Source organism: Panthera onca, chromosome B3 (assembly GCF_046562875.1).
Source record: "Panthera onca isolate mPanOnc1 chromosome B3, mPanOnc1 haplotype 2, whole genome shotgun sequence".
Lineage (NCBI taxonomy): Eukaryota > Metazoa > Chordata > Mammalia > Carnivora > Felidae > Panthera > Panthera onca.
The window spans coordinates 28260135-28404313 of NC_138344.1; the positions used below are offsets into that span (position 1 = coordinate 28260135).

Sequence of the window (144179 nt, forward strand, 5' to 3'; positions counted from 1 at the left end):
ATCCAAAGAAAATAAAAATGAAAGAAATAATAAAGATAAGGGCAGAGGTCAATGAACTAGAAGAGAGATGACCAAACAAAAAAGCTTACTTTTAAAAAACTTTTAGAGGGGCACCTGGCTGACTCAGCCAGTGGAATGTGCAAATCTTGATCTCAGGGGTGTGCATTCAAGTCCCACATTGGGCATAGAGCTTGCTTGAAAGAAAAAAAAAATTAATAGAATTGTTACACCCTAGCAAAATTGATTTTAGAAAAACATAAATTACCAACTTCAAAAATAAAAAGGGAAACACCAATAGTTTCTGATAAAAAAATAAAAAGGTATTAAAAAGAAGTATATGAAAAACTTCAAGGAAATAATTTAATAATACAGAAGAAACACAAATTTCTTGGAAACATGGTTTTCCAAAACTGACACAGACAAAAAAATAGAAAATATAAATGGTTCCATATTGGTAGAAGAAACATAATTGAATCGGTAATTTAAAACCTTCCCTCAGAGAAAATCTCCAAGTCTATATAGCTTCAGCAGTGAATTCTATAAAACATGCAAGGAAGAAAAAATACCAATTGTATAAAATCCCAGTATTTAAGAGTATGGTCTTGGCTCAACAATAGCCAAAGTATGAATGGAAAGAGCCCAAATGTCCATTGACAGATGAATGAATAAAGAATACACACACACACATACACACATATACACACAATGGAGTATTACTTGAAAATCAAAAAGAATGAAAACCTGCCATTTACAACTATGTGGGTGGAACTAGAGGGTATTACGCTAAGCGAAATTAGAGAAAGACAAATATCATATGACTTCACTCATATGAGGACTTTAAGATATAAAACAGAGGAACATATGGGAAATGAAGCAAAAATAATATAGAAACAAGGAGAGGGAAAAGTATAAGAGACTTAAATACAGAGATCGAACTGAAGGTTGCTGGAAGGGTTGTGGATGGGGAGATGGGCTAAATGAGTAAGAGGCATTAAGGAAGACACTTGTTGAGATGATCACTGGGTGTTATACACAGGGGATATATCACCGAAATCTACTCCTGAAATCATAATTGCACTATATGCTAACTAACTTGGATGTAAATTAAAAAATTATTAATTAATTAAAGAAAGAAAGAAAGATAAAGAAAAACCCAGCGGGAAATCTGGGCGAGGAAATCATTGGGAAAAAACAAAAGCAAACTATAAGTGCCCAGTTTATATAATTTTGAATTGTAATCCATTATATACTGTATATATAGTATGTATATAATTAACACGGCCATAGTAAAGATGATCAGAAATTGATTACTAGAAAAAAATACAAAGATTTGAAATGTCATTCAAATGATAGTTTCCATTATATTGGTAATACACAGTATAACTCACATAGTCAAATAGCTGGGTCATCCTAATTATAAAATAATGTCTCATGGTGAGAAATTTATTTCTTACCTATATTTCTAATTTTACAATGAATCATTTGTGATATTTGGTATATAGTCATAAATGCCAAGACTGCAACAAAACAAAGCAAAACAAAAAACAAGTAAAAAAACAAACAAAACCTACAAGAAATCAAGAAATTAATCAAGAAAAAAAATAGGCCAAGAGAAATAAATCTCAACATGACTGATATACTGGAGTTAGTAGGGAAGGACTTTAATACAACTACTGTAACATATTTATGCTATTCTTTGTCAAAAAAAAAAAAAAGAAAAAGTATGGTCTTGGCATGAGGATATACAAATAGATCAATGAAACAGAATAGTGAGAAATAAGTCCTGCTGTAGACTGAATATTTGTGTCCCTCCAAAATTCATATGTTGAAACCAAATCCCCAATGTGTTGGGATTTAGAAGTGTGGCTTTTGGAAGGTGATTAGGCCATCAGGGTAGAGCTCTCATGAATAGGATCTGTGTCCTTAGAAAAAAGACTCCAGAGAGTTCATCCCTTCCACTATGTGAGGTTACAGGTCTATGAGCCAGGAAGTAGGCTCTTACCAGACACTGAGTCTGTCAGCACCTTGATCTTGAGCTTCCCAGCCTCCAGAACTTTGAGAAATAAAATCCTGTTGTTTATAAGCCACCCAGTTTATGGTATTCTGTTATAGCAGTCCAAGTGGACTAAGACAAGCCCACAACGGTATGGTCAGTTGATATTCAGTAAAGGTGCCAAAGTAATTCAATGAGATAAGAAATAGACAGGATTTTTTTAAGGTGCTAAATAACTGCATAACCATGTGGGGAGAAAACTGAACCTTCCCCTTGCACACACCATATGCAAAAATTAACTCAATATGCATCATAGATCTAAATGTGAAATCTAAAAGATAGATACAATGCTTCTAGATGAAAACATAAAAGAATAATTTCAAAATCTTACGGTAGACATAGGCAAAAACTTCTTAGAACAGATAAGGTTCTTTCATCAATATCTTTAGGGAAAAAATGATAAATTGATTGGATCAAAATTGTATAACTTCCCATCAAAAGGCAATGTTAAGAGAATGAAATGCCAAGGCACAGACTAGAAGACAATATTGCTATACATGTAATTGACAAAGGAGTTATATCCAGAGTATACAAAGAACTCCTACAAATCAACAGTAAAATGACAACCCAATAAAAACAGGACACTTCAAAAAAGAAATCATATTGGATATCTCTTATAAAAACATACATGTACACCATGGTACAATAATTCTACTTCTATGTATTTACCCAAGAGAAATGAAAATGTATCTCTACACAAAAACTTGTACGTGAAAATTCTTTGTTTTTAAAGTTTATTTATTTATTTTTGAGATGAGGGAGGGAGGGGCAGAGAGAGAGAAAGAGAGAGAATCCTGAGCAGGTTTCACATCAGCGCAGAGCCCAATGTGGGGCTTGAACCCATGAAACATGAGATCACTATCTGAGTCAAAACCGAGAGTTGGATGCTTAACTGACTAACCCACCCAGGTGCCCCTGTACATGAACATTCTTATGAGTTTTATTCATAATAGCAAAAACTAGAAACAACTCAAAGTGCATAACTAGGAAAAATGGATAAATCGTGCTATATTCATACAATGGAATAACACTTAATAAAAAGGAAAGAATGATGGAAGCATTATCACAAAATGGATGAATCTCAAGATTATTACATAATTTTACCACATAGAAAAGATAATGTGTTGGTTGGTGTGAGCAAGATGACAGAGTAGGAAACCCTAAACCCTTGTTCTCCCACAAAAACATCAAGTTATTTATAAGCCACCCAGTAGCTTACCAAAGTAGCTTTATGAGTACTCTAGAAACCAGTTAGTAATCTGCAGCAACCAAACAAATGCACACAAAAAAAGTTATACTGAAAATATTCCAAACAAAAATTTCATGGCATTTTTGATCACCCTTGCCTAGTACCCTTCCTCCCCATCACCACCCGGTCTGATTTAGGAGGAAGCCACTCAATTTCTGGTCCCTCCCTTAGGATGAAAGGAAAAAAGTGGGAGTTGTCTGCAATGTTCTGACTTGTCTGGGGGTTTTTAGAGAGATTGTTTTTTGTCTTTCTTGGCTCACAGTGATGACAGGAATGGTGGATTAATATGAATATCAGGTTGGTGGCTGATGAAAGCAGTGGTGGATGTCAGAGCATGGTGGAGAGCTGTAGGGAATTTCAGACCTAGAGATTAATTATGCATAGAGGAATACAATAGAACATCTAAAGCCCTGAGGTTGAGACTCTTAGGGAAACAAGACATTTTAAAAGCAGCTGTGTATATAGGGTATGGGGGGGGGGGGAACATTCACACACCCCAAGAATGAAAAATGATGCATGCCTTAAGTCTTCACTTGCAATGGTTAGTGAATGTCTTCCACTGCATGGAGTCAGTCTGCAAAGACTGAGAGGTACCTTTTTTTTCAATGCTTAATTTTCAACAGAATATCACAAGGCATACAAAGAAGCAGGGAAACATGACCCATCCAAAGGAACAAAATTAATCTCCAGAAACTGACTCTAAAGAAACACAGGTTTCAGACTTACTTGACAAAGACTTTGAAACAACTACCTCAAATATGCTTGATGAGCTAAATTAGAACACATACAGAGAACTAAAGAAAATCAAGAAAACACAATATAAGCATACATTGATATATTGTTATATGAACAAAATGAGAATATTGACAAAGAGAAATTCTGGAGATCCAGTTTCTGGTCTAGCATATCTGGAGCTTGAAAGTTGTCACTCTGTCCTAACAAGTAAAAAGCTACAAGAACTGAAAATCAACAGTTCTTAGATCCATTAAAGAAGTGAGGTCACAGGACAAATTGCTAACTCATAAATCAGAGAGATAAGACAGGTGGATACAAAGAATCAGAACTTACCAAAAGAGAAAGCCATGAACAGAAACTTTTAGGGACCTAGTACTAGGGTAGGGAAACCTAAGCTGAAACTAATGAACTGCCAGAGCCTCAGTGTAGATAAGCTTAAGACTTAAAAATTCCAGGAGGGAACCTGTCTTATATCCACAATTTTGCAATTTTTATCTCCAGGAGTCTTACTATGTTCTCACAGTGAAGACCGGAGAAAAATCACCTTGTGCTTCCAGCAAGAGGAAGAAAAAAGGAACTGTTTTGAAATATTCCAGAGTAGTATGTTCTTAACAAAGTCTGTCCTCAAGAGGACCATTTCAACAAACCCTAACTCATGGCGGGGGGTGGGGGGGTTGCGGGGTATCAAAGCATAACCAACCTGAGTGAAGGGAAATACTCAATGCAGCCCCTTCTAGCCATCCTGTCCCACCTAAAGGGGAGAAAACTGAGAAACACTTGTGAAGTTCACAGCCCGGGGGCATAGGCTCACTAGAAAATGGAGAACTAATTGATATAGTTTGAAGCGGGGTTTAGGAGGATTGGTCAAAAAAAAATTCTTGAGACATTTTTAGTGCAAAAAAGATTATAGCACAGGGACAGGTCCTGCGGGCAGAAAGAGTTGGACGGGGTTATGAAGACTGACTATGTCAGATTTTCTATGCTATGGACAGGAGGGTGATGTTAGGGGTCCAGGAAATTGAGTCTATAGGTTTCTGGAGCTTGCTTTTTCTTGTAAATCATTAAGACAGTTGCAAACTGATGAAGACCCACATCCTATCAGTTGACCATTTGTTTTTCCTTTTTCCTTTATTCTTGGGCAGCCAGGAGTGCCTAACAAATGTCACATACATCTTACCTGGGTGGGAGGGTAGTTGCAGGGTGTTAGCTTGTGCTTTGCTCTCAGCTTACCTTTTGCTTCTTCATCATAATCATAATTTCATGAACTATGGAATTCTTCCCACCCCACTACATTTAATGTCGTATCAATAAAAGTCTATTTACCACAGATCCTTTTACCCAGTAAGATAGAGAAACTGAAAGACTCCAGAAAAATCTGCTTCTCCTTTTCCTGCTTCTATTCTTGCTAAGACTTGTACCTCCACCCCACATGACACATGCCTTGTAATGCAAATAGCATTGTAAGGGACAAGGAGTTCATGATTTCTCTAGAACTGATAACATCTAAGGAAGGACCAGATAAGAATAATCAGATGAAGTTATCATATATGTATTCCAGACCACCAGAGCTAGACATCTCAATGCCAAGACCCCTGACTCCAAGGAATAACATCTGTGATCTCATCTTTGTTCTAGCCAGTGCCTGGATGCCTAAGAGGACACAGACACCAGCCCACTGTCCGCAGTAAAAATCCCCAGACCCAAATAAAGACAAGACCCCCTCCTTTCCTTTCTGAGTCTCCCAGACATCCCTTCTGTATCTGCACTCCCTCTATACCTTCAATAAACTCTGCTTTTACTGCCTGCTGACTTGAGTTTGATTTCCATCCTATACACAGCCAATGACCCTCTTGGCTGGTCCTGCAGGACTCTCTCTGGATCTCTGGAGCCAGCCTGCCAGCATCACCAGTACATAATATATGTGTTTCAACAAAAATTTTAAGTACAATAACAGGCAAAAAAACAGTTTAAAGAGACAGAGCAAGCATCAGAACCATACTCAGATATGGGAGGGATGTTGGAATTATCAGAATAAGACTTTTCAAAACTATTATTAATAAGTTAAGGACATATTGTTCAAGTATTCTATTTCCTTATTTGGTCAAAAATAATTTGACCATATATGTGAGGGTTTCTTTATGGCTTTCTATTCTATTTCATTGGTCTGTACGTCTGTCTTTATGCCAGTACTACATTGTTATGATTACTATAGCTTTATAGTAAGTTTTTTAAATCTATTTCACCTAAAAGACATATACGGAACACTCCAATCAACATCAGAATAAACATTTTTCTAAGGTGCATAAGGAACATTCTCTAGAATAGACCATATGTTAGGCAACAAAACAAGTCTTCAGGAATTTAAAGAGATTTAAATCATACAAAACATCTTTTTTGATTGCAGTGGAATAAAACTAGAAATAACTAGCAGAAGGAGCTCTTTGCTCCTCCTTGTTCAACAGATGTGGCATCTTCTGGTGCAGTTTTGCCATGTCTTACATCCCAAGACATGGTGGTGAAGGTTGGAGCAAGCAGGTTTGGCTGTATTGGGCACCTAGTCACCAAGGCTGATTTTCACTCTGGCAAAATAGATATTGTCACCATCAATAACCCCTTCATTGACCTAAACATGGTCTACATGTTCCAGTATGATTCTGCCCAATGCAAATTCAATGGCACAGTCAAGGCTGAGAATGGTGTCCGTTTCGGTGACCACCGCTGCACCCACACACCTGTGTCCGTCTCGCACAAAGCTGCTGCCATCAGTGAACCAAGTAGCCTCGGCATCGGGGAGGGGCTGGTCGGTCAGGTCCGTCCGGAATCCATGTACTTGTTCCAGGATTCCCGCACATTCATGTAGTGGAGCACCTAGGTCAGGGTCGGGCAGCAGGGTTGCAGGATTGAGGGCTGCACTGGGGTGGAACCGCACTCGTGGAGGGTTGAGTAGGAGGCTCTGGTAATGAGTCATAGGTGTATTGCTCATCCATCTATCCGGAGGCTGTTTCAGGACCCCTTCAATGGCGTGTGGGGTCGTGATCCAGATCTCCTGTCTTAGGGTCAGTTTGTCTGCATCCTTGCCTAGGAGTGCTGTCGCTGCAATAATTCTTAGGCATGGAGGCCAGCCGGCAGCCACTGGGTCTAGTTTCTTAGATAAGCCACTGGGCGGTTCCAGGGGCCTAAGGCTTGAGTTAGAACCCCTTTTGCTATTCCCTTATGTTCGTCTACAAAGAGGTGGAAGGGCTTCGTAATGTCTGGTAGGCCCAGGGCTGGGGCACTTAGGAGGGCCTTTTTTAACTGATTAAAGGCAGTTTCTTCTTTTTCAGCCCATTTAAATGTTTTCCCCTCTTTGGTAGCTTCATATAGGGGCCTGGCGATCTCAGCAAAACCTGGAACCCAGAGGCGGCAGTAGCCGGCTGATTCTAGGAATTCCCTCATTTCTCTCCGGGAAGTGGGAGTAGGGATCTTTAGGACAGTTTCTTTTCTGGCATCTGATTAACCACCGCTGTCCGCCCTCCAGGATATATCCCAGGTAACTTACCCTCTCCCTGCATATCTGAGCCTTCTTCAAGGATGCCCGGTACCCTAAGGCCCCCAGGGTAGCCAGCAGGTCCTGGGTCCCTCGCTCACAGTCTTTGGCCATGTCGGCAGCAATCAGGATGTCATCTACGTACTGTAGAAGGGTGAGGCCAGGGTGCTCCCTTCTGTACTCCCCAGGTCCTCGTGTAGTGCCTCGTCAAAGATGGTGGTGAATTTTTGAATCCCTGAAGTAGCCGTGTCCAGGTGAGTTGCCCACTGTAGCCCTCCTCTGGATCATGCCACTCAAAGGCGAACAAGGGTTGGCTCTGGGGTGCCAGCGGCAGACTGAAGCATGCATCCTTTAAATCTAGTACAGTATACCAGACCCTGGAGGGCGCCAAGGAGCTCAAGAGAGTATATGGGTTGGGAACAGTTGGGTGTATGTCCGCGACCCTCTTATTTACTTCCCGGAGGTCTTGTACCGGTCGGTAGTCATTTGTGTGAGGCTTTTTGACCGGCAGTAAGGGGGTGTTCCAGGCAGGCTGGCAAGGAACTAGTACCCCTAGGCTTTGTAGTCTCCGGATGTGTGGCTGGATCCCCTTCCGGGCCTCCTGAGACATGGGGTATTGTTTGATCCTTACCGGACTCTCTCCTGGCTTGAGCTCTACCAGGACTGGGGTCCTATGAGCGGCTAGTCCCATCCCCCCCATCTCTGCCCAAACCGAGGGGAATTCTTGTAGCCATCTGTCTATATTATCCTCTCTCGGGAGCGCCTCCTGGTGGAGGAGGTATTCATCTTCCAGTTTCATGGTCAGGACCTGGATGGGGTGGCCCTTGCCATCGGTGACCTGAGGCCCCCCTTGCCTGAAAGTTATCTGAGCTCCCATCTTGGTCAGTAAGTCCTGTCCTAACAGCGGGTAGGGGCATTCTGGTATTACCATAAAGGAGTGGGATACCTGGCCCTTTCCCAAATCTACTGTTCTTCGGGTAGTCCATGAATACTGGCTCATACCAGTTGCCCCTTGTACCCAGGACTTCTTGCTGGCTAGTTTTCCTTGTGGGGTGCAGAGGACCGAATGTTGTGCTCCAGTGTCGACAAGGAAGTCAATAGGGGTCCCCTCCACTTTAAGAGTTACCCTGGGTTCGGGGAGAGGGTCCGAACCCCGACTCCCCTAATCACTTAGTTCATCTAGCTCTAGGACTTTTACTTGATCAGTCTTGCTTCCCTTCCCACCGGCCCTTTTTGGACAATCTCGGGCCCAATGCCCTATCTCCTTGCAGTATGCGCACTGATCCTTCTGCAGCCTCTGCTTACCCCCCCTTGGTGGTTCTTTTACCTTTTCTTGCGTCGTCTGCCAGCTGCCGGAGACGGCAGTCTCATTCCTCGGGGAAGTCAGCAGTGGTAGCTAGTAGTATTCTGGCCAGGTCTCGAGTCTGCTTACTGCTGGCAGCCGCCATGGCGCAAGCCTGCTTGTCCTCAGGAGGCTCCCGGTTATTATATACCTTTTCAGCTACCACCAATAAGTCCTGCAGACTTTTTTCTCCTAGTCTATTTTCTGTAATTTTCTCCTAATGTCTATGGCTGATTGGTTTACAAAGGCCATGATAACAGCTGCCTTGCTTTCCGGAGCCTCTGGATCCATGGGGGTATAGGTACGGAATGCCACCATGATCCGTTCTAAAAAGGCAGCCGGAGATTCATCTTTTCCCTGTTGCACATTTCCTACCTTGGCCAAATTGGTTGGCTTTCTAGCAGCCATTCGGAGACCCCCCATTAGAGTCTGGCAGTAGACCCGGAGCCTCTCCTTACCTTCTGCCGTGTTGAAATCCCACTGGGGCAGAGTTAAGGGGAAGGAGGCATCTATCTGAGCCTGGTTGGTGGTGGGATTCCCGTCTGCGCCCGGAACTAGTTTTCGGGCCTCATTGAGGATTCTTTCTCTTTCTTCAGTCGTGAACTGGACCTGCAAAAGCTGCTGGCAATCGTCCCACGTGGGCTGATGGGTAAAAAGAACAGAGTCTAATAAATCAATAAGCCCTGCCGGTTTCTCGGAAAACTTAGGATTCTGAGCTTTCCAATTGTAGAGGTCACTAGTGGCGAAAGGCCAATAGTGATGGGGTTGATTCCCCTCCGCGTCTGGGGGTCCGGTGGCTCGCAGGGGCAGAATAGTGGAGTCGGCGGCGGAGGTGGATTGCTCCCTCTGAGCGCTTTGTCTGGTAAAGGGCGGGCTTCCCACTGGAGCGTTTCTGCCTCCCGCTCTCGGAACAGCATCTGCCTCCCCCGGAGGGGGAGGATGGTGTTCTTCCGGCATCCTAGAGGGGTTATACGGGGGAGGAAAAATTAATTCTTCTTCAGTACCCCCCTGTAGGACAGGGTAGAGGGGTGCTGAAGGCTGGGTAAGACTTTTCTTCTTCTTTGTCCCCTGCAAAGCAAGAATGGGTTTTGGCTCCGGAGGGAGCGGGGCTAGGAAGGGCTTAAGCCAAGAGGGTGGGTAGAGGGGTAGTCTGAGTCTGTCCCATAACGTCCGTCCAGTAAGTCCACAGAACAAAACAGAGAAACACAAAAACCGACAAACAGAGGGCCCCTAAAAAGTCTTCCAACTCAGGGGCGCCTGGGTGGCGCAGTCGGTTAAGCGTCCGACTTCAGCCAGGTCACGATCTCGCGGTTCGTGAGTTCGAGCCCCGCGTCGGGCTCTGGGCTGATGGCTCGGAGCCTGGAGCCTGTTTCCGATTCTGTGTCTCCCTCTCTCTCTGCCCCTCCCCCGTTCATGCTCTGTCTCTCTCTGTCCCAAAAATAAAATAAAATAAAAAAAAAATAAAAAAAAAAAAGTCTTCCAACTCCATGGAAGCAAAACTGAAAGCTAGCTTAGACCTTTGAGGGGATTCCATGTCCCTCCAAAACCAATGAGGGGATTCCATGTCCCTCCAAAGACGACCAGCGGGAGTGACCCGCCTCGTCTCAGACCTTTGAGGGGATTCCACGTCCCTCCAGAAGGGAGGATCGGAACGTCTTCCGAAACTCCCGGCTATGGTCCTCCAGTGCGTCCACTTAGACCGCGTTGGGCACTACCAGAAGTCCAGAAATGAGCTCACACAGAAAAGACAGAACAAACAGACAGACACTAACCATGGCCAGTCAGGCTCTCCGGGTCGGGGGTCCCTCAGGGGTCTTGGGGATCCCGGGCCGAGCCCCCAAATGTTATGCCCAGAATTCGTGATCCCCAAAGACCGCCAGGGAGCCGAGTCCGATGCAAAAGCAAAAAAAGTCTTTATTCGAGCTAGCTCGAGCTCAATCCCTTACCTGCACTGACGCAGCGGTGAGATACCAGGGAGAGAGAGCGAGTTTCAAAAGGACAAAGGTTTTATTGGGGCTTAGGGGCAGTTGGTGAGGTAATGGCTATGGCCTCAGCCGATTGGTTGGGGAAGGGTCCGAGTCCTGTTAGGCAGGTGAGGGGGGGGTTACTCAAGGGGAGGAGGTGTGGTCAAGGTGAAGGACACAGAACAAGATGGAGTCGGCCGGTGTAGGCCCGCCCTTTCGGGGGGGGCGGGGGCAGAGAAGGAGAGATGAAACAGGGTGCTGTCGAAAAAAACCATCAGACACCAAATAGAAGGGAGGAAAGATTTTATTCATGGCTGGGCCAAACCTGATCTCCTGATCTTAAGGAGAAAAGTGCAGAGAATGGCCCCAAACAAAGGTAGCAGTGAGCTTATATTGATTTTAGCAAGTCAGATAATGTCATTATTTAGTTAACCAATTACAATTTACAGCATTTCATGGTAGCCAATTATATTGTGACACACAGACGTTAGTTTTGGCGGGAACCTATCAATTTAAAGGTCTTTGTCCTAAGAGGGTTTAAAATGACCATAGTTAGAAACCTAAGATACCATGGGGCAGTGAGTTTGTGACTTTTTACGTGTTGGTCTTGCCTAGGCCAGATCTTGGTAGAAAGGGTGGGGGAGCGTTTTGCAACCTACGTTATCTATTTAGCAAGCAGGCGAAGTCACAGAAGCAAGATAGGGTGGTTAGTAATTTCCAATAACCCTAATAGGGAGCTACATAAGCTTTTATCTCAATTATTCATTAAAGGTGAGTTTAAGCCGAATTTATATACAATAAGTTTTGTGATATTTTATAAGTTGACCTTTTACAAGAGAGAGAGAGAATCTTAAATCTTAATCTTATGACCCTGAGATCATGACCTGAGCTGAAATCAAGAGTTGGAGGCTTAACTGACTAAGGAGCTGGTACCCCAACACTGAACTTCTTCAATGTGTAGATTCATTTCTTTCATCAAACTTTGGAAGTTTTTGACCATTATTTTTTCCAAAATTATTTTTGCTCCCTTTTCTCCTTCCCTTCTAGGATTCTCATTATCTGTATGTTGGTACACTTGTTCGCTGTACATTAGGCTCTTGAACTTTTTTTCATTCTTGTCACACCTGTCAATTTCAACCCACCTATCTTCAAGCTTACTGATTCTTTCTTCTGGCTACTCAAATCTCTATTGAAATTCTCTAGGGAAATTTTCACTTCAGTTATTGTGTTTTTCAGCTCCAGAATTTTTTGGTTCCTTGTTATAATGTTATCACTTTATAGATATTCTTTGGTTTTTTTTTTTAATTTTTTTAATGTTTATTTCTGAGACAGAGAGAGACAGAGCATGAGTAGGGGAGGGGCAGAAAGAGAGGGAGACACAGAATCAGAAGCAAGCTCCAGGCTCCGAGCTGTCACCACAGAGCCCGACACGGGGTTCGAACTCACAGACTGCGAGATCATGACCCGGGCTGAGGTCGGACGTTCAACCGACTGAGCCACCCAGGCGTCCCAAGATATTCTTTATTTGTTGAGACATTCTTTTCCTGCTTTGCTTTATCTCTTTATCCATGATTTCCTTTAACTACTTGAGCATATTTAACACAGCTGACTTAAAACCTTTGTCTAGTAAGTCTGATGTCTATGTTTCCTCAGGGGGAGTTGCTTTTAATTTTACCTGGGAATGGACCATACTCCTTCCTTCTTTGCATGCTTCATAATTTTTTTATTGAAACCTGGACATTTTGTTTATTATAATGTGGTAACTCTAGAAATCAGATTTTCCCCCTTTATCAGGGTTTATTTCTTGCTTGTGTTATGTCCAGAATTCGTGATCCCCAAAGACCACCAGAGAGCCGAGTCCAATGCAAAAGCAAAGAGCCTTTATTCGAGCTAGCTCGAGCTCAATCCCCTACCTGCACCGACGCAGCGGTGAGATGCTGGGGAGAGAGAGTTTTAAAAGCACAAAGGTTTTATTGGGGTCTAGGGGCAGTTGGTGAGGTAATGGCTGTGGCCTCAGCCGATTGGCTGGGGAAGGGTCGGAGTCCTGTTATGCAGGTCGTGTTTTGATCGGGAAGTTTGAACGGGTGAGCAGGAGGTTACTCAAGGGGAGGAGGCCCGGTCTGAGGTTTCTGCGATTTTCCCAGAAAGGGGGCATGTCGGTGACATACTCACTCAAGGTGGAGGACACAGAACAAGATGGAGTCAGCCGGCGTAGGTCCTCCCTTTCATTTGCTATGATTTGTAGGTGTTCATGTGCTTACTGTCTTTTCTAAAGTGTAAGGTCTGTATTCTTTGTCACACCCACGTGTGACTCTGAAGTCTATATTCTCTTAGCTTGTGTTTAGCTAGTGTTTTGACAAAGATTTCCTTAATGACAGGAGAAAGAGAGAGAAAGGGAGGGAGGGTAGGAGGGAGAGAAGAGAAGAAAACTCTCTTCCCATCTTTTCAGATTGGTTCTGTGCTGGGGTGCTCCTTCAATGCTTAGCCAGGCCTTAATCTACACTTCCTGCTTGCACTGAGCCTGTAGATCAGTTAGAGGTAAAAGCTTAAGATACTCTCATATCTTTTCTGAGCCTGCATCCTGCCCTCAGCATGTGTGTGTTTTTCAAAATCCCCAGTACATATAGGACTTTTGAATGCCCTCATTTCCTCAAACTCTCTACCCCTGGTTTTCCTCTCAGAATTTAGGTGCTCTACTGTATTCCTCAACAATCTTTTGCCTGAGGCATCTGTAGGTTGCTTTTTAACTTAGTGTTTTTGTAGAATACCTACTTCCTTTCTTCCCTAAATGAGCTCTGAATTTGGCAAAACAAAGGCAAACACCATGTATCAGTCTTGCCAGTAGCCCCAGATAAACAGATAAACATAATCTTTGCAAATAAGATGTGTCCTGTTTCCTCTGGGACCAAATGTCCTGCACTGAGAAAATAGGCTCCTGTCCTCAAGGCCACAAGCAAGATGAGGAGGGGATGGGAGAAGGGCAAATAAAAACATACAAATCTTTCATATTGTTTTTAAGTTGCTCGATTTTATTGGTGTTCTCATTGCTGTTAACCTTTGACTGTTCCAGAGTTCTGGCAAAGTTGATTCTAACAGTTTCTGTTTGGTTTTTGCATGTTTTTGTTGAGGTCAGACACTTTGAGCTGTCTACTTGGTATTTGTACCAGAAAAAGTTTTTAAAAATATTAAAAACCCAAACTAAACCAAAGCAAGAAGTACAGTGCTGATCATTTCTCTCTTATTCTTACTGTGTTAGAAACTGCTAGTGACCCATAAGTAAGTAGCTGCTTCCCCTGTTTCTTTGTTAGTGGATGGATCACATCCATGACCACCTTTACCATTTTAGCTGGGTGCACATTTCCCTGCCTTGCTTACAATTAGGTGTAGTTATGATGAGGGAGCATAAGGCAAGCTGACAGGCCGCCATCCCCCCCCCCCACCCCCCCATCCCCAGGTGGGGCATGTGTGATATTCCTCAGGCACCGCTGGCTGCCCAAGAACAAAGGAAGGGGAAAAACAAATGGCTAACTGATAGAGATTATTGTCCTGCAGGACCTGAGTCTCCATCTATTTACAAATATCTTAGTAAATTACAAGAAAAAGGCAATCTTATCAACAGTCTAATCTCTAGAAACCTATAGACTCCATTTCCTGGAGCCCCAACATCACCCCTCCATAGTGATGTGTGGAACAAAGGCAGAAGGAAACGTCAGATAGAACTAAATTTCCTTATAACCTGCAGCCCATTGGTAAATACTTGAAGCAGGCAGAGTAAAAGTTTCTCCAGGAAACTCCCTACTGTCTTAATACTAATGCTTTGTTAGAGGGAAAAACTTCAGCTTGACAATAACTAGGACTTCAGTTTCCTGTGAGTCTCTTTAGCACATGAAAATCTCTTTGGAAACTTCCCCTGGACTTTACCTCTCCCAACTCCATAGTGTATAACCAGTCTCTCCTCATGGTCTGGGGGCAGCTCTTCCTGCCCATGGGTACTGTCCCCATGTTTTAATAAAATCACCTTTTTGCACCAAAGACATCTTCAAGAATTCTTTCTTGGAGCCTGTCAACCCCACTATCACCCCAGAAAAACCTCATCAGTTAGATACAAAGTTCTGGCCATTGTGACCCAAGTAGGCGTAGGTGTGAAGCTTCTGAAAGGTGTCTTTAAAGGGAAGATATGTCAGTCTCTAGTACTTCCTTTTTTCTGCTGGCTGATAACCCTCATGAAATATGAAATGAAAGCTTTGTGCTGAGTGGAGGACCAAAAGATAGAAGCCTAGGACCTTGTCACCAAGAACTGCCATACCTGAGCTGCTCTAACTCCACAGAGTTTTTTAGTTTTACATGAGAGAGAACCCTATTCTCTTTATATTCATGGTATTTTAGGGTTTGTATCATTTTTGCTGAATCTAATCTTGGTATGTTCTTTATTCTACACAGTCCAGACAACTTAGCTTAAATGTAGCAAAAATCTTTTGGGTTATTGATTATTTTATTCCAGTATATTTTCTAACCTATTATTGGTATATAGGAAAGCATTATTACTAATTTAGTGAATTGTCCTCTGATTTTGAGCGGAGGGGGTTATAGGAAGACAATTATATTATCTTCAAATGATGATAATTTTGTCTCATTTCCAATATTAATATTTTTTCCAATTGTATTAACAAAAACCTAAATTTCTTCTTAGCTAATCTCACCATTCCAAAGTGGCAGGATCTCACTAGCCATATGTGTACAATAAAATCTCTTTTTTTACCCCCACACTGTATGAAACCTTGGGTGGACAGTTAACCTAAGTTTACTCAATGTACCACACTTACTTGGAAATTTAGAGTTTGAACTGTACCACTCACATCTCATTCTGTCTTTGGGATCCTTGTTTCATCTGTGATAGGTCTGTGTGGTCTTCAACCAAAAACCAAGAGAACTTTCCTCAGGTGTCCACATGGACCTCTCACTTCCTGCCCTGGGGCTTCCTTGTCAACAATGAGGCATGAGGGTCTGTGAAACTGGCAGATGGACTTCATAGATGGGCAGAGGGCACATCTTTCTTTTTTGGGCAAAGCTTTGAGTTACAAGAGGGGAGCCAAAAGATCAATTCTCTCTTCTTCCTGACACAAGAGATTATGTGGTCTCTTGGGGACATATCTTGAGAGATGGAATGGGCATACTTTCTTTACTCAACAATGCACTCCCATACCAATAGCTCTCCTCCTTCCTTGACTCACTCCTCTCCTTTCTGACTCCTGCTACAGGGATTGTACTTCATCAGAAAGTTGAAGCACATGCATCTTAACCCTAGGCTGAATTTTCTGGGGGAACTCAAGCTAAGACAGGAATCAAGAAATGGTCTTATGCACTTGGGAGCTGTGAAAGTCTGTCTTCCAACCACCATAGCCACAGTGATGCAAAGAGAGGTGTTCTCCCAAGAAATGAAATAAAGCTTATAGGTTTAGAGAAATAGAAACTAGAAATGGAGAGAGAGGAGAGTTCCTTGAGTGTAGAACAAGTTTCTATTTCTGGGTTCAAATCCCTACGTTCCTGCCCTCCAGTTATGTGGAGATTTCCCTTTACAATAAATTACCTTTTCTTAATGGTACATAGAATTGATGGGATGGTTTTGTGATATCTCAAGTTGGCTATGCTGACCTACATTTACCAGAATTATTTCCTTATTTTTAAGATTTTATTTTTAAGTAATCTCCCCACCTAACATGGAGTTTGAACTCATGACCCCAAGATCAAGATCCACAAGCTCCACCAACTAAGCCAGCCAGATGTCCCCAGAGTTGTCTTTCCTGTATGGTGCCTAAGTATCACAAGAAAGGTGTTTTTTTTTTTTTTTTAATGTTTTATTTATTTTTGAGAGAGAGAATATGAGCAGGGGAGGAGCAAAGAGAGAGGAGGACAGAGGATCAGTAGACAGCTCCATGCTGACAGCAGTGAGCCTAATGCAGGTCTCAGACTCACAAACTGTGAGATCATGACCTGACCCAAAGTTGGATGTTCAGCTGACTGAGCCACCAAGGCACCCACAAGAGAAATTTTTAAAAGAGACTTGGGAGGGAAATGAGGCAGCAGCAACTTTGTAGCTCATACATGTGTTGCATTTCTGACAGTCCACGTCATTAACACAAGGCCTGCCACTGCCTCCTTCTCTGGATCCTCTGACTCCTGAACCAGGTTCTGTGCTTATTAGTGTCATGATGAAAGGCCCCAGTTTTGCAGGTCACCTAGCCTACTATGGTCAGAAGCAACAGGAGTTGACATGGGTTTCAGTCTCACTGAATGGGGTTCTAGCATAAGCTTCTGGACTCCAGCTTGTTTTTGTTCTGTCTCATTTCACATCCATCTTCTCCTCCTAACATTCTGCCCTGTGGACAACATCCTCCAGGATCAGATGCAGACCCACAGCCTTGTGGAGACTGATAGACTGGCTTTCACAATTTTGTAAGATCAAATCTTTGTAGCAGAAGTCCTGTGACAAGTCTATATATGAATATCCACATATACATGGGTTATATATATATTAATGTTTCCTTCTTCTTGGACCAAACCTTGACTGACACAGAATTTGGTACCAAGGCAGGAATGCTGCTGTAACAAAACCCTAAAATGTGGGTGTGGCTTTGAAACCATGGTTTGAGTTTAGTGTTGATGATACCTTGAAATGCCTGCAACAGTGCTCATAGAGTTTTGAACTTTGAGGAAAATACTGGAAAAGGCCTAAAAAATGAGAAAAATATTGTTGGAAACTGTAGAAAGAAGATCCTTGTTATGTCCGAGCAGAATGTTTACCAATGCTGTTGCCTGCAGCTATGCTGAAAGAATAAAATATCCCTAATGAATTGAGTGACCTAGCTAATGAATTTTCCAAGTGAAATATTAAAGATACTGCCTGGTTTCTTCTTGCTGGTTATAGTAAACACGAGAGAGGAGTGATAATTTGAGAAGACTCTTAAATAAAAAGGAACTTGAATTAATGGTTTTGAATATGTTCAGCTTATCCATGTGGCAAATGAGGCTAAAATTAAAAAATGGCTGTTGAGCAAAGAGGAAATATGTAGCATTGTCAAGAAAATGTGGTCTAGGGGCGCCTGGGTGGCTCAGTCGGTTAAGCGGCCGACTTTGGCTCAGGTCATGATCTCACGGTCCATGAGTTCGAGCCCCGCGTCGGACTCTGTGCTGACAGCTCAGAGCCTGGAGCCTGTTTCAGATTCTGTGTCTCCCTCTCTCTGACCCTCCCCCGTTCATGCTCTGTCTCTCTCTGTCTCAAAAATAAATAAACGTTAAAAAAAATAAAAAAAAAATTAAAAGAAAATGTGGTCTAAAGATACTGAGACTATAACTATAAAATCTTTTCAAAATATTTTATTGATTCTCCAGAAAGAGCAAAAGTTGTGCTTCAGAGTATACTTCAGTCACATAAAAGGCCCTGTCAATGGATTAAGGGTGTTTCAAATATTAGGGTCCTTAGTAAGCTGGAGGAAGAGAAATATAAGGAAGGGGTTTATTTCAAAGACATTTATTTGTGGGTGTATCTAATTGAGTGAACCTGAAAAGATTTAAAGGACACCCACAAAAACTTTAGTAGCATTATGTCACCAGAAGAACCACCAGTTTGGACTAGAAGGAACAGAGATTGTGGGAATGAGGAAAGTACTTTGGACCCTCAGAATTCTACTGCCAGGAGGCAGTCTAGGAACAGGAAAAAGTGTGACTGAGTGCAGAACCAAGAGACCAGAGGGTAGAGCCAAGAACTCTGAAAAGTATTCCCAGGTCTTCAGATCTAGTCAAGAAACTTCCATGTTTGGTCAGCTGGGTAACAAAATCATTGTGAATCTGCTTCCTATCTCTCCACCCCCCCACCCACCCCTTTTGAACAGGAATGACCCTGACAATTATCCCACACTTGTCCCACCACTATATAGTGACTATGTATGGGGTAGATCACTTGTCACTTTAGTTTCATCTATGTTCAGGTGAAGAAACCAGAGTGAGCCACTGTACTTAAGGAACTGTCTCAAGATACCCTATTGGCATGTGAATTTGATTTAGAAGGTGAGTCTAAATCACCTTCTAAATCACTATAATGCTACAGTGGGATGAAACTTTTGAGAGCCTTGCAAGAGCAGTGCATGCATTTTGATGCTTTTAATGACACAAATGATTGGGAGGCCAGAGGGTAGATTGTGGTAGATAGCTTTGAAGTTGGTACCCCAAATCCCCAACACCTGATGTCTATTCCCTTATGTAAACCCTTCCCCTGGACAGTGTGCTGCATTTGGTATTCAGTTCTGTTGAAGAGAATATAGGAGAGGTGGTTAGATGTTATTTCAATAATAGTTTATAAGAAGACTATGGCTTGCATTTTGGGTCTTTCTCACTCTCATCCCTTGCTCTGAGGAAAGCCAGCTGCCATTATGTGAGCAGCCCAGTGGAAAGGCCACATGACAAGGAATCATGATCTCTGGCCAGCAGCCAGTGAGGACCTGAAGCTTGTCAAGGCTCATGTGAATGAGCATGGGGCACATTTTCTCTTTGATGCCATGAGATCATTGCAGCCTATCGATATTTTTTTTGACATAATTATTTAATGACACAGGAAAATAGCATGTTATGAAACAAAGTGGTTATAAATCAGAAGTAGAGGATGATGTCACTTTTGATATTGATACCAGAAATTTAGAAGTATGCATACAAAACACTGGACAGTCATGTACTAAAATATCGACAGTATTTTTTAAAAAAAATTTAAATGTTTATTTTCGAGAGAGAGAGAGAATGAGCAGGGGAGGGGGCAGAAAGAGAAGGAGATACAGAATCTGAGACAGGTTCAAGACTCTGAGTTGTCAGAGCAGACAGGGGGTTCAAATCCATGAACTGCCAGATCATGACCTGAGCTGAAGTGGGATGCTTAACCAACTGGGCCACCCAGGAGCCGCAAAATATCGGCAGTGTTTATTTCTGCTCTGTGATTAGATATTCTTCCTTTTGTTTTGTGTATTTTTTGAGACATTATTATTTTTAAAACAAAAAAGAAAAAGCAAGTTACCACATGTCTTTGAGAAACAGTTATTAAATGCCAGGAGTCCAGCAGATAGGACCTGAACCCCAGGACACATGCAGCCAGGGGATTGGCCAACATTTTTATTAAGCCAGGAGCACCCAGTTTGGCCATACCCAAATCCCTGACTCACAGAAGCTATGAAATAGTGTTAAGACACCAAGTTCAGGATAATTTTTTGTGCAGCAATAGATAAAACAGTTTGTTTCTATTACTTGCAACCTAGAGGATAGTAAATGATACATTAGATGATACCCAAATCCCCCCACAATTTAATGCAATTGAACTTTCCAACTTTCTTTCCCACTAAACTTCATGAACAACACCCAACCTGCATTTTTGATGTTTTACTTTTATTATATATCTACATTATAGATATATAATATATAGATATTCCCAAAGCAATTGAGTCTTTTCTTCTGAGCCTAGCTCTGTCCTCACTTGATGCTCCAAGCTTTTTTGATCAGCTCATCTGACGTGATCTCTCCTCTGACACAAACCTTTGACATTTTACTCATTAGGACAGCAAGATGGGATCCCTTGGGAACAGCAGATTCTTGGGTTCCACTCCAGACCTATTGGATTAGAAATTCTGGGGTGGAGTCCAGGAACTTATGTTTTAACATGCCTACTAGGTGAGTCTGATGCACACTCAAGCTGGATAAGCACTGCATGTGGATATTATAGGGAAGATGTTTTTTCATAAACTTCAGGTTTCCTTACCTAAATTATAAGCTCTTCAAAGGCAGAAACCAGAATGTTTCTTTGTATGTCACAGCCACTGAGTACTTCACATGTTAAAAGTATTAACATATTTATTACTCTTTCTACTAGGATATACTCCAGAGGGGTCACCCTCCTGTGAGCCTTAAAGTGGAGTTTTTAGGCCTTCAGAATGCAATCTTTTTTTTTTAAATCTTTTACATCTTTTACTATAATGATGACAAATATTAGCCACAAAATATTTTGTAGCATACAAAGGGGTTTTTAAATTGACTTTTATTTTAAATTGACATCAGGCTAAAATAAACAAAGGAAATAAAGAATAAGGGCTTCAGATCATCAAATTGCTATTCAGGATGTGTTATAACGAACACGAACATTCCTGTCTGTTGGTGAAAATGACAAGGTGTGATTAATTTTTTTTTCATTTCATTTCATTTTATTTTTATTTAATTAATTTTTAAAATTTACATCCAAGCTAGTTAGTATATAGTGTAACAATGATTTCAGGAGTAGACTCCTTAGTGCCCCTTACCCATTTAGACCATCCTCCCTCCCACAATCCCTCCAGTAACCCTCTGTTTGTTCTCCATATTTAAGAGTCTCTTATGTTTTATCCCCCTCCCTGTTTTTATATTATTTTTACTTCCCTTCCATTATGTTCATCTGTTTTGTATCTTAAAGTCCTCATATGAGTGAAATCATGTATATTTGTCTTTCTCTGACTGGCTAATTTCACTTAGCATAATACCCTCTAGTTCCATCCATGTAGTTGCAAATGGCAAGATTTCATTCTTTTTGATTGCTGAGTAATACTCCATTGTATTTATATACCACATATTTATCCATTCATCCATCATTGGACATTTGGGCTCTTTCCATACTTTGGCTATTGTTGATAGTGCTGCTATAAACATGGGGGTGCATGTGTCCCTTTGAAACAGCACACCTGTATCCCGTGGATAAATACCTAGTAGTGCAATTACTGGGTCATAGGGTAGTTCTATTTTTGTTGTTTTTTTTTTTTTGAGGAACCTCCATACTGTTTTCCAGAGTGGCTGTACCAGCTGGCATTTCCATATACCACATCTTCTTTATCCATTCATCTCTCAATGGACATTTGGGCTCTTTCCATACCTTGGCTATTGTCGATAGTACTGCTATAAACATTGGGGTGCATGTGCCCCTTTGAAACAGCATACCTGCCTGCCTTGGATAAATACCTCGTAGTGCAATTGCTGGGTCACAGGGTAGTTCTATTTTTAACTTTTTGAGGAACCTCCATACTGTTTTCCAGAGAGGCTGCACCAGTTTGCATTCCCACCAGCAGTGCAAAAGAGATCCTCTTTTTCTGCATCCTTGCCAACATCTGTTGTTGCCTGAGTTGTTAATGTTATCCATTCTGACAGGTGTGACGTGGTATCTCATCGTAGTTTTGATTTGTATTTGTATTTCACCTGATGATGAGCGATGTTGAGCATTTTTTCATGTGTCAGTTGGCCATCTGGATATCTTCTTTGGAGAAGTGTCTATTCGTGTCTTTTGCTCATTTCTTCACTGGATTGTTTTTTGGGTGTTGAGTTTGGTAAGTTCCTTTATAGATTTTGGATACTAACCCTTTATCTGATATGTCATTTGCAATATATTCTCCCATTCCATCGGTTGCCTTTTAGTTTTGCTGATTGTTTCCTTTGCTGTGCAGAAGGTTTTTCTTTTGATGATGTCCCAATAGTTCATTTTTGCTTTTGTTTCCCTTGCCTCTGGAGACGTGTTGAGTAAAACGTTGCTGCGGTCAAGATCAAAGAGGTTTTTGCCTGCTTTCTCCTTGAGGATTTTGATGGCTTCCTGTCTTACATTTAGGCCTTTCATCCATTTTGAGTTTATTTTTGTGTATGGTGTAAGAAAGTGGTCCAGGTTCATTTTTCTGCATGTTGCTGTCCAGTTTTCCCAGCACCAGTTGCTGAAGAGACTGTCTTTATTCCATTGGATATTCTTTCCTGCTTTGTCAAAGATTAGTTGGCCATACATTTGTGGGCCCATTTATGGGTTCTTTATTTTGTTCCATTGATCTGAGTGTCTGTATTTTGCCAGTGCCATGCTGTCTTGATGATTACAGTTTTGTAATTCAGCTTGAAGTCCAGGACTGTGATGCTTCCTGCTTTGGTTTTCTTTTTCAAGATTGCTCTGGCTATTCAGGGTCTTTTCTTGTTCCCTACAAATTTTAGAATTGTTTTTTGTAGCTCTGTGAAGAATGCTGGTGTTATTTTGATAGGGATTGCATTGAATATATAGATTGTTTTGGGTAGTATTGAAATTTTAACAATATTTGTTCTTCCTATCCAGGAGCATGGAATCTTTTTCCTTTTTTGTGTGTGTCTTCTTCAGTTTCTTTCATAATGGTATGATTAATTTTTTGAAGATAAATATGTCCTTTTTATGATATATTTTCTTCACTGCACGATGAGATTCTTGGGAACAGGCCTATATCTGACCATGTTATGGTCAGCATCTCTCATGGGGCAAAGTACACAGTAGATGCTCAATATTTGTTGAGTGAATAGCTAGCACAATGAAACACGGGGATTATATGTGTCATGAACCTATATGTCTTCATATAAACCCAAATCAGAGCTACATATTGCATTGCAGAATATGAGACTATGTGCGATTACGCTGTTGTTTTGTTGGTTTGCTTTTACCAATCAGGTCATATTCTTTGCATTGAATTAGGACACTATATTGAACTTTAGTTGGAATTAAATTTTCCACCTACTCATTTATAAAATGACTTTCTTTTTTTAATTTTTTAAGATTTTATTTTTAAGTAATCTCTTTACCCAACGCGGTGCTTGAATTTACAACTCTGAGATCAAGATTTGCATGCTTTACCAACTGAGCCAGACAGGCGTCCCTACTTTCTATTTTTTTAAAAGTTTACTTAGAGAAAGAGAAGGAGAGTGAGAGTGAGAGAGAGAGAGAGAGAGCATGAACCAGGGTAGGGGCAAAGAGAGGGAAAGAGAGAATCCCATTTAGGCTCCATGTTCAGCACAGGGCTCAATCTCACAACCACAAGATCATCACCTGAGCTGACACCAAGAGTCAGACACTTAAATGACTGAGCCACCCAGACACCCCTCTCTATTTTTAAAGTCAAGTTTATTGAAGTATAACTTATGGTAAAAGTTATCCTTTTTAGATATGCAGTTTCATGAATCCTGATGAACTCACTACTCCAGTCAAAATAGAGAATAGTTTTATCATCTCCAGAAATTCCCACATGGCCCTTTGTGTTAATCTCCTTCCCTGAGCCCCAGCCCCTGGCAACCAATTATCTATTCTCTGTCTTATGGTGTTGTCTTTTCCAGAACATCATCTAAAAGGAATCATACATTATGTAGCCATTCGAGGATGGATTAACTTAGTGTTGTTTTTGAGATTCATCCAGGTTGTTGAAAGTTTATGTCTTCCCATTGCTGAACAGTATTTCATTGTATGAAATGGCACCATTTGTTCATTGACCAGGTGATGGACATGTGGATGGTCTCGTTTTTGGTCCTTATGAATAGAGCTGCTGTAAACATTTGTGTACAGGTTTTTGTGTGAACACACATTTCATTTCTTTTGGGTAAATCCCTAGGGCTGGGATTGCTAGGTCATAAGTATATGTTTAATATTATAAAAAAAAACAACCAGAAAAACTTTTTTCCAAAGTCGCTAAACCATTCTGTATTCCCACTAGCAATGTATAAAAGTTCCAGTTGTGGAGTGCCTGGGTGGCTCAGTCGGTTGAGCATCTGACTTCGGCTCAGGTCATGATCTCACAGTTTGTGAGTTCGAGCTCTGCGTCGGGCTCTGTGCTGTCACCTCAGAGCCTGGAGCCTGCTTCAGATTCTGTGTCTTCTTCTCTCTCTGCCCCTCCCCTGCTTGTGCTCTGTCTCCCTCTGTATCTCAAAATAAATAAATAAATGTAAAAAAAATTTTTTTTTAAAAGTTCCAGTTGCTCCACATCCATGTCAAAACGTGATATTATCAGTTTGTTGTTTTACTTTTGCCATTTTAATAGGTGTGTAAATGGCATATAATTGTGCTGAATTTTTTGAAGTTTATCTATTTTTTTTAGTAATTTCTACACCCAATGTGAGGCTCAAACTGATGACTTTGAGATCGAGAGTCGCATGATCTTCTGACTGAGCAAGGCAGATGCCCCTAATTGTGTTGAATTTTTTTAAATATTTACTTTTTAGAATTGAGGTATAATTTATATACAGTAAGATGCCCAGATCTTAAACCTATAGTTCAGTAAATTTTGACAAAGGTATGTATGTGTATAACCAATAGCACTATAGAACATTTTCATTACCCTAGAAAACTCTCCCTTGACCTTTTTCGGGCACCATGACCTGCCCGAGGGAACCACTACAATTTCTATCAATATATATTAGTGCTGTTTGTTGTTAGATTAATATAAATGGAGTCATAAACCACAAATCCTTTAAATCTGGCTTCTTTTTTATCAGCATAAATTTCTTGAAAAATCATCTATGTTGTTATGTGTGTCATAAATGTATTACTGTTTAAAAAATGGACTTTACTTTTAGGGCAGTTTTGGGTTCTCAGCAAAGTTCACTGAAGAAGGTACAGAGATTTCCCATATACCCTCTGCCCCCACACACATACACATCTTCCCCTACCATCAACATCTTGTACCAGATTGGTATGTACATTTGTTGTAATAGGTCAACTTATAAGATATCAGAAAGCTCATTGTATATAAGTTTGGCTTAAACTTACCTTTCATGAATAGTTGAGATAAAAGTCTTACATAGTTCCCTATTAGGGTTATCGGAAATTACTAACCACCCTATCTCACTTCTGTGACCTTGCCTGCTTGCTAAATAGATAACTTATGATGCAAAACGTTCCCCCACCCCCTCTACCAAGATCTGACCTAGGCAAGACCAACATGTAAAAGATCACCTACTGGCTGCCCTACGGCATCTCCGGTGTCTAACTATGATTGGTCATTTTAAACCCTCTTAGGACAAAGACCTTTAAATTGATAGGTTCCCGCCAAAACTAAGGTCTGTGTGTCACAATATAATTGGCTACCATGAAATGTTGTAAATTGTAATTGGTTAACCAAATAATGACGTATTCTGACTTGCTAAAATCCATACAAGCTCACTGCTGCCTTTGTTCGGAGCCATTCTCTGCACTTTCCTCCTTAAGATCAGGAGATCAGGTTTGGCCCAGCCATGAATAAAATCTTGCCTCACTTCTATTCAGCGTCTCGTGGTTTTTTTTCTCGAGAGCACTCTGTTTCATTTGTTACAGTTGATGTACCTACATTGACATAATATCACCCAAAGCCCATTATTTACATTAGGATTTACTTCTGGTGTTGTACATTCCATGGTTTTTGACAAATGTATAATGACTTTTATCCACCATTGTAGTGTCCTACAGAATAGTTTCACTGCCTTGAAAGTCCTGTGTTCCACTCTTCATCCTTCTCTCCTTCCAACCCCTGATCTTTTTACTCTCTCAATAGTTTTGTCTTTTACAGAATGCCATATAGTTAGAATCATCCAGTTGTTCTAGCACCATTTGTTTAAAAACTTTCCTTTCTCCATTAAATTTTTTGACATCTTAGTAAAACAAAACAAAACACCAATAGGTGGTATAGTTATAAATCTATTTCTGGACTATATTCTATTCCATTAATCCATTTGTCTATCCTTCTGCCAGTACCACACTAACCTTGATTATTGTGGCTTTATAGAAAGTCTTGAAATCAGGTAATGAAAGTCCTCTGATATTGTCTTTTCAAGATTGCTTTGGTTATTCCAGGTCGTTGGCATATTCATGTAAATTTCAGAATCAGTCTGTCATCTACAAAATACCTACTAGAATTAATTTGGGTTGATTTTATAGGACCTGATTTTATAGGTCATTTGGGAAGAACTGACATTCACATAGAATCTCTAATTCCTAATTATGGTATATCTTCTCATTTTGGTCTTTAATCTCTGAGCAATGCTTTATAGTTTTCAATACAGAGGACTTGTATATCTTGTGTTAAATGTATTCCTATTAGTTAATATTTCCAATGTTATATTTTACAATTTTGCCTTCCAATATCTTATTATAAAAATTTCAAACATACAGGAAAGTTGAAAGAATTCTACACTGAACCTATACCCTAGTTCCTATTAATAGCATGTTACTATATTTGCTTATATATTCAATTTTTTTCAGTTTGTTACTCTTATTTAGAAATATATTTAAAAAATTTTTAATGTGTATTTATTTTGAGAGAGAGAGAGAGCCAGCAAAGGAGGGGCAGAGAGAGAGGGAGACACAGAATCCACAGCAGGCTCCAGGCTTGGAGCTGTCAGACTAGAGCCCAACGCAGGGCTTGAACTCACAAACCACGAGATCATGACCTGAGAGGAAGTCAGACATTTAAATGACTGAGCCACCCAGGCGCCTGGAAATATTTTTTATATTGACCTTGAATCTTGTGAACTTATTAGATTCACTTGTTAGTTCTAGTAGTTTGAAATTCCTTTGCATTTTCTACATATACAATTGCCACTTACGAGTAAAGAGTTTTACTTCTTATTTTCTAATCTTTGTGCTTTTTATTTATTTTTCCTATTTATTGCACTGGCTAGAACCTCCAGTATAATATTGCATAGAAGTGTTGGTGATGAGGGAGCATTAGGCAGGCTGAGGGCAAAGTAGAAGGTAGCACACCCTCCCTCCCCCACCCCTAGGTGGGATATGTGTGCTATTCCTTGGACATTCCTGGCTACCCAAAAACAGGAAAGGAAAAACAAAAAGTTTTTGTTAAATCTCAACTTAACTTACCAAAAAGTTTTGATAAGTCTCCACCAGTTTATAAGATAAAGGCAATACCATCAATGGCCTAAAGTCCAGGCACTCCCTACTGACTGTCTTAATGCTTTGCTAGGGGAAAAACAACCTTAGCTTGACAGCTAGGCCTTCAGTAATCTGAGTCTTTAGCATGCGAAAGTCTGTTGGAAACTCCCTCTTGACTTTATCTCCCCCTACTAATAGTGCAGCTCTTTCTGCCCACGGGTCCTGTCCCTGTGCTTTAATAAAATCACCTTTTTGCACCAAAGACATCTTCAAGAATTCTTTCTTGGCCGTCAGCTCCAACCCCCACAAACCCCACCATCACCCCAAAACTTCATCAGTAAGGTGGTATCTCTGTGGGTAAGGATCATCTGTCCTTGAGAAGTCATTGTAGTGATGGAGTGTCAGCACCAAGCAGAGAGACAGGGGAGAAAACTGCAAAACATATTCAGTACAACACTAAAGAGAAGCCCAAATAAAAGTTCTTTGGTAGTTAATAAAAATCCTCCAATGAAAATCCTCCAGTCCAATCACTAAAGGAAAGAGAGGGATTGTTTAAAGCATCAGTTTGAATATTCATGTCAGTTAGAAATCCAGAAATATTTTTGTAGTAATCTGGGATGCACACACAGCATTTTCTATGAGAGCACACGTTCCACCGTGTGCAGTAGCTAAAACATTTAATGACATTTTATTTTATAGAACTGTTTTATGCATTTGAGTTATTTTATATGATGTTATTTTGAGAGCCACTTAAGGCCTTAACTGTGTAACAGATGGAGTTTAGCCATCGTATAGACTCTGTTTTGTTTAGTAAGCAATCAGGTAATTAATAAAAGGAATTTTTATAGAAACAAGAAAAATATAGGTTAATGGTTAGGGCAAATTACAAACCAAGTGTCTGCCAGTGATAAGTTTTTTAGATGTCAGGATTGAAGCCTCCTCAGATGGAGTGGGAACTGGCAGCAGGAATCAGATGGGTTTTTCTGCTTTGTAATTCAAATGTCTGTGGTGATCCTTTTGAACGGCCCTTTGTAAGAAGGAATTGTTAATATAGATTGGGGAAAGGAGAATACAAAAGAAATGTACTATCATTATAAGAGAAGTTTGTGGTCTTCCACAGGTTTACAAGAATAAGAAGGTGCTTTAGTTTGCTCATTGGTTTCCTGTGAAGGAGGAAGGTTTTGTTCTAGATTATATGAGCCCATTGAGAAGAAAACTGGTAAACACAAATAAAAAGGGTGAGACAGGTGTCTGAGGCTGGATACCTCCCCTGCATGCTTTTGGCTTCTGCAGTCTTGCTTCCCTCTTGCACCAGCCAGCAGGCAGGAACCAGAAGTTTGAGTATACTAGTCCTGTCCAACCCAGAAGCACATATGTGTAGAAGATCAGTAAAATCTGAGCCAGATGCTCAGCCTTAGGAGGTGACTCCGCTGGGCTGGCACTGGTGTGAAATAAACAGTCTTTTCTGATTCCCCAGTGCTTGTCGCTGGTCTCTTCCTGGGTGCTGACTATTTGCTGTAACACCATGAAGAGTGCCTCTCTAACTTTACTGCAGTGACACTATATAATATGACCCAGTAGGGGCCCTTCCATTTTGGAATTAAATGCCCTGCTGTATTAGACTTTCAATCCTTTAAATAAAACCAGATCTCCTAGGTTTATAGAGGGTGGGTTTCTAGTAACTGTCATATCAGGCATAGGGAGGGTAAGGTTTGTATATTCAATCAGAGATGTATGAATTAACCTGGCCTTAAGGAAACAATTTAATAAAGCACTACAGTCTTTATCTACTGATAGGTCAATACTGAGAAAAGTCTTTTAAATACAATTGTGGGGGAAATCTATCCCATTTTCTAGTTGTTTAAATAATATACCAGTGGGGTCCTGTTACTATCTCCACAGAATAACAAGCAAGAAGATTGTCCATATCTGTGCTGTTGTGACAATTTTTCTGAGGTTTACCTCAAGTTGGCAAACAACAAACATTTAAAAACAATCAGAACTAGAATTTAACACCCATAAAGGTGCATTATTGAAAGAGTTTTTCTAAAAACCCTCATTTCCAGAGACAGCCAAATCAAGACTAATTCATTTATAAAACAAGTCCAGTTTTAACAAACTTGGTCTGATTACTTACATAAGGTTGGCAAGAATGGCAATTGATCATAAGGATCTTTTAAAGTTTGCTTTGCTGGAATCTTTTATAAGGAATCTCCAGATTGAACTTTTAGTAGCCTCTCCAGGCCAGAAGCCAAAAGTCAAGTACTTGCTGTCAGACATGCTTGCAATACCTGTAGAATTGGGCAAATTCCTCTTCAGGAGGTCCCCAAGATATCTTGAGCTTCCTGCACCTGCCAGGAAGTAACATTCTTCACTTACCTGGTAAGACAGCTGGGAATTCTGTAAGTAAGGTATCAGGCCAACATTTCCAAGGGTCTTTATGGATCCATGTTTCATAAAGTCAACCTTGGTTCCTTAGAGCTGGGTGGTCATATCTGAGTCTATGCATGTCACTCTCAAATATGACATTCTGCTGTAGAGATCCCTCCCTAAGGAATGTGGTGAGTAAAGGCCTCAAGATAAGGGAAGGCAACCTGGCTATGTGCTTATGTGACATCCCTCATGACCCTGTAACATGAGACCACCCAATCAGACTATATGTCTATACGTTACCCATATATGGGAGACAAAGTGGAAAATACATAAAAGGGTACCCTATGTGGTGTTCAGGGCTCAGTTTTTTGGGTATAAACCCTCTGAGCCCATGTTAGTATGAAAAAAGTTGTTTCCTGGAAAGAAAAGCCTTGGAGTCACGACTCTCTGTGAGAGAATCCTGCTACATTTCTTGGGGGCTCGCATCTGGGATTGAGGGATGGTGCATTTCTACCTCCTTTGCTGCCAGGATATGGACCTTGGAATGCCAGGGGAAGTGACCTTACCTGGTGCCAGTGGACCCACTTAATCCATAGAAAACTTGCCCTCTGGGCATGCCAGGGTGAGGACCCTCTGTATGCCCCAGAACCAGCTCAGGGAATGCCACCAAAATCTGATAAGAACCCGGGCTCATTTGGTAGACCTGCCCCTAAGAGGCAGAAGGGGAGCCTGATTGTTACAGAAACTGGTCTGGATCACCCGGCAGAAGAACCAAGTGGCACTTGGAGATCTTGGAAAGCAGGAAGTTTATTTTACATCAGTGGGCTCAGAAGAGATCATTCTCCAGAGGTCTGAGTCCAGAGCATCAACAAAGGGGACAATTTATAGTCTGTTACTTCCGCATTCCTCGTTAGTAGTAATTTGGCACCGGAGGCAAGAGGCAAGCAGGGTGGGAACAAGAGAAGTCTTCAGGCAGGGACAGAAATTCCCTTATCAGTCCTGTTGGCCATCATATAACAGATTTTTCCCTAACATGATCACCTCCCAGAGTTGCCTGAGTAGTTCCATAAGGAATAAGGAATGGAAATATGACTCTAACCAGAGTGTTCGAGTTGCAGTGTAACTACGTGTGGGGTCACCAGACTCTAACATGCTGGTTAGAGTTGCTATGTGACTGTGTGTGGGGACTTTTCTCTCATTTATTTCCTGGGTCCATGACTATGATCATTAGAGTCAACTGTCTCTGGTTAGTCTGCCTCAGAATGAGGACTTTAAGGAATATTCCCAAGTAGCTGCGGAAACTCCCTTTGTTTTGGGGAAATTCCCTGTCTTCTCTGGACTGACATGGATTGCCTAATTTCACTAGTGGAAAACAAAACAAAATAAAAAAACCCTAGAGTGTGCTCCTCTGTCTGAGGTGACAAGATTTAAAACTTGGAATTCTCTTTCTTTGCCTTCTGCTAGCACCTCACCTCTTCTCCCTTCCCTTCCCCCTCCTCTTGTTTCTGCACCACCTGGGGTGCAGCCTGCATAACTGGCTCCTCAATGCCTCCTGCACCATCAGCTCCTCCTCCCACTCTAAATGTCAAGGAGCAAAGACCACCCACTTCAGATTTCTCCATCAGTGTTCCAGGTAAAAATTAACCACGAGGAACAAATTGTCTTAAGTGAACCCAAGTAAAACGTATTCAATGTTTAAATTAATTTAAATTTGTTGGTTTGAGATAGACCTGTTTATCAACATTAAATAAAAAAAATAAAAAAAACCACTTATTCCACCTAGGTTTGCTGAAGGTTAAATAAGCTCATGTTATCTCTGTTCCAATTTGTTAGCAAAAGAATGACTTAAAGTAATGGTTAACTTTGTCTGTATCATAGTTTTCATGGGTAATTGTTAAGGTAGCTTTCAAAGTCTTTGATAACGTTAACAGTTTTTGCTTGCATGACAAATTGGGGTTGAATTCATTGGATATATCATAAGATAAGAGGCTAAAGCACTAATTACTAGATGTGGGTATGTGCTTTTGACTTGTTGCAGAGAAACTAGGGATATTTGGATCTGTTGGAAAACATGTTTTGTGCGTAATTGGTTCATAAGTTTGCCATCTAAGGAATTCTGATGTAACAGACAGTACGCAATTGGTTACTACTTAATTTTCCCCGGAGACTAAGGTTTCTAAGTGTAAAATTCTGCTAAATGTAGTTAAGACTAATGGAAATAAGGAAAGCAACTCTGTATATAGAAAAGTAGATGTGTATGGAAGATATCAGGAATGGAAATACATCTTTTGCTGAAGGTAAAAGAAAGTAATTTTGTCCTAAATGAGGCTGGTTGTTTGGAGAAAAAGGGCTTAAGTCAAAATCTGAAAGCAAATGAAAGTTGTAGAAGGTTGTGAAGGGAAATCTTTAGAAAAATTTTATATGTGGTCAGGACCGACTAAGGTTAAAATGAATGGATTTTAAAAGTACACTGGTTTAAGATTAAAATTCCTTCTCCTTTGATTCAAAGGCTGGGAAAATGGTGGTAATACCCTTGGTGCCAGCCTCCAAAACTTCCACAAATGTGTTGTTCCTGTTTAGCAGAGGAATGGATGCCTGTGACATATAAGGGATGGATGATATATGAAGAGCTTTTACTGGGATACATGGGAATGATTTTACTCAGCCTAGCCCATTGTATGCCAAAAATGGATATCCACATGGCTGGAATATATTTATGTGGGCATTGCTGAAAAAGGCACGGGAGTAGATCTTGACTTTGGCTCTTTAACCACCCCGTCAATGGCCTATGATCACTATATAAATTACTATTGGGCCAAAATAAAATTAGTGCATCCTACCACAACCAGGGAAGTCTTGATTGGTCACAGTCCATACCTGCAATGTCCTGCGGGCAGGAAATGGAGGGGTAGGAAAAACTGGGGAAGACCAGGTCAGCTCTTGGAAGTAGGGTCAAGTCTGGGTAAGAGCAACTACTCCCAGCACCTCATGAGACTGACAGGACTTTTGGCTGCCAGTCGCATAGTCAGCCAAAACAGGGGGCCAGGAGTTGAGGTTTCTCCTGGCCAGCTATAGGAAATTGAGATAAGGGACACCTTTCTTCCTTTTTTTCTATAGATGGGCTATTCCCAAACCAAGGCCAATACTCCTTTGGAATGCATTATGACTCTTTCTTTTACACAAAGTCTTGGCCCCAATGCAAATTGGAGGAGGAAACCTGCCCACCAGAGGGAAATATCAATGATAATACTATCCTACAATTGAACTTGGTTTGCAAATGTGAAGGGAAATGGGGAGAAGTCCCCTATGTTCAGTGTTTTTGGGCTGCAAGAAAAAATGGACATATATGTATGCAATGTAAGGTCGATTCTGATTTTTAATGGCAACCCTTTCTAAAGTCCAGCAATTAGAAGGGGAGACAATTAAAGGCCACTTACCTGTATCCAAAGCAAACCTAGAGAAGGAGGAAGGGAAGTCTTCTACCTCAACCTCTTCCTCCTTGGGTCCTCAATGTATATAAAAAGTACAATTCTGCTCTCTGTTGCCCACCTTATCCAGGCCCTCCACACAACGTAACAGGCATATTTCCCTTATGAGAATCTAGAATGCCAGAAGGAGAAAACTTTTATATTACAAGATCTAAAACAGATAAATGGAGATCTAGGTAAATTTTCTGATTAGATAAGTTTATAGAGGCTTTTCAGAATATTACATATGTTTTTGAGTTGACCTGGAAAGATATAATGCTTTTGTTGAATCAGACTCTTAATGAATCAGAGAAATGTGGGGTTCTGGCAGCAGCTGAGAGATATGGGGATGAGCAACTCATTAATTACCATGGGACTGCATGGAATGCAGGTCCTATAGGGAACTTCCAGTTCCCTACTGGAGCTCAGGCAGTTCTACCCTAAGATCCTAATTGAGACTATGACCATCCCCTTGGGGAATGGTGTCGCTGCCACCTCCAAGCTTGTGTTTTGGAAAAATTAAGGAAATCTAAGATTAAGCCCTTAAATTATGCTAAATTAGCCAATATTTTACAAACACAGAATAAAAGCCCAATGGCCTTCCTGGAGAGGTTGAGGGAGGCTCTCATTAAATATATGGCTATCTCCCCTGATACTGCTAAGGCTGAAATGATTTTAAAGGACAAATTTGTCACTCAATCAGCCCTAGATATTCAGAGGAAATACAAAAATTGGCTATTGGACCAGAAGGGACCTGACCCTGGAGGAGCTCTTACAAGCTGCCAATGGGGTATATTACAACCAAGATCAAGAAAACAAAACAGGAAGGAGGCTTAAAAACAAAAACAAAAACTGAGGCCTTAGTTGCAGTCTTATGTACTATGTCAGACTAGATTTCCCAAGGTCCTGGCCCCAAATGCCACTGTGTGGCCAGTCAGGGCACTGGAAATGAGACTGTCCTCAAGAGGGACAACAGAAGTCAAAGCTCTGCAAGTCATGCCCCTTATGTGGAGACCATCACTGGAAGTCTGAATGTCCTCAGGGACCTCCATCTATGAGGGCTCAGATAAACAGTATCTCTGAAAGGGACTGATGGGGCCTGGGATTCTTTGGAGTGGCTACCCAGATCCAACTGTCTATTGGAAGCCCAGAGCCTTGGGTAACTCTGGAAAATTCAGGTAACTAAAAGCTGGTTCATTTCTTTCTTGATACTGAAGCCACCTTTTCTGTTCTTTCCACTCCAGGCCAACTATCCAAACACCAGTATGATGATTAGAGGCATCTCTAGAAAACTTATAACTAAATTTTTCTCTCAGCCCCTGGGATGCATATGGGGAAAACTAATTTTTTTCTCATCCTTTCTTGATAATACCGGAGAACTTACTCCCTTGCTAGAAAGGGACATGAAAATAGCTCACCTGCTATATCGGTTATTAAAGAAGACTCAATCCCACCTACTCTCCCAAGGAAATAAACTGGGGTCTGACTCATGGATACTGACTCCAACCCTCAGGATGCTTACAAACAGAGCAGGGGCAATTATTATTACCCAGCTCACAGAGCTAAAAGATCATTAAAGCACTACATCAGGCCTTTCATTTAGGGAGGGGTAAAACTTACCAAGTGGCCCAAAGTATGTTAACTGAGAAAAATTTGTCAAGGACAGTTCAGCAAGTAGTATCAGCCTGTTAAGTGTGTCTTAGAAACAATCCTCTCAACCACAAACTTGCTCTCCCAGGCAATCAAGGAACTGGAGGCTATCCAGAGAAAACTGGCAATTAGATTTCACTCATATGCCAAGGTCAAAAGGGTTTCAACATTTGTTGGTATGGGTTGATACTTTTACTAATTCGGTAGAGGCCTTCACCTGCAAGACAGAAAAGGCACAAGAAATAATAAAAGTTCTGCTTTATAAAATAATACCCAGGTTTGGCTTCCCTAAAAATTTCCAAATTAATAATGGTAAATGGCTGCCTTGACTCTAGCAGGACTCCCGGCTCTTGGAAAAGTTTTACACCTTGAAATAAAGCAAAGTGTCTGCTTATACTCAGCAAAAACTATAAATAACATCTCACACACATTAGATGCTTAAAAATTTTTAAATTGAGTTAGGGCCAAACTCTTGGACATTAGAGCCACCATTGATTACTTACTGCTCCTCCATCACCTGGGTTATGAGAGATTCCCTGACATATGTTGTTTCAATATAACCAATAATTCTCACAGTCTTAGAACTGATATAGATGACTTCTGGGCATAACTGAACAAAGTCAGGGTCTCTCCTGGATTGTGTGACTAGTTTGGGAACTGGAGACATTATCTTAAGATGGCATCTTTTTGGTCAGTATAATCTTTACTTTGTGTTTTTCTCTTTGTGTCTGCTAATGTTTATGCTGCCTCATGCCTACCAGCCTTCTTGTAGAACCATATCATGGGTCACTCAACCAAACCTTGGGTAGACTCTAACTGCTGTACCCCCACACTGTCCCTTATCAACTTGAAGAAGCCAGAATGGTCATCATCCCTGTTCCCTAACAACAGTTAGGGGTCCTACTACAGGGGAGGAATGAATAGGGAAAGGGTTAACATTAGGCAGGGAGAGATAAGGGACCTTCAGGGAGGCAGACTGCAGCTATAAATGGGAGACTAAAGAAGCAGATGGAATTCTCCCCTTATATAATTCTTTATGGGTGCCCTCCCCCCATTATCAAGGGCATAAGGGGGGGGTTCTAAATAAGACAGGCAATCTAACCGTAAGACAACAAATGACGGTCCTTGGCTCTACCTTAACCATCTTACACCACTAGGTTAGGGAGCTGTGAGTCTGACCACAGACGCTCACCTCTTTAAATCAGGAGATGCTGTATGGGTGAAGGAGTGGAATGTCCAACCCCTAGAGCCCCTCTGGAGGGGCCCGTTCAGTGTTATTTTGTCTACCTCTACTGCAGTAAGGGTAGCCAACCTGGGACCCTGGATTCACCACAGCAGAGTGAAACTGATATCTCAAAATTGAGAATGCATTCCTGATCCATCAACAACGTGCAAGCTGACCATATGGAAGAAGCAATCTGCAACTCCAGAGGCTCTGGGAGACTGCAGCCCTGCTTTAGTCACTCTGGAAGCTGACTAATCTATGCACAGCAGAAGCGTGAGGAATCACGGTCCAGTGGAACAAAATACTGTTCTTATTTTCCATATCTGTTTCCTTACTGTGATGTACTGTTACCCCTTGTTTCTCACTGTTATTGTGATTCTTGGTCTATTTTTCACCATAGAAATGGCTGAAACCACTTTGGCTGGCTGGGAATATGGTGAGAGGTTTCTGTTAGCACTCTCCTTCCTTTTGTGGATAGGATGCTTTGTTGGTACCAACATGGGGGATCAATGGTCATGGGATTCTACAGAAATAGATCCACATGAATCTTATAGTGGAACAGAATACCCCGTCCTACTACTGGGGTTCCGCAAAACCTCAATTATTGGAAAAAAAAAAAAAACAAAACAAACAAAAACAAAAACTACCTTGGGGAAAGGGAACTTGCCTTGGGGAAAAAATATTCCTGCCTTGGGGAAGGAAGTTCACCATCTCTGTTGGAAGCTTGACATGTCTGGGCCAAAGATTTTATAACTCAACTGCCTGGGAAACCCAATAGTGGGGGACCCCAGATCACCTTGAGCCAGATCCCCACTGTGGAAGATAAGTTTAAGAATTCTTTGAGTTTGCAACAATGGATTAACAAGGGTTAGGGTGGAAAGTCGCCACACAGTGAAAGGGCTGAGGGCTAATTAGTGACCAAAATACCTTGTTAACCCTGAGGTAGCATTCTCTATCTGTCTTAGCCTGTAGAAGAGTTAAGATAAACAGATAAGGTGCCTGGTTCCTGCAATAAATGGCCATCTGCATGGCTATTTTGATTTGTCTTGATCCTAACCCCTAACACCGCGTATCTTTGAAAATCTCTTTTCTCTCACACACATGAATTAATGATTACTGTTTTATTGCTTCTTTCTGCACCATGTATGTAAGTTTTACTTCTGCATCACATATGTAAGCCTTCTGATCCTAATAAATATGGAGAAAGGACCCTTATGCAGGGCTCTTGTCTCCTCTCAGACATTAGCCTCTCTCGTATTCATTTCTGCATCTGCTTTTGGTGGACAAGAGAGAACTCCAGACTCAAAGTCTGTGACACCCCACCCTTGTCTAACTTCTCTCATCTCCAAGAGGCCTGGGATAATGTCAATGCAGCCATCGAATGGTGGGCACCAGGTGGAATATACTGGATATGTGGAAGGACAGCCTATACAGTACTTCCTTCAGGTTGGTCTGGGTTATGTGTGCTGGGAACTATCCGTCAATATTTCTTACTGCTCCCACTTGCCAGAGGGGAACATTTGGGAGTCCAAGTGTATGGGGACAGGGAGACTCAAAGGAAATGATGTGCCTTACAAATTGGCAATTGGAAAGATGATGAATGACTTCCTGAGCATATAATCTAATATTATGGCCCTGCCACCTAGGCAGAGGATGGGTCCTGGGGCTACTGTAATCCCATTTATATGCTAAACAACATAATTATGCTGCAAGAAGTTGTAGACATTATAACCAATAGAACTGCCAGGGCTTTTAATTTACTAGCTGAGCAGCAGACCAAAATGTGCAATGCTATCTATCAAAATCGCTTGGCCTTAGATTACTTGCTTGCTTCAGAGGCAGGAGTTTAAGTTTAACTTTAGTTTAACTAACTAGTTAGTTTAACTAGTTAGTTTAACTAACTAGTTAGTTTAACTAGTTAGTTTAACTAACTAGTTAGTTTAACTAGTTAGTTTAACTAACTGTTGCCTACAGATAGATGATAGATGACGAAGGAAAAGTTATAGAAAAGATCACAGATCAAATGAGAAAGTTGCTCATGTCCCAGTCTAGACCTGGAAAGGTTGGGACCCCAGGGAGTTTTATTCAGAGGATGTTTTTTTTTTTTTTTTTAACTCTTAGGGGATTCAAAACCCTCATGGGAATTATCCTCTTGATTTTGGAAGCTTGCTTAATCCTACCTTGCTTAGCTCCCCTGGTTATACAGTCTGTCTACAGCCTCATTGAGGCAATGGTCGAAAGAAAAATAGCTATAGCCACGCATGTGATAATGTTATGAAAATATAGACCTCTAAACCAAGGTGATGTTCTTTGACCCAAAATAGGGGGGTCTGAGAATCAAATGGGGGAATGTAGTAGAATCCCCTCCCTAAGGAATGTGGTGAGAAAAGACCTTAAGATAAGGGAAGGCCACTTGGCTATGTGCATATGTGCATCAGTCACTACCCTGTAACATGAGACCAATCAATGAGACTGTATGTCTATATGTTACCCATATATGGGATACAAAGTAGAAAATGCATAAAAGGCTATACCATGTGGTGTTCAGGACTCAGCTTGGGGGTAAAAATCCTCTAAGCCCATGTCAGTACAAATAAAGTTCCTTTCTGGAAAGAAAAGCCTCAGTGTCATGACTCTCTGTGCGAGAAACCTGCTACAATTCCAGCCAAAGCCTTGGTAAAATGACCAGTATTTCCAATGGTGTCTTGTTACAAGAACAGATTCTTTTTTTTTTTTTTAATTTTTTTTTTCAACGTTTTTTATTTATTTTTGGGACAGAGAGAGACAGAGCATGAACGGGGGAGGGGCAGAGAGAGAGGGAGACACAGAATCGGAAACAGGCTCCAGGCTCCCAGCCATCAGCCCAGAGCCTGACGCGGGGCTCGAACTCACGGACCGCGAGATCGTGACCTGGCTGAAGTCGGACGCTTAACCGGTTGACTGCGCCACCCAGGCGCCCCAAGAACAGATTCTTATTGAACTAATGCAAATAACTGTAATTGTCATGAAAGAATACTCACTGATAATCTTTGAATTTTAGAGGGTTTAAGTAGAGAGAAAAATTAAATACTTCAGTTTGTACTCTATTATCCTATCTATTGTACTCAGTATCCTACTACTGTATATTATGGATATCTTAAGAGAAAGTTTCCTTAATCTAGAAGAGCAAACATTAGAGAACCAGAAATACTTTAAAACAAGAGTCACAAAACTATAACCATTTCCCTCAGTTCATTTAGTTCTATGTTTCTAATTCTTGTTCAGTTTGAATGCAGCTTTTTAGTTCTGGAAGTTCTTACCCATTTTAGTATTAATCTTAAAGATTTCAAAAACCTGTATCTGTCTTAAAGATCCTTTTTATAAGTCTCCTTGAAGATGAAACACGTTTTGTAGGAACATCAGAACAATTAACTATAAATGACAGAAGTAAAAAATGGACATGGTTAAAAATATGATGTGAGAGTTCATGATGATGCAATTGACAAGGAAATTTGGTTATTACTGTGACACATAACACTTTGATGGTCAGAATATCAAGTGATGGCCTTATTACCAAAACATTAAAACTTTAGGAATTGCATATATATTTGAGCAGTTCTAGCTTTTACCCAAGAAATACAACCTAAGTTTTACCATTATTTGACAGGGCTTTCCACTTAACATACCAAATAAAAAGGCCTAACTGGTCAAAAAGACTTCATTTACAATTTAGGTTTATAAAAACCTTAGAAAGTTATAAAGCATATCCTAAATAGGATTACAGATCTTTACAAATCTTATTTAACCAAGTTAGGCAATACGAGATTAAAAAAAAAAAAAAAAAAAAAAAAAAGAAAGAAACAGGAGATTCCAAAGGCAGATATGTAGGGTTATATAGTTGTTAGCAAAATTTAGCTCATTTAACATTGAGAAGTTTTCACTTTAAGTAATCAAAGACCTGATAAAGACATAAACATAAATATTTAAAACAAGCTTTGGTTTTCCAGGAGACAAGAGAAAAAAACTTTGTTTACATTTTCTTATCAAGAACAGACCAACTGGGGCGCCTGGGTGGCTCAGCGGTTAAGCGTCCGACTTCAGCTCAGGTCATGATCTCGCGGTCCGTGAGCCTGAGCCCTGCGTCGGGCTCTGTGCTGACAGCTCAGAGCCTGGAGCCTGTTTCAGATTCTGTGTCTCCCTCTATCTGACCCTCCCCCGTTCATGCTCTGTCTCTTTCTGTCTCAAAAATAAATAAACGTTAAAAAAAAAAAAAAAGTTTTTTAAAAAGAACAGACCAACAATCCAAGAAAACCTTTTTTTTTTTTAAACATAGAGAAAAGCAGAATTTTAACCTTATACCAGTGTGCTTTTTAAAATCATTCATTGCAAGCACCAATAACCTTCCAGTCACCTGGAGTTACAAATGACTCCTTTCATTCCTTAGACCTGTTCATCCAATCAGTTGCTGAATCCTAGAGGTCTCACTTCTGTGATAGGCTTTGCTTAATCCCTTCCCTTGTATTTTTTTTAATGGTAACTTAATCTCTACCTCATTTATTCTCACACACTCTATTTAAGTAGCCATACAATTGTTTTTCCCATTTCTAATGCCTTTCCCCACTTCCATCAGATTCCTCATTTTACAACACAGTTCTGTCCATGTCGCTATTTTATTTTTTGGGGGAATAAACCTTTATGCTCACATTCCAGAGTGTCCACTCTTTCATCCCATCCTGTCTTCCCAACACTATTTGCTTTGCTCTCAGACCCTCAGCCATTCCCCACCATAGGTGATCTTTGCTCTTTCTCATGAACTCCTCCATAGTTGTGTGTTAGGAGTGGATGATAGTCTACAGTAAGATGATTATTTATAAGATTTTGTTCACCTTTGGATCCTCTGCAGTGCTTAATGTAGAATCTTACACTTAGTCACTAAATAGAAAGGTGTTGAATAAATCAATGATAATTCTTTAATAAATATACTGCATACATTAAAAAAAAAATCCCTTCATTGCAACCTCAGTCCATCCTAACCACACATAAAATTCCTTTCCAAATATTTCCCTTCACGAACCTTCTACAACTTTCTTTTGCTTTTGGATTTTGCCCCAAGCCATTTCTCTCCAAACAACCAGTCTCATTTAGGACAAAATTACTTTCTTTTACCTTCAACAAAAGTGTATTTCCATTCCTTATGTCTTTCATACACATCTACTTTTCTATATACAGAGTTGCTTTCCTTATTTCCATCAGTCTTAACTACATTTAGCAGAATTTTAACACTTAGAAACCTTAGTCTCCGGGGAAAATTAAGTAGTAACCAATTGCGTACTGTCTGTTACATCAGAATTCCTTAGATGGCAAACTTATGAACCAATTACGCACAAAACATGTTTTCCAACAGATCCAAATATCCTTAGTTTCTCTGCAACAAGTCAAAAGCACATACCCACATCTAGTAATTAGTGCTTTAGCCTCTTATCTCATTATATATCCAATGAATTCAACCCCAATTTGTCATGCAAGCAAAAACTGTTAACGTTTTAGGTTATCAAAGACTTTGAAAGCTATCTTAACAATTATCCATGGAATTTTGACATAGAATCATTTTAAGTTGTCTTTTTACTAACAAATTGCAACGGATAACATGAGCTTATTTGACCTTCAGGAAACCTAGATAGAATAAAAGTTTCATATTTAATATTTATAACTCTAAAGACATGTTTATCTTAAACCACAAACTTAGTTTAAATACCAAATACGTTCCACCTATGTGTCCACTTAGGACAATTTGTTCCCCATTGTCAATTTTTACCTGGAACGCTGGTGGGGAAATCTGAAGTGGGAGGTCTGAGGGGGTGCTCCTCGCTTGACCTTGAGACTGGGAAGAGGAGCCAATGGTGGCTGAGGCACTGTGGATGGTATAGAAACTTGTTATGCAGGCTGCACTCAAGGTGGTGCAGAAACAGGAGGAGGTGGAGAGGAAGGCAGAAGAGGTGAGATGCCAGCAGAAGGCAGACAAAAAGAATTCTGGTCCTAAACCTTGTCAGCTAGGACAGAGGAGCAGATGCCATGTCTGTCTGTCTGTCTGTCTGTCTCTCTCTCTCTCTCTCTCTTTCCACCAACTAGTGGAATTAGGCAATCTATGTCAGGCCGGAGAAGAAAGAATTTCCCCAAAACAAATGGAGTTTCAGCAGCTGCTTGGAAATATACCTTAAAGTCCCCATCCCAAGGTAGACTAACCCCAGTTGGCTCCAATTATAGCTGTTAACCTGGGAAATGAATGAGGGAGAGGTCCCACATCAATTAGGAGGAACAGAGAAAGAGTCAGTGTCCCCTTTGTGAGAGATAGCTTGTGTTTCCTCCAGCAACTGAGTTTTATCAGGAGAAGGCCTATTTACACATCCAATTTGTCAGGAGGGAGTTTACTAGCCAAACACATTCTGCAAGAGGCCTTGTCGTTTGGGTCCTGATTTAGAGCTGCGAAGGCCTGGACCTAGCGTACCTCCATCCATTTTCCCTGTTTCCTGCAAAAGAGATCTAACTGCTAGATCCTACTAAGGCCATGCAGTATTACAGGAGATCAGTCATTTCCTAAATTTTGCAATCCGAATCGTTTCCAGTGGGTTAAAAATGCATCCCAAGGGAGAGTCCTTGGGGACTGAAGAGAAGCTCCCATGCTCCTAGAGATAGAGAGAAGTAGAGAAGGCCCATTACCATGTAGATCTCCTCCTCCCCCCCAGCTCCTGGGTTGTGTCCCACACGCAGAATATGTCAGAGGTTCTGGGTGTCAAAGTGACCCGAGGTGTCCCTGCAATGAAATCACTATGATCACTGACCAGCCGACTAAGGGCTACTGAAAGAGGGATGCTAGCATCCCCCTGGCTTCCCCATTGCATCCTAGGCTGCAAATGGGTTCTGGCATATGGGCCTGAGCTTACCTTGCTGAGAAGGCCAAGAAATCATTGTTTTTAACTCATGGAAAATACTGGAAAAGCTTTACAAGGGGAAATTACCCAATTTTGTAGTTTAAGTAGTAGTTAGTAGGAGATATTGATGGAAAACAGTAAAGCTAGAAATCCATCATGATCTAAGAGACAGTTAGTCTCTACAGCCAAATTCCCTAGGAAATGGTCCCCAGTTGGATTTTAATTCAATTGGGTACTGGTTTTGGCCAGCTCCCAATGGAGGTCTTGGGTCCAGAAGTAGTTAGACCAGAGATGTGGAAGGGATCACATTTGACCAATGAGGAGGAAACCTCACAGGCAGTGTTAAGATTGGCAGCCATCCTGGTGACCTAGGTGGCTGTCCCATGCCCAAGACAATTTTGTAAAAGGACAGGAATAAAGAGAAGGCATCAAATTTCTGGGTCTTATTATCATTCTGGCCAGGGTATTAACTTCCAGCCTTTCTCCTCCCATAGAGTAGCAGGTTAGAGGATTGCAGCCTAAGCAATTAACATGAAAGTGTTCCAATAAGACCATACTTCTTGAAAAGCCCCTGAAATAAATGTAAAGGAACAAAGAGAAAGTACTCACCAAGTTTACACTGAAGCTCAGAATCCAGATGAAAAGACTCATAGCCTCACACATTGGGTGCCATATGACCAGGTTTGGGGATGATGGTGGGGTTTGTGGGGTTCAGAGTCAATGGCCAGGAAAGAATTCTTGAAAAAGTCTTTGCTGCAAAAAGGTGATTTTATTGAAGTATGGGGATAGGATCCATGGGCAGGAAGAGCTGCACTGGGGTTGTGTAGAATGATTGGTTATTACCCATCTGGGGGCTGGGTAATGCTAGCTTGTGCTTGGCCCTCAGCTTGCCTTATGGTCCCTCATCATAACCAAATGGGCCTTGAACATAATACTTTCTCCTCAGGGAGTATCTTTCGAAATCCTTGTTCAGTTGTTTTGGCTACCACCTATTGTTTTACACGTTGGGTTTTTAGGTCTTACTGATGAGAGAGCATGGGGCTAGCTGAGGGCAAAGTATAGGCTAACAGCACCTCCCCCCCCCCCCCACAAGGTGGGATATATGTGACATTCCTCAGACACTCCTGACTGCCCAAGGACAAAGGAAAGGAGAGAAAACAAATGGTTAAACAGATTGTCTCCATCAATTCACAAATATCTTAGTAAATTACAAGAAAAAGGCAATTCCATCAATAGCATAAAGTCCAGGAACTCTCTACTGTCTCAATGTTAATGTTTGCTAGAGGGAAAAATAACCTTAGCTTGACAATAGCTAGGCCTCCACTAAGTCTTTAGCGTGTGAAAGTCTCTTTGGAAACTCCCTCTTGACTTTATATCCACCGACTCCATAAAAGTCACCCCCAACACTTACAGTTCAGCTCTTTCTGCCCATGGGTCCTGTCCCTGTGCTTTAATAAAACCACCTTTTGCACCAAAGACGTCTTCAAAAATTCCTTCTTGGCCATGGCTCCAGACCCCATGAATCCCATCATCACCCCAAAACCTCATCATTACTATACACATGCATAGTTTAGGAATCAAAGATCTGAGAAGAGTTAATACAGTTTCTAGGACTCCTGTTCATAGCTCATACCTTCATGGCAGTCCTGGAGTTTAAGGTCAATGAGACTTGAGCTTTTTGGTTGAGATTGGTCTGCTCTGTACTGTGCGTTCTGGAAGTGTTCTTAGAGAAAGCCATATAGGTGTGGGTCTCACCCAGTATGGTTCCCCTTTCAAGGTAAGTACCCTTAATTTCTGCCTGCTTTTGTTCATTCTCTAGCACCATTTTAAAAATTTTGTCCAATTTATCATTGTTGGCAAAATTTTAGTCCAATATTCACTACTCAGCCATCACTAGAATCTGCAACCTTTCTCAATATTTTAAAGATGTTAGTTTCCTCTTGGTTATTTTGCTTCTGATATGTCAATATCATTTTTTTTTAAAATCACTGTTATCCTGTATGTAATGTATCTCTTTTCCTCTGATTTTTACGATTTTCCTTACTTTTGTTTTCAACAGTTTAACCATGATGAACATAGGTATGATTTTCTTTCTCTTTATCCAACTGGATATTCATTGAGGTTTGTGAAGCTGTGGGTTCAGGTTTTTCATCAAATTTGGAAAAGTTTGAGCCACTATTTTTTAATTGCACATCACTCCTTTATTATACTGATCTGGGAAAAAGATTTAGTACAGTTACACTCAAAATGAATACTTGGGCACAAGTGGCAGGGCCAAAAACATGATCAGAAACAGATATGATGAAAGACAAACTTGGACAGGATCAAGAGGCATTTCACTGCTATAAAACATTAAAACTGGGGAGAGATTCTAAAACACACAGGAGGATGAACTCCTAGGCCTCAGAAGTGAAGGAGTTTATCACATATTATGAAGAATGGCTTATATTTGGATAATCACATGTGGCAATAGTTCCCCAGATGGGGACCCCAGAAGGGTTTTTGTTTTGTATTATTTTTACATGTATATTTGTAAAAGTAAATGCAACAATAAGCATTCAGTTAGATCCCAATCTTCTGGAGCCAGTGGGGAAATGGTTGTTTTAATCACCATGCAGGCTACATTAATCTTCCACTGGAGTGACTAGTGCCCCCAGACAGTAACCTGACTACAGAATAGTACAGGGCTGGCTCCTGGGAACACATACATACAGGCTCTCTTGCATCTCATTGGTCATGCCTTAGCGAGTTTCCTCTCTATTCCCTACTCAAGCAGATCCTTAGTAATAAACAAAGTAGTAGGAAAAACCCTGGAGTTACTACCTTTCTTGGATAAGAGGGTTAAGAGTCTTTCTTCAGCTTGGATTTAGGATCTATGCCCCAAAAGTGAGGCCATTATTTCTTAAGAAAAAAAAAAATTAAGTGTATTTATTTTGAGAGAGAGAGGGGATAGGGGAAGGGCAGAGAAAGAGGGAGAGAGAGAATCCCAAGCAGGCTCCATGCTACCTCCATGTGAGCCCGATATGGGGCTTGATCTCATGAATCATGAGATTATGACCTGAGCCAAAATCAAAAGTTGGACGCTGAGCCAATTGAGCCAACCAGGCAACCTGGTAATATGTATTTGGTCTTTGTCCCATTCCTGGCACAGAGCTTCTAAAACCCTTGGGATTTCCTGTGTGGAGAGCAATAAATGTGCCTTTGTTGTGTTAATGAAGCAACTTTGGGAAAGTTTCTAGGTAGCCTAAGTATGAAGGTTGGCCCCAGAGGAACCAATTATGTGATTAGAGGGTTGGAACTTTCAGTCTCTCCTCCCACCTTTGGGGAGGGGAGAGGGGCTGAAAATTGCGTTCAGTCATCGATGGCCAATGATTTAATCAATCATGCTTATGTAAGAAAGCCTTCTTAAATACCTAAAACCAACAGGTTTCAGAGAGATTTTGGGTTGGTGAATGCATGGAAGTTCTAGGAGTGTGGAGTGCTCAGAAAGCATGGAAGCTCTGTGCCCCTTCTCACATACCTTGTGCCCTATGCATCTCCTCCATCTGGCTGTTGCAGAATTACATCCTTCCATAATAAGTTGGTAATCTACTAAGAAAAATGTTTCTCTGAGATCTTTGAGCTGCTCTAGCAAACAAATGAAACCCAAGGAGGGGGTTGTTGGAACCTATGATCTACACCTGGTCAGTGAGAAGTGCCAATCTAGACTTGCAATTGGTGTCTGAAATGGGAGTGGGGAGGCATTCTTGTGGGACTGAGCCCTTAACCTCTCGGAAGCTATTTGCAAGTGTCAATTTGCAAGCTATCCTAACACTGTCAGAATTCAGCAAAATTGTAGGACAGCCAGCTGGTGTTGGGGAACTACTTGGTGTCTGGAAAAACCACATACACATTGGAATTTGATAGGGAAGGAGTCCTCAGATTTCTTCTAGAGTTGAGCTGAATTGCTGCTGGACCTCAGCTTTAATTATATTTTCACATGTGATTTCCAATCTCTAAACTCCACTATCACTATTTTTTTTTTTTTTTTTTAAATCTTGTGAGTATTTGAATTAGGAGAGGTTGAGCTGTACTTTCAGGTATTTTTGGTTCACCTTTGGATTTAGTTTTGTTAGGGCTCCAGAATCTAATCACTCTGAGAATGCACAGGACTACACTCCCAGTTTTCTACCTGCTGCCACCTTAGCAAAATTTGGGCAGGATTCAGGGAGAAAATTGTTGGAACAAGTGACTGAGCTTGTATTTACAATTTTTGCATTCCATTCCATCCTAGCAGATGTCAAAGGGTCAACTGATTTCTTCTCATTCCTGTATATTCTTTCCATCGATGACAGGCTAGGTCCAACTGCCAACCTACACCATTCATCCCTCCCAGGTATGGAAGTTGCACAGCTCTTTGCTCTCTTATAAAGGGCTTATTTCTCTCTGGAATTCAGTTCAAGTTTTCTGTATAGACAGTCTGCATTAATCCCACAGAAAAGTATACATTTATTTTGCCTTTTCTTGTTAACCACAGGAGTAGAAGTCTTTAGTGTCCTTTATTTCCTAACCCAAAGCAGATGTAGAACATTTTCTAAGAATTTGAATCAAGTGTCTGACAAATCTGTGACAAGAGGAATTGTAGATAAATTAGATCTCAGTATTTCCAAATGGCTGGAACTCTAAATACCTAAACTAAATTCTCAGCCTCTTTACAACTAGGTGTGACCATGTAAGAAAGTTGCTTGCCCTCTGTCTTCTCTTCCTCCCTCCTGTGGACTGGGAGGTAGACAGTTCTGCAAGCCAGCTTTGACCATACAAACAAGGGAAGCACCAAAGGCAATCGCAGAATAAGCACAAGGAACGTGCACTGTGAACAACCTCATGGTGTGGAGACACTCATCCACCCTGAACCACCCTCTGCACTATTAGAATGAACTACTTTCTTCATGGAAATGAGCTTAAGTCTATTACAGAAGTTGAGCCTATGTTCTAAATCAGTGGTTTCCAACATTTTGTCTCCTAAATAAAAAAAATTAGAAATCTGGACTCTGACTTTACACTGTAACCTGTATTTGACTTGTGATTTTAAGAGTTTCCAAGGACATTTACCAAGTTTAAATTGGAGGAAGAATAGACTATAACTGTCATTAGTTGGTTTTTTTGGGAAGCAGCCTCCAAGATGGATTTAGACATGCAGATTGCCCAGTGGAAAGAAGGGAAAAGTAGAACAGCCAGAGAGAAAAGTGAGCCTGCAGTATAGGTCAGTGGAATTAGCCCATCAGTTTATCTTATTTGAAGAAATTGGCACAGTTCCCCACACCTTCAGCAACCAACACCCTGATCAGTCAGTGGCCATCAACATCAAGGCAAGACCCTCCACCAGCAAAAGATTATGACTCACTGGAAGCTTAGATGATGGGTCAGCATTTTTTAGCAATAAAGTATTTTAAAATTAACATAGATTTAAAAAAAAATATTTTTTTAAACGTTTATTTATTTTTGAGACAGAGAGAGACAGAGCATGAATGGGGGAGGGTCAGAGAGAGGGAGACACAGAATCCGAAACAGGCTCCAGGCTCTGAGTTGTCAGCAGAGCCCGACACGGGGCTCGAACTCACGGACCGCGAGATCATGACCTGAGCCAAAGTCGGCCACTCAACCGACTGAGCCACCCAGGCACCCCAAAAATTAACATAGATTTTTAAAGACCTAATGCTATTACACACTTAACAGATACAGAATAGTGTAAAAAACATAACTTTTATACAAATTGGGAAATGAAAAAATTAATTTGACTTGCTTTATTGTGAAATTTGCTTCATTGCTGTAGACTGGAACTGAGCCCATGATTATCTCTGAGGTATGCCTGTATAAAAACTTTACCAAAAGAGTCAGCCCATCATTGTTTAAAACTCAAGTTCATCATGACTGCTTTAATGGAAGAATGTTTTCACTTAATGGGACCAGATCACAAAAACCTTCACATATCTTACAACTGTTAGGTTATACTGGAGTATTTTCTTGAGACATGGAAGCAGCTGTTCATCTTCTGTCTGAAGGCATCCTCACCAAGACTTCAGAGTAAAGCTCCAGACCTTGGCTATCACCCAGGAGGCATTATTACCAGACTTTGCCATCTGCATGCAGGAAATGCTGATGCTGCAAGATGACTGAGATTGTATCTAAAGGCAGAGGGTCCCTGATGCTCAGCTCTGAGGATACTTGGGGTTCAGGATGCTTTTAAAAATAACTGATTATATATAACTTTCTTACACCATACACAAAAACAAACTCAAAATGGATAAAAGACCTAAATGGGAGACAGAAAACCATCAAAATCCTAGAGGAGAAAACAGGCAACAACTTCTTTGACCTCAGCCATAGCAACTTACTTGACACGTTCCTGAAGGCAAGGAAAATAAAAGCAAAAATGAACTATTGGGATCTCATTAAGAAAAAAAGCTTCTGCATAGCAAAGGAAACAACCAACAAAAGTAAAAGGCAATCAGCAGAATGGGAGAAGATATTTGCAAATGACAGATCAGATAAAGGGTTAGTATCCAAAATCTATAAAGAACTTACCAAACTCAACACCTGAAAAACAAATAACCCAGTGGAGACATGGGCAGAAGACATGAATAGACACTTTTCCAAAGAAGACATTCACATGGCCAACAGACCCATGAAAAGATGCTCAACATTGCTCATCATCAGCAAAATACAAATCAAAACCACATTGATACTACCTCACACCTGTTGGAATGGCTAAAATTAACAGCTCAGGAAACAGATATTGGTGAGGATATGGAGAAAGGGGAACCCTTTTGCACTCTTGGTGGGAACACAAACTGGTGCAGCCACTCTGGAAAACAGTGTGGAGCCTCTTCAAAAAATGGAATTATTGTATGATCCAGTAATAGCACTACTAGAAATTTATCCAAAGGAAATAGGAGTGCTGATTCACAGGGGCATGTGTACCCCAATGTTTATAGCAGTGGTATCAACAATAGCCAAATTATGGGAAGAACCCAGATGTCCATCAACTGATGAATGGATAAAGATGTGGTATATATAAACAATGGAATACTACTTGGTAACAAAAAAGAATGAAATCTTGCCATTTGCAACAATGTGGATGGAACTGAAGGATATTATGCTAAGTGAAATAAGTCGGTCAGGAAAAGACAGATATCATATATTTTCACTCATATGTGGAATTTGAGAAATTTAACAGATGCCTATGGGGGAAGGGAAAGGAAAAAAAAGGTTACAGAGGGAGGCAAACCATAAAAGGTTCTTGAATACACGAAACAAACTGAGGGTTAATGGGGGGGGGGGTAGGCAAGAGGGAGGGGAAAATGGGTGATGGGCATTGAGAAGGGCACTTTTTGGGATGAACACTGGGTGTTGTATGTAAGTGATGAATCATGGGAATCTACTCCCGAAGCCAAGAGCACACTGTATACACTGTATGTTAGCTAACCTGACAATAAATTATATTAAAAAAAAAAAAAAGTGGTATATATACCACTTATATATATAGTGTTAAGTCGTAAGTACTAGAGACATGCCAAGAAATCTACAAGGAAAATGTGAAACATTTAAATAGGAAGCATAATTTTATTTAAGATATAACTGGCCAGTTCACACGAATTGCTCAGAATTGTCAATGTATGTGTCAACAGTTGGCCCTAAGTGAAGTTGGCTTTTACATTTATTGATATTGATTAAAGCTATTTTCCATTTTGAAACTTCCCAGGCAAATAAAAATACATTTTTCTGACAGCCAAATACAGGACAAACTTGGAAGACAGCATGTAAAACTCTATATAAGACACTTCCAGGGGCGCCTGGGTGGCTCAGTCAGTTAAGCATCCGACTTGGGCTCAGGTCATGATCTCTCCGCCTGTGAGTTCGAGCACCACGTTGGGCTCTGTGCTGACATCTCAGAGCCTGGAGCCTGCTTCAGATTCTGTGTCTCCCTCTCTCTGTCCCTCCCCTGTTCATGCTTTGTCTCTCTCTCTCAAAATAATAAACATTAAAAAAATTAAAAACAGAAACAAAAAAAACTTCTGGGGGCACCTGGGTGGCTCAGTCTGTTGAGCTTGTTGATTTTGGCCCAGGTCATGATCCTAGGGTTGTGAGATCGAGTCCCACACCAGGCTCTGTTCTCTGCCTTTCCCCTGGCTTGCACTCTCTCAAAATGAGTAAATAAACTTTAAAAGATTCTCTCTCCCTTTCCCTTTGCCTCTCCCCCATATACACACATTTTCTTACTTTCAAATCAAAACAAAAAAATACTTCTGTGACTGAGTAAAAGAATAGAAGAATTTAAAATGCTTTTTTTTAATAGCAATAATTGCATTTCAAAATGACATAATTCACATAATTCACCATAAATCTATAGCTTATGGTAGGAAATATAAGTGTAAACAGCCTATATATACTTTATTGATACAATTTTATACACATAAATTTATATACTATCCAATAATCTCCAAAGAAAATACCTACAAATGTACTTGTTTAGACAGTAGACAACAGTTTTCAAAATAAATCAAAATAGAGATTTCCACTCCTCAGCTGCATATAGTGGAATTATATGTATGAAGATCAAATCTGAGGTATATAATACAATAAAGATATTTAACTTTGTTCCATGCCAGCCATGAGTGACAGTGCTAGAGATTCCACTGTGGAAAGAATAAAAATAAGGTTAAAAAAATAGGTTTAAATATTTGAAAATGTCTGAATAAGGCCTCAATGATTTCAGAATTGAAAGTATTTAGACTTTTCTACTTTTAATTAATATATTGATTATTTTAAATGTACAATAAAATGATAATTATTAAATACAAATTGAAAGAGTATGATTTATTTCTATTTCAGATCATTTTAATTTTGAAGACAAAAAGTCTGGGCATTTCACTGAACAAATCACTCTTGTCCGCTATGTCACAGAATTTGGAGTCAGTTCATAACAAACTTGCATAACAATCACCCAATGCAAAAATGGACAAATGCATCAATGTTTCCTCTAACACATTTCTAACAGTATTTTTTAAAATGTTCAGCTACTCTTAATTAGTACATTATAATTGGAATACGTAGAAAAAAGGAAGAGATTAACCTGTGTACTTTTCAAAAAAAAAATAAAAAGGCTGTGTAAAGATGGGAATGCAAACTGGTGCAGCCACTCTGGAAAACGGTATGGAGGTTCCTCAAAACATTAAAAACGGAACTACCCTACAACCCAGCAATTGCACTACTAGGTTTTATCCAAGGGATACAGGTATGCTGTTTCAAAGGGGCACATGCACCCCCATGTTTATAGCAGCACTATCAACAATAGCCAAAGTATGGAAAGAGCCCAAATGTCCACAGACAGATGAATGGATAAAGAAGATGTGGTGTATATATACAATGGAGTATTACCCGACAATCAAAAAGAATGAAATCTTGCCATATGCAACTATGTGGATGGAACTAGAGGTCATTATACTAAGCGAAATTAGAGAAAGACAAATATCATATGACTTCACTCATATGAGGACTTTAAAATACAAAACAGAGGACTATAAGGGAAGCAAAAATAATATAAAAACAGGGAGGGGAACAAAACAAAAGAGACTCATAAATATGGAGAACAATCAGAGAGTCGCTGGAGGGGTTTTAGGAGGGGGAATGGGCTAAAAGGGCAAGAGCCATTAAGGAATCTGCTCCTGAAATCACTGTTGCACTATATGCTAACTAACTTGGATGTAAATTAAAAACCAGACAGATAAGCTATATTGAAGCACTAGGAAAATACTGTTTGATATGTGACAGATTTTGAACATGTTAAAAACTACAACAAAGTTTCACAGAAAACTAAGCAATTGAGTAAAGGCAATTCTGGGGGGGGGAAATGTATTAGAAAGAAAACAAAGTACGTTATTTGGTTTATCTAGTCCACAGAACAATTTTTCATGGTCAAGATAAATTCTGGCTTCATTTAACTCAAAAATTTTTTATATAACTACATTTAAAAAATATTTTTATTAAAATAAAATGCACTGTTTTATCCACTTGAAAAAAAAGACTGTGCAAAGAGCTTTTAGTTTAGATATTTGTTCTACAAATACAAATATCTAGTTCGCCTTTGTTCTACAGATGAAACAGCTCTCTTCTCCCTGTGACACAATCTCTGTGCTTCACACTGCATTCTGAACTGTCATGCTTGCACTTTCCTGTGTAAGAGGCAGCCATGGGAATTTTTCAAATTGCTAAAAAAATGCCTATCTTTTGAAAGGAATAGTTACAAAGGCTACATATAATTGTAAAGTATGACTGAGATCTATTTTGCCTTCTGCTTTACCTAATAGTGGTTCTAGAAATCCACTGGTATAACAAATCACATAGTAAAAAGCAGTATCTTTAGTCTCAGTGTTTTACATCTCATATTCACTCACCAACTGTAATTCTGAAAAAACAAGTCAAAGCATGGCACAACTGCTGAGGGACTTTCCAGGTTTGAAATGGTGAAAAGTTGTAATTTTTCATGAGATTAGTACCAAAGCAAGAACATGCAGACTTAGCTACAAGAAAATATAAAAGCAGTAAAAATTATTTTAACATGGTATACTCACGATGGGGAAAGGATCCTCTACAGACAGCTTTGTTTAAAATGGTTACAATAAACATATGGCAGTTTTTAAAATCAGACTCCATTTTCTCTATAGATTCCATCCTAGGAAAGAAAGTAAATTTTAATTTAAGTAAGTGCATAAAGTGTTAATACATAGGCTACAAAATATCTTTGGGATAATTTCAAATGTACTTTCGCTAAATTTCCTAAGTCTAAAGATTATAAAATAGAAAATTTCCTGCCCCACTTCAAAATAAAAGCTTTCCAAATGTTTGAAGGAAAGAGTTATTAACACATAAAACTGTGCTGCTGTGGGGTCGCATTGAATTCTGGAGTTGGGATGACTGGGGGTGTTCCCTTTTCCATTACACATTTCTGTATTTTCACTTTTCACAAGCATATCTTCTTTTTGAAACAAAGAATACATTAAAGATACAAAACCCTGTATTAGAACATACATTAGGAGAGAACGCAGAGGACACTCACATGACCACATCCAGCTTTAGCACAGCCCAGCCCAGCCCAGCCCTGCCATACTGTGAAGCACATTTGAAACATCACAGCCCTTCAGTCATAAATATTTCAGTGTGTATATAGTAAAGATAAAACAGCCTTTTAAAACAGCCACAATACCATTTTCTTGAAAATACTTAATGATTTTTTAATATCATCAAATAACCAGTCAGCTTTTGACTTTCACATCGCTTTTGCAATTTTTCACTCTTCTGCTTCAAGTCTGAATCAGAATCAATTAATTTCCATAAACTGTAATGGCTGATATGCTTAAGTCCTCCTCACTCCCTGTTTTTGTCTTCATAATTTACTTATTGAAGAAACGGAAACAGTTCAATTTTAGCCAAGCATATGCAGGAGTGTTATTATTTTCTCCTCCATCTCACAGTGATATGGAAAGAAAAATGTTCTTTACACACTTTGAGACACCCATAATAAAACAAATAAGACTTTTATTTTCATCCTTTTTCATAATATTTCAATTATGAATTTTACCTACACTCTTAGTTTCTTCATACAGCCAAAGACTGTAGACACAGCCATAGACTGATACAGCCATAGACTAAGATTTTAAATTAGATCATAAACTCTCCCCTTTTTACTTTTACAAGCTATTATTTCAACAGCCCAGTCAACCAGACTTGTATTTTTATTTCTGAGAAGTAACAGAGGCATCATCATTACATTAATTTTATGAACAAGACAAGGACAAGCTACTGAACTGTACATTCAGGTTAACAGTAGAGGATGGCACTCTACATAGGAAGAGCAAGCTCTGAGCTCCGCAACTGTACTCTGACTTCAGAGCATCTGTCTTTCTATATGACTCTGGACTATAATCTACCGTAACATCCAGAATTTGCTTTAAAATGATTCAGCAAAGGGGCGCCTGGGTGGCGCAGTCGGTTAAGCGTCCGACTTCAGCCAGGTCACGATCTCACGGTCCATGAGTTCGAGCCCCACGTCAGGCTCTGGGCTGATGGCTCGGAGCCTGGAGCCTGTTTCTGATTCTGTGTCTCCCTCTCTCTCTGCCCCTCCCCCGTTCATGCTATGTCTCTCTCTGTCCCAAAAATAAATAAAAAACGTTGAAAAAAAAAAAAATGAAAAAAAGAAAAAAAAAAATAATAAAATAAAATGATTCAGCAAGTATGAACAGGGGTGTGTGGTAAATGCAAAACAGAACTGGTCATTGCTGGTAACTGCTGAAATGGGGTGATGGGCAACCAGGGTTTGTTAAGCAGTTCTCTCTACTTCTGTATATGTTTGAAATTCATAATTAATAAAACCTATACAAGAATACATGAATGCAACCTAAGAATATTTATTTGTTCTAATTTAAATTTTCATATTTTTCTGGTTTTACCGTTCTTAAAAAACTGCACTTTCTTGATGCTGCCTAGTTAAGGTGAACACATTCAATTCTTCCCTTAAATATAAGTGACATATGATATATTGCCAAGATTGAGAAAAAAGGCTCCCAGAATGTATTTTTTAAAAAAAGGCATTTCTTCTTCCTCTCATTAGTGGGGTAGCTCACTGGCTCAGTTGGTAGAGCATGTGACTCTTGATCTCAGGGTCATGAGTTCAAGCCCCATGTTGGGCATAGAGCTTACTTTAAAAAAAAAAAAAAGGCTTCCAGAAAGAAGCCAATTAAAAGGGAAGCTGAAATGGTCACAAGCTACATACTTACTGCCATGCCCCTAGGCCTGCTTGCCAACCATCCGCAAACATGAGAGCCAAATTCAGTACCTTCATGATGGCTTCTTTCACAAAACTGACCTGGAGATCAAAGCCACAGAGAGAACACAGGCTCTGTAACTATGTTTGGATACTGACACCAACACTTTAAAAGACTGCCTTGAATCAAATAAAGAAGGGTACTAGGCTCTGAATAAGTGCACTTGGAATCAGATATGGAATCAGGTCACACATCTAATGCACCTATGATACCGGGAGTATTACCAGCAGAATCTGACTAACAAAGCAAGTGACCATTTAAGTTCACCAACGAAAGGGAGTAAGTAATTCCAATGGCTATAAATTGACTTAATCCCATATATTCTCACTAAGCTGGATGTACTTCCTGACTAAAACACTATTATTCCACAACTGCAGACACAATTTTCCAATTGAATCCAAGCACAGAGCAGGGTGCAGATGATCACAATACAGTTCTCATTTGTTTCTCTCAGGTATAATTTCTAGTAGTATAGTACACATACTTCACTTGACCTGGTCATTTCTTAACGAATATCCTTAAAATTCCAAAATACAGAGACAATCTCCCTTGACCAGCTTCCTTCCTGCCTCAACTGGCCAAATCTGCAGGTGACATCTCATGTACCTTTTCTCTCAGCAAGCATCGATCATGGATGGTGGACAAATATCTATAGTGAATTTTAATCAACTGATCTAAATCCTTGGCTTCCTCGACTTGATGTTGAAACTCTAGTCCTGTACTGTGAAGAATCTTGGAAGAGAAAGATGAAAAGTTTAATCAGCAGACTTCTTTGAGGACTTGTATGCCAGACACAAAACTTATTACCAAACTCTTCTACTCCTCTCAAATTCTTTCTTCAATAATTACAACTGTAAAACTCACAAAGTGCCTTCTTTTTTTTTTTTTTTTTTTTTTTTTAATTTTTTTTTTTTTTTTTAAACATTTATTTATTTTTGAGACAGAGAGAGACAGAGCATGAACGGGGGAGGGGCAGAGAGAGAAGGAGACACAGAATCGGAAGCAGGCTCCAGGCTCTGAGCCATCAGCCCAGAGCCTGATGCGGGGCTCAAACTCACGGACCGCGAGATCGTGACCTGAGCTGAAGTCGGACGCTCAACCGACTGAGCCACCCAGGCGCCCCAAAGTGCCTTCTTTAAAGGTTGAAATTCTTATCCTAGAATAATGGTAGATGCCAGTCCTTTAGGAAATCCATTTGCATGGTAAATGAATGCCTTACTTTGGACTAGCAGACTGTTTCTGGTGGGGAGGGACAAATGCACTGATTAAAAAAAAAAAACAACAATAACAACAACAATTATCAGGTAAATTGAATTTATATGTTTCTTTCTTTTTTTTTTTAAAGTCCCAATGTTTATATACTGGTCTTTCTTTAAAAGGAGCACAGATGTTCTTCAACTAGAAAACAAGAAACAAATTAAGCAAAAAATTAAACTACCAATTACTCTCAATAATTAAGGGCTTAAGGCTGGCCCTCTGAAGGCCACTAATGCATGGTAAACAGAGAGTACCTCTGCCATATGCATCATGTCTAAAACACAGGCTTCAAAGTTTCATTTCTTTCAAATAAAATGAGTCTCAGAGCTTCTATACCAGAATGACTACAAATTAATTTTTTAAAGCAACCATTTAAAATCCCAAATGAGGGGGCGCCTGGGTGGCTCAGTCGGTTAAGCGGCCGACTTCGGCTCAGGTCATGATCTCGCGGTCTGTGAGTTTGAGCCCTGCGTCGGGCTCTGTGCTGACAGCTCAGAGCCTGGAGCCTGTTTCAGATTCTGTGTCTCCCTCTATCTGACCCTCCCCCGTTCATGCTCTGTCTCTCTCTGTCGCAAAAATAAATAAACGTTAAAAAAAAAAATTAAAAAAAAAAAATCCCAAATGAGTACTGTCTTCCAACAATACTGCCACTATTCAAATAACTGAACACTTCTTCCAGACTTCCTCTAGATCTGGTTTTAAGATGTGTATGAGAGTAGTTTCACTTACTTTGTAATGAGTTGCCTCTTGTTTTTGAGAAAAAAAATAATCTGGCTGCATCTATCTCCTTATATACCACACTAGCCTGACAGATTTTTTGGCTGTTATTAAAATTTGAAGCCATTTTCCAGGGGCAGATCTGTTAACCACTAATAAAGTTTAGAGGGCTATACTACAAGTTCTAAAGGCAATTCCAAAAGAGGAGCTCTGGGTATGCCTCTCCCAAGAGGCTGCTGGACAGGAGGGACAGGAGTCTCAAGATACACATTCTGTGGAATGTTTAAAAAAATATTTCCGCCACTGCCATGTTATTTTATGATCAAATATTTCATATGCGCTATTTTCACACTTACAGTCTACAAGTATTTTGTGGGCTTTTTACCTATAAATATATCACAAGTAATCCAGACACAAACCCTGGTCATGATGTAGTTGTGTAAGCTGTTCACAAAGTGCATGAGCTTCACTCTCAAGAGGAACATACGATGAATCTGTTGTCTTACTGTTTCCTTCTGTGGTCCAAATTGAACAGTTGTGTCTTCTTCACATAAAAGTCCTTCTCTGAACTGTGGTTTTCCAGCAGTACTAGTTAGCTCTGTATAAGATGCAAAATCAGAGTAGGTGGGAAGAACATCTACTCAGGCCCCACCCATACCACTGCACAGGGGTGGGACTTCTGGTGTCATCATCAACCCGCAAAGGGCACTGTACAGGAGTCACATCAGGGACCATGCCTTCAGTGTCTCTGGAAGGTAAAGCAGTGAAAAGTTCCCCCTTATCACCTTGATTATCACGGTCATTTAAATTTAAATGCGGGGCGCCTGGGTGGCTTGTCGGTTAAGCGTCCGACTTCAGCTCAGGTCATGATCTCACGGTCCGTGATTTCGAGCCCCGCGTCGGGCTCTGTGCTGACAGCTCAGAGCCTGGAGCCTGTTTCAGATTCTGTGTCTCCCTCTCTCTCTGACCCTCCCCTGTTCATGCTCTGTCTCTGTCTCAAAAATAAATAAACGTTAAAAAAAATATTAAAAAAATAAATAAATTTAAATGCAAAGTCCCAGTAACTTGTCATTAAAAATTTTTGCATAATTTAAGAATATTTATTCTGGCTAAATTCCTAATCAAGTTGCTATATTTCAGGTTGACTGCAGTACTAATTCCCTGGTATTTCTTTTTTTTTTTTTTTTTTTTTTTTTTAATTTTTTTTTCAACGTTTTTTATTTATTTTTGGGACAGAGAGAGACAGAGCATGAACGGGGGAGGGGCAGAGAGAGAGGGAGACACAGAATCGGAAACAGGCTCCAGGCTCCGAGCCATCAGCCCAGAGCCTGACGCGGGGCTCGAACTCACGGACCGCGAGATCGTGACCTGGCTGAAGTCGGACGCTTAACCGACTGCGCCACCCAGGCGCCCCATAATTCCCTGGTATTTCATTCAGGGAAGTTAATTCTGACATCTGTAAAACTGTTACTATAAATACTTGTCATCTGGGCACTTGTATATACATAAAAAATGACCAAAGATCACCTACTTCTTTTTTTCAGGGCTAAAATTAAATTATAATTTATCTGTTGCAAACAAATCTTACCACCAAATAGTAAAACATCCAGACTATATTTTGCCCATTTTATCTGCAATAAGAGAAGGAACACCTGATTATAAATTTTCTGACATTCCAAACTTATAACAATATCCACAGGCCATGGGATCTATGAAAACAAAAACAGAAAATTAGAGTAGAAAGTAACCTATTACTTGTACCTTATAATTTTAATAGAAAACAATGTTCTTACTAAATGTATTAGCACATACCTTGTAGCTCAAGGTTAGACCATCTAAGATATGAACAGGGAGTTTCTTCTTAGTTGTGTCAACATTTTCATAAGATATAGACAGACTAGATAAAGAAATTTCAGTTTTAGTTTGTGAAAATTCTATGCTCACATTAAAAAAAAACTCTAAAAAACCACTAGCATTTTACTATTTATTTTATTTACGTATTTCAAAGAAGACATATTTCATAAAAGGAATGCAAATATTTAAATAAAGTCCTGTTTTCTAGCCTATATTCCAGAATAAGAATTTGGTTTTAGAAGAGGGGCAAAGTTTTTAAACAATGGGTTTTGCTATGAAAGAGAAGAGACTCTTAAGTGTAGTAAGTTAATTAGGAAAAAAGATGAAGTTGGGGAAGAAAATATAATGGTAATAGGTTGGGTGCTTAATTGTGGTAAAATTCAGGCTAAAATTCAGGCTCAGAAGATGGACCCTCTGCTGAAGATAGTGGGGGGGAGGTTGCTCTCCTTGCCTTGAAGAGTGTGTATGCAAGTGTGTCAACAAGAATGGGTCTGCTTCCAAAGCAAAGGTGTTGCACACTGCTTCATCCATTCTTTCCTAATGATGCTTTGAAAGTAACCCTCAACAGAAATAATCAACAAATATGCAAGGAAATGTCCTTGCACCAGGCACTACATGGGCACTTAAGTGCCCTTACTCATTTAATCCTCAGAGTAGTCCTGTCAGAAGACTAGGAAATGATGTAACTCTCCCACAATTATAGGGGCATCAAGTGATGAAACTGGGATGCAGACCATGGAAGGTTTAAGTGTACCATGGAGGTGGGGAGGCAGCCTTACAACTAGAGATGGAAAACGTAGCATGTGACTTATAAATTAACCAATTCATTCCATGTCACAGGCACTAGTCAGAATTTTTTTAGCCCATAAATTTGTTACATGTGTATCCACTAAGTACTCAGAAGGCACTAACTGAATACGTTATTTGTCATCACCATGCCAAGCAGGTGAAAGAAAGTCAATCCCTCTCCTCAGAGCCCAGAGCAAATCACAAAGCAGACATAGGGTGCTACACCAATCCAGGCCAGGCAGGACTTTGTAGGAAAGCAGACCATTGCCAGGCCATGCAAATGGAAGTGCACATAACTAGAGGAAGCTATGAAGCAGGGAAAGTATAGCTCTTGGGCAAACCAGAAATATTCTGAATCCCTGAAATGTAAAGTGTGGTAGGAGAGAGAACATGATGTGTCTATATGTGTACACATACTAGAAATGAGGCTGAGAAATGAACCAGACAGTAAAAGCTTGCCCTCTTAAGAGAAGCAGCTCCCTAGACAGATCTCCTTTTGTACCAATGACTTTAACTTAAGAAACAGAAATAGAAATTCCTAAAAGTAGAAAGTAAACTAAAACAAATGAACTTGACCCTACATTAAGTTGGTAGCATAATCACATGGAGAATTATTCCAAGTGACCTTGAAATACAGTATTCTGATGGCTTGATAGTAGAGGAAGAGAAAATAATCACAAGCATTAATTTAAACTCTCAGTGGGCTTGTTGCTATTATTGTCACTTTGGAACTGTTACTTAGAGAATAAAACCATTGATTATATCAATGTATTAGTAAGCACTCAAGGGAAGAAATACAAAGGAAAATCAAAGAAGTGAAAAATGAATCTTTAATATAAATTGGAAATATCAATATGAGCTTATGATTTTTTCTTCCTACATATTTTCCAGGTCTGTCAACTAAGCCCAGAAGTACTGACAATCCAATACTGATGAACACTCTGGCACCAGATCAAGGGCTTTTTAAGCCATCAATTAAATGGGACTACTGCTCCTAGCAGGAGGTGCACAAGACAAGCCTGGACATCTAGTCCTGAAAGTAAGAATGCTCTCTGAGATTACTAGGGCTGAATGAAGGGTCTCCCTCTGGGTGAAAATGAGACAGTCTGAGCAACAAAAATAAGTGTAATAGACTGCAACATATTAAATACAACAAGTTCATGAGTTTCTGCTGGTAGTGAAAAACAACTTTCTCTAGCTCCCTCTGGGGATTGCTGGGTACCAATTACTTCTTATGGAAAGAATCCAGCTGTTACACCCTGCTTTTACTAACCACATAACTGATGAAAATTCTGCTTTTATAGAAGAATTAAAGGTAATAAGAGTGACAAAAATAAAAGAAATTAAAAATAAAAATAATCTACTAAGTAGTAGGTTGGGAACTTGGGTGTGGTTGTGAGAGAAAGAATGCTTTGTCTGGCATGTAATGTTAATTATTATGACTATTACTTTTGAAGGACCATTGAGGGAGCTGAGAAAGAGAGCTGAACAGGGACATGGAACAGGAAAAAGGATTGCCAAGCAGCGTACAAGATGAGTCTTTGCTTCACAAAGATTTGATGGCACCAACCCACAGACCTGGGTGAGTTGTTCAGCAGGCATACTGACAGGGAGAAAGGGTTGATTAGCTCCACAGTTGGGGATAAGCTCACCTAACAGTTTGAAAACATGCAACTCTGCCCATTAAGTGGTGGAATCTATTTCCCACCACTGAACCTAGCTGGCCTAGGACATGGTTTGACCAACAGCATGTGGTAGAAGTGAAGGTCTATGAGGCCCGGAGCTCAGGCCTCAGCAGGCCCTGAGAATTTTGCTCTTGTTTCAAAACACGGCCTAAGACTCCTATGTAAGAAGGCCAGTGCATTTGGCTGGAGGGTGAGGCCAGTGGGCAGAGAAATTCCACACCCAGTGGCTAACACTGTCCTATGAGGGAGGACATCAGACCCTGACAGTCTACATGGCACCAGCTCATCATCACTTCTTGCTTAGTAGGTTAAGTCATGTAGCTACCTTTGGCCTCAGTTTTCTAATATGAAAAATAATGTTAAAATTCATAGGGTTAGTGTGAGGAATAAATGATGTATGTAAGAATTCACAAAGGAGTTATTACACATGGATTGTTTTATATTATTTAAAATAAAAAGGTGATATATTTTACCGTGAACTATCTTCAGGATAACGTTGTCCTACTGCTTCCTGAAGCTGAACATTAAGAAAAGACACATTCTGCCAGGTTTCCTTTTCTCTTATTTTATCAAAAATTGATGTGTAGAAGTCATACATGGTATCTCCACCTTCCATTAAGAAAAAATTTCTCATGGCCTGCAAGTACTCAACCAATCTAAATGGAGAGAAAATAAGCTACAGAAAGATCTTACACTCATGAGACAGAATTTTAGATCAGTAGCAGATTTTGTATACTACTAATTTTGAAAGAGTTTTACATTCTACATTTACTAAAAACAGAAATACAACAAACAAAAAAAAAAATCCCAAAATACTAACACCTCTTAGAGACTTTTAAAATAATAAAAATAGTATATGTTTGCCTTTAATAGAAAGAAATGTTACTTTTCTATAACACTGTAGAAAGATGGCCAAAGTAAAAAAAGTGTAACCATCTAGGGGCTCCTGTGTGGCTCAGTCAGTTAAGTGTCCAACACTTGGTTTCAGCTCAGGTCATGATCTCATGGTTCATGGGTTCGAGTTCCACATCAGGCTCTGTGCTGACCGTGCAGAGCCCGCTTGGGATTTTCTCTCCCTCTCTCTCTCTGCCCCTCCCCTGCTTACTTGCGCACACGCGCACTCTCTCTCAAAATAAATAAATAAAATAAACTAAAAAAAAAAAAGTGTAACAGTCAGTCCAAATCCTGCTATTCATAGTGAATTTCTACTGTTAATATTTGGGATATTTCTTTCTAGTCTTTTTTTTCTATGCATTTGAAAAAATATAGTTCCCACCATATTATATATCCTTTTTAAGATTTAAGAACATTTTACATTATTTAAAACTCTGGAGAAACATAAACTTTATAAACTTCATACATGACAGATTTGCCATAGCTTATATGGATATGCCATTTTTATGGATATGCCATAATTTAAAGAACTGGTCATCTATTACTAAGTAATTTCATGCTCTTCCCTCTGACAGCAAACTTTCAGATGGGCATTTTTGTGCAACAAGCTTTTTCTGTATTTCTTTTGGGGTAGAGTCTCAGAAATAAAGGATTAAATTTCACAACATAATGGTGTGAAACACAGATGGCTAGTTGATTCTCTCAAAATTATTTATTGCATACTCATTTCCTACTTTATTAAAAATTAACTTGAAACATAGGTTTTAAAATAATTTCAATTGTTCTTAAAGTGCAATAAACTACTGACTACTTCCAAAATTAAACTACTCCTTTATACCTGTAGTCTTTTTTCAGAGTTTGCATGAGGTTTCCACAGCACTCGAGATACTGCTTATCAATATGAGGATACAGGCAAGATCTCAGTGTTAACTCAAAAGTCTGGCATGTCACAGATTCTGATGATCTATCCACACATATATCTTCACCAGCAAACTTCTCATGAAAGTCACTCTGTTCCAAATACAACCTTTAGGATAAAAACGTGAGTCTTTTTTTTTTTTTTTTTATGAGCTGCTATCAACAGAATTCCCTTAAAAGCAAAACTCCAGAGTCCCATTTTTACCTTTAGTCTTAAAATTACCAACTATTACAGAAAGAAACTCCCCCCGCCCACCCCAAATATCCTTTAAGTGAAAGAGTTTTTCAACCACTTCTGCCTTAAGGGTCAAATACTGAGTAGGTCTTTTTAGCCACTGCGTCTCAGGCAGTATATGAGGTGAATAAGGGCCATTAGACAGTAAGGCATGGTGCGCCTAAAACCACCTAAGGGCCAAGATACATTTTAAGTAGAGAGTTTGTGTGTGTGTGTGTGTGTGTGTGTGTGTGTATGTGTGACATGCTTGCACAAGACCTAGACTTTCAGAAGTATCTTCTGTATGAGTAACAGCAACTCCCCATGGATGTAGGACACAAGGTAGTCTATGGACTTTCACAAACAAGGAGGCCAAATTGAACACAGTGCCCTCTTGCATTCCATTCATTAGAAAGGATAAGCTACAAAGGTTTTTATTTTTAAGGCTGGAAAGCCCTAACTAGCAGAAATTAACAGTTACTAAATACTGCACAGATTCTGCCATTTCAATTATCTAAAATCTTGCAGGTATATATCACCTTGCAAAGTTAATTGCCAGCAGGGGATCGTGAACATCATCCAGTTCAAGATGCCTTTCAGCAATGGACTGCATCTTAATTAGGTTCTCTTTGGTAGCCTGCTGCTCAGTGAGGACCTGTGCAGTGGAATCTTCTCCATGTCGAAGACGCGACTGTACAGATTCCAGAAACAGGGTATACAAGCTTTTTCTCTCTGCATCTGAAACAAAGAAATATGTTTGGTGAACTATATTCCTGTAAATAATATTAAGTAGCATTAGGTAGTTTTATCCTAATATAGTCTGGTATTTTTCCTTTGGCCTATGAGAGTTTATCCCTGTTTCTTTACTTCCACAGTACAGTACAACTAAATACTTTTATACCCTGTTAGATAATTGCAAAGTTCATAAACAAAGTATGAGCTAATTTTTTCTGAACAGAGTAACACCCTAAGTAGGGTGCTTAAAAGTTAAGTTACCACCATACTGGACAGCACTATAATACTTATAAGAGTCATAATTTCATCGGGGAAAACACTTTTGACAGTGGTCCTGAAAGCTCATTACATTTTATTATTCAGTCAAAAAGGAAATATTCCACAAAATGAAAATATTATTTAAAGTAAATACAACAATTCAAAGTAATGTAACATTAAGGTGATTTAAAAACAATTAAGGCTATATACACCTTTCAAATCTTTTTAGTCAGTTGTTAAAAGTTGAAGTATTTGCTTAAATTGTATCAAAAAAGGCCATAAATTATATCAAGATTTTCTTGAAATCTATGATCAAGTCTAAACTGCTAACCAACAAATTCATATCTGCCAGGGTTTACATTTATGTCCTCAACAGCTAAATGCTGCACTGCATTAAGAAATGCTAGAGATTTATTTTTTAAATGACCAGTTCTAAGGAATCCAGACTAAGGAAAAAGCATGTGGAACTTATCATCACTGCAATCACTGCCTTTGAAACAGTGCTAAAAGTTTTCACCGAGGATAATCTTTTCAATTAGGAGCAGTAACAAGGTGATAATTTCCATGAAAGTAAAAGGCTTTGATAATTTTCAAACTACAAAATAATTACATATTTCAGGATGACAAAAATGAAGACAGAGTAATTGCCCGAATGCTGAGGGATACATGGAAAAGGAACCTGCTACCTCTGGCTGTGTCCTGGCACGTGGTGCTCTTTGCACATTGCAGGTTCTTCAGCAGCTGCATTGACTTGCCAGCCATAATTATCTGCTTAAGGACAGGTTTGAGGAAGGACACCATGGTATGCTGCCTGCTGGAGGGCCCCTGGTCACTGCCAGAACTTGCACTAGCATTATCACTCATTTTTTCTTCATTTTCTGTCTTTTCCGATACGCTGTATAGTGTGTAAGTTGCATACCAAAAGTCTCTGTGATTTACTGGAACATTTTTGTTTCTATAGAGATTCAAAAGAATTTTAAACTTCAACTTTACTTCCTTAAAAACAACAGTGTATCTGTTTTAGCTTAGGCATGTTGTCCAGACATTCCAAAACACAATAATATCAGTTATTAGTAATATGAAGCAATCTTCAGGCAAAATGGGGCAGAGGTTTTATCTGACTTCAGTTTAACAGAAAAGTGGATAAATACTCTGAATGACACAGGTAAAATTTAAGTAAAAAGTTGTGGGGAATAAGCTTAGAAATTTCCTGGGTTTATACCAATGGGTTAACAAGGCATAAAGAATTACAAAGCTATAGGATGCTCACACCTTGGTTTGGGTAAACAAGATTAGGTAAATACGTATAGAGAAGGTGGGGCAGAAGCCCCAATATAGAACATATGAAATAAACAAGATTAGATATTCAGGGTGGAAGCACCCCCCCCCCCCCCCCCCCCAGTTTAGTACTATAGCAGAAAGCTGCTTTCACAGGAGGAAAGGAACAAGTTAGGTAAACAGATAAATTGGGCTACAGACTGTTGGGCTGCAGCTGAAGCAGCCCGGAGGGGAGATGATTAACAAAAGAAAGGTGCCTTGTTAACTCTGAGGTTATTTCCCCTACCAGTCTCAACCCCTAGGCTAGCTAAGATAAACAAAGGTGGTGCTTCAAGTCTGCTGTAAACAACCTCCTGCCTGACTGCCCCGGTGTCAGGATTTTGCTTTGTATTAACCCACACCCCTAACCCCAAATATCTTCAAGACTCCCTTTCCCTCACGTCTACAAGTTAATGTTCACAGATTCAGTCTCTCTTTGTGCATGTCCATCGCCATGTTTGTAAGCCTTCTGATCTTAATAAAAACGGGGCAAGGACCCTTATTTGGGGCTCCTGTCTTCCAGGATATTAGCCATCTCTTGCTTTTCATCCTGTGTCCTGCTCTTTTGCTGGCCAAAAGAGAACTTCAGATTTAGAGTCTATGACAAAAAGTTTCTTGAATTAGAATTAAACAAAATATGATTACTTTGATTCTCTTTAGAAGTAGAATAAAAGTTTACCGATTTTGCCGTTTCCTATAAAAGTAATCTCCACACTTCTACATTTTTTTCGACCCGTACAGATTCTTAACTGAAATGCTTTTAACAATCAAATGATGGTCACTCACCACCCTCTAATAACAGCCAGAATCCCATTTTCACAAAAATTATCATGTAAGATCGATGAAAAACGATATAATAACAGACATGAGATTCAGTTAAAGGAGGCTAGCTAATTTACATCTGCAGTGTATAAGCAGGGTTACCTTTTCAGAGTTGTAAGGACTTAACAGTCTCCTTTCTGATGAGTTAAATGGATAGCTATCCATAAAAACCACACATCTAAACAGAGTGCATAACTTAAAAGTGAGTTAAGAGAGTTCTACATTTGCAGTTTGTATGATTCTGCTCAGAAAAATCAATTAACTGAAGGGGAAATCATAAGTGAATTATGATTTTCCTTAATTGTTTTCTTAAATATTTTATTAAGAAGGTTAAAAAAGCCAGCTAATTTGGAAAAATAAATGTACTCGAGGCATATTCTGTAATATTTTCAAATCTTTTATCCTACTGATTAATTTATAACAGCAATTAGTTGAAGCCACTTATTATCACCTAAATTCCCTCTTTAGGAAGCAATATGCCTTTTACTATACCAGCCAACCATAAACACACTATCATTTAAAAAGCAGAATTTGCTAAGGAAAGCTGTGAACTGACATAAAACTTGGGAGACATATTTTTGGCTGATTCCTGACATCTTCTATAAAAATTCAATACAACTTGTTTATGGTAAAAACATAGTCTGTCACTGCACTGGTCTCCCTCAGTATCACCTGAACTACAAAAGTGCATTATTTTCCTGTGAGAGAAAAAAGGTATGAGCAGCACCCCAGGTCTCCCGAGCTGTGCATAGGACCCAACCTCTGGATGATGAACTCCCTAGCGCAGTCACATAGGTGCCCATGCACGATCCACTCGTCCACAATCTGCAGGTAGGGTCTTACTGTTTCCACCCAGAGAGAGAACAGCAGGGAGACCTGAGGACAGAGTGTGCACAATCAACTCTCAGAACCCCCTTGTCTCTGGATAAAATGAAGTTTAAACATTTCTGAAACACCTTTTCAAAAGTAATTGTTTTTTGACAAAAAGAAATTAAAAATCCAAAACATACTCTATAAAATCCTTATGAAAACTCACCTAAATATGAGATGACCATATTGTCTGTAGTCCATACCAGGACTCTCTTGAGAGTGAAAATTAAAGAGGAACAACAGTTCTAAATAGGATAGTCCAAACTGAGGCACGCTTATCCTATCTAAAGCACACTATTAGCAAAATGTCCATTTGGAATGAGGAAATGATTTCATTCTACTATAGTTCCAAATAGTAAAAAAAAACTGCATAGCTGAAAGAAATCAACCTGTTTTATACTGAACTGAAGTATCAAAATGGTGAGAAAAGTTACATCACCAAACTAGGAAATATACCTAGTGCATGTGTATCCAAACATCCAAACAAAATGTGTATCTGACCAAACAAACCTGCAGTACAAACCTGTGTACAATTCAGTAGTGTTAAGTATATTCATATTGTTGTGAAAACAGATCTCTGGCATGCTGCAAAATTGGAACTCTGTACCTATTAAATATCTTCTCTTTTCTCCTCTACCCAGTCCCTGGCAGCCACCATTCTACTTTCTGTTTCTATGAATTTGACTACTCTAGATACCTCATATAATAGATTTGTATTTCTATTCAAGGAAGAGTTGCTTGCAAATATCTATAATAAGTCAGCTAGGCATTTTTCACATCTTGCTTTTATGCTTTGCTTTGTTCTTGCTTCATCCTTCTGGTGACCTTGGCGATTAAAGGTAAGAAGCCAGTTTCCTGTAGCCTTGAATTTAGAAGCCAATTTTAAAACTCTGAAAAAACCAAAACCAAAACCAAAACCAAAACAAAAGGATGCCTGGGTGGCTCAGTCAGTTGAGTATCCAACTCTTGATTTCAGCTCCAGTCATGATCTCAGGGTCATGGGATTGAGGCCAGTGTCAGGCTTGTGCTGAGCAAGGAGCCTGCTTAAGATTGATTCTCTCTCCCTCCCTCTGCCACTCTCCCCCACTCACACACTCTCTCTTTAAAAACAAAAACACCCTCTGAACAGCTGTCTGACACAAGATTTAAGTACTATTTTTACAAAGAACTATATGACAGTCTATCCACCACTCCTTTGGCTGAACAGAATGGAGTCATACAACTTAGAAAGGACAAAAGTCTTACATACAGTTTGCTCAGAGGCTTCTCCAACAATGTCATATTCAAGAATGGCCTTGTACAGTGTGTTGAGCAGATGAGATGCCCGAACAACATTTCGAGTGTCAGGTGGAACTTCTGCTACTCCAGTACTAAATACTTTGTGGAGAACTTTGAGCTGAGCCAGTCGAGGTGACAACTTGTCCACCACTATTGCAAGAGTTATTGTAGTGTCTGCAAAATTATCAAGGAATCAAACTCACTAGCAAGGAAGAATATCTGCATTCAGAATGTGATATAAAAGCTAAGTCATAGAAAGATATGGCGAACTGGAGGGTGGTGGGTTTTAATCTCATTTCGTAAGGAGCTAATTTCCCTAAAGAAAAAACAACTCTGAAGAAAAATAATGTATAAAGTAACTGAATTTCAGGGAAAAGGAAATAAAAGTGATTCTTAAACTCGACTTCAATTCTTACACTGGGCAAATAAACAGATAACAGTTGACTACTGTTTTAGTGAGGGGATGGTTATTACAAAGGGGAGCAAGAGCCAGTTTTTTCATGGGATTGGCAGAGCTCCGTATCCTGAAGATGGAAGTGGATATACAAATATATACATGTGACAAAGTGTCACAAAACTATACACAAAGATATTACTCCTCTCCCCACAAAATATCAAGTACCTGCAAAACTGGTAAAACTCATGTCAGGTCTGCAGAGCAATTACATGTATTGTGCCAATGTCAATTTCCTAGTTTTGATAACATACTATATGCAAGGGTGGAAGTTATAGGGGAAGTTGGATGATGAGAATACAGGTCTTCTGGGTACTATTTTTTGTAGTAGTTGAAAATAAAAGTGGTGGAGGGGAGCTGACACTGGTTACCATTTTGTAGCTGTCATACTGGTGATCAAAAGGTTTGACAGCACACTGTTGGTAAGAGTGTAAGGAAACAGGTATTCATATACATTGCTGGCAACTGTTCTCTGTGGAAAACCATGTGGTGATGTGTATCAAAATCACACATGCTATCACATACTCTTTAACTTTAGCAATTCCATGAACAATTTATGCTATAACTTGCAGCTCGTGTGTACAATTACATGTTAGTGGTTATCACCACAGCAATGTTGGCAATAGCAAAAGATCAGAAATAGCCTAAATGTTCATCAAAAGGGGATTGGTTGGGTGGTTGGGGGTGCCTGGGTAGCTCAGTCAATTGAGCATCCAACTCTTGATTTTGGCTGAGGTCATGATTCCAGGGTCATATGATTGAGCCCTGCATCAGGCTCTACACCAAGCATGGAGCCTGCTTGGGATTCTCTCTCTCCCTCTCTGCCCCTCTCCCCACTGCTTGCGTTCTCTCTCTCTAAAATAAAATAAAAAAGTCCACAACAAACAAAAGGCGATAAGCCTATGATACATTCATACATCTTTGTAAAAAAGAATTTGTAGAAAAGAATGAGGAGGCTCTTTACATTTTTGTATAATATAATCCTCAAAATTTAAATTAGAAAATAATTTGAAGAGAGTAGTTAACAGACTACAAGGTATGTATATATGAATATGCATTGCTTGCATATGTTTAAATTATTTCTGGAAGGATGCACAAGAAACTTATGACTTGGTTGCCTCTGGGAAGGGAACTGAGTACTTGACTGGAGAAATAGCACAGAAAGAATAATTTCACTGTAAACTTTCTATAGTATTTGGATTTTTAGGGAATGGAATGGCTTAAAATACAAATTTAAAATGATTTAAAAATTATCATGATTATTACTTACTTGCAATAGAATTTTCAAACCTTTTATCAGTTAATAACCTAGATGGCATTCAAAATATGACTTATGTCTTATGAGTAGAAGGGAAGGACATTTAAATACCATTATTGATGATGTACTTCTCAATGTCTGTAAGTTCCTTTTTGAAACTAATAAAGTATTTGTACAGGGCCCACATGAAAGCCTGGTATGTCCTAAAGGGAGCTTCAGTCAACTTCTTGGGAAGAGAACCATTTCCAGGTAACATGCTTTCGGAGCTGTGCCCCATGACTTCATCGATGAATTCCTGGAGTCGAAACACAACTTGGCCATATGCTGCTATTTGTTCTAGCACTGATCGTAAACAGCTCTACAATAGAAGCAAACCGCAAACATGTGGAGTCTTCTATAAACATTCAAATTCATATTCTTTCACTAAAATATTTATTTTGTGACTGTTTTAAACACTATGCTTAGTAGAGAACAAAATGAATATTTAGTTTTATACTCAAAGGAATACAAGCATTAATTTCTACAGAATATAGAATTGTGGCTTATACTTTTTAAAAACACCTATCAGGTAAATAAATATGCTACAAGCAAAAAATTTATAGTATACAGCTTTCCAATATAGAACTGACAAAAAGCAGAACACGTAAATTGAAACTAAATGTGAATATAACACACACTATTAAAGAATTCTCTAGCATTGTAAAGATGCATAACTTAATTTGGTCTTTGGGACGTTAAGTAGATTTGATAACTAATTTTAATATTGCAAAATGTTCTAAAGTTATATAACCAAGGTTTACATAAATCCTTTTATTTAATTTTAATTAGAAAAATTACAAATAACTTACATGTGTCAAATGAGTTACTATAATACTGTTTCTCACAGTTACCTTCCCATCTATCAACTGATATATAAAGAGCTTTTTTACCCCTGAAAGTAACCTGAAATGAAATAAAAAAGATGAATGTACTTTAAATCTATAAAAATGTTCATTACAGTAATGCCTAAGAAGTTTTAACAAAAGATTCAAAATTGGGTGTTGGGGGCAAACAGGTCAGATAATTAGAAAATAAGAGACATCAATCTTTTTATCTGATTAACTTAAGACTCAAGGTATTTCAATATTATCTTACAGAGAAGTTGAAATAGTGTTGTTAAAGCATTTCCTCCTCTTTGTGATGGCCCAAACAGATTTCCCATTTTTAAGAAAGTCAATATACTTTTTGGTAGAGAGGACCATAACCTAGAAATCTCAGTAATACCAGCACTACATGTTGCATTTCTCATTTTCATTTTTGTGTGAACACAATCTAAATTCTTAGATTTCTGGTTTCCAGGTATAGGACACAGGCTCTCATTGATAAACTCTTGCCTATTAAGAGCAGTTAGCAAACCAGGAAACTTTCTTTGAACTCAGATATTAAAAAAGTAATGGTTTAATATAATTAAATCATATACTAAATTATTTAAAATGGGAAAGAAGCAAACATACCAAATTCTCATAATCTCCACAATCAATTCTGAAATATGGGTTTACTGAGGACCCCAGGCTACCTGTAGGGGAGCACTAGAAACAGTTTTAGGTTAAACCCAAGGGCCTATTTTTAGAAAGCATGTAAAGAAACTGTGAATACTTTTCCTTATAAACTAAAATTCTGGCTTCTCACTAATAAAATCTTCTACATGAATACTTAGGTTAATAGATCTTACCATAAGGTTTCCCGAATAACCTGTGTCTCAGTAACAAAAACTCTGTCATCAGGAACATATAATGGGTCACTGCTATACAAGTGTTGGTCCCTATTAGACAGTAAACAACAAATGTCAATGAAAAGGTTTCTCATGAAGTAAAATTACATGCTTTAAGGAATATATGCATTTAGGGGAGACTGAGTGGCTCAGCTGGTTGTCTGACTCTTGACATCTGTGCTGACAGTGTGGAGCCTGCTTGGGATTCTCTCTCCCTCTTTCTGACACTCCCCCCACCCCCCCTTGTGTGCTCTCTTTTTCTCCCTCAAAATAAATAAACATTAAAAAAATATATATGCCTTTAGTGGTAATTTAACAAGTAATTAATAAGGCAAATAAACATAATATGCTTTAAATGCCCTCCCATACTCATTTCTACATGTCAACTGTAATACTCTAACAGAAGTACTTTGAGAATAATTCCAATTATTATATTATATATATATAATATATATAATATATATATTATATTACATCTGACTGAGTCAAATGCTTAAAACTGTGTATTGTTTGGGCAAATAGTAATTGTGATTTTGTAATAAGTGCATTAAAACAGAAATCAAATAAATGGCCTAATTTAAACCAATCCACTCACTTCAAAAATAAGTCAAAAGACAGATTATAATTAAATAATTAATCTCATTTTAAAAATAATTAAATAATTTAAAACTATGTTCAATTAGAATTGTTTAAAAAAAACAAGTTTAAATTTTAGGGAAGTACTTGATTTAAACCACAAATTTAAAGCAAATATTAAAATATCAAAGTTTATTCTATTAACACATTAAATGAAAAACTTAGCTTCTTACCAGACAGAGGCTAAATTGGAATGCAAATGTAAACTATGAGGAAACCTTGAGGATCTGGCTGTCCAGTACTGATGAACAACATGCTGCTCCAGCCAGCTTCGGCCATTTGGCTCATCTACTGGAAGGATATTTAGTAGGTTTAAGTTATGAGCATTAACAAAGAAACACCTGATCAACTATTTCACAATTTTGGACTTATGGCCTTGTTCAAACATTCAACTGAAAAAGGCTCTTTAGAATATACATACAGGAACATATATACAAAATTTAATTAAGTATCACTGGCTATAAAATAAAAACGTACTCAATTTTAAATAACCCCATGAATAATAGTTCAATAGTCACGAAAGAAATTGAAATGGTAACCAAAGATGCTCTCAAGAACCTTCAAACCCTGAGGGCTGGTGCTAAGCTTTAAAGAATTAGATATCTGGGGCACCTGGGTGGCTCAGTCGGTTAAGCATCCAACTCTTGGTTTCGGCTCAGGTCATGATCTCTCATGGTTCATGAGTTCGAACCCCTGCTCAGTGCTGCCATGGTGGAGCCTGCTTGGGACTGTCTTTCTCCCTGTCTATCCGCCCCTCCACTCGTTCTCTCTCTCTCAGAATAAATAAATAAAACTTAAAAAAAAAGAATTAGATATGTTATTTGGGTTATAAGCTAATATAACCTTGCTTCTAAAACCAGATAAAGACAAAAAAAGTTCATCAAAGAATAAAAATGAAAAATTCTGAATTAGAAAATAGCTAACCCAGGGGTTGGCTCAGTTGGTGGGGCATGCAACTCTTCATCTCAGGGTCTTTAGTTTGAGCACCATGTTGGGTGTAGAGCTTATTTAAAAAAAAAAAATAGTAGTAAAAAATAACAGAACCATCATGGGAGTTCAGGAATTCAAGGATGATTCACTAACACAAAATCACACTTAATGAAGGAATTTCAGGTGCATCCCTCTTAGACTGAGACCCACTCCAGGAAACCTGCTCTCACTGCTGATGCTTCCTCTGCAGACTAGAGGCCTGGCCAAAACAGACACCATTAATGTGTCACAAAGAAAATACAAGATATAAGAATGGACAGGAGACAAAATTGTCAATACTTGCAGATGATAATGGTCATCTACGTAAAAACCCAAATGGGAGGGGGGCCTAGATGGCTCAGTGGAGCATGCGACTCTTGATCTTGAAGTCAAGAGTTCAAGCCCCATGTTTGGTGTAGAGCTTACGTTAAAAAAAGAAAAAACCTAATGGGGAGGGAGGTCCAAGATGGTGGTGTAGGAAGACTCTGAATTCCCCTCCACCCATCAACATACCAAATCTATACCTACATATGGAGCAATTTTGCCCAAAGAACTGAGGGCTGACTGAACAGTTTCTGTATAAAAGACAGAGGTACCACATAGAGAGGGGTAGGAGAGACAGAAACATGGTAATGACAGGAACATGACCCCCAATGCTGTGAAATGCAGTGGTGAGGGACAGTACTGAGGGACCAGAAGATTTGCCCACCCTAGGACACAGGAAAAAGCTGCGGATTAAAGGGAAACTAGACTAGAATTGAAGGAAACCCATTTACCACCCTAGAGTGTCCACCAAACAGTGAAGGAATAGCTAGAACTCTCTGAGTTGCCAGAGGTGCTGGTGAACACCACTGTTTATGTTTCTCCTCAACCTTGATAGTATAGAGGGAAGCAGGGTCTGGGCACTCTAGGTGGCCTGCTACCTTGGTGAGCCCTGGGTCCCTAGCCAACACCAGTTGCAGTTATATACCTAAGATGGCACCACTGCCTCCAAACATCCCAGCTCTAGCCCTCCCAACAAAGCTACCCCAGTGTAGCAGGTAATGGGACACCCCTAGCCTGCAATGACTATAGCTTCAGCCCTCTTGCCAAAATAGCCCTGGTGTGGAGTACCCTGGGGACACCCTGGCCTGTGCTTGTTCCAGAGCCAGCTGTTATGACAGGGCCCCCTGCATGGAGCAGCCAGATGTGTGGCTGTTCAACTGGTCCATCAGGGTACCCCTGACACAGACTGCCCCCAGATCTTCAGCCCGCACCTGCTATATCTCCAGCCAGCCAGCCTACGTTTCCAGACATATAGTCTATGCAGGGGATGTTCCTATACATGGCCATACCTTCAAGACTGGAAGACGTAGGTGTTCCACCTAATTCATAGAAACAAACACAGAAAGTGAAACAAAATGAGAAGGCCAGGGAATATACTCCAAATGAAATAATAAGACAAAACAATTTTTGAACTAAGTGAAACAGAGAAATGTAATCTAGCTGATAAAGAGTTGAAAGTAATAATCATAGAGATCCTCACTGACTTGAGAAAAGAGTGGATGAACTTAGAACTTCAACAAAGGGATGGAAAATATAAAAAGAACCAATCAGAGCTTAAGAATACAATGACTGAGGGGCGCCTGGGTGGCGCAGTCGGTTAAGCGTCCGACTTCAGCCAGGTCACGATCTCACGGTCCGTGAGTTCGAGCCCCGCATCAGGCTCTGGGCTGATGGCTCAGAGCCTGGAGCCTGTTTCAGATTCTGTGTCTCCCTCTCTCTCTGCCCCTCCCCCGTTCATGCTCTGTCTCTCTCTGTCCCAAAAATAAATAAACGTTGAAAAAAAAAAAAAAAAAAAAAAGAATACAATGACTGAAATAAAATAAACACTAGAAGGAATTAACAGCAGATTAGAGGATGTCTAGAAGCTATCTAGAAGCAGCTAGATAGCAGTAGCTATCTAGAAGATAGAATAACGGAAAGCAAAATAATGGAACAGCAGAAAGAAAAAAAGAATTAAAAGCAACAACAACAAGGTTAGGTTATACCTCTGAGACAGCAATAAGCATACTAACATTTACATTATAGTGATCCAAGAAGGAAAAGAGAGAGCGAAAGGGGCAAAAAAATTATCTGAAAATACGATAGCTGAAAACTTCTTTAACCTGGGGAAGGAAATGGACATCCAAGTTCAAGGATGTTGGATATCCAGGTCCAAGTACAGAAAGCCTGAAAAAAGATGAACCAAGGAGGTTCACATCAAGACACATAACACATAGAATGTCAAAAATTAAAGAGAGAGACTTAAAAGAAGAAAGAGAAAAAGCAACTAGTTTTGTACAAGAGAACCTCCATAAGGCTATCAGCTAACTTTTCAGCAGAAACTTTGTAGGTAAGAAGGGAGTGGCAATGATATATACATAGTGCTGAAAGAAAAAAACCTACAACCAAGAATACTCTACCCAGCAAGACTGTTATTCAGAATTTATGGAGAGATATTAAAAAAAAAAAAAAAAAAAGGCTAAAGGAGTTCATCATCACTAAACTGGCCTATAAGAAATGTTAAAGGGATTTCTTTTTTTTTTTAAATTTTATTTTTTTAATTGGGATTTCTTTAAGCAGAAAAGAAAAGGCTATGAGTAGAAGAAAATTATGAAAGGGAAAAATTTTACTGGTAAACACATAATGAAGTTGGTAGATCAATCACTTATAAACCTAGTATGAAAGTTTAATGTGGGGAGGTAGAGTGAAAATGTGCCTTTCAAATGTGTTATATATCTGGGATGTTATATATGAACCTCATAGCAACCAAAAACCAAAAAAATATAGAAGATACACAAAAAATAGAAAAGAATACAAGCAGAGCACTAAAAAAAGTCATCAATCATTATGGAAGAGAGCAAGAGAAGAACAGGAAAGAACCACAAAAACAGAAAACAATTACCAAAAGACAATACTTACATACCTATCAATAATTACTTCAAATGTAAATGAACTCAATGCTCCAATGAAAAGACATAGAATGACTGAATGGACAAAAAAGGTAAGTCCATCTACATGCTGCCTACAAGAGATTCACTTCAGACTCAAGACACATACAGCCTACTGAAAAGTGAGAGAATGTAAAAAGATATTCCATGCAAATATCAGTTCCCCACTCCCCCATACCCCCCAAAACCTGGTGCAGCAATACTTACATCAGAAAAAACAGACTTCAGTGGCTTTGAACCACACAACAGATCAGATGAATTTAATAGATGCAGAATATTTCTTCCCAAATCAGCAGAATATATGTACTTTTTGAGGGCACATGGAACACTCTCCAGGACAGATCACATGTTAGGCCATAAAACAAGTCTCAATAGATTTAAGATGGAAATCACACCAAGTATCTTTTCTGAGCACAATGGTATGAAATTAGAAATTAATTAAGAAAACTGGGAAAAAAACCCAAAACACGTGCAAACTAAACAAAATGATATTAAACAACCAATGGGTCAATGAAGAAAACAAGGAGAAAATTAAAAAATATATGCAGACAAAGGAAAACGGTAACATAAAGTTGAAAATCTTTGGGAGTCATAAAAGCAGTTCTATGAGGGAAGTTTATAGTGATACAGGCTTTTCTTAAGAATCAAGAAAATTGGGGCGCCTGGGTGGCTCAGTCGGTTAAGCGGCCGACTTCGGCTCAGGTCACGATCTCGCGGTCCGTGAGTTCGAGCCCCGCGTCGGGCTCTGTGCTGACAGCTCGGAGCCTGGAGCCTGTTTCAGATTCTGTGTCTCCCTCTCTCTGTGACCCTCCCCCGTTCATGCTCTCTCTCTGTCTCAAAAATAAAAATAAACGTTAAAAAAAAATTTTTTTTTTAAAAGAATCAAGAAAATTCTCAAATAAGCCATCCTATCTTATACCTAAAGGAACTAGAAAAACAAGAACAAACAAAACCCAAAGTTAGTAGAAGAAAGTAACTCAGACAAAACAGAACAGAAATAAATAAAATAGAGATAGAAAAGTAGAAAAGATCAATGAAATTAAGAGCTGGTTTTTGAAAAGATAAAAAAGAATTGATAAACCTTTAGACAGACTCATCAAAAGGATTCAAATAACAAAATCAGAAATGAAAGAGAAGTTACAACCAATAGCATAGAAACAAAAAGAATTTTGTAAGAGACTACTATGAAAAATTATATGCCACCAATTGGACAACCTAGAAGAAATGGATAAATTTCTAGAAACATACAATTTTCTAACCTTGAATAAGGAAGAAATAGAAAATCCAAACAGACTAATTACTAGTAACAAAATTGAATCAGCAATCAAAAAACTCCCAATAAACAGAGATCTAGGACCAGATGACTTCCTAGGTGAATTTCACCAAGTTATTAAAAAAAGAGTTAATAACTATTCTTCTCAAACTATTTCAAAATAGAAAAAAAAAATCCAAATTCATTTCATTAGGCCAGCATTACTCTGATACCAAAACCAGATAAAGACATCACAAAAAATTTTATAGGCCAATATCCTTGATGAACACAGATGCAAAAATCATCAACAAATATTAGCAAACTGATTTCAACATACATTAAGAGTATCACCAACCATGATGATCAACTACAATTTTCCCCAGAAATGTAAGGATGGATCAATATTTGCCAATCAATCAACATGATACAACCACATTAACAAAATGAAGGATAAAATATCACCTCAGTAGAAGCAGAAAAAGCATTTGACAAAATTCAACATGCGTTCATGACAAAAACTCTTGGCAAAGTGGATGTGGAGGAAATATAACTCAACATAATAAAGGCCACATATAAAAAACCCACAGCTAACATCATACTCAATGGTGAAAAGCTGAAAACTCTCCTCTAAGATCAGAATAGAAACAAGTCTCTCACCACTTTTATTCAACATAATACTGGAAGTCCTAGCCATAGCAAACAGATAAAAGAAAGAACTAAAAAGTATCCAAATTGGGTAAGAAAGAAAACTGTCACTATTTGCAGATGATATGATACTATGTATTGAAAACCCTAAAGGCTCTACCAAAAAAGCCTATTAGAACTAATAAATGAATTCAGTTACATTATAGGATACAGAAATTAATATAAGGAAGACTGTTGGGGCGCCTGGGTGGCTCACTTGGATAAGCATCCAGCTTCGGCTCAGGTCACGATCTCATGGTTTGTGGGTTTGAGCCCTGCGTTGGGCTCTGTGCTGACAGCTCAGAGCCCGGATCCTGCTTCCAATCCTGTGTATCCCTCTCTCTCTCTGCCGCAAAAATAAATAAACATTAAAAAAAATTTTTTTTAAATATAAGGAAAACTATTGTTTCTATATACTAACAACAAAGTAGCAGAAAAAGAAATTAAGAAAAAAAATCCCATTTATAATCACACCAAAAATAATAAAATACTTAGGAATAAAACTAACCAAAGAGCTGAAAGACCTGTACTCTGAAAACTATAAGACACTGATGAAAGAAATTGAAGACAACACAAATAAATGTAAACATATACCCTTGTCACGGATTGGAAGAATACTGTTAAAATGTCCATAATGCCATCCAAAGCAGTCTATAAATTCAATGCTATCTCTTTCAAAATACCAAGAGCATTTTTCACAGAACCAGAACAAACAATCCTAAAATTTGTACAGAACCGCAAAATTCGCCCCATAGCCAGAATAACCTTGAGAAAGAACAAAGCTGGAGGTATCACAATCCCAGTTTTCAAACTATACTACAAAGTTACAGTAATCAAAACAGTATGGTATGGACACAAAAACAGACACATAGATCAATGGAATAGAAATGAGACACCAGAAATAAATCCATGTTTATATGCTCAATTAGTCTATGACAAAGGAGGCAAGAATATACAATGGGGAAAGGAGAGTCTCTTCTAAGAATGGTATTGAAAAACCTGGACAGCTACATGCAAAATAATGACACTAGATGACTATGTTATGCCATATACAAAGATAAACTCAAAATGGATTAAAGATCTAATGGAAGACCTGAAACTACAAAACTAAAAACAAAAACAACAAAAACACAGACAGTAATCTCTTGGATATCAATATTAGCAATATTTCTCTACATATGTCTCCCAAGGCAAAGAAAACAAAAGCAAAAATAAATTATTGGGACTACATCAAAATAAAAAGGTTTTGCGCAGCAAAGGAAACGATCAACAAAATGAAAAGGCAATCTACTGAATGGAGAAGATCTGTGCAAATGATATATCCAACAAATGGTTAACATCCAAAATATATAAACAGCTTATACAACCCAACACCAAAACTCCCCAATACTCTGATTAAAAAATGGGCAGAGGTCCTGAATAGTTCTCCAAAGATGATGTACAGACGGCAAAGAGACACACATGAGAAGATGCTCAGCATTACTATCAAGGAAATGTAAATCAAAACCACAATGAGATATAATCTTACATTATCTAGGATGGCTAGTCAAAAAGACAAGAAGTAACAATAACAAGTTTTGAGAAGGATGTGGAATAAAGGGAACCCTTGTGCATTCCTGGTGGGAAAATAAATTGGTGTGACCACTGTAGAAAATGGTACGGAATTTCTTCAAAAAATTAAAATAAAAATACCACTGACCCAGGAATTACAATTCTGGGTACTTACCCAAAGAAAATGAAAACACTAATTTGAGACAATATATGGACTTGTATGTTTATTACAGCATTATTTACAATAGCCAACCTAAATCCATCAATAGATGAATGGATTAAAAAAAAAACGTGGTGTATATAGAGGTTGAACTATTCTGCAACAAAAAATAATGAAATCTTGCTATTCATGACAACATGGATTGACCAAGAGGGTATTAAAATAAGTGAGAGAAAGATAAATACGACTTCACTTATATGTGGAATCTACAAAACAAAACAAAACAAATAGAAAAAGACTTGTAAACACAGAGAACTAGTGTTTGCCAGAGGGAAGAGGGATGGGGGGGATGGGTGGAACTAGTGAAGGAGATTTAGAGGTAAAAACTTTCAGTCATAAAATAAGTTACTGGGATGAAGAGTACAGCATAGGGAATACAGTCAATAATATTGTAATAACTTTGTATGGTGACAGATAATAGCTACATTTAAGGGTGGTGAGCATTTTATAACATATAAAATCTCAAGTCACTATGCTGTACACCTGAAAGTAATACAAAATTGTGTCATTATACTTCAACTAAAAAAAAAAAAATTCAAAAGAAAGAAAAAAAAGACTGAATGAAGAACAAGGCAATCCACAATTGTGGTTTGCCTGTTTCCAAAATCTTGCAACTCAAACTACATTTTTGTTTACATATATTTGCTTATGTTGATATACATGTTCAGAAACTTTTGTTAATTATTTTCATCAGCTCCTATAAGGCAAAAAATTATCTATCCAAACCCATTCTTTAATATATCATTTTGTATTTTGTTGGCTTTCTGTGAAACTGAATTTTGTTGCAAAAAAATTAAATATTACCCAAAACCAGTGACTTTTAACAGATACTCCCACAAATAACAAAATTTCAATGAGTCAAATATTTAATGTATGGTCATTAAATGCTATTAACATATCAAAATGCCCTTTGGATAACCACACCTCTTTCAAAAATATTTAAAATCATTTAAATGATATAACAGTTCTGGGATCTCAAGTAGGATTCCAATTCATAAATATTTATCTCAATGTTTTCCAAAGTGAGATCTATGACCCACTGCAGAATCACCTGAAATGCTAACCTACTAAAAATCAGACTACCCGAGTGAGGTGCCTATAATCAGTATTTTTTTTTTAACTTTATTTTTTATTTTTTAAAATTTACATCCAAACTAGTTACTATATATTGAAGCAATGATTTCAGTAGATTCCTTAATGCCCCTACCCATTTAGCCCATCCCCCCTCCCACAACCCCTCCAGCAACCCTGTTCGTTCTCCACATTTATGAGTCTGTTTTGTTTTGTCCCCCTCCCTGTTTTTATATTATTTTTGTTTTGCTTCCCTATGTTCATCTGTTTTGTCTCTTAAAGTCCTCATATGAGTGAAGTCACATGAGTTTTGTCTTTCTCTAATTTCACTGAGCAAAATACCCTCCAGTTCCATCCATGTAGTTGCAAATGGCAAGATTTCATTCTTTTTGATTGCTGAATAATATTCCATTGTATATATATACCACTTCTTTATCCATTCATCCATCGATGGACATTTGGGCTCTTTCCATATTTTGGCTATTGTTGATAGTGCTGCTATAAACATGGGGGTGTATGTGTCCCTTCGAAACAGCACACCTGTATCCCTTGGATAAATGCCTAGTAGTGCAATTGCTGGGTTGTAGGGTAGTTTTATTTTTAGTTTTTTGAGGAACCTCTATACTGTTTTCCAGAGTGGCTGAACCAGCTCGCATTTCCACCAACAATGCAAAAGAGATCCTCCTTCTCTGCATCCTTGCCAACATCTGTTGTTGCCTGAGTTGTTAATGTTAGCCATTCTGACAGGTGTAAGGTGGTATCTCATTGTGGTTTTGATTTGTATTTCCCTGATGATGAGTGATGTTGAGCATTTTTTCATGGGTCTGTTGGCCACCTGGATGTCTTCTTTGGAGAAGCGTCTATTCATGTCTTTTCCCATTTCTTCACTGGATTATTTGTTTTTTGGGCATTGTTTGACAAGTTCTTTGTAGATTTTGGATACTAACCCTTTATCTGATATGTCATTTGCAAATATCTTCTCCCATTCCATCAGTTGCCTTTTTTTTTTTTTTTTGTTCTCTAAATCACCTTTTATTTATTTATTTTTCAATATATGAAATTTATTGTCAAATTGGTTTCCATACAACACCCAGTGCTCATCCCAAAAGGTGCCCTCCTCAATACCCATCACCCACCCTCCCCTCCCTCCTACTCCCCATCAACCCTCAGTTTATTCTCAGTGTTTAAGAGTCTCTTATGCTTTGGCTCTCTCCCACTCTAACCTCTTTTTTTTTTTCCCCTTCCCCTCACCCATGGGTTTCTGTTAGGTTTATCAGGATCCACATAAGAGTGAAAACATATGGTATCTGTCTTTCTCTGTATGGCTTATTTCACTTAGCATCACACTCTCCAGTTCCATCCACGTTGCTACAAAGGGCCATATTTCATTCTTTCTCATTGCCATGTAGTACTCCATTGTGTATATAAACCACAATTTCTTTACCCATTCATCGGTTGATGGACATTTAGGCTCTTTCCATAATTTGGCTATTGTTGAGAGTGCTACTATAAACATTGGGGTACAAGCGCCCCTATGCATCAGTACTCCTGTATTCCTTGGGTAAATTCCTAGCAGTGCTATTGCTGGGTCATAGGGTAGATCTATTTTTAATTTTTGGAGGAACCTCCACACTGTTTTCCAGAGTGGCTGCACCAATTTGCATTCCCACCAACAGCGCAAGAGGGTTCCCGTTTCTCCACATCCTCGCCAGCATCTATAGTCTCCTGATTTGTTCCTTTTGACCACTCTGACTGGTGTGAGGTGATATCTGAGTGTGGTTTTGATTTGTATTTCCCTGATGAGGAGCAACGTTGAGCATCTTTTCATGTGCCTGTTGGCCATCCGGATGTCTTCTTTAGAGAAGTGTCTATTCATGTTTTCTGCCCATTTCTTCACTGGGTTATTTGTTTTTCGGGTGTGGATTTTGGTGAGCTCTTTATAGATTCTGGATACTAGCCCTTTGTCCGATATGTCATTTGCAAATATCTTTTCCCATTCCGTTGGTTGCCTTTTAGTTTTGTTGGTTGTTTCCTTTGCTGTGCAGAAGCTTTTTATCTTCATAAGGTCCCAGTAGTTCATTTTTGCTTTTAATTACCTTGCCTTTGAAGATGTGTCAATAAGAAATTGCTGTGGCTGAGGTCAGAGAAGTCTTTTCCTGCTTTCTCCTCTAGGGTTTTGATGGTTTCCTGTCTCACATTCAGGTCCTTTATACATTTTGAGTTTATTTCTGTGAATGGTGTGAGAAAGTGGTCTAGTTTCATTCTTTTGCATGTTGCTGTCCAGTTCTCCCAGCACCATTTGTTAAAGAGACTGTCTTTTTTCCATTGGATGTTCTTTCCTGCTTTGTCAAAGATTAGTTGGCCATTCGTTTGTGGGTCTAGTTCTGGGGTTTCTGTTCTATTCCATTGGTCTATGTGTCTGTTTTTGTGCCAATACCATGCTGTCTTGATCATGACAGCTTTGTAGTAGAGGCTAAAGTCTGGGATTGTGATGCCTCCTGCTTTGGTCTTCTTCTTCAAAATTACTTTGGCTATTCGGGGCCTTTTGTGGTTCCATATGAATTTTAGGATTGCTTGTTCTAGCTTCGAGAAGAATGCTGGTGCAATTTTGATTAGGATTGCATTGAATGTGTAGATAGCTTTGGTTAGTATTGACATTTTAACAATATTTATTCTTCTAACCCATGAGCACAGAACGTTTTTCCACTTCTTTATATCTTCTTCAATTTCCTTCATAAGCTTTCTATAGTTTTCAGCATACAGATCTTTTACATCTTTGGTTAGATTTATTCCTAGGTATTTTATACTTCTTGCTGCAATTGTGAATGGGATGTTTCTTTGTCTTTCTGTTGCTTCATTATTAGTGTATAAGAATGCAACTGATTTCTGTACATTGATTTTGTATCCTGCAACTTTGCTGAATTCATGTATCAGTTCTAGCAGACTTTTGGTGGAGTCTGTCGGATTTTCCATGTATAATATCATGTCATCTGCAAAAAGTGAAAGCTTGACTTCATCTTTGCCAATTTTGATGCCTTTGATTTCCTTTTGTTGTCTGATTGCTGATGCTAGAACTTCCAACACTATGTTAAACAACAGCGGTGTGACTGGACATCTCTGTCATGTTCCTGATCTCAGGGAAAAAGCTCTCAGTTTTTCCTCATTGAGGATGATGTTAGCTGTGGGCTTTTCATAAATGGCTTTTATGATCTTTAAGTATGTTCCTTCTATCCCGAATTTCTCGAGGGTTTTTATTAAGCAAGGATGCTGAATTTTGTCAAAGGCCTTTTCTGCATCGATTGACAGGATCATAGGGTTCTTATCTTTTCTTTTTATTAACGTGATGTATCACGTTGATTGATTTGCGAATGTTGAACCAGCCCTGCATCCCAGGAATGAATCCCACTTGATCATGGTGAATAATTCTTTTTATATGCTTTGAATTTGACTTGGTAGTATCTTATTGAGAATTTTTGCATCCATATTCATCAGGGATATTGGCCTGTAGTTCTCTTTTTTTACTGGGTCTCTGTCTGGTTTAGGAATCAAAGTAACTCTGGCTTCATAGAATGAGTCTGGAAGTTTTCCTTCCCTTTCTATTTTTTGGAATAGCTTGAGAAAGATAGGTATTATTTCTGCTTTAAACATCTGGTAGAACTCCCCTGGGAAGCCATCTGGTCCTGGACTCTTATCTGTTGGGAGATTTTTGATAACTGATTCAATTTCTTCACTAGTTATGGGTCTGTTCAAAAGCTTTCTATTTCCTCCTGATTAAGTTTTGGAAGCGTGTGGGTGGTTAGGAATTTGTCCATTTCTTCCAGGTTGTCCAGTTTGTTGGCATATAATTTCTCATAGTATTCCCTGATAATTCCTTGTATCTCTGAGGGATTGGTTGTAATAATTCCATTTTCATACATGATTTTATCTATTTGGGTCATCTCCCTTTTCTTTTTGAGAAGCCTGGCTAGAGGTTTATCAATTTTGTTTATTTTTTCATAAAAACAACTCATGGTTTCATTGATCTGCTCTACAGTTTTGTTTAGATTCTATATTGTTTATTTCTGCTCTGATCTTTATTATTTCTCTTCTTCTGCTGCGTTTGGGGTGTCTTTGCTGTTCTGCTTCTGTTTCCTTTAGGTGTGCTGTTAGATTTTGTATTTGGGATTTTTCTTGTTTCTTGAGATAGGCCTGGATTGCAATGTATTTTCCTCTCAGGACTGCCTTCGCTGCATCCCAAAGCGTTTGGATTGTTGTATTTTCATTTTCGTTTGTTTCCATATATTTTTAAATTTCTTCTCTAATTGCCTGGTTGACCCACTCATTCTTTAGTAGGGTGTTCTTTAACCTCCATGCTTTTGGAGGTTTTCCAGACTTTTTCCTGTGGTTGATTTCCAGCTTCATAGCATTGTGGTCTGAAAGTATGCATGGTATGATTTCAATTCTTGTATACATATGAAGGGCTGTTTTGTGACCCAGTATGTGATCTATCTTGGAGAATGTTCCATGTGCACTCGAGAAGAAAGTATCTTCTGTTGCCTTGGGATGCAGAGTTCTAAATACATCTGTCAAGTCCATCTGATCCAATGTATCATTCAGCGCCCTTTATTGATCCTGTGTCTAGATGAGCTATCCTTTGTTGTAATTGGAGTATTAAAGTCCCCTGCAATTACCACATTCTTATCAATAAGGTAGCTTATGTTTATGAGTAATTGTTTTACATATTTGGGGGCTCCCGTGTTCAGTGCATAGACATTTATAATTGTTAGCTCTTCCTGATGGATAGACCCTGTAATTATTATATAATGCCCTTCTTCATCTCTTGTTACAGCCTTTAATTTAAAGTCTAGTTTGTCTGATATAAGTATGGCAACTCCAGCTTTCTTTTGACTTCCAGTAGCATGATAAATAGCTCTCCATCCCCGCACTCTCAATCTGAAGGTGTCCTCAGGTCTAAAATGAGTCTCTTGTAGAGAGCAAATAGATGGGTCTTGGTTTTTTTTATCCATTCTGATACCCTATGTCTTTTGGTTGACGCATTTAGTCCATTTACATTCGGTGTTATTATAGAAAGATATGGGTTTAGAGTCATTGTGATGTCTGTATGTTTTATGCTTGTAGCGATGTCTCACAAGATCCCCTTTAGGATCTCTTGTAGGGCTGTTCTAGTGGTGACAAATTCCTTCAGTTTTTGTTTGTTTGGGAAGACCTTTATCTCTCCTTCTATTTTAAATGACAGACTTGCTGGATAAAGGATTCTCAGCTGCATATTTTTCTTGTTCATCACATTGAAGATCTCCTGCCATTCCTTTCTGACCTGCCAAGTTTCAGAAGAGAGATCAGTCAGGAGTCTTACAGGTCTCCCTTTATATGTTAGAGCACGTTTATCCCTCACTGCTTTCAGAATTTTCTCTTTATCCTTGTATTTTGCCAGTTTCACTATGATATGTCATGCAGAAGATCGATTCAAGTTACGTCTGAAGGGAGTTCTCTGTGCCTCTTGTATTTCAATGCCTTTTTCCTTCCCCAGTTCAGGGAAGTTCTCAGCTATTATTTCTTCAAGTACACCTTCAGCACTTTTCCCTCTCTCTTCCTCCTCTGGAATATCAATTATGCGTATATTATTTCTCTTTAGTGCATCACTTAGTTCTCTAAATTTCCCCTCATACTCCTGGATTTTTTTCTCTCTTTCTCAGCTTCTTCTTTTTCCATAATTTTATCTTCTAGTTCACCTATTCTCTCCTCTGCCTCTTCAATCCGAGCCGTGGTCGTTTCCATTTTATTTTGCAGCTCGTTTATCACATTTTTTAGCTCCTCCTGACTATTCCTTAGTCCCTTGATCTCTGTAGCAATAGATTCTCTGCTGTATTCTATACTGTTTTCAAGCCCAGAGATTAATTTTATGACTATTATTCTAAGTTCACTTTCTGCTATATTGTTTAAATCCTTTTTGATCAGTTCGTTAGCTGTTGTTATTTCTTGGAGATTCTTTTGAGGAGAATTCTTCCGTTTGGTCATTTTGGATAGTTCCTGGAGTGGTGCGGAACTACAGGGCACTTCCCCTGTGCTGTCCTGCATAACTCACGTTGGTGGGTGAGGCCGCAGTCAGACCTGATGTCTGCCCCCAGCCCACCGCTGGGGCCAAAGTCAGACTGGTGTGTGCCTTCTCTTTTCCTCTCCTAGGGGCGGGATTCACTGTGAGGTGGCGTGGCCCGTCTGGGCTACTTGCACCCTGCCAGGCTTGTCGTGCTGGGGATCTGGCGTATCAGCTGGGGTAGATAGGCAAGGTGTACAGGGGCGGGAGGGGCAGGCTTAGCTCGCTTCTCCTTCGGTGATCCGCTTCGGGAGGGGCCCTGCGGAAGCGGGAGGGAGTCAGGCCTGCCGCCGGAGGTGTGGGTCTGCAGAAGCACAGCGTTGGGTGTTTGTGCGGTGCAAGCAAGTTCCCTGGAAGGAACTGGTTCCCTTTGGGATTTTGGCTGGGGGATGGATGAGGCAGATGGCGCTGGCGAGCGCCTTTGTTCCCCACCAAACTGAGCTCTGTCCTCCCGGGGCTCAGCAACTCTCCCTCCCGTTGTCCTCCAGCCTTCCTGCTCTCTGAGCAGAGCTGTTAACTTATAACCTTTCAGATGTTAAGTCCCGCTCGCTGTCTGAACACACTCCGTCCGGCCCCTCCGCTTTTGCAAGCCAGACTCGGGGTCTCTGCTTGGCCAGTGGGCCACCCCTCTGCCCCAGCTCCCTCCCGCCAGTCCGTGTAGTGCACACTGCCTTGCCCCCCTTCCTACCCTCTTCCGTGGGCCTCTCGTCTGCACTTGGCTCCGGAGACTCCGTTCTGCTAGTCTTCTGGCGGTTTTCTGGGTTATTTAGGTAGGTGTAGTTGGAATCTAAGTGATCAGCAGGATGCGGTGAGCCCAGCGTCCTCCTATGCCACCATCTTCCCCCTCTCCACCAGGAAAATCTCAGTTGCCTTTTAGTTTTGCTGATTGTTTCCTTAGCTGTGCAGAAGCTTGTTATTTTGATGAGGTCCCAATAGTTCATTTTTGCTTTTGTTTCCTTGCCTCCAGAACGTGTTGAGTAAAACGCTGTTGTGGTCAAGATCAAAGAGGTTTTTGCCTGCTTTCTCCTTGAGGATTTTGATGGCTTCCTGTCTTACATTGAGGTCTTTCATCCACTTTGAGTTTACTTTTGTGTAAGGTGTAAGAAAGTGGTCCAGGTTCATTCTTCTGCATGTCCTTGTACAGTTTTCCCAGCACCACTTGCTGAAGAGACTGTCTTTATTCCATTGGATATTCTTTCTTGCTTTGTCAAAGATTAGTTGTCCATATGTTTGTGGGTCAATTTCTGGGTTCTCTATTCTATTCCACTGATCTGAGTGTCTGTTCTTGTGCCAGTAACATACTGTCTTGATGATTACAGCTTTGTAGTATAGCTTTAAGTCTGGGATTGTGATGCCTCCTGCTTTGGTTTTCTTTTTCAAGATAGCTTTGGCTATTCAGGGTCTTTTCTGGTTCCATACAAATTTTAGGATTATTTGTTCTAGCTCTGTGAAGAATGCTGGTGTTACTTTGATAGAGATTGCATTGAATATGTAGATTGCTTTGGGTAGTATTGACATTTTAACAATATTTGTTCTTTCTATCCAGGAGCATGGAATCTTTTTCCATTTTTTTTGTGTCTTCTTCAATTTCTTTCATAAGCTCTCTATAGTTCTCATTGTATAGATTTTTCACCTCTTTGGTAAGATTTATTCCTAGGTATTGTATGGTTTTTGGTGCAACTGTAAATGGGATCGATCCCTTGATTTCTCTTTCTGTTGCTTCATTGTTGGTGTATAGGAATGCAACCGATTTCTGTGCATTGATTTTATATCCTGCAGCTTTGCTGAATTCATGAATCAGTTCTAGCAGTTTTTGGGTGGAATCTTTTGGGTTTTCCATATAGAGTATCATGTCATCTGCGAAGAGTGAAAGTTTGACCTCCTCCTAGCCTATTTGGATGCCTTTTATTTCTTTGTGTTGTCTGATTGCAGAGGCTAAGCCTTCCAGTACTGTGTTAAATAACAGTGGGGAGAGTGGACATCCCTGTCTTGTTCCTGACCTTAGGGGGAAAGCTCTCAGTTTTTCCCCATTGAGGATGATATTACCATTGGGTCGCTCATATGGCTTTTATGATCTTGAGGTATGATCCTTCTATCCCTACTTTCTTGAGGGTTTTTATCAAGAAACGATGCTGTATTTTGTCAAATGCTTTCTCTGCATCTGTTGAGAAGATCATATGGTTCTTATCCTTTCTTTTATTGATGTGATGAATTACGTCTTTTATTGATGTGATGAATCACGTTAATTGTTTTGTGGATATTGAACCAGCCCTGCATCCCAGGTATAAATCCCACTTGGTCGTGGTGAATATTTTTAATGTATTGTTGGATCCGGTTGGCTAATATCTTGTGGAGGATTTTTGCATCCATGTTCATCAGGGAAATTTGTCTATAGTTCTCCTTTTTAGTGGGGTCTCTGTCTGGTTTTGGAATCAGGGTAATGCTGGCTTCAGAGACAAGAGTTTGGAAGTTTTCCTTCCATTTCTATTTTTTGGAGCAGTTTCAAGAGAATAGGTGTTAACTCTTCCTTAAATGTTTGGTAGAATTCCCCTGGAAAGCCACCTGGCCCTGGAGTCTTGTTTTTTTGGCAGATTTTTTATTACTAATTCGATTTCCTTACTGGTTATGGGTCTTTTCAAATTTTCTATTTCTTCCTGTTTCAGTTTTGGTAGTGTAGATGTTTCTATGAATTTGTCCATTTCTTCCAGAATGCCCATTTTGTTGGCATATAATTGCTCATAATATTCTCTTATTGTTTTTATTTCTGTTGTGTTGGTTGTGATTTCTCCTCTTTCATTCTTGATTTTACTTATTTGGGTCCTTTCCTTTTTCTAACTTGATCAAACTGGCTAGTGGTTTATCAATTTTGCTAATTCTTTCAAAGAACCAGCTTCTGGTTTCATTGATCTGTTCTACTGGTTTTTTTGGTTTCAATAGCATTAATTTCTGCTCTAATCTTTATTATTTCCTGTCTTCTGATCTTGGGTTTTATTTGCTGTTCTTTTACCAGCTCTTTAAGGCATAAGGTTAGGTCATATATCTGAGATCTTTCTTCCTTCTTTAGGGAAGCCTGGATTGCTATATACTTTCCTCTTATGACCGCCTTTGCTGCGTCCCAGAGGTTTTGGGTTGTGGTGTTATCATTTTCATTGGCTTCCATGAACTTTTTAATTTCCTCTTTAACTTCTTGGTTGGCCCATTCATTCTTCAGTAGGGTGTTCTTTAGTCTCGAAGTATTTGTTACCTTTCCAAATTTTTTCTTGTGGTTGATTTCGAGTTTCATAACATTGTGGTCTGAAAATATGCACGGTGTAATCTTGAGTAATATTTTTAAGTCATGAAAAGAATGATAAAACTTCCAGTTATTAAAAAATTAAAGAACTCTGTGTGTGTGTGTATATATATAATTATATATATTATACATAACATATATAATACATATACTTTAACTTTACTTATTTATTTTGAGAGAGTGTGCAATCAGGGAAGGGGCAGAGAGAGAGGGAGAGAGAGAATCCCAAGCAGGCTTTGTGCTATCAGTGCAGAGCCCAATGCGGGGCTTGATCCCATGAACCATGAGTTCATGACCTAAGCCCAAACCAAGAGTTGGACACTTAACTAAGCGACCCAGGCGCCCCCAGAACTATATATATTAAAAGTGAAATTTCCTCAGTACTTCTGTGGTACTATATAGCCTTTTCTGTACATACACATAGTTTTTGTTTTTTTGTGTGTGTTCTTTTGGTAACATAATGAGATTATATTGCATATACCACTGTACCTATCCATTTGATGATTTTGGCTCATTTAAAGATCTTGGAGATATTTATATGTTGGCATACACAGTGTATATACACAAATTTTCCTTCATTCCTTTTTAATATCTGTATAGTGTTCCATAACATGGACATATTATAATTTATATAATCAGCTTCTTATTAATTGACATTGTTGTTTCACATTTGTCACCACCATAGTCAATACTTTTGTTTCTATCTTTGTGCACATACTCAGGCTTATCATTCTGGAAGTGAGTTTGGGTTTAAATAACACCTTGAGTACCTATGCTCCAGCAATGTTCTAAGCCAGGGTTATTTTTCCTATAAAGGTCCAGAGAGTGAATATTTATCACAACTATCTCATTCCACTGTTGTAACATCAAAACGGCATAGACAATATATAATGAGAGTGTGGCTGTGTTTCAATAAAAGTTTAATTACAGTAACACCAGTGTGGCTAACTCTAGTTCTGGGTACTTTACATACTATGTATCCTTGTAGCCCTCAAATGTAGGTGCAGTTATTAGGCCCACTTTATGGATGAGGAAATTGACAAAGAGAAATGAAGTACGTGTCCAAGGTTATGTGCCTGGTAAGTAGCAGAGCCAGACTTTGAATCCAAGCATCTGACTGCATACATCAAGTTGAAAATGAGAAAGAAGCTGCCCCAAATACCTTCCCCAAAATGTTAGATCCTAGGACCTGACCCTCACACACACTTACTGAATCACTCGCTTATGATTCTTTTAAGGCAATATGCTTACTCAGCACTCCAGGAGCACTTGCCTTCCCACTCCTCAGATGGGCCAGTGTTCCCTTTGTCCCTCTCACTGTGTGACTGTGTCCTGGCTTTTGATTTGTTTTACTAGCATCACCTTATAGAGAGGTCAGCTCAGTGTCTGGGACCACGCAGCTACCCAGTGGTAGGAAAGACAGACTTGAGCAGGTGAGATCAAGCTGGGTCCTGGCAAGTCTGCTGCTTTGAGTTGTTGATGTCTGCTCCAATATCATTACATGAGCCCAGGTGAGCACATTGCTTGGCCTGCCTTGACTCATTTTCCTTCTTTGGAGTCATGGGAAAAGTACCTATTAGATTGTTATGAAGATAAAATGGGATAATACAGGAATAATTCTTGGCTGCATACTTTTCTGATTCAGCACACTGAATATATCCCACCACTCGTTTCTGGCCTGTCAGGTTTCTGTGGATAGGTCTGCTGCAAATGTGATCTGTCTTCCCTTGTAGGTTAGGGACTTTTTTTTACCTTGCTGCTTTCATGATTCTCTCCTTGCCTGAGTATTTTGTGAATTTGACTATGATATGCCTTGTTGATGGTTGGTTTTTGTTGAATCTAATGGGAGTCCTCTGTGCTTCCTGAATTTTGATGTCTGTGTCTTTCCCCAGGTTAGGAAAGTTTTCTGCTATGATTTGCTCACATAACCCTTCTACCCCTTTTTCTCTCCCTCCCTCCTCTGGGACCCCTATGATTCTGATGTTCCTTTTTAATATGTCACTGATTTCTCTAATTCCTAAATCGCGCTCTTTTGCCTTAATCTCCCTCTTTTTCTCTGCTTCGTTATTCTCTATAAGTTTATCCTCTATATCGCTGATTCTCTGTTCCACTTCGTCCATCCTTGCCGCTGCTGCATCCATCTGTGATTGCAGCTCAGTTACAACATTTTTAATTTCATTCTGGCTATTTTTTACTTCTTATATCTCTGCAGAAAGGGATTCTAATTTATTTTCGACTGCAGCTAGTATTCTTATTATCATGGTTCTAAATTCTGGTTCAGACATCTTGCTTTGTGTCTGTGTTAAATCTCTGGCTGTTGTTTCTTTGCGCTCTTTCTTTTGGGATGAATTCCTTCACTTGGTCATTTTGAAGGGATAAAAGGACTTAATGAGGTAGAAAAATTGAAATTAAAAAAATGAAAGTTAAAAAAATATTAAAATTAAAAATTAAAAACACACCCACACAAAAATCTAATAGATGATGCTAGATTCTAGGTGTGTTTTGGTCTGGGTGTAGAAAGTGGTTTGACAGATTAGAGAAACAAACAAAAAAAAAACAAAACAAATAAAAAAGGGGGGGAGGAAAGAAAAAAAAGGAAATCGTTTGGGAATTTGAAAAAATGAATATACTAAAGTAGACTAAAATACACAAAAGTAGAGAATATAGTAGAAAAAAGTATAGAAAAATATTTTTAATAAAAATTAAAAATAAATACGAATTTTTTCATTTTCTGTATTTAAGAAAAAAAAATGAAAAAGAGAAAAAAGATAAAAAGAAAAAAGGAAAAGGCAAAAAAAAGAAATCGTTTGAAAATTTGAAAAAGTGAATATAGTATACTGAAATCAAATGATGGGAGTAAGACAGAATTTGAAAAAATTTACATAAAAGCAAAAAATATAGTAATAATTAAATAAAAATATTTTTAAAAGAAAAAAGAAATTAAAAAAAGGAAATTGTTTGAAAATTTGAAAAGGTGTGTACACTGAAGTAGACTAAAATAAAATGATGGAAATAAAGTATAATTTGAGAAAATTTAAACAAAAGTAAAAAATACAGTAATAAAAATTAAACATATTTTTAATAAAAATTGAAAATAAAAATGAGTTTTTTCTCTTTCTGTATTCAAGAAAAAGAAAAGAATTGTAAAAGAGAAAAAGGAAAAAGAGAGAGAGAAAAAAATTGAGTAGATGAACCTGCTAACAGATTGAAGTAGAACTGAAATTGCTTTGTTTTCCTCTAGAGGTAGGTCAAAGTAGCTCTTTATAGTCCATAGATTAAGCCGGCAGTGAGGTTTGTGTTCCTGAAGAGCGAAACTGGCCCAGTTGGGTGGGGCTCATTGTAACAGATCCGCTCTCCACTAGATGGTGCTGGTAGCCTACTGGGGTGGATTGTTGTAGTGCTCATCAGTGCGCATGCGCGGGAGTGGTGAAAAATGGTGCCACCCAGTCTGTTCTCCCAGATTAGCGTCGCGCACGAGTTATCCGTCTTCAGCTCTCATCCACTCCCCACTTTTCCACTCTCTGTGACCAGGCCCCAGGGAGTACCTCTCTCCCAAGTTTTGTCTCAGATGTGGTTGTTTTCCCTGGGTCCCTTACTTCCGAAGGACTGTGGCTTTGACCCGCTCCGCCCCTCTGTGGGAGGGTCTCACCAAGCGATGGCCGAATGAGCTATGGCCCACTGGATCCTGCTATTGACGGTGACCCGAGACTGCAGCCAGCTGCCAGCCTGCCCCCCCAAAAAATCGCGAGACAGTGTGGCCTCAGTGTTTCAGGGACCATGGAAAATCACAACACACATCTGACACTAGGCTTCACCCTCAACAACCTTGTCCCAGCACCAGTGAATGTGGCTGCCTTCCGGGGTCTGCTGGGACCAGGTGGCTTCAACAGTCTCTACCAAATGTCCTTCCAGCAGTGGAACCGCTTTCCCCGTGTGGCCCAAGAACCTCCCGGACCCCACTCTGTTCCTGGGGATTCACCTTTCCCACCAGAGCACTGTCAGGTATCAAGCTGTGGAGTTGCAGCCTTTGCGCTCCCCTTGTTTACAGTCCTAATGGAATTTAAACCCTCTCCTTTCTCCCTTTTTAGTTTAGTCCTTGCGGCCATTTCCAATTTTCTACTTTCTCTCCAGCTGCTTTTGGGGAGGGGTGATTTTCCTGTATGCTCCCCCTCTCCCCAGTCTCCGTCCTCTCTCCACCCGCAAAAGGGGTTCCCTACCTTTCAGGGCTTCTTGCTCCCCAAGTTCAGCTCTTCGTGTTACATACCTGCTGAATTCTGTGGTTCAGGTTGTGCAGATTGTTGTGTTAATCTTCCAACTGGTTTTCTAGGTGTGTAGGATGGTTTAGCGTTGGTCTGGCTGTTATTTTATGGACGCGAGATACACAAAAAGCTTCCATGCTGTTCTGCCATCTTGGCTCCTCTCCTATAATCAGTATTTTTAAACAGTTTCCCCAGATGGCTCCTTTTGCATAATAGTTTTGGAAATAACGATTTTCAAGACCACAAATATAAATTCTAAGTTGTTCTCACTGTATGAACCTTTCCTGCCTCTCTCAAAGTTGTTCCATCTTTTAGGTTCTCTAAAGCATTACACTTTATTTATAGCAGTTATCACACTGAATCACAGTTTATCTGTTAACAATATAGTTTCCCACACTATACTGTGAGTTCTTCATATGAAGGAATAATGTTTCCTGGTTTTTTTTTGTATTTTTAGTCTGACAATATATGATGAATAGCAAGAGCTCAATGAATTTAGTTAAATGCACATTTGAAACATCACAGTTCTAAAAAGAGCATGTGCCTTTCACTTGTGCCCATGATGAAAAACCTTATTATTCCCAATTCCAAATACTATAAAATTACCATCAATTAATCTGTCCAATATTCAGTTACAATTTGGGAGCTGGGGAAAATAGAATTTTTTAAAATTCTGGGAACACCTTTAAAACTTCAGCTTTCCTGGGGCGCCTCAGTGGCTCAGTCGGTTAAGCCTCTGACTTCAGCTCAGGTCATGATCTCCCCATCTGTGAGTGTGAGTCACAAGTTAGGCTCTGTGCTGACAGCTCGGAGCCTGGAGCCTGCTTCAGATTCTGTGTCTCCCTCTCTCTACCCTTCTCCCACTCACGCTCTCTCTCTCTCTCTGAAGAACATTTAAAAAAACCAAAACTTCATCTTTCCTAAACACTTCAGTCTCAAAAAAAAAAAAAAAAAAAAAAAAAAAAAAAAAAAAAAAGAAAAAAGAAAGAAAGAAAAACCCAATGGAATCAACAAACTATTACAATTAATATGTAAGTTCAGCAAATGCTGGATATAAGAACAATTTACAAAAACCAACAGTGTTCCCATACACCAGTGATAAAACAAAAAAGACATCATTCACAGCAAAAATGATTAACACATGTAAAAATTAATACTTATAATCTTTATAAAGAGAATTCCCAAATCGTCGGACAAAAAATTAGAATAATGTAGGTATTTTCAAAGTAAAGATATTAAATCTCTCCAAGCTAAATATATAAATTCAATGCAATCCCAATAAAAATTCCAGCTGGATTTTTTTTTGTAATTTTTTTAAATGGTTTTTATTTATTTTTGAAGGCGAGAGAGAGAGAGAGAGAGAGAGAGAGAAAGAGCATGTGCAGGGGAGGAGCAGAGAGAGAGGGAGACACAGAATCCAAAGCAGGCTCTAGCTCTGAGCTGTCAGCACAGAGCCCAACACAGGGCTCGAACTCACAAACTGTGAGATCATGACCTGAGCCAAAGTCGGACACTTAACCGACTGAGCCACCCAGGTGTCCCTCCAGCTGGATTTTTAAAAAGAACTGCTACTGCTTCTAAAATGCTTATGGAAGGGGTGGCTGGGTGGCTTATAGTCTGATAAGCATCCGACTCCAGCTCAGGGTATGACCTCATGGCTTGTGGGTTTGAGCCCCACATCAGGTTGTGTGCTGATAGTTCAGAGCCTAGAGCCTGTTTCGGATTCTGTGTCTCCCTCTCTCTCTGCTCTTCCTCCGCTCACACACTGCACCTCTCTTTCTCTCTCTCAAAAATAAATAAATATAAAAAAAAAAAGATAAAAAGCTCCTTCAGTCTTGCCTCTTCTGTGAAGTGGCCACTGATATCCCTCTTGTTTTCTTTCGGGTTTCATGTCTTTCCTTCCCAACCGCACCCTTCAGAGTCTTTTGTATGTCTAGATACTAATTCCTAGATTTAACATTGCAGTTGTTGTCTAGTTAACGTTTTTCATGGGATACTTCAAACAGAATCTGATTCTTTTTTTCTATTTTGTTGTACTCAGACCTGTAAATTGTTCATAATGTGGTTAGCACTTGGGCCCGACGTGGGGCTCACATCCATGAACTGTGAGATCATGATCTGAGCTGAAGTCGGATTCTTAACTGAGTCACCCAGGCGACCCAAGGATGTTTTTATCTTGACAAGGTCCCAATAGTTCATTTTTGCTTTTGTTTCCCTTGCCTCCAGAGACATGTCAAGTAAGAAGTTGCTGCGGCTGAAGTCAAAGAGGCTGTTGCCTGTTTTCTCTAGCAGAATTTGATGGCTTCCTGCCTTACATTTCGAGTTCATTTTTGTGTATGGTGCAAGAAAGTGGTCCAGGTTCATTCTTCTGCATGTCACTGTCCAGGCTTTCCAACCCCATTTGCTGAAGAGACTGTCTTTTTTTGCTATTGGATATTCTTTCCTGCTTTGTCAAACATTAGTTGGCCATACCTTTGTGGGTCCATTTCTGGGTTCTATATTCTGTTCCACTGGTCAGTGTGCCTGTTTTTGTGCCAGTAGCATACTGTCTTGATGATTACAGCTTTGTAATACAGCTTGTAGTTCAGAATTGTGATGCCTCCAGTTTTGTTTTTCTATTTCAACATTACTTTGGCTATTCAAGGTCTTTTCTGGTTCCATACAAATTTTAGAATTGTTCTAGCTTTTATCAAACTCAACACCCAAAAAAACAAATAATCTATTTAAGAAATGGGCAAAACATGAATAGACACTTTTCCAAAAAAGTCATCCACAAAGCTAACAGACACATGAAAAGATGCTCTACGTCACTCATCATCAGGGAAATACAAACCAAAACCACAATGACATATCACCTCACACCTGTCAGAATGGCTAAAATTAACAATTCAGGAAACAACAGATGTTGGCAAGGATGCACAGAAAGGGGATTTTTTTTTTTTTTTTGCATTGCTGTTGGGAATGTAAACTGGTGCAGCCACTCTGGAAAACAGTATGGAGTTTTCACAAAAAATTAAAAATAGACCTACGCAGTAATTTGCACTACAAGGAATTTATCCAAAGGATACAAAAATGCTGATCTGAAGGGGCACATGTACCCCAATGTTTATAGCTGTACTACTGACAACAGCCAAATTAGGGAAAGAACCCAAATGTCCACTGACTGATGAATGGATACAGAAGATGTGTGTGTGTGTGTGTGTGTGTGTGTGTGTACACACATGCGCACACACAATTACTCAGCAATCAAAAAGAATTAAATCTGCCATTTGCAACAACATGGATGGAACCAGAGTGTATTAAGCTAAGCAAAAATAAGATAAAAACAGAGGGAGACAAACCATAAGACACTCTTAAAATACAAAGAACACACTGAGGGTTGCTGGAGGGGCAGCAGGTGGGGGGGATGGGCTAAATGGGTGATGCACATTAGGGAGGGCACTTGAGATGCACACTGGCTATTGTATGTAATTGATGGAACACTAAATTCTACTCCTGAAATTATTACCACAGTGTATGTTAACTAACATGGATAAAACAAACAAACAAAAAACTGAAGGAGGTGAGGAGCCACAAGTACTTATCCCAAACAGTCAAATGCAAATGGAAACAAAAGTACCCCAAACCAGAGAGGTGGATCTTATCAAGCAGGGAGATTGTGGGGGCCAGGTCCATAATGCACATGGCACTAGGTGGGGGGGGCAAAGGCAGCTCAAGACAGTCCACAGGGAAGTGATAATAGAAATGTGGTATTGCAAACTGCAGAAACCTATGTAGCAGTTAGGAGTGACAGAAGAGAGGTTCAAGAGTGACATGGACAGATTTAAAATAAAGATAAATGAAAAGAGGAATAGAACAAAGCTTTGCACATGGGATAATACCAGTATATAATTTCAAAACAGAATATACCAATCAACAGAATATGTTTTACAGGAACCCAACATATGTGATAACACAGGTATCAAATACATTAGAATAGTGCCTACAACTGGGCTAGCAGAAAAAGGGAAAGGGAAGTGAGAATCAGAAATAGCAGAAGAGTTGGGGCGCCTGGGTGGCACAGTCGGTTAAGCGTCCGACTTCAGCCAGGTCACGATCTCGCGGTCCGTGAGTTCGAGCCCCGCGTCAGGCTCTGGGCTGATGGCTCGGAGCCTGGAGCCTGTTTCCGATTCTGTGTCTCCCTCTCTCTCTGCCCCTCCCCCATTCATGCTCTGTCTCTCTCTGTCCCAAAAATAAAAATAAAAAACGTTGAAAAAAAAAGAAATAGCAGAAGAGATGATATAAACCAAACTAAAAGTTCCTCCATGGACTAGGGATGATGATGTGCTCTGATAAAGGTCTAATACACAAGTTAAAAAGAAAAAATAAGCCAGAAAATCATTAGGATGCCAAATCAGCTTTAACTTCTTTGTCCATGTGGCAAGGTTCAAGTACAGTGAACAGAGTCTGGTTACATATCCCAAGCTTCATGGTTAGTGAAGGGGTTAGTTTCACAGTTACATGACCACAAAAAAAACAATGTAACCAGGACTTTGTTTCCTTACCTACAAAATGAGAAGTAATGAGAGGTAATACAACTAGAGAAGTAATACAACTCTGAGGTTGCTTCCACTTCTTTCTAGATTCTACCAATTCATAGTTCCTCACTAAAACTCAAAAAGCAGACATTCCAATTTAAAATTTTTTTTTTTTTTTTTTTTAAATTTTTTTTTTTCAACGTTTTTTATTTATTTTTGGGACAGAGAGAGACAGAGCATGAACGGGGGAGGGGCAGAGAGAGAGGGAGACACAGAATCTGAAACAGGCTCCAGGCTCCGAGCCATCAGCCCAGCGCCTGACACGGGGCTCGAACTCACAGACCGCGAGATCGTGACCTGGCTGAAGTCGGACGCTTAACCGACTGCGCCACCCAGGCACCCCTTAAAATTAAATTGTATAGATCTTTTCTCCTTTTATTTAGTTACTAACTAGCAAAGTCAACCCTTCTCTAATAAAAAAACAAACTAACATTTAGGACTATCAAAGTTCTCAGAACTATAAAAAAGGAACAGAATTTCACTCTAAATCTCTTTTCAACATTAATTTTGTAGTGCCACTTCTTAGACACTATAGAAGAAAGATCTACTAATGGTTTAAAAACATTTATGAGGATGCCAGAGCTTACCAATATCTTAAATCACACAGAACTGATCCCCAAAGATTGCCTGTCCTTCCAGAGAATTCTTGTATGAGAAAATGATGCCAGCATCTGAGAACACATGGTACCTTTCCAGCTGACACGAGGCCCCAATTTTCTGTTTTGATCTTGTTCTTCTAATGGTGTCCTGTCCACTTGAATCCCAGAGTCTTCTCTACTTAAGGGCTGTTGATCATCTTCGTCTTCACTTTCTTCAGACCAGTTCTGATTAAAAAGGGAAATATACCTACCCTTAGAGTGTGTAGTGACTAGAGCTATCTAGGTGATAAGATTAAGAAAATTTCAGAAGAAAAGCAAAACTAAACCAAATGACACTTTTTTCTAAATGTCTTGAAAGTTACTATTATAGCATGGAATTATTTTTGGTGGCAAAGCCCCCCAAGAGTCACAGCTTCTTTTTTTTATTACATTTATTTATTTTTGAGAAACAGAGTGAGACAAAGTGTCAGCGGGGGAGGGACAGAGAGAGAAGGAGACACAGAATCTGAAGCAGGCTCCAGGCTCTGAGCAAGCAGTCAGCACAGAGCCTGATGCGGGGCTCAAACCCAAGAACTGTGAGATAATGACTTGAGCCGAAGTCGGACGCTCAACCAACTGAGCCACCCAGGCGCCCCTAGAGTCACAGCTCCTTAAGGGATACTTACATTCATTCCATTCAACTTTCTAGTACTGTTAATTCAGTGCAAAATCTTAATAAATCTTTGATAATAAACTACTCTAATTTAATGAAGAGTATTCCTGTTTTAGTTAAGTTGCTCTAGGGTGGAAGGAACCATAAAAATAATATATCACTTGGCATGTATTTGTATTTACAATAGCTAAACTATTGCTACTTACTGGTGTGTCTACATTCGGACCAAGGGCAATTTCTTCACCTTCCATCAAGTATTTTCCCCAGTCAAAATCATCTTTCTTTTCTATAATGTAACAGAAGAAACTCATTAGTTTTATAAAAAATATGTGGGGGAAAAACTCCCAAAGCTATAGGAAAAAAGTCTAACAAAACTCAAATAAAATACACTCAGAAAACAAAAGTTCAAAAATATCAAAATACTCAATAAATTGATATTCTAATACATTTTAAATTTTAACTTCATCTTCAAAAGTGATTTTTCTCTTTATCTAATTGAAAGTAGTTTAACTGACAAAGTCAAAATTTATATTTTAAATGAGGATTTGCAATTGCAATTGTATCCAAAGCAAGAGAATATTTTAGTTTCATAGATTTTTACAACTTTTTATAAAATCTCAATGTCTGACAATAAAACCAATTTTACTTTTGTTATATATTAAAGCATTTGGTAACATACCCACTTCTTTATCTCTTGGTGTTTCCACATAATTGCTGTTTGAAGGAGAATCAGACAGACACAGAAGAAGTGACAGTATTGAATAATGCACATCTGTCTTTAAAACAAAAAATGAGGAATATAAATCACTGAGGTTGTAAAGAGCTTTCAAAACTAGTTTAAGAAAAGTTAACCCCATGTCAGTTGTGTCCCCAATATTGTTCCTAGTTGGAGAAAACATGAATTATATCTAAATAAATCCTAATCTCTTTATCTTTTTTATAGTTCAAATGTGTACATATAAAGAATCTGTCAAAAATGCATTACCTGAATGCTAATGAGGAATTGTCAGAAAAACCTAAACTGAGGGAAATGCTACTAAATAACTGGCCTGTGTTCTTCAAAAATGTCAGGGTCAAGATAAAGAAAGGCTGAGGAACTATTCTAGATCAAAGGATACTGATTAGTGAACCTGAGCAAGGGGTACACTGGATCTCCTTTACTTTCTTCAAATTTTAAGTTTTTTTTAAAACGAATTATTTTTAAAAAAGTATTTAAAAAGTTACCAAAAAATAAAAATACCCCCAAATATGTTAAAAGTCATAAACTGTGCTGGAAAGGAGAGAAAAGATGGGTTAAACTCAAGGAAGGTAAGTCTCTGATGTCTAAAGACCGGGTGAGCTCTTCCTATTGTATATTCTACATAAATCTTCCACAACTTAATGGGGTTACATCCAAATAAAGCCATTTTAAGTTGAAAAGACTGTAAGTTGAAAATGTATTTAATACATTCACCTAACCTACTGAACACCATAGATTGGCTATACCCCCCCCCCCTTTTTTTTTAAGTAATCTCTACACCCAACATGAAGCTTGAACTCAGGACCCCAAGATCAAGATCCCATGCTCTACTGACTGAGCCAGTTACACACCCCATGCCTACCCTATCTTAAACATGCTCAGAACACTTAATCATTTTACACAAAGCCTACTTAATAATAAAGTGCTGGGGTGCCTGGGTGGCTCAGTCGGTTGGGTGTCTGACTCTTGATCTTGGCTCAGGTCTTGATTTCGGAGTCGTGAGTTCAGGCCCCTGCAGTGGGCTCCATGCTGGATGTGAAGCCTACTTAACATAATAAAGTGCTGAATATCTCACGTAATTTATTGCATACTGAACTGAAGGCAAAAACCAGAATGGTTGTATGGATACAACCCAACAAGTAAGTGTATGTAAGTATACTGGTTGTTTACCCTCATGAGCACCTATCTGACTGGGATCTGTGGCTCAATGCCATTGCCCAGCATCACCAGTATCCTACTGCACATCACTAACCTGGGAAAAGAAAAAGTTCAAAATCTGAATCTTTTAATTTTTTAAAGTTTATTTATTTATTTTGAGAGAGAGAGAGAGAGGAAGAGAGAGGCAGGGAAGGGCAGAGAGAGGGAGAGAGGGAGAGAGGGAGAGAGGGAGAGAGGGAGAGAGAGGGGGGGGGGAGAGAGAGAGAGAGAGAGGGAGAGAGAGAGAGAGAGAGAATTCCAAGCAGGTTCCCCACTGTCAGCGTAGAGCCTGATGTGGGGCCTGAACTCACAAACTGCAAGATCATGACCAGAGCTGAAACCAAGAGTTGGATGCTTAACCGACTGAGCCACCCAGGTACCCCTCAAAATATGAATCTCCACTGAATGCCAATTGCTTTTTTGTAAGTCAGGGACCATTTGTAGTACCTTATATGTGTCTTCAGAGTGTTTATTATAATTAAATAACTTAAACTATCTGGGCAGTGATGATCATGTCTTGTTTATTCTGTGTTCCTACCACCTAGTATGATGCCAGGGACACAGTAAACATTTGCTGAACTTTCCTAGGAATGCTTAGGCAATACATCACTAATAAGACTGCAAAGAGCTGCCCTTTTTCTGGTAATTTTTCACCTGCCTGGAAATGCCTGAATTCCTTTACCGAGGAAAAGAATTTTTATTCCACAGAGAAAAGTGGTCTAAAATATAAATACTTGAAAAAGAAATACCTCTCACTATATAAATCTGTTACTTAGTAATAATTGTTAACATCAGATTTTTTTTTTTTTTTTGTGCACCTGAATAAGGTGAAAGTTACCAGTGGCAGAGGAAAGAAGTGCATGCAGTAAAATGGTACACATCAAACCCTTGTGGATCTCCCTACTTTGCTAAGGATCAGAGCATTGACCTGTTGTGGTGTAAGGATGCACAAAAGCAGCTCTTGGTCATGGGAAGAGGACCTGAATGATGCCATTTCCCTACTCCTTGTTCATTTTCTGAGTAACATCTATAAAGGAACTTCCCCTGAGAGAACTCAATTAATTGAGTTTATCACTGAACAATAAATTAGCAATTAGCACTAATGGCCAAAATGTAGCCTATCAACCAGCTGTATACCATGCTTTGACCACAATTACTAATTGTAATAAAGAAAAAGAAGACTGCTAAGAGTGGGGACTCTGGCACTTACATTTAGAAGATATGAACTATTTTACTTAACTTAAAAAAAATTTTTTTTTAACGTTTACTTATTTTTGGGACAGAGAGAGACACAGCGTGAACGGGGGAGGGTCAGAGAGACAGGAAGACACAGAATCTGAAACAGGCTCCAGGCTCTGAGCTGTCAGCACAGAGTCCGATGCAGGGCTTGAATTCATGGACCGTGAGATCATGATCTGAGCCAAAGTCAGACGTTTAACCGACTGAGCCACCCAGGTGCCCCAATTTTACTGAAGTTTAAAAATATAAGTTAATTTGTTCTTTTATGCCATCTCTTTACATAAGAGATGAAGATAAAGAGCTGGAACTCTATCTACACATCAACCACATGCCCCTAGTCTCTGTTTTCTGAAGCCCTGCCTGGTCCCTGCTACTCTGCAGAAAGTCAATGAACACATTTACATATATGATGAAAGAAGCAATCCAATGTGTTGTACATTATATCAGAGGTGGTCCTGAATCTCAAATTTAGGAATAACATATACTCTACTTTCACATTCTTTGAAACTCAAAGCTACGAAGAATTAAGAATTTATAGTTCCAGCGGGGTTTTAAAAGTAGGTCAAAGTCTTTGCTTATTTTTCCAACAATAACTAACTCCAAATTCTCTTTTGCCAAATATCATTAAGAGCCTGGAGGATGGTAAACTGCCATTTACTGAGTAACTCCCATGAATACTATATATCTCTATTTATAATAGATAGTGAAGTTAGAGATTCACTTCTGGCATGATTGGAGGCACATGGTCTTCAAATCCTCTCCTCTAAAAGTAACTAAAAGCTAGACAAAATTGCCAGACAACCATTTCAGTGCTCTCAATGGACTATGGGCATACAAATGCTGAGAGGAATTAATCCATGAAAATGATCTCAGGGAAGAACTATGTGAGTTTGTGGCATATTTGCTATTTCACTCCTTCTAGTTCTATCACAGTTGTAGTTTAACCAGGATAGACAGGAAGTGAAAACCAGCAGCTTTGCTGTTGTTGATGGAAAAGTCTAACTGGAATCAAAGAGCTGTCAGCTAAAGTGCTAAATGCAGTAGCAAGTGAAGTGGGGAGTCAGTGGTTGTAGGCCTCTGTGGGGCGAGTAGCCAACCAGCAGAACAGTTGAGGGTTTATTAGGGAAATCCTGAGGCAAGACAGCCAAAGGGGCATGTTAAGCTTTTCATGTCTTGGGTTGACTACAGGTTGTGCTGTACATAGCAGAGACTGGAGTGGACCCAAACCACCTATACATTCTTGGCTGATGGAGCACAAATTCATGCAATGAGATGAGAGACGACTAACACAAAATATAAGCCAGGCCTTAAGTATGAGTGTACTTCTCAGACCACACACAAATAGATCAGACTAACACCCAAAGATCATTTAATATAACACATCATATGTTATGAACTAAAAGTTTGTCCCCCTCAAATTCGTATGTTGAAACTCTAACCCCTTGTGTGATGATAGTTGCAGATGGGGCTTTCGGGAGGTAATTAGTTCATAAGAAGACCTGGTCTAATGGGATAAGAAGAGATATCAGAGAGCTCTCTCTGCCATGTGAGGACACAGGGAGAAGGTGGCCATCTATGAGCCAGGAAGAGAGTCATAACCAGCAAATCAATCAGTCAGCACCTTATTCTTAGTCCTCCCAGACTCCAGAACCATGAGAAAATAATTTTTTTGTTTTTTTTAAGCCACCCAGTCTGTGGCATTTTGTTATGGCAGACTGAGCTAAGACCTCATGTTAATATAACACAAAGCCAAAAACATAAGATTATCTGAAAGGTGCAGAACGAAATTTGACAATATCCAAAGCTTAATCATGATAAAAACTCTCAACAGACTAAGAATAAAAAAGAACATCTCTGAAATGATAAAGGGTATCTGTGAAAAACCTACAATTAACATCATAATTAAGGGTTAAAACTGAAGCTTTTCCTCCAAGACTGGGAACAAGGCAAAGATATCCATTCTATTTATCACTGTATTGGAGCTTCCAGCTAGTGCAAAAAGCCAAAAAACACTTCACATTGGAAAGGAAGAAGTTAAACTGTTTTTGGAGACGACATGACCCTAACAGAAAATACTAAGGAATCCAGATGACAATTACTGGAATAAATGAGTTTAGAAAGTCTAAATACACAAAAAATTTAAAAGTGAATTAACATTTTAATATGCTAGCAATAAGCAAACTGCAAATGAAATTAAGAAGACAATTCCATTCATAACACCATCAAATAGAAGAAAATATTTAGAATAAATGTAAAAGAAATGAAGGATTTGTACATGGAAAAAACTGCTGAGAAAAATGAAAGATGATATGAATAAATGGAGAGTTCATGTTCATGGATTAGAAGACTTAGTATTGATAAGACCATGTAGTAGTTTCTAAAGGTTGCCATAACAAAATACCACAAACTGCATGGCTTGCAACAAACAGAATTTATTTTCTCTCAGTTCTGGGAGCTAGAAGTCTAAAATAAAGCTGTCAGCAAAGCCATGCTCAATCTGAATGCTTGAGGGAAGAATTTTTCCCTGGATAGAACTTGGACTATCTTTTCTGGGGATGTAATTCAACCAATGATGGCACTACTTCCCAAAATGATCTACTGATTCAATGCAATCCCTGCCAAAATCCTAGAAGGTTTTCTGTAGAACTTTAGCTGGTCCTGAAATGTGCATGGCAATTCAAAGGGTCTAGAATATACAAAACAGTTTTGAAAAAGAAAAAAGTTGTAGTACTTATATTACCTGATTCTGAAACTCCTATAAAGCTACGGTAATAAACACATTATGGTATTTGTGTAAGGATAGGCATATAAATTAATGAAACAATTCAGAGTCTAGAAATAAATCCTTACATTTATGTTCAATTTGTTTTTGACAAAGTTGCCAAGACAATTCAATAGGTAAAGAATAGTCTTTTCAACAAATGGTGAAGGGACAATTGAATATCTGAAGGTAAAAAAACAAAAAACAAAAAACAAAAAAACCTTTAACTTAGATCCTTTCCTCACAATATATACAACAATTAACTCATAAGGAATTATAAATCGAAATACAAGTGCTTAAACTGCTAGAAGAAAACAGAGGAGAAAAGCCTTTAGCTTTGGGTGAGGCAAAGAGTTCTTAGACATGACACCAAAAGCCCAAGTTATAAAAGAAAGAAATAGATAAAATGAACTTCATTAAAATGAAAAACTTTTTAAACTTCAAAAAACACCATTAAAAAAAATGACAAGACAAGCTAGGAACTAGAATATTTGTAAACCATTTTTCTGATGAAGAACTTGTGTAAGAAAGAAACAATGATGACTCAGTAAGAAGACAATCATTTAAAAACGGAAAAAAACTTTAACAGACATTACAGAAGACATATAAATGGCTAAAAAGCACATAAAAATGCTCAACCTTTAGTCATTAGGGAAATGTAAATCAAAACCATAACAATGTATTACTACATATTTTGTATGATGTATATATAAAAGATAGATAAAAAATAGTGTTGGCAAGAATGTGGAGAAACTGGAACCCTTATACATTGCTTGGGGGAATATAAATGATATAGCCACTTTGGGAAATAATTTGGTTAAACCTAAGCTTACCATATAACCCAGCAATTCCACTCCTAGAAATGTGTCCAAAAAGAGTGAAGACTTATGTTCACACACAGCTTCTATAAGAATGTTCACATAGTGTTATAAGAATATATAACTATATAAGAATGTTCATATAGTGAAAGTTCACAATAGTGAACTATTCATACTAACCAAAAACTCTCAACAATCCAAATGTCATCCACTGGTGCGTAAGTAAAATGTGGCTTATCCATACAATGAATACTATTTAGCAATTAAAATAGAAGATGAACACATGCTACAACATGGATGAAACTTCAAAACATCATGAAAGAAGCACACAAAAATTATATACCTTGTGAACTCACTTATATGAAATATCCAAGAAAGGCAATTTTATAAATAGAGCAAACAGATTAGCAGCTGTCTGGAGCTGGGGTGGGAGCAGGCACTGACTGCAAATGGGCTTGAGGGAAACTTTTGGGGTAATGGAAATGTTCTAAAACTGGATTGTAGTTGCACAACTACACATTTACTAAAACTGGTGAAATGTATATCCACAGTAGATAGATTTTATGGTATGTTGTTATATACTGATAAAACTAAAAAAAAAAAAGTATGAAGTTCGGAAATTAAAATGGTGGAGAAGTAGATCGACCCTGGGCTTTCCTAGTCCCTCAAACACAGCTGTACTGAGATCAGATCACTTTCTGAAACACCTAGGAAATTAATCTGGAAGGGCAAAACGATCTCCATTGTTGGAGGGAGACAGCGAGGCAGGTGCAAGGTACAAGAAGTGAACTGGGTGAGACAAAAACAGTGGTGCCATGGAGGGGAGGGAACCCTTTCTGTGGAGAGACAAAAGGGCAAGAAAAAGAGAGGGGATGAGAGAGTGTGGCACTCATTTGCACAGGAGAAAAGCCTCTCTGGACCATGGGCCGGGGAATAAGAAGTACTGAGTGTAGCAGGTTTTCTTGCAAACGGTGTTTGGAGCTTAAACTCTGAGGTTTTGGAAGTGTGCAACTTACTCCAGAGTGGAGCTGTGGCATGAGCTACTGGGGAGAAGAAGGACACTGGTGCTGGAGTGCATAGCGTGGTGTAGGGATCTCAGGGGCATACTGATAGAGAACATTCTCCTTCCTAGAGTACTTTTGTAAGAGGGTACATTGCCTCCCCAAGGACAAAAGACCCTGCAGGTGCCAGCAAAAGGTCTTTAATCAGCAAGGGACAGAGATGCACCCAGAGAGAATAACCTTTGCTGCTTTTAGTGGTGCTACACCATAGATTCCACACACTGTGCAGGCCTGGGACTGTTTTTCAGAGACAAAAGAGTTTAGACAGAGTAGAGGGGCACTACTCCAGAGGAGGGCATGGGTCAGCATGGTTGCATGTCCTTTAAGACTTCAAGTTTTGAATCCCAGCTGCATAAGTTTGAACTCCCAAAGAAAAGATGCAGGAGAGTTGTGGTACAGGGCAAGCTGACTGCCCTCACTCACTGTTCTGTGAGGGTTGCCTGACCAGTGTGGGGTGTGCAATCATCTGTCCAGCGATGAAGGATTGGGGTAGTGCCATTTTCCCCACATACCAACACAGTATGACTTCGGAGAGCAACACAGCAGCCTCCAGTGGAGGCAGGCCCTACCTACAACAAACCTCGTCCCCCCTGTGCCTGGCAACTGCTTATTTACTCAGGCAAGACTAACTCTGAACCAAGGCAGTGGCTCAGGCTCTCCTCTAGAAGAACAGCACAGCCAGGATGCACCAAGTATACTGAAAATTGAATGCTTCAAAATGACAACTGCAGTTCTGGTGGAAACAGGGCCAGGCTTAATATTTTTCTTTCTTCTTTTTTTGTTTTGGAATCAAGGTAATAGTTTCTTATTTATTTTTTTTCATTTCCTTTTCTCTCTCTTTTTTCTTTTTCAACATTACTTTGGCTATTTGGGGTCTTTTGTGGTTCCATACAAATTTTAGAATTGTTTTTCTAGCTCTGTGAAGAATGCTGCTATTGTTTTGACAGGAATTGCATTGAATGGTGTTGGGCAGTATAGACATTTTAACAATACAGTACGTGTTCTTCCAATACATGGGCATTAAATGTTTTTTCATTTCTTTGAGTCTTCTTCAGTTTCTTTCAGAAGTGTTCTACAGGTTTCATATAGATCTTTCACCTCTTTGGTTAGGTTTATTCCTAGGTATCTTATGGGTTTTGGTGCAATTGTAAATGGGTAACTTATAAATGGGATACACAAAAAATAAATGCAAAATGGATTAAAGACCTAAATGTAAGACAGGAAACCATCAAAATCCTACAGGAGAAAACAGGCAGCAAACTCTGTGCCCTCAGCTATGGCAACTTACTAGACAGGTCTCTGTAGGCAAGGGAAACAAGCAAAAATGAACTATTGGAATCTTACGAAGATAAAAAGCTTCTGCACAGTGAAGCTATCAACAAAGCTGAAAGGCAACTGACGGAAAGGGAGAAGATATTTGCAAATGGCATACTGGATAAAGGGTTAATATCCAAAATCTATAAAGAACTTATCAAACTCAGTATCCAAAAAACAATCCTGTGAAGAAATGGGCAGAAGACATGAATAAACACTTCCAAAGAAGACATCCAGATGGCTAACAGACACATGAAAAGATGCCTAGCATCACTCATCATAGGGAAATACAAATCAAAACCACAATGAAAAGCCACAAATCAAAAAAAAATCACAAATCAAAACCTCACACCTGTCAGAATGGCTAAAATTAACAACACACACAACAGAAGTTGGTGAGGATGTAGAGAAAGGGGAACGCTTTTGCACTGCTGGTAGGAAGGCAAACTGGTGCAGCCACTCTGGAAAACAGTATGGAAGTGCCTCAAACAATTAAACACAGAACTTCCCTACAGCCCAGCAATTGCACTACTAGGTATTTATTAAAAGGATACAAAAATGCTGACTCAAAGGGGCACATGCACCCCAATGTTTATAGCATTGCTATCTACAATAGCCAAATTATGGAAAAAGCCCAAATATTCATCAACAGATAATACAGATGATGTGGTATTTATATATACAATGGAATTATTACTCAGCGATCAAAAACAATGAAATCTTGTCAACTGCAACAACATGGATGGAACTAGAAGAGGGTATTATGCTAAGTGAAATAAGTCAGAGAAAGACAGATAAATGATTTCACTCATATGTGGAATTTAAAAAACAAAACAGATGAGCATAGGGGAAGGGAAGCATAAATAAGATAAAAACAGAAAGGGAGGCAAACCATAAGAGACTCTTAATTACAGACTCAAGAGTCTACAACATTGCTACACTATAACAGGTGTGTGGAAGATGCCACAGCAAGGGGGAAAACAGCAACCAATTCTGGATGTAGGTGGCACAAGAGTTGAGGACAGACAGGGAGAGGATAGGATTGTACAGATTTCTTTCTTCCACACATATTTATTGTCTACACTGTTCCAGGTGACTGAGAATAAATCAGATACAGAACCCTAAACTTGTAAAACTCACATGTGAAAGGGGAAAATATGAAAGAAACAATAACGAACGTAATAACATACTGCAATACATAGTATCAATAGAGACAACACTTGGATTTAATATTAAAGGATGAGATTTCTCAGGCAGGAGAGAAGGGGAAGGGCAGTTCAAGTACAGGACATAGGACGTGCCACAGCAAAGCAAAAGGGAATGTGGTCCCCCTGTGCTCAAGGAATGTACAGAAAAATCACAGGATATGACAATGAAAAGGTCAAAGCAGGAATCAGAAGTGACACTCACTGTTTTATTTAATTATTCTGTACAACACAAGTTTTCACTGGTTCAAATGAGACTGAGATTAAGGCATTTGTCTTGCCAAAATGAGTATAGTAATAGTACCTGGTGAACATGGTCTTTATGGAACTAACAGGGCCTGGCATGCAGTAAGTGCTGTAACAATGCTTGCCATTATTTTTTTTTATTAGTACTATGCTGTCATAAGGTCTAAATTATTAAATTCTATAGTCTGCCCAGGAAGTTGTATAAATAAATCAAGCAAAGATTTGCCGCCTCCTCTTTCAAAATGGTCCTTGCAGAAATAATACACACGAGTGTATTCCACACAATACACACAAGTGTTCCTTTTTTTGTTTTGTTTTTTGGAATTGTTCCTTTTTTATTTTCAGAGGATTTACACAATTCACTGACATCCATTTGGAAAATTATGCCAATTATTTAAAAAATATATATTTTTTTTAATTTTATTTTTTAAAATTTACATCCAAATTAGTTAGCATATAGCGCAACAATGATTTCAGGAGTAGATTCCTTAGTGCCCCTTACCCATTTAGCCCATCCCCCCCCCCCACAACCCCTCCAGTAACCCTCAGTTTGTTCTCCATACTTATGAGCCTTTTCTGTTTTGTCCCCCTCCCTGTTTTTATATTATTTTTGTTTCCCTTCCCTTATGTTCATCTGTTTTGTCTCTTAAAGTCCTCATATGAGTGAAGTCATATGAGTTTTGTCTTTCTCTGGCTGGCTAATTTCAATGAGCATAATACCCTCCAATTCCATCCATATAGTTGCAAATGGCAAGATTTCATTCTTTTTGATTGCCAAGTAATACTCCATTGTATATATATACCACATCTTTATCCATTCATCCATTGATGGACATTTGGGCTCTTTCCATACTTTGGCTATTGTTGATAGTGCTGCTGTAAACATGGGGGTGCATGTGTCCCTTCAAAACAGCACACCTGTATCCCATGGATAAATGCCTAGTAGTGCAACTGCTGTGTTGTAGGGTAGTTCTATGTTTAGTTTTTTGAGAAACCTCCATACTGTTTTCCAGAGTGGCTGCACCAGCTTGCATTCCCACCAACAACGCAAAAGAGATCCTCTTTCTCTGCATCCTTGCCAACATCTGTTGTTGCCTGAGTTGTTAATGTTAGCCATTCTGACAGGTGTAAGGTGGTATCTCATTGTGGTTTTGATTTGTATTTCCCTACACACAAGTGTTCCTAACTCTCAGGGCATGGATTCAGAGCACTGCAGCTCTTTTTTCCAGAAATACTTTTATAGCCTTTCCTTAGTTTCCGATAGTTTCAAAAATTTTTTAAAGCTCTCTTCCTTACAAAGAAGAAAGCTCTCTTCCTTACCACTTCCCACAGTGTAGACAAAGGTAAAACCTAACAATTACAGAATATCTCACAGAAATTATTGTGAAGATGAGTTAATGTATGTGCATAATAAAGGGTTTACTCAGGAAGCCTGAGTTGCCCAAACTCTGAATATCTCAAAGGTCTCAGGACAACTCACCCTTGACTAGCTCCTGAGAGCATGAGTGGGACAGAAAGAGAGGGAGACACAGAATCTGAAGCAGGCTCCAGGGTCTGAGCTGTCAGCACAGAGCCTGATGTGGGGCTCGAACTCATGAGCTGTGAGATCATGACCTGAGCCGAAGATGGATGCTCAACTGTCTGAGCCACCCGGGGCGCCCCTGTGAATGTATTTTCTTATGCTTGAGGTCCTTGGTTTGACCTCTGCGGGAGGCTGGAGACTGAGGAACTAAGGTCAGCCACATGTGCATTGCACATCCACGTGACTGACCCCCAACAAAAATGCTAGACACCGAGGCTCAGATGGGCTTCCTTCGTTTGCAACACTTTGCATGTGCTGTCATACATTATCACTGGGAGAATTAAGTGCATCCTCATACAACTCTTATGGGAAGGCATACCTAGAAGCTTATTCTTGGTTTCTTTTGGACTTTATCCTATGTATCTTTTTTCTTTGCTCAATTTAAATCTGTATTCTCTTACTGTAATAAACTGTTAACAGTGAGGATAACAGCGTTTTTAAAGTTTTGTGAATCCTTACAGTGAATCACCAAGTCTAAGGGTGATCTTAGGAACCCACAATTGAATGTGAATGTGCTGAGGACAGCACCTGGCATCTAGTAGGCATTACATAGGTAGTTATTATTACCAAGTGCTGAAAAGCCATTTAAAATTTTAAGACAGCCAGACAGTGTTATTATTTGTGCCAATCTCTGATCTCAATCTCCACAGTAGGTTGGGCTAAGAAGATGATTACACAAGAACATGCTTTTTCCTGGATCACAAGCCTGAGGCACACTGGGTTTGATGACAATGCTTAAGTCAATTTCCAGAAGACTCTGCTCCAATCATAATTGTAAAATAAATGTTTAAATAGTAACAGAAACAAGTTGATGATAACCGATTAGAAATGGTAAAATATAAAAGAGATCTCACAATATAATGCATACCTTTATTTCCTTTATGCTCAGAAGAGATGCATTTAGAAATTCCTCAGTTAATCTCTTCCAACTAGCAGCTTTGCTGAGATCAGAATGAATGATGAATTTTTCATAAATTCTAAAATATATTTAAAAGTAAACTGACAGTTATAAACTTACATTAATAGAAAGATTTATAAGAAAATGCATATATTTTTGAATATGTACATATATATGAAACTAACTTACCCTTCTATTGTTTTTTCTACTTTGTGGCTGTTAACATCCAAGAAATGATGAAATCTAAAAGAGAAAGTGCAATTCTTAGGTGAACCTTGTCATATAGCTAAGTAGACCAGTCTCAGAGCCCTCTATATTCCCATAGTCACCCTATATTCGGCAAGATATTTCCAGGAGTGCACCTCTCTCCCTGTATCACCTCTACCACCCAGGCAAACAGCCACTGCATCTCAGAAACTGCTCAAGCACAGGTCATCCTTAGCCTCCTTTGTCCTCTGATTCCTTCATCTTCCCATAATGCCTTGTATCTAAGTCAGTATAGCACATTCTATAGCAGGGGTTCCTAATCTTTTTATGCCATAGTGAAGCCCAGTGAAGCTTAGGCTTTATGAATTTATGAAACATTACTTCTCAAAGTAATGTTTAAAAAAATTTTTTTAATGTTTGTTTATGTGAGAGAGAGAGAGAGAGAGAGAGAGAGAGCACGAGAGGGGGAGGGGCGGGGAGTGGGGGGAGACACAGAATTTGAAGCAGGCTCCAGGCCCTGAGCTGTCAGCACAGAGCCTGACACGGGGCTTGAACTCACAAACTGCAAGATCATGGCCTGAGCCAAAGTCGGATGCTTAACCAACTCAGCCACCCAGGTGCCAGTGAGATGAAATACAAAAAAACCCAAGCCTACTGAAATATGGTTGTGAAGTACCTTTTAAAGTTTGTGATATAATGAGACATTTATTAAAGCATTAAATAACAAGATCTAGCAATGGATCCACAATTATCAGTAAAGCAACAGCAAAAAATATTTGAAAATATCTGCCACAACTTTATGATGTGAACTATGTGATTTCTACCTGTGACACAGTCCTAGGTAAATTATTATTGCTTGTTGCTTTTATTTGTAATTTGAGGAAATGCCAGTTTTTAGTTAGAGGTTAGTGTAATTTTTTCTTGTCCAAGTTCATAACACCTGAATTCTACAGGCTCTCAGATTAAAAACTCCAATTCTATATCATATGTAGACCTGTCTTCCTTTAGGATAGAGGCTATATTTCACTCATCTCTGAATTTCTAGGGCCTTAGAACATGGCCACAATTTAAAAAAGAAAAAAACAAACAAACAAACATGGGACACCTGGGTGGCTCAGTCAGTCAAGTATCTGACTTCCATCTCACGGTTCATGAGTTTGAACCCTGCATGGGGCTCTCTGCTGTCAGTCCAGAGGCCACTTCAGATCCTCTGTTACCCCCCCCCCCCATCCCCCCGCTGCCCCTCCCCCACTCATTCTTTTTCTCTTTCTCAAAAATAAACAAAATTTTAAAAAAGCAAACATGTATTGTTCATTTTTCTCATGGATTAAAGCATCATATAGCTCATTCAACTCACTTTCTAATTTTTAGTATCAAAGACAACAATCTGTATTTAAAAGAAATAATTTACACCACTAAAAATATATATCTAATTCTATTCCAGTAAATGGCTGAATAGAGAACATCCCTTTATCACTTAGTTTCTCAATGTGAGACAGTAACTTCTAATGTCTCTCTGAAGTCTAAAATGATGTCCAGCTACCTACTGCCATTGACATATTAACTAATAGAGAAATTATTTGGGGTACAGCACTTAAATTTCTGTCTTATATGACCTATTCAGACATTGTTATATTTATAGGTTACGCTTAAGAACTGAACTCATTATTTCAGAAACTTGGCAGGCTTTTAGACTCATTGTCTGTTCTCATTATAAACCAAGTAGGCACTGTATGTATGATTAAGGTTGATGATCAAGAATACAGAAACTGAAAAACCATTTCTATTGAAATTAAATAGGCAAATATTAACATGGATGAACATTCTTTTAGTAATAATTCTATTATAGGTAATGATCATAACAGTACTGTCTAATTTACATCTTCCATAAATAAAAATAGGAGCTCTGACTTCATAAATCTCGAGAAATTACATGAGACACTGTATTAGAAATTGTATTACATGGTGGCTTAGTGTACTATGTGCCAGGAACTATTCCAAGTGTTGGGATAAGAAATGAACAAAACAAACCATTATCCCTACCCTCATGGAAGTTACATTTTAGCTGGAAGGAGGGGTGGAGGAGACAAACAGTAAACAACATAAAAGTTATCCAGTGTACTATGCTGTGCGTTTTGAAAAGAGAAAAAAAAACAAAAACAAAAACACAAGACCAAGGTAAGAGAGATCTGGAGTGGCTCAATAAGGGGTAGGGAGTAAATAAGGGGTAGGGAGTAAGAATACAGTGTTAAGTAGGGTTTGACCATTATTTTGCTCTAAAACTTCATTTACCTACTCATTCAAAAAATGTTTGCTGCGCAGTGCACAGCGCTAAGCGCAGAGAGTGGAAGAAGGAACATGAGAGACAAACCCCTTCCCCAGAAGTGCGCTTCTAAGGATAAGGCCGACCCTTAACAACCCAAAACCCACTGTTTCATTATGCGTTTGTCACACGCGACAGGGATCCAAAGGACACTAGAGCACCAAGCTCCTGGGAGGCAGCGCGCATGACGGTCGGAAACACGGCCGCGCGCCCGGATACCCCTTGACCCATTCCTGTTCCCAGCCTCGGCCCCGGAGCCGCACCCCACACCTGAAGTTGGACCAGGCAAAGTGCAGGGCGAGCTGGAAGTTGGGGTCCGCCTCATCCTGAAGGCCAGCCACATGGCGAATGAGCTCGCGAACGTCGCGCTCCTGCTGTGGGTCCAGTTGGCTCCAAGACGGCGCGGGCCGGAACATACTGCTCTAACTTCCACAACGACGCCCTTCCGTGAGGTTGTTCCTTGCTCTCGCGAGAGTTCACGCTCCCACCGCTTTGCTCCTCGGAGAGGTTCCGGCCGCTGTCGCGAGAGTTCGAATTCTAGCTCCTGCCTGGTTGTGTTCTTGCTGATTCTTGTAGGACGCTCTTGCGTGCGTTTTCCAGTTTCACCTTGAGTACATTTAGGAGCGTCCTCAAAGAAATCACCGTTACTGTTAGTCAGATTAATAATAATCTCTGGCTAACCTTGGTTGGTGGTTTAATTTACGATGTTTGGAGAACAGCCATTAGTCCTCATTCGCACCTACCTTTTCAGGTACCGTGACCAGTTAATTGTCCATTCTTATCCAAGCTTCAGTTTCTCCTTCTAGAGGTGATCTCTAATGATCTCTCAGTTTCCCTCTGTCTACACAGGACACACTACATGGTCCTCACTACAGCAAGTGTCAGCAAAGTGGCTTGTCTGGCAGAGGCAGACAGGCTGAGCGCTGCTCCTTCTGCTCTCACTGGCTTGTGATTGGGAGCTGCCAAAGGACTTTATAATTCCTGTTGATTAAAGATGGAGTATGTCTTTGTTGTTCAGTACTTAAAATTCAGTAATTAAATTACTGAAATACAGTTCACTAATTAAATTACTAAAATACAGTTCAGTAGTTAAAACTGTACCTGTGAACCGTTTCTGTTCATTTAAAAAAAAAGTTTTTATTTATTTTTGAGGGGGGAGGAGGGGCAGAGAGGGAGTCAGAATCTGAAGCAGGCTCCAGGTTCTGAGTTGTCAGCACAGAGCCTGATGTGTTGCTGGAACCCAGGAACTGTGAGATCATGACCTGAGCCAGAGTCCGAAGCTCAACTGAGCCACCCAGGTGCCCCTGAACTGTTTCTGTTCAATATTGCATCTAACTATTCCAAAACCTGTTACATGGACTTCTTTATGTTTTCTTTTAGGGATCTGGTAGGGTTTCATGTGATTTATTACATTGTTTTACTGTAGTAATAGTTGATATACCACTGTCAGTCCATTTGGGCTGTTGTTACAAAATACTATAGACTGGGTAGCTTATAAACAACAGAATTTATTTCTCACAATTCTGGAGGCTGAAATTCAAAATGAGGGTGCCAGCATGGGGTTGGGTGAGGGTGTCCTCACATGGTGAAAGGGGCAAGGGAGTTCATTAGGGTCTCTATTTTTATAAGGGTACTAATCCCATTCATAACGGCTTTGTCCTTATGACCTGATTACCTCTCAAAGGCCCAACTTCCTAATACCATCATCACTGGATAGATTAATAGATTTAATAGATTAATAAATTTCAACTTAATAGATTTCAACATATAAATTTTGGGCAGACCATTCAGACACCATAGCAACTACCGAAAACATAGACTGCACATGATTACACAAATCTTACAAGAAGGAGAAAATCATAGTATTAGATGCTTCTATGAAAGGGAATTTTTACTCTATTCTTGAGCAGTCTTTTCTACTACAGTTTCACCTGTCGTCTGTACATTTATCACTCTCAAATCTGTGTAAGTAGTTCACGTTTTTCTCAGGACCCCAAACCTATAATCTAATTGCTTTCTGTACATCTCTAAAAATCAAAGTATATGCATATGCTTACATGTGTCTCTATTTCTTTGTCCAGCCAGTCGGTCTTGACCTTTGGAGGGAGACTTAGAAAACTTTCCACAGGTCACTCCCAGTGACTTGGACTTCTTAAAGATTGAGCCACTCTTCCTGGGCTTCTCTGGTTGGCCTGGGTTAGCATCTCTTTTCTGAAAGGGGAGTTGAAATAATTTTCCCAAGGTGCCTTAGATGACTGAGTTCCATTCAAAACACCATAAGCCTACAGACATCTTCTGTAGACCTCTAAGTCTGGCCCTAGCTGGTCACCCCTTTGGCAATGGACATGGAAACAGTTTTTGGGAAGTACATATGAAAGATAGACAGCAAACAGGCCAGGAATACTGCCATCTGTCCCTTGCTGACCTGGATCAGTGCTGCCCTCCAGTATGGTGCTTAGATAAATTTTCTGGAAGTGCATGCAAAGACTGGGCTCCATGCATGACTACAGCCTGGCCAAAGGCACCATCCTTATCCCACTTGTCCATCTTGTCCCATGACCCCCTCCCACCACTTGGAGGGACTTAGAAATATTTAAGGATTATCTCTGTCAAATGTTCCACACACGGGACTATGCCAATCCGGGGATGCCTATTGCAGACCTGCATGCCCACCCAAGTCTGTAGTGGCTTCTGGAGGGAACTTACAAAAATTTGGAGGAGTTGCAATGCCCTTCTCTTCATCCATGGCCAACCTGAGGCAATGTTCACCTCTGGAGGAGAAACTGGAAATGTTCTTGGGAGATACAGTCAATGACCAGGACTCATGTGGGACTTGTGGCCAGCCCAGAGTGCACTCCCCAGACCTGTCTGTACTAAGTGGACTGGTCCTGGTTTGTGAAGGGGGAATTAGAAACTTTTCAGGTGGGGTTCCTAATACCATGACCCATCAGAGCTCCTTCTTGAGGACTTGCTGGCCTTCTCAAGCCTTTCCATGCTAGAGACTTAGAAATGTTTTGGGGGTGCCTCCAAAGTTCCCAGGAAAGGCCACAGCCAGGCCCATGGTGCCCTTCTATACCAGGACTTCCCTGGTGGTTTCCCCTTTGGAGGGAGGCATAAACATTTTCAGAATGTGCATTCAGCTTCTAGTCTCCCAAGTGGGATCATACTAGAACTGGGGTGACCTGTTGTGCCTTCCTGTTGACCTGAGCTGATACTTGATTCCTAAGTAAAGAGGTGCCTCCCCAAAATGTTTCTCAACCCACCTCCAGTGGCTGAGATAAAAACATCCTGCCACGGAGGCCTGTGAGTGCACTAAGGATCAGGCCCTGGTCTTGTGTGGATCTGGTCATTGGATGGCCTCTGGATATCCCCTCTGGAGAATGTGGGTACTGGTGGCCAGTAAGGGCTGCCCAGGGAGGGTGCTTCATGAGGTCTAGGTTTTGATGTGCCCCCAGAAACTTTTTCTATGTTCCTTTCTGGAGGTGGACATCAGCCTGTGACTGACATGGGGAACTCAGCAGGGCACCTTGGTCTTGGCCATGGTTGTCAGATGCCTCTGACAAATGGGGATTGGTCCAAGCTGGCCAGAGAGGTCTTAGGTGGGTGTCTATAACCCAGCTGTGGCCCTGCATGGGACCCAGTCACATAAGGCACTCCCCAAACATTCCCAAGGCCCACTCCAATGATGGGGGCCAGTAAGAACCAAAAAGGGGTTGCCCATGACTGGCGGTTTCCTATGTGGGCCTGCTTATCTCAGCCCTCTGAATATTTTCATATCCCTCACCAGAGAAAGGAACACTGCAGGCAGGTCAGCTACACTCTGAGATTGCACCCCATGCTCATTGAGGTCTTGTGTAGGGCCAGTCATTGAAAGCACAACCCAACAAATTTCCTAAGCTCTCTTTGGTGACAAGCACAGCTTGGGTGTCTAGGAAGCTCTGTGGAGGTGTCCTGACCATGGTCAAGTGTGGGCCCTCATCACTTGATGTGCCCGTGGAAAACGTTTCTAAGTCCTGTCTATGGCACTGGGTCTATGGCATGGGATGGTGCTGGGGCCCAAACATAGTCCTGTGAGAGGCCTGGCTACCAGATAGGCCTCTTGAAATTTTTTCTTAGTCCCACTTGAAGGCAGTGAAAAGCTTGGGATGGAAAGGGAGGCCCAGTGATAGCATGGTTTTGGCCACAGTCCTGGGTGTGGTTAGGTGGTCAGATGTGCCTTTTAAATATTTTTCATGTCTCTGGAGTGTCCAGTCGGAGAAGTCTGTGGAAGAGTCAGTGGTCTGGCCATAGTCCCACATGGACCCTTGTCATCACATGACCCTCTAGAAAATGTTTCCAGGTCCATTTGGACCATGCAGGGAGGCCTGGAAAGGGTTCCTGGGACTGGCTTCTTACTCCTAGGATTGGCAGCACCTCAAAAAATATTTCCTAGAGGACTAGAACGATCTGGCTGGAGAGGGATGACCATGGGATTTGTTCAAGCCCACCCGTACCCCTGCGTGGGACCCACCCGCCCCTGTGCTGGTGGAAACAGGGCATCCTGGGAGGCCCTGGGGTGAGGATTGTAGAAATCTTGGCATATAACAACTCCATCTAAACCACTGCACTAAGAGATTTGACCAAATGCTAGCATGGCTTCTAGCAGCCTTATGGCTGTGTCCCTGGATGATCCCAGTCCCATCCACCCCCCAAAAACCACCTGCCTGAGCTCCCTCTGTAGAATTCACCTGGCATCTGATGCATAACCAGGCTGTTTTCTCCATTTCTGTACTTTGCATACACACTGTGCCATTTAACTGTAACTTATAGAGAAATAACAACTTCTTGCTTACCCATTCTACATCATTCTAACTTGACTCCTTATACATTTAGGTGTTCTATGCACCTAATAATTTGCAAACCAATTGTGTTATCCAGTCTATATGCCTCATACCCATTGCGAGTCATCACATTTTCAACCCGGGTTGTGCTGTTGATTTCAAATTCCTGCTCATCAGCAATTTCCCAACCAAATACCATACCCCTCAAACTTGTTTGTGATTCAACCACTCTATGCAGAACCACTCTGTATCATTTGACTATCACTCCTGGTGTGCACAACATGTGCTATTCAATTTGACCCTTGCACATCCAGTGGGTTTCATTCATTTTCTAATGCTGTTCAGCTTATATGTATTGCACAGCAAAACTATACTATAAAATTATGCCAATAGTATATACAGTTGACCCTTGAACAATATGGAGGTTCAGGGTGCCTGGCCCCATACAGTTGAAAATCCCGGTAAAACTTTTGACTGCTCAACAGCTTCTAATAGCTACTATTGACCAGAAGCCTTACCAAATAACACAAATAGTTGATTAATGCATACTTTGTATCTTATATATATTATATAATGTATTATTTTTAAAATCTAAATTTCAGGTAGTTAACATATAATGCAATATTGGTTTCAGGACTAGAATTCATTTATTCATCACTTACATACAACACCCAGTGCTCATCACAACAAGTGCCCTCCTTAATACCCATCACCTATCTAGCCAATCTCCCACCAGCTCCCTCCATTAACCCTCAGTTTGTTCTCTATTGTTAAGAGTCTCTTGTGGTTTGTCTCCCTCTATTCTCAATTCCCACCCCCTTCCCATGTGTTTACCTGTTTTTTTCTTAAATTCTACATATAAGTGAAATCATATATTAGTCTTTCTCTGATTGACTTATTTTGCTTAGCATAATACATTCTAGCTCCATCCACACCATTACTAATGATAATTAGTAAGATTTCATTCTTTTTGATGGCTGAGTAATATTCCATTGTGAATATATACCACATCTTCTGTATCCATTCATCAGTCAATGGACATTGGAGTTCTTTCCATAGTCTGGCTATGGCTGAAAATTTGTATCTCTTCAAATCTGTATTTTTGTACCCTTTAGGTAAATACCTAATAGTGCAATTGCTGGATAGTAGGATAATTCTAATTTTAGTTTTTTGAGGAACCTCCATACTGTTTTCCAAAGTGGCTGCACCAGAGTGCATTTCCACCAGCAGGGTAAGAAGGTTCCCTTTTCTCCACATCTTCACCAACATCTGCTGTTTCCTGTGTTGCTAATTTTAGCCATTCTGACAGGTGTGAGGTAATATCTCATCATGGTTTTGATGTGTATTTCCTTGATGATGAGTGATGTTGACATCTTTTCATGTGTCTCTTAGCCATTTGGATGTCTTCTTTGGAAAAGTGTCTATTCATGTCTTCTGCTCATGTCTTAACTGGGTTGTTTGTTTTTTGGGTTTTGAGTTTGAGAAGTTCCTTATATTTTTGGATACTAACCCTTGCAAATATCTTCTCTCATTCTGTAGGCTGCCTTTTAGTTTTGTTGATTTTTTTCTTTGCTGTTCAGAAGCTTTTTATCATGATGAAGTCCCAATAGTTCATGTTTGCTTTTGTTTTCCTTGCCTCCAACAACATGTCTAGTAAGAGGTTGCTATGGCTGAGGTCAAAGAGATTGCTGCCTGTATTCTCCTCTAGGCTTTTGATGGTTTCCTGTCTCACATTTAGGTCTTTCATCCATTTTGAGTTTAAGTTTGTGTATGGTGTAAGAAAGGGGTCTAGTTTCATTCTTCTGCATGTTGCCATCCAGTTTTCCCAACACCATTTGTTGAAGAGACTATCTTTTTTCCATCGGATATTTTTTCCTGATTTTGTCAAAGATGAGTTGACCATTTAGTTGTGGGTCCATTTCTGGGTTTTCTATTCTGTTCCATTGATCTAGGTGTCTGTTTTTGTGCCATTACCATATTTCATGGTGACTACAGCTTTGTAATTCAGCTTGAAAATTGGAATAGTGATGCCTCCAGTTTTGTTTTTCTTTTTCAGGATTGCTTGGGTAGTATAGACATTTTAACAATGTTTGTTCTTCCAATCCATGAGTATAGAATGCTTTTCCATTTCTTTGTGTCCTCTTCCATATCTTCATAAATCTTGTATAATTTTAAGAGTACAGTTTTTTTTACCTTTGTAGTTAGGTTTATTCCTAGGTATCCTACCATTTTTGGTGCCATTGAAAATGGGATAGATTCCTTGATTTCTTTTTCTGCAACTTCATTATGAGTGTATAGAAATTCAACAGATTTCTGCATGTTGATTTTGTATCCTGTGACTTTGCTGAATTCCTGTATTTGTTCTAATAATTTTTTGGTGGATTCTTTTGGCTTTTCTACATAGAATATTATGTCATCTGCACATAGTGAACATTTGACTTCTTCCTTGCCAATTTTTATGCCCTTTACTTCTTTTTATTGTCTGATTGCTGAGGTTAAGACTTCCAGTATGATGTTACATAGCAATGGTGAGAGTGGTTATCCATGTCTTGTTCCTGACCATAGAGGAAAGGCTCTCAGTTTTTCCCCATTGAGAATACAGTAACTGTGAGTCTTACGTATATGGCCTCTATGACGTTGAGGTATATTCCATATATCCCTACTTTGTTGAGGGTGTTTATCAAGAATGGATGTTGTATTTTGTCAAATATTTTTCTGCATCTATTGAGAGGATCATATGGATCTTATACTTTCTTTAAATAGTGTGGCATATCCCCTTAACTGATTTGTGAATATTGAACTAGTCCTGCAGTTCAGTAATAAATCTCACTTAAGAATGAGTCTCACAATTCATTTTGTTAGTATCTTGTTGAGAATTTTTGCATCCATATTCATCAGGGATATTGGCCTGTAATTCTCTTTTTTAGTGGGGTCTTTGTCTGGTTTTGGAATCCAGTAATGCCAGACTCATAGGCTAAGTTTGACAGTTTTCCTTCGATTTATATATATATATATATATATATATATATATATATATATATTTTTTTTTTTTTTTTTTTTTTTTTTTTTTTTGAACAGTTTAAGAAGAAGAAGCATTAATTCTTCTTTAAATGTTTGGTGGAATTCCCCTGGGAAGCCATCTGGTGTTGGACTTTTGGTTTTTGGGGGGGAATTTTTTTAATGTTTTATTATTTATTTTTGAGACAGAGAGAGACAGAGCATGAACGGGGGAGGGTCAGAGAGAGAGGGAGACACAGAATCTGAAGCAGGCTCCAGGCTCTGAGCTGTCAGCACAGAACCCGACGCAGGGCTCGAACTCACAGACCATGAGATCATGACCTGAGCCGAAGTCGGACGCTCAACCGACTGAGCCACCCAGGCGCCCCTGGGGGGGAATTTTTTGATAACAGTTTCAATTTCTTTTCTTGTTGTGGGTGTGTTCAAATTTTCTATTTCCTTCTGCTTCAGGTTTGGTAGTTTGTATGTTTCTAAGAATGTATCCATTTATTTTAGATTGTCCTGTTTGTTGGCATATAATTTTCCATAATATTCTCTTATAATTACTTATATTTCTGTGATGTTGGTTGTAATGTCACCCCTTTCATTCGTGGTTTATTTATTGGGTCCTTTCTCTTCTCTTTTTGAGATGTATGACTAGAGGTTTATCAATTTTATTAATTCTTTTGAAGAACCAGCTCTTAGTTTCATTGATCTGTGCTACTCTTTTTTGTTTGTTTCTACACTACTTATTTTTTCCCTAGTCTTTATTATTTCCCACTTTGTGCTGGATTTAGGCTTTATTTGCTGTTCCTTTTCTAGCTGCTTTAGGTATTCGTTTATGTTATGTATTTTCTACCTTTCTTGCTTCTTGGCTTCTTGATGTAGGCCTATATTGCAGTATACTTCCTCCTTAAGACTGACTTGCTGCATAGCATAGGTTTTGGACTGTTGTGTTTTCATTTTCATTGACTTCCATGTACTTCTTTATTTCTTCTTTTATACTGGTTAACCAATTCTTTCTTTAACCTCCATGTATATTTGGTATTTCCAATTTTTTTCTTGTGGTGGTCTTCAAGTTTCATAGCATTGTGTCTGAAAATATGCACGATATAATCAATAATTTTGTGCTGGTTGATGCCTGATTGTTACCCAGTATGTGTTCTATTCTGGAGAATGTTCTGTGTGCACTCAAGAAGAATGTGTGTTATGTTGCTTTAGGGTGGAATGTTCGGAATTTATCTGTTAAGTCCATCCAATGTGTCATTCAAAGCCATTGTTTTCTTTGATTTTCTGCTTAGATGATCTGTCCCTTGCTAAGTGAAGTGTTAAAATCCCCTACTGTTATTGTATTATTACCAGTGAGTTTCTTTTCTTTTTTTAATTTTTTTAATGTTTATTTATTTAATGTTTATTTATTTATTTATTTATTTATTTTTGACAGAGAGACAGAGCATGAGCGGGGGAGGGGCAGAGAGAGAGGGAGACACAGAATCCGAAGCAGGCTCCAGGCTCTGAGCTGACAGCCCAGAGCCCGATGTGGGGCTGGAACCCACAGACCGCGAGATCGTGATCTGAACTGAAGTTGGACAATCAACCGATTGAGCCACCCAGGTGCCCCCCAGTGAGTTTCTTTATGTTTGCTATTAATTGACTTATTTGGGTGTTCCAAGTTGGGGCATAAATATTTATAATTGTTAGATCTTCTTGGTGGATACACCCCTTAATTATGATATAATGCCTTTCATCTCTTGTTACAGTCTTTGTTTTAAAATTTAGTTTGTCTTATATAAGTATGGCCTCTCCAGCTTCTCTTTGGCATCTATTTTCTTTTTTTTTTTTTTTAACGTTTATTTATTTTTGAGACAGAGAGAGACAGAGCATGAACAGGGGAGGAGCAGAGAGAGAGGGAGACACAGAATCTGAAACAGGCTCCAGGCTCTGAGCTGTCAGCACAGAGCCCGATGCGGGGCTCGAACTCACGGACCGTGAGATCACGACCTGAGCCGAAGTCAGACGCTTAACCGACGAGCCACCCAGGCGCCCCTCTTTGGCATCTATTTTCATGATAGATGGTTCGCCATCCCCTCACTTTCAATCTGCAGGTGTCCTCAAGTCTAAAATGTGTTTTTTGCAAGCAAAATATAGATAAGTCTTATTTTTTTATAAATCCATTCTGATACCCTATTTCCTTTCATTGGAGCATTTAGTCCATTTACATTCAGAGTGATTATTGAAAGATATGGATTTAGTGCCATTGTGTTACCTATAAAGTTGGTGTTTCTGGTGATGTTCTCAGTTCCTTTCTGGTTTTTGTTGCTTTTGGTCTTTTTTTCCCACTCAAAGAGTTCCTTTTAATATTTCCTGCAGGGCTGGTTTAGTGGTCATGAACTCCTTCAGTTTTTGTTGTCTGGGAAATTCTTTATCTCTCCTTTTATTTTGAATGAATTCCTTGCTGGATAAAGTTTTCTCAGCTACATATTTTTCCATTCAGCACGTGAATATATCATACCTCTTCCTTTTGGCCTGTCAAGTTTCTGTGGAAAGATCTGCTCTGAACATGATCTGTCTTCCCTTGTAGGTTAAGGTCTTTTTTCCCAATACTGCTTTCAGTATCCTTTCCTTGCCTGCATATTTTGTGAAGTTGACTATGGTATGTTTTCACGATGGACAGCTTTTGTTGAATTTAATCGGGGTTCTCTGTGCCCCTTGGATTTGGATAGCCATTGTTTTCAGCTATAATTTGCTTATATAAACTTTCTGTTCCTTTTTCTCTCTTTTCTTCTTCTGGGACTCCTATGATACAAATGTTATTATGCTATAAGGAGTTGCTGAGTTCCCTAAGTCTACATTCATCATCCAATATCTTTCTTTCCTTGTTTTAATCTGATTCATTATGGTCCATAATTTTATCTTCTTATTGATTAATTCCTCTGCATCACTCCTTCCTCATTTTCATTGCATCCATTTGGTTTTGCATCTTGGTTATAGTATTTTTTAAATTTAATCCCGACTACTTTTTAGTTCTTTTATGTCTGCAGTAAGGAATTCTCTAGTGTCTCCTGCACTTTTCTCAAGCCCAGCTCATACCCTTATGATTATCTTTAAAAATTCTATTTCAGACATCTTACCTATATCTGTGTTAATTAAATCATTGGCTGTGACTTCTAGTTTGTGGGCAATAAGCTTAGGAATTCCCTGAGCCTGCACTGATGGGTTAACAAGGCATAAAGAATTACAAAGCCATAGGATGCTCACACCCAAGTTTGGGTAAGCAAGATTAGCTAAATAGGTATGGGGGGATCCCCCAGGATAGAGTGGGGGGGGGGGACAAAGGCCCCCAGGATAGAGAGGGCAGAGCAAAGGCCCCAATACAAAGGTATATGAGGTAAATAAGATTAAATATTCAGTGCAGATACATCCCCCAATTTAGCACTATAGCAGAAAGCTGCTTTCACAGGAAGGAAGGACCAAATTAGGTAAACAGGTAAATAGGGCTATAGACCTCTGCCTGTGAAGCTGCCTGGAGGGGAGCTAATTAGCAAGAGAAAGGTTTCTTGTTAACCTTGAGGTTGCACAGTCCAGCTGTCTTATCCCCTAGGCTGACTAAGATAAACAAACACAGTGCCTCTTGTCTGCCATTAACACCCATCTGCCTGTCACCAGGAATTTGGTTTATATTGACCCAAACCCCTAACACCATATATCTTCAAACCTCCTTTCCCTCATGCCCATGAGTTAATGTTCCAGATTCATTGTCTGTGCATGCCTATCACATTTGTGGGCTTTCTGATCTTAATAAATACAGAGCAAGGACCCTTATTTGGGGCTCTTGTCTTTTTCTGGACATTAGCCATCTCTTACATTTTAATCCCACTTCTGCTTTCTTGCTGGACAAGAAAGAACTTTAGACCCAGAGTCTATGACACTAGTTCTTTCTTTTGGGGTGAATTCCTCCATTTTGTCATTTTGTCTGGATCACTGTTTTTGTGTCTGTGTGTGATTGTTAGGAAAGCCTGTTATATTCCTGACACTGAGATTAATGGCTATTTTAAGAACAAGTACAAAAAGAAAAAAGGAAAAATAATTTTTTTGTCTTTATTTTATTTATTTTTTTGTTTAAATTCAAGTGAGTTAACATACACTGTAGTATTGGTTTCAGGAGTAGAACTCAGTGATTCAACACATCCATATAACACACAGTGCTCATCCCAGTAAGTGCCCTACTTAATGCCCATCACCCATTAGTTTTTGGCCTCATTTAACTCCTCTACAGGCACCCTCAGTTTATTTTTGTATTTTAGAATCTCTTATGGTTTGGCTCCTTCTCTGTTTGTATCTTATTTTTCCTTTCCTTCCCCTATGTTAATCTGTTTTGTTTCTTAAATTCCACAAATGAGTGAATCATGGGATATTTATCTTTCTTTGATTGACTTATTTTGGTTAGCAAAAGAAGTTCCATCCACATTGTTACAAATGGCAAGATTTCATTCTTTTTGAATGTTGAGTAATATTCCATTGTATATATATGCCACATCATCTTCATTCATCAGTCGATGGACATTTGGGGTCTTTCCATAATTTGGCTATTGTTGATAATGGTGCTATAAACAGGGGTGCCTGTGCCCCTTTGAATCAGCATTTTTGTATCCTTTGGATAAATACCTAGTAGTGTAATTTCTGGGTCATAAGGTAGTTCAATTTTTAATTTCTTGGGGAACCTTCATACCATTTTCCAGAGTGGCTGCACCAGTTTACGTTCTACCGACAGTGCTAAAGTGTTCCCCTTTCTCCACATACTTGCCAACATCTTTTGCTTCCTGAGTTGTTAATTTTAGCCATTCTGATGGGTGTGAGGTGATATTTCATTGTAGTTTTGATTTGTATTTCTTTATGATAAGTGATGTTGAGCATCTCTTCATTTAGCTGTTAGCCATCTGGATGTCTATGTTGGAAAAGTGTCTATATATCTTCTTCCCATTTCTTCACTGGATTATTTGTTTTTTGGGTGTTGAGTGTGACAAGTTAATTATAGATTTTTAGGTAATACTCCTTTACTTAAAAGTCATTTGAAAATATCTTCTTCCATTCTGTCAGTTGCCTTTTAGTTTTGCTGATTGTTTCCTTTGCTTGAAGAAGATTTTTATCTTGATGGGGTCCCAATAGTTCATTTTTGCTTTTGTTTCCCTTGCCTCCTGAGATTTGTCTAGTAAGAAGTTGTTCTGGCCTAGGTCAGAGAGGTTGCTGCCTGTTTTCTCCTGAAGGATTTTGATGGTTTCCTGTCTCGCATTTAGGTCTTTCATCCATTTTGAATTTATTTTTGTCTATGGTGTAAGAAGTGGTCCAGGTTCATTTTTGTGCATGTCACTGTCCAGTTTTCCAGCATCATTTGCTGAAGAGATTATCCTTTTCCAATTGAATATTCTTTCCTGCTTTGTCAAAAACTAGTTGTCTATACAGCTGTGGGTCCATTTCTGGGTTCTCTATTCTGTTCCACTGATCTATGTGTTTTTGTGTCAGTACCATATTGTCTTGATGACTATAGCTTTGTAATACAGTGTGAAGTCTGGTATTGTGATACCTCCAGATTTTCTTTTCTTTTTTAAAGGTTGGTTTGGCTATTCAGGGTCTTTTCTGATTTCACACACATTTTAGGATTCTTTGTTCTTAATCTGTGAAGAATGCTGCTGTTATTTTGATAGGGATTGCATTGAATGTGTAGATTACTTTGGGTAGTATCGACATTTTAACAGTATTTGTTCTTCACATTCATGAGCATGAAATGTTTTTCCATTTCTTTGTGTCTCCTTCAATTTCTTCCATAAGCTTTCTATAGTTTTCAAGATACAGGTCTTTTACCTTTTTGGTTAGATTTATTCCTAGGTATTATATGGTTTGGGGTGCTATTGTACATGGGATTGATTCCTTGATTTCTCTTTCTCCTGCTTCATTATTGGTGAATAGAATTGCAACCGATTTCTGCACATTGATTTTATATCCTGCGACTTAGCTGAATTCATGTATTAGTTCTATCAGTATTTTGGTGGAGTCTTTTGGGATTTCCTTGTGGAGTATCATGCCATCTCTGAAGACTAAAAGTTTAACTTCTTCCTTGCTGATTTGGATGCTTTTTATTTCTTTTTGTTGTCTGACTGCCGAGGCTAGGACTTCCAGTACTATGTTGAACAACGGTGGTGAGAGTGAACATCCCTGTTGTGCTCTTCACCTTCGAGGTAAAGCTCTCAGTTTTTCCCCGTTGAGGATATTAGTTGTGGGCCTTCCATATATGGCCATTATGATGTTCAGGTATGTTTCTTCTGTCCCTTCTTTCTTGAGAGTTTCTATCAAGACAGGATGCTGTATTTTTTCAAATGCTTTTTCTGCATCTACATGACGATCATATAGTTCTTATCTCTTTTTTTATTAATGTGGTGTATCATGTTGATTGATTTGCAAATACTGAACCACTCCTGCATCCCAGGAATAAATTCCACATGATCACAGTGAATAATTCTTTTAATGTATTGTTGAATTTGATTTGCTAGTATCTTGTTAAGAATTTTTGCATTGATGTTCATCAAGGTTATTGCTCTGTGATACTCCTTTCTAGTGGGGTTTTTGTCTGGTTTTAGAATCAAGGTATTGCTGGCCTTATAGAATGAGTTGGAAGTTTTTCTTCCATTTCTATTTTTTGCAACAGTTGAAAAGAATAAGTATTAGCTCTTCTTTAAATATTTGGTAGAAATCCACTGGGAAGCCATCCAGCCCTAGATTCTTATTTATTTGAAGATCTTTGATTACTGATTCTATTTCTTTACTGATTATGGGTCTGTTTAAAATTTGCATTTCTTCTTGTTTTGGTAGTTTATGTGTTTCTAGGAAGTTATCCATTTTTTCCCATATTGCTCAATTTGTTGGCATATAATTGCTCATAATATTTTCTGATAATTGTTTGTATTTCTGTAGTGCTGGTTGTGATATCTCCTCTTTCACTCATGATTCTATTTATTTGAGTCCTTTCTCCTTTCTTTTTGTATGTCTAGCTAGGGGTATATCAATTTTGTTTATTTGTTCAAAGAACGAGCCCTTAGTTTCATTGATCTGTTCTACTGTGGTTTACTTTTGTTTGTTTCTCTATCATTTATTTCTGCTCCAATATGTATCATTTTCCTTCTTGTGCTGGTTTTTGACCTTTATTTGCTGTTCTTTTCCCAACTCCTTTAGGTGTAACATTAGGTTGTGTATTTCAGACTTTTCTTCCTTTTGAGGAAGGCCTGCATTCCTATATACTTCCTTCTTGTGACTGTCTTTGCTACATCCTAAAAGTTTTGGACTGCCGTGGTTTCATTTTCATTGTCTACCATGTATTTTTAAAATTTCTTCTTTAATCTCCTGCTTAACCCATTTATTCTTTTTTTTTTTTTCAGAGAGAGATAGAGAGATAGAGAGAAAGAGTGTGTGTGTGGAAGAGATGTAGAGGGAGAGGAAGAGAGAGAGAATCTTAAGTGGCCCTATGCCCAGGATGGAGCTTGATATGGGACTCAATCTCATGACTCTGAGTTCATGATCTGAACCAAAATCAAGAGTCAGATGCTTAACTGCCTGAGCCACCTAGGTTCTCCTAAACCATTTGTTCTTTAGTAGGATGTTCTTTTACCATCCATGTATTGGTGGTATTTCCATTTTTTTTTCCTTGTGGTTGACTTCAAGTTTCATAGGGTTTAAGTCTGAAATTATGCATGGTATGATCTGGATTTTTTTGTACTCATTGAGGGCTGATTTGTAAACCAGTATGTGCTTTATTCTGGAGAATGTTCCATGTGCACTTGAAAAGAACGTGTATTCTTCTGCTTTAGGGTTAAATGCTCTGAGTACATTTGTTAAGTCCATCTGGTCTGATGTGTCATTCAAAGCCATTGTTTCCTTCTTGATTTTCTGCTTAGATGATCTGTCCATTGCTATAAGTGGGGTGTTAAAGTCCTCTATTATTATTGTATTATTATCAACAAGTTTCTTTATGTTTGTTATTAATTGATTTATATATTTGGGTGTTCCAAGTTGGGGGCATAAATATTTATAATTGTTAGATCTTCTTGATGGGTAAACCCCTTTATTATGACATAGTGCCCTTCTTCATCTCTTATTACAGTCTTTTGTTTAAAATCTAGTTTGCCTGATATAAGTATGTGTACTCCAGCTTTCTTTTGATGTCCATTAGCATGAGAAATTGTTCTCTATCCCCTCACTTTCAATCTGGAGGGTTTTTTGAATCTAAAGTGAGTGTCCCTTGGGATGAGCACTGGGTGTTGTATGGAAACCAATTTGACAGTAAATTTCATATATTAAAAAATAAAAAAAAAAAAATAAAAAAAAAATAAAAATAAAGTGAGTGTCCTATAAGCAGCATATTGATGAGTCTTGGGGTTTTTTTATCCATTCTGATTTCCTACATTTTTCTTTTTTCTTTTAATATGAAATTTATTGTCAAATTGTTTTCCTTACAACACCCAGTGCCAACAGGGCACCCAACAGGTGCCCTCCTCAATGCCCATCACCCACTTCCCCCTCCCTCCCACCCCCCATCAACCTTCAGTTTATCCTCAGTTTTTAAGAGTCTCTTATGGTTTGGCTCCCTCCCTCTCTAACTTTTTTTTCCCTTCCCCTCCTCCTTCTGTTAAGTTTCTCAGGATCCACATAAGAGTGAAAACATATGGTATCTGTCTTTCTCTATATTTTTGATTGGAGCATTTAGTTCATTTACATTCTGAGTAATTATCAATAGGTATGAATTTACTATCATTGTATTACCTTTAAATTTGCTGTTCCTATAGATTGTCTCTGTTACTTTCTAGTCTTTGTTTCTTTTGGTCTCTCTTTGCCACTCAAAGTGTCCCCTTTAATAATTCCTGCAGAACTGGGTTAGTACTAATTAACTTTAGTTTTTATTTGTTTTGGAAATTCTTTTTCTCTCCTTCTATTCTGAATGACAGACTTGATGGATAAAGTATTCTTGGTTGTGTATTTTCAGTTTAGCATATTGAATATATCATGAAACTCCCTTCTGACCTACCAGGTTTCTGTGGAGAGGTCTTCTGCTAACATTATGTGTCTACTCCTGTAGATTAAGGGCCTTTTGTCCCTAACTGCTTTCAGAATTCTCTCTTTATCTTTATCTTTTGCAAATTTTACTATAATATGTCTTGGTGTAGACCTGTTTTTGTGAATTTGGAAGGGGAGTTTTCTGTGCCTGTTGCACTTGAATGCCTATTTCCTTCCCCAGATTTGAGAAGTTCTCAGCTATAATTTGTTTGAATAAACCTTCTGTCCCTTTTATCCCATTCTTCTTCTCTGAGACTCCTATGACACAGATATTATTGTGCTTTTAAGAATTGCTGATTTCAAAAAGTCTATACTTGTGATCTAATAGTTTTATTTCCCTCTACTTTTCAGCTTCATTATTTTCCATAATTTTATCTTCTATATCACTTATTTGATCCTCTGATTCTTTCATCCTGGTTGCAATGACATTCAGATGATTTTACATCTCCGTGATAACATTTTTTTATTTGGCTTGACTAGTTTTTAGTTCTTTTATATCTGCAGCAAGGTCTTCCCTTGAGTCTTTTATGCTTTGATTTTTTTCAAGCCAGCTAGTACTCTCATGACTCTTGTTTTAAATTATTGTTCAGATATATTACTTATACCTGTTTCGAGCATATCTCGACTCTGGTTTCTTCTTGATCTTTCTTTGGGGGAGAATTCCTCCGTGTTTTCATTTTGTCTAAGTTTCTGTTTTTTGCATGTTAGGAAAGCATGTTATATTTCCTGATTCTGAGTGTAATGTTATATTAAGAAGGGGTTTATACTGTCCAGGGCTTAGCAGTTCAGGAAATGTTTTTAGTGTATGCTGTTTGCACTCTGCTATTGTGATTTGGCTGGTCTTTTCCCCAGGTTAGTCCTCTTCAGAGTTACTCCTTGTTTGCGGTGGGGAGTGTTTGGGCCTTTCACTAGGTGTTCTTTGATTGTTTGTTAAAATAGGCCTGATTAAATAAAAGTCCTAAGAGAGGAGTTAAGATGGTGGAGAAGTATGAGGACCCTGATCTTGTATTGTCCTTGAAACGCAGCTAGACCAGCACCAAACCATTTTGAACACCTACAAAATTGATCTGAGGATTAACCCAACAATATGCATAAATTGAGTCACAGAACTTTGCAGGTACACAGTGTGGAGAGGTGAATTGGGGGAGAGAAAAGCTGCAGAGTGTAGGGAGCCATTTTCACAGAAAGAGGACAGAGCAAGAAAGATTATGGAGGAGAGTGTGGTGCATTGGGATGGCACAAGAAAAGCCTTCCCCCTGAAAGTAGCTGGAGAGAAAGATTGAGAGAAAGAGTGGAAACACTTGCAGGGGACTGAAAAAGAAATCTGTTCCCCAAAACCATTGATGGGGAGAAAGGAGAGGGTTTCAATACCACCTGGATTCTATAAACAGTGGAGTTCAGAGTCTGAAGGTTCAGAGCTCACTGCCTGGCAGTGCTCTGGTGAAGAAGTAGGGTGAATCCCCAGGAGCAGGCAGTGTGGTCTGAGGGGTCCATGTGCCACACAGGGAATATCAGTACCTCTGCTTGGAGTTCATTTGGTAGAGGCCATATGGCTTCTGTGTGGGCAAAGGTCCTGATAGATCCCATAGAGCAGCCACATTTGCTGGTAATGGGAGAAAGACACCAGAATGTGGTGAAACCTTGTGCTGGCTGTGTGTTGTGATTTGCCAAAATCTCTGAACCTCTGCCCCTGTGTGATCACATGAATGTTTGCTGGGGAAAGCTGGTGTCTGGCCATTGCTCAGTGAGACCCCCAGAGAGTCAGCATGGGTCCAAGGCACAGGGATCTCTGAAGTGTGGGGTTTTGAAACACAACCCCATCTAAGATAAAACTCTGGCAGGAGGTACTGTCTGGTAGGCAGACAGCTTGGACACAGACAGGGTAGAGGTGGGGAGCTGACAGAGGCCTGAGACAAAAAAGGTGTGCTTGATCACAAGTTGGTGAGAGCATGAAGTTCCTGCATCATAGACTAAGTAGTTGGGTGAAACCATTTTCACCTCTACCATGCATGGGCATGTGTATACTCACACGGATCCACCCCAGTATGCTAAGAAGTGCCACCTAGTGGAGAAGGGAGCTGTTATACCAAACCCCACCCAACTGCACCTTCCAGGCACATCCCCCAGAACACCAGCACAAATTCCTCCACCAGCTTAGCTAACCAGACTATAATGTGTTTCAAAGTGTCAGTTCTAGGGGAAACTTGATGTAACTTCATTCAGGTTTCATTACATTTGCTGGCTCATTTATCGGTTTGTTTTCTTTACTCCTGTTTTTGCTTTAACTGTGTTTTTTCTTTCTTTTTTTTTCCTCTTTCTTGAATACAGAAAGAGAAAATTATTTTTTAATTTTTAATTTTCTAATTAAAAATTTCATATTCCATTTTATTTCTTTATTTTATTCTATTTTATCATTTACATGTTTTAATTTAAAACTTTTTCTTCACTTTTTTCACTTCCCTTTCCCTTTTTTCTCTATTCTATAAAGCTTCTTTCAACAAGAAGACCAAAACACACCGAAGATCTAGCTTCCTTTATTTGATTTGTTTTGTTTTTAATTTTTTAATTTTAATTTTGTTAATTTTTTTCTTCCTCCAAAATGAAAGATGAGAGAATTCACCACAAAAGAAAGAACAGGAAGAAACGCAGGCCAGGAATTTAATTAACAGGAAGAAATGCAGGCCAGGGATTTAATTAACACAGATATAAGTAAGATGTCTGAACTAAAACTTAAAGCATGCGTATAAGAATAGGGTTGAAAAAAGCATAAAAGACATTCCCTTTTTACAGAGATAAAATATTCCCTTTTTACTGAGATAAAAGAACTAAAATCTATTCAAGCCAAAGTTAAAAATCCTATAACCAAGATGCAAATCTCGAATGGATGTTGCAATGGCAAGGATTGACTAAGCAGAACAGTGAATCAGTAATATAGAAGATAAAATTATGGAGAACAATGAAGTAGAAAAAAAGAGGTAAACCAAGGCAAAAGATCATGGCAAAAACTTAGAGAACTCAGTGACTTATTAAAAAGAAACATCATCTGAATCATAGGAATCCCAAACATGAAGAGAGAGAAAAAGGGGCAGATGATTTATGTGAGCAAATTGTGGCGGAAAACTTTCTGAATCTGGGGAAGGACCCAGACATCAAAATCCAAGAAGCACAGAGAACTCCCATTAGATTAAACAAAAAAATGACCATCACCAAGGTATATCATAGTCAGATTCACAAAATACACAGACAAGGAAAGAATTGTGAAAGCAGCAAGGGGAAAAAAAAGTCCTTAACCTACAAGGGAAGACAAACCAGGTTTGTAGCAGATCTGTCCTTAGACACTTGACAGTCCAGAAATGAGTGGCAGGATATATTCAATGTGCTGAATTGGAAAAATATGCAGCCAATAATTCTTTATCCAGCAAGGCTGTCATTCAAAATAGAAAGAGACATGAAGAGTTTCCCAAACAGAAACTAAAGGAGTTTGTGACCACTAAACCAGCCCTTCAAGAAATTTTAAGGTGGAATATTTCAGTGGAGAAAAGAAAACAAAACAAAAAACCTGAAAAGAAACAGAGAATAGGAAGAACTGGTGAACATCACCAGGAACACCAACTCTACAGGCAATACAATGGCACTAAATTAGTATCTTCCAATAATGACTCCAAATGTAAATGGACTAAATGCTCTAATCAAAAGACATAGGGTATCATAATGGATGAGAAAACAAGACTCATATATATGCTGCCTGCAAGAGACTCATTTTAGACCTAAAGATACCTGCAGATTGAAAGGGAAGGGATGGAGAACCACCTATCATGCTAATGGATATAAAAAAAAAAGAAAGCTGGAGTAGCCATACTTCTATAAGACACACTAGATTTTAAAACAAAGACTGTAACAACAAAAATATCTAACAATTGTAACTCTTTATGCCCCAACTTAAAGCATCAAATATATAAATTAATTAATGACAAACATAAAGAAACTCATCAATAATAATACCATAGTAGTATGAATTTAACAGCCAGCTTACAGCAATGCACAGATCGTCTAAGCAGAAAATCAACAAGGAAACAATGGCTTTGAATGACACACTGGACTAGCTGGACTTAAGAGATATATTCAGAAATTCAACCTAAAGAAGCAGAATACATATTCTCCTTGAGTGCACACGGAACATTTTCCAGAACAGATCACATACTGGGTCACAAATCAGCCCTCAACAGGTACACAAAGATTCAGATCATACCATGATATTTTCAGACTACAACGCTGTGAAACCTGAAACTAACCACAAGAAAAAGTTGAAAAGACCATGAATACTTGGAGATAAAAGAACATCCTACTAAAAAATGAATGGGTTAACCAGTAAATTAAAGAAGAAATTAAAAAGTACATGGAAGCCCATGAAAATGAAAACACGACAGCCCAAAACCTATGGGATACAGCAAAGGCCATTATAAGTGTGAAGTTTATAGCAATCCAGGCCTTCCTGAAGAAGGAAGAAAGATCTCAAATACACAACCTAACCCTATCCCTAAAGGAGCTGAAAGAACAACAAATAAAGCCAAAAAATAGCAGAAGAAGGGAAATAATAAAGATTAGAGCAAAAATCAATGATATCAGAATGAAAAAAAAACAGTAGAACAGATCAACAAAACCAGGAGCTGGTTTTTGGTTAACAAAATTGATAACCCCCTAGCCAGTTTGATCAAAAAGAAAAAGGGAAGGATCCAAATAAATAAAATCAAGAATGAAAGAGGAGAGATCACAATCAACACAGCAGAAATACACACAATAATAAGAATATTATGAGCAATTATACACCAATGGCTTCCCTGGGGAATTCTACCAAACATTTTAAGGAGAATTAATACCTTTTCTTTTGAAGCTGTTCCAAAAAATAGAAATGGAAGGAAAGCTTCCAAACTCACTCTGGAAGGCCAGTATTACAGTGATTCCAAAATCAAAGACCCCACTAAAAATGAGAACTACAGACCAATTTCCACCATGAACGTGGATGCAAAAATTCTCAAGATACTAGCAAACCAGATCTAACAAAGTATTAAAAGAATTATTCACCAGGATCAAGTGGGATCTATTCCTGCAATGCAGGGCTGGTTTAATAATGCAAATCAATCGATTTGCATTAATCGATTAATTAATCGATACATCACATTAATAAAAGAAAGGATAAGAACCACATGATCCTCTCAATAGATGCAGAAAAAGCATTTGACAAAATACAGCTTCCTTTCCTGATAAAAACCCTCAAGAAAGTAGGGAGTAAAGGAACATACCTCAAGATCATAAAAGCTGTATACAAAAGAACAGCTAATATCATCCTCAATGGGGAAAAACTTAGAACTTTCCCCTTAAGATCAGGGACATGACAGGAATGTCTACTCAAACCACTGTTATTCAACGTAGTGTTGCCTAGCCTCAGCAATCAGACAACACAAAGAAGTAAAACACATCCAAATCAGTAAGGAGGAAGTCAAACTTTCACTTTTGGCAGATGACTTGATACTCTACATGAAAACCCAGCAGACTCCACCAAAAAAGTACTAGAACTGATACATGAATTCAGCAGTCACAGGATATAAAATCAATGTACAGAAATCAGTTGCATTTCTATATACCAATAATGAAGCAGTAAAAAGAGAAATCAAGGAATCAATCCCATTAAAATTGCTCTGAAGATGATAAGATACCTAGGAATAAACCCAACCAAAGATGTAAAGATCTATACACTGAAAACCATAAAAAGCTTATGACAGAAATTGAAGAAGACACAAAGATTGATTGGAAGAATAAATATTGTTAAGAGGTCAATACTACCTAAAGCAATCTACATATTCAATGCAATCCCTATCAAAATATCACCAGCAAGAACAAACAATTATTCACAGAGCAAGAACAAACAATTCTCAAAATTGTATGGAACCAGAAAAGATCCTGAATAACCAAAGTAATGTTGAAAGAGAAAAACAAAGCTGGAGGCATCACAATTCCAAATTTCAAGCTTAATTACAAAACTGTAATCCTCAAGACAGTATGGTAGTGGCACATAAACAGATACATAGATCAATGGAACAGAATAGAGAATCCAGAAATGGACCCACAACTATATGATCAACTCATCTTTGACAAAGCAGGAAAGAATATCCAATGGAAAAGAGTCTCTTCACCAAATGGTGTTGGGAAATCTGGATAGTGACATGCAGAAAAATGCACCTGGACCATACACAAAAATAAACTCAAAATGTATGAAAGACTTAAATGTGACAGGAAACCATTGAAATTCTAGAGGAGAAAATAGGCAGCAACCTTTTTGACCTCAGCCAGAGCATCTTCTTACTAGATGTGTCCCTGGAGGCAAGGGAAACAAAAGCAAAAATGAACTATTGGGACCTCATCAAGTTGAAGCATCTGCACAGCAAAGAAAGCAATCAGGAAAACTAAAGGCAAACAACAGAATGGGAGAAGATATTTGCAAATGACGTATCAGATAAAGGATTAGTATTCAAAATCTATGAGGAACTTATCAAACTCAACCCCCCAAAACAAATAATCCAGTGAAGAAATGGGCAGAAGACATGAATAGACACTTTTCTAATATAGACATCAAAATGTTAAAAAACACACGAAAGGATGCTAAATATCAGTCATCATCAGGGAAATAATCAAAACCGCTATGAGATACCACCTCACACCTGTCAGAATGGCTAACATTAACAACTCAGGAATCAACAGATTTAGTGAGGATGCAGAGAAAGGAGAACTCTTTTGCACTGCTGGTGGGAATGTGAACTGGTGCAGCCACTCTGTAAAACAGTATGCAGGTTCCTCAAAAAATTAAAAATAGAACTACCCTACAACACAGTATTTCCACTACTAGGTATTTGTCCAAAGGATACAGGAGTATTGTTTCAACAGAACACATGCACCCCAATGTCTACAGCAGCTCTATTGACAATAGCTAAATTAAGGAGAGAGCCCAAATATCCATCGACTGACTAGTGGATAAAGAAGATGTGGTACAATGGAATATTACCTGACATTCAAATGAATGAAATCATGGCATTTGCAACTATGTGGATGGAACTAGTGTATATTGTGCTAAGGAAAATAAGTCAGAGAAAGACAAAAATCATATGATTTCACTTATATGTGGAATTTAAGAACCACAACAGATAAACATAGGGGAAGGGAAGCAAAAAAATAAGATAAAAACAGAGAGGGAGGCAAACCATAAGAGACTCTTAAATACAGAGAACAAACTGAGGGTTGCTGGAGGGATACTGGGTAGACGGATTGGCTAAATGGGTGATGGGCATTAGGGAGGGCACTTGGGATGAGCACTGGGTGTTGTATGTAGGTGATGGATTACTAAATTCTACTCTTGAAATCATTATCACACTATATGTTAAACTAACTTGGATTTAAATTAAAAAAGAAAAAAAGAAAAGGCCTGATCCAAAAAAATAAAAAAAGGAAAAGGAACAAAAAACCCTAAAAAACAGACAAACAAAACTATAAGCCTAATTCCAAAAAAAAAAAAAAAAAAAAAGAAAGCAAAAGAGAATAAGAAGAAAAGAACAAGGAGCCTGATCAAAAAAATGAGAAAGGCAAGAAGAACAAATGAACAAAAGAGTATAAGCCTGATTCCAAAAAATAAAAATAAAAAAGCCTGGTTGTATTTCCACCAGAACCGAAACTGCTGTTTTGGAGTGCTCTATGATCAGTAGATTTGGTGCATGTAGGGAACCCTGTGTTGGTCTTGTTGGGGATAGGCCTGCTGTGCTGGCACACAATTAGACCTACCCTTATAAAGTTGTTGCTGTAGGGCCCAGGGGTGGGGGGTTGGTGTAGGTGGCCGCAGCCTTGCCTGAGGTACTGTATTGTTTGCTGAAGTCCAGCATTTCTGGTGGGTAGGGTAAGATGGGGTCACCCCACTCTCTCTTCTGGTGTAGGGGAGCTGGTGCTCACCTCTGTTCAGGTCATTCTCACAGATAAGTGATCTCCTTTCCCGTGTCCTATGCTTCCTGTGTCAGATCCCTGCCCTTAACCCTGTGTGCCTGGGCCATCGACCCACAGAGTGCCACAGCTCTCCTGTGCTTTATCTCTGGTGTGTGATTGGGATTCAAAACTCCAAATCTTGAAGAACTTGGCAAGGCATGGACCCATTCTCCTCTTGCAGAGGAAAGCCTCGCCATTGCTGCACCATTCTGACCCAGAAAAGCAGTCCCAGGGCTGTGCAGGTGCCTGGCGTTTATAGTGAAGCACAGTGAAAAGCTGCAACCACTTTTTCTGCCCTCTGCACATGCTTCTGTCTTCTGCTGTTGAAGAGCTACTCAAAGGTGCCAGCCAGATCTTTTGTCCTTGAAGAAGCAGTGTACTGTCTTCCAAATGCACTTGGAAAAGGGGAACTTTCTGTCCCAGTGTGACCCATGGGATCCTTGTACCATGCAGTCTGCTGTTCGCTCCCAGCTTCCCTTCCCTCTCCCCTGGAGCACCGCCACCCACCTGAATATACTCAAATGAATGTCACAGACTTCCAAAAACTCAGAATTTCAGCTCTACTGTTTGCAAAAACTTATGATAGTTCCTCACAATTTACCCATCAAAGGTTTTAGGGGAGTGGTTTCTTGCACAAGCCTAATGCACTGCTATCTCTCTCCCCTTCTCTCCTCCTTTCCATGAAAAGGGCTCCCACTCCACTGCAGCACTGTGGCTTTTCTCTCCCTGTTTCCCTCTCTGCACCATGTATATGTCACATTCTCACCCTCAAATTATGCAGAATGTTCTCTTAATCCTCAAATCGAGGGGTGCCTGGGTGGCTCTGCTGGTTAAGCGTTGGACTTCGGTTCAGGTCATGATCTCTCTCAGTTTGTGAGTTCAAGCCCCATGTAGGGCTCTGTGCTGACAGCTCAGAGCCTGGAGCCTGCTTCAGATTCTGTGTCTCCTTCTCTCTCTCTGCCCCTCCTCTGCTTGCACTCTGTTTCTCTCACTCTCTCAAAAATAAATAAAAAATTTTAATCCTCAACTCAATTTCCTAGGTGTTCAAAAATGATTTGGTGTTGATCTAGCCATGTTCAGGCAATGAGACTAGCCAAGGGGCCCTCTACCACACTGCCATCTTAACCCTTCCTCCCTAATGGAATTGAAATCTTGAAACTGCCATATATATATGTATATACACATATCTACATGTATATGTGTATACATATATGTATATATGTATACACATATGTGTATACATATGTATACATATGTGTATATGTATATACATATATCTACATGTATATGTACACACACATATACATGTGTATATGTACACATGTGCACATATACACATGTGTATATGTATACATGTGTATACACACATATACATGTATATGTATATATACATACATATACATGTAGATATGTGTATATACGTACACACACATATATGTGTATATATGTATATATGTACATATATATACATATATGTATGTGTATATACACATATCTACATGTATATGTATATACACACATATACATGTGTATATGTACACATGTGTACATATACACACATATACATGTAGATATGTGTATATACATATATATATACACACACATATATATGTATATATAACAATAAAATAATCACATTAACATGAATCTCTAACTCAAGTTTAAATGGATGAAAGACTGGAGTTAAAAGACCTGGAAAATCTACATTTTTAAAAATATGTAGAAA

General features: G+C 39.1%; 1 protein-coding gene across 9 annotated transcripts; it reads right to left on the bottom strand.

Moving 5' to 3' along the window:
- Positions 1-48938: 48938 nt before the first annotated feature.
- On the bottom strand, positions 48939-118093 carry TUBGCP5 (tubulin gamma complex component 5). 9 transcript variants are annotated; one of them, XM_060617932.3, is made up of 24 exons: positions 117786-118091; positions 115175-115228; positions 114956-115064; positions 102605-102701; positions 102132-102211; positions 101363-101498; positions 75962-76069; positions 73910-74027; positions 73062-73151; positions 72199-72292; positions 71462-71708; positions 69610-69812; positions 68251-68366; positions 66038-66306; positions 64898-65096; positions 64065-64253; positions 62806-62988; positions 59817-59901; positions 59593-59635; positions 58424-58602; positions 56637-56762; positions 55983-56071; positions 53781-53881; positions 48939-51845 (listed from the first exon to the last, which is right to left on the bottom strand). In XM_060617932.3, exons 1-24 carry the CDS (start codon positions 117929-117931, stop codon positions 51799-51801), a joined length of 3108 nt encoding a protein of 1035 aa, XP_060473915.1. In that variant the 5' UTR covers positions 117932-118091; the 3' UTR covers positions 48939-51798. The 9 variants fall into 9 exon arrangements, 8 of the variants coding, with proteins under 8 accessions (XP_060473915.1, XP_060473913.1, XP_060473912.1 ...); XM_060617930.3 differs by having other exon boundaries at positions 59593-59713; positions 73910-74024; positions 117786-118090; XM_060617929.3 differs by having other exon boundaries at positions 59593-59713; positions 117786-118090.
- Between the last annotated feature and the right edge of the window lie 26086 nt (positions 118094-144179).

Coding starts and splice junctions, on each gene's coding strand:
- TUBGCP5 (XM_060617929.3), bottom strand. CDS start 117,931: ATGTTCCGGCCCGCGCCGTCTTGGAGCCAACTGGACCCACAGCAGGAG. Junction 72,293..73,061: donor GTTATTCGGGAAACCTTATG/GTAAGATCTATT, acceptor ATTTCATTTCAG/GTTACTTTCAGGGGTAAAAA. Junction 65,097..66,037: donor GTGCCAGGACACAGCCAGAG/GTAGCAGGTTCC, acceptor TCTTTGTTTCAG/ATGCAGAGAGAAAAAGCTTG.